Source organism: Stigmatopora argus, chromosome 18 (genome assembly GCF_051989625.1).
Source record: "Stigmatopora argus isolate UIUO_Sarg chromosome 18, RoL_Sarg_1.0, whole genome shotgun sequence".
NCBI classification, from domain to species: Eukaryota; Metazoa; Chordata; class Actinopteri; order Syngnathiformes; family Syngnathidae; genus Stigmatopora; species Stigmatopora argus.
In genome coordinates this window covers 2,736,010-2,849,873 of record NC_135404.1, presented here as the reverse complement: position 1 = coordinate 2,849,873, position 113,864 = coordinate 2,736,010, and the positions used below count along the sequence as shown (strand labels likewise).

Genomic DNA, 113,864 nt, shown 5'->3' with positions numbered 1-113,864 from the left:
TCAAAATGAATTGAAATTCTAACGTCGTCAATGGCCTCCAATGAGTTAAATGAATTAAAAATTGCTACATGACAAGGTTACGCTTCCCTTAAAAAATAAAGAATGATTATTTTAAGATGTGTTGATTGGAGGATATTCATGATACCGCAGAATTTTGAAAACTAAACGGTTCAATGTATTATTTCTGGTTAGTAGCTGCTTCTCCCGAATTAGACACGGAGTTGGCGCGCCATCTAGTGGCACATAGTTCCCCTACGCTCCTACCGCTGCAGCGATAGACAGCCATAATGCACACATAATCATGGCGGAGAATGAAACCCTGGAGTGTATAACGGAACATGAGCGTATTCTCCAGGAAATAGAGAGTACGGATACGGCTTGCGTCGGTCCTACGCTTCGGTAAGAACATCTGTTTTCTGACAGAACCGATTCAACTCTCAGTATCAGAAAATGTTTCTTCCACCTCCAGTATGTGTCTTTTGTCCGTAACATCGTTTAGCTATCCTATACAGCGGTAAGCTAATGTTAGCAATTTTAACCATGTTCTTAACAATCAGGAACTTGCTGATGCATTTGCTAACAGGTTAATTTAGACCATTATTTTGGTTTGATATGTTCGTGGTATAAGTAAAGAGGTACTGCGTAGATATTTGCACAATTTGATATTGACTGTTGACCTGTCAAAATGTAAACCCGAATTGTAGCTGTGGCTTTTGAGTTTGTAATCATGCTGCTGTCTTAGCTAACACTTCTAAAAATCACCTTAATAGTCTCCTATAAAATCGGGCATATGGAAGCGTCTGTACCCAACAATTTCAGCAAGGTAATGCTGGATTTGATGTGTTTTGGTACTGGTATTATTGCTAGGCACCATCATATGATACTTTTTTGCAATTTAAATGAGTTTGCTTCAGTGTGTTGGTACTCATCTCATTTTCTGAACCACTTTGTCCTCATCAGGGTCGCGGGGGGTGCTGGAGCCTATCCCAGCTGTCTCCAGGCCAGAGGCGGGGGACACCCTGAATCGGTGGCCAGCCGATCGCAGGGCACAAGGAGACGGACAACCATTAACGCTCACAGTCATACATAAGGGCAATTTAGTGTCCAATCAGCCTACCATGCATGTCTTTGGAATGTGGGAGGAAACCGGAGTACCCGGAGGAAACCCACGCAGGCCCAAGGAGAACATGCAAACTCCACACAGGTGGATGTGACCTGGATTTGAACCCAGGACCCCAGAGCTGTGAGGCAGACGCGCTAACCACTCGCCCCACCAGGCCGCCCTTTTTCTGAATACATTACTGGTCAAAGGCATATCAACATTTCAGTTAAAAGGATGAACAAGCAACTTACAACGTCTCATACAGTGCCTTATTAGTTGACAACATACTTGACTGAAAATCCTCTTTCACAGAATGCAACATTGTTTTAAAGGAGTATAAATCAGATGGGCCTCAGACTGGTTTCAGTTTTCTGATATTTCAAATAGTGTTGAGGCCAGGCATACCCTTCTCTTAGTGTAGCCTTTCATTTAACCGTCACTAGATGGAGGTATAATTATTTAAAACAATGACTGTCAGCTCTTTCCTGAAGTTTGTAGTAGGTGCCATAGTCATCCCTTTTTGTTTTGTTCCTATTTTTTTCTTTATATACCTGTCTCCATTTTAAATGTATTAAACTGATATTTGAATGATTTGGACACTTTCTCAATTAGATAAACCAGTATTGTTTATGTGGAATGTACAAAGGACTTTCCTTAAAATCTACTTTAGAATGCTCTAAAGAGTATTTTTCTTTCTGGAATGTATTTTAAAATGTTTACAATATCTGCTATTTGCTGTTTGTCTCTTGTCCAAGCACTAATCAGTAATCTCGTTCAAACAGAGTGTAGCCGTTTAGTTCTGCATTTGTCCCCTCTATCCTATCAATCTCGCCCACCCATGACCAGAGCAGACGCGTGGCACGGCATCTTCCATAGTGATGGTTGCCCCGGTTATGGGCCCCACTGTTGGTGCTGGGTTCAACGGTGGGGTGAGTGGGATGGTGCATGGTGTGTGATCCCTCTACCAAACTTTTGAAGATTGGTTTTGTTGTTTCAGTGAGGCAAAAGGGCCTTCTTTCCAGTCAGTTCAACTTCTGGCTAAAGCGGAGCTCGGTTGTTAAAAATTGTGAGTTAGCTAGACACAATTCATTCAGATTAAGCAATGAATATAATTAGTATGCTATATTATGCTAGCTTTTTCTTGGAAACAAGCTTTCATTCCCATTCTTACTCTATTACCGAATTGGCCCGAATATAAGATGGTGTTTTTTGCATTGAAATGAGACTGAAAAAGTTGAATTCATCTGAAAATCGGGGTTTAGACATTATATCCATTTAGAACACAATATGGCGCAAGATATCTTGAAAGCGAATGCCGAACACTTTGATAGTTAATGCAGTTATTGCAAGTTCGTTGTTTTATTACAGTTACAGTAGATACATTTGGTTAATTTACTTTTCAAAAACCAGAAGCCAAATGTGATTTAAAAAAAGGAGGGTAAACTGTTAGTTCCTGGATGCATGAGAGGTCTCTCTGGGTTGGGAAGATCTGATATAACACTAATGATTAGAATTTACCATCAGAGAAAGCGTAAAACCCATTTCGCTGAGGCAACTGATCCAGGGGATAAGACAAAAGTCAGTCAATCAAAAACAAGCAAAGGCGGGAAGAAGTCATTGTTTTGTAAGCCTGAAGTCTCGAATCCAGTTTCAAGTGAACTCGGAAGTCCTATATTTTGTGTTTCGGGTCATTTTAAAAAAACACTAATTTACCAATTTTTTAACTGTTTCATGCATTGGTTAAAATGTCAATTTGCCCTGATGGAAGTGTGTTATCTCTGTAGTTATTCTTATTTGATTCCAATCGCATTCGCGAGTGAATTTGTTCCGCAAAGGTTTTGAAATTTGTCACAATGTGCGTCACACGGGCCTTATTAAGCAAGTACCTGCTCTCTTTGTTTTCCCATTACATGTACTAACATCGGAAGCGGTGGGCAGTGATGAAAAAACATTTCAAGTTGGCCACTTCAGGTTTCTTACTGGAACTGTACCAAGTATACACTATATAATTAATGCAGTATTTAAATATGTATTTAAGATATGTATGTGCATTTGCTGTGGCTTAAAACAAGGCTTTTATCAGAATCTCAGTTCCTGGCAGCCCAGTGTCTGAGTGGTTAGTCTGTCGGCCTCACAGTTCTGGGGTCCCTAGGTTCAAATCCAGGTTGGTCCACCTGTGTGGAATCTGCATGTGTGGGTTTCCTTTACTACGGACATGCAAAGTAGGCTGGTTGGACACTCTAAAATGCCCCGAAGTATGAGTGTGAGCTTTACTGGCTGTCTGTCTCCTTTGCCCTGCGATCGGCTGGCCACTGATTCAGGGTGTCTGCCGCCTCATGCCTTAAATTAAGATGGGATAGACCCCAGGTCTCGGTTTCTTCATTTCCAGTTTTTGGTTTGGGCCAATAATTTCAATATTAGGGCATCTCTAGCTCATAATGATCATCTTTGTTCTTTTAACCATGCTTCTCATAACTCTTAACTTTTTTCTGCCAGATCAATTTACGATGACCAGCCAAATGCCCACATGCGCTTCATGGAAAAGCTGGATGCCCGGATAAGGAATCATGACCGAGAGATTGAGAAGATGTGCAATTTCCACCACCAAGGTTTTGTGGATGCCATCACAGAGCTCCTCAAAGTCCGCATGGATGCAGAAAAACTCATGGTAATGAGAGTGAGAGAGCACGTGTGTAAATGAATGGTTGCCCGCCTTGTTGTGCCCTGCAATTGACTGGTGACCAATTCAGGGTGTCCCTCACCTGCTGTCCATAAATGGCAGGCCCTTGTGCATACCACTGTGAATACGGAAAAGAGATATTGATTTATTTGATAAGGGACAGCACATTTTAATGAACATATTTATATTCATACACTTGTGTTCCATACGATTTCAGATCTACTTGGTGGGGTTGCTGTACCGATTTTGTGCGCACCAAGTAAAGAAAATGGTACCCCTACTTACGAAATGAATTCGTTCCGGGATGGTTTCGTAACCTGTATTTGTATTTTGAACTAGGACTGCAAATACTACTGAACAGGTCCAAACGAGCCCCCCCGCACTAGTCGGACATGTGGCAAGTGCCGACCTGACACAATTCGGAGTGTCGCAAAATCGCTCGTTCATACGTAGATGAGAAATTGAAGAGGGTGCCACTGAGCTCTGAGGCCACACCTGCCTACCAAACCCAAATCAATGTGTAGTTGGCCCCTATCGGACCCTTTAGGGCGGGACAATGATCAACTCCCTTAAGTTTGGTGCACATACATTGAAGTACAGGCAAGTTATATCATTTCAAAGTTAGGGGTAAAAAATGGCAAAGGTCATTTTAAACTTCCTGTTGAGACCCCACCCCTTTGGCAAAATTTTTATTTTTGTAATCGCCCTCTAGACCGGGGTTGGGCAAACTATTTCAAAAAGGCTCCATTGGGTGCGGGCTTTTGTTCCAACCTCTAAAGAAGAAACCTTTCCTTTCCACAAATCTGCAGGGCTGCCAACTACTCCGGAATTTCAGGAGTTCCTCCCGAAACGCAAACTCTGGGAATCCGGACAACCTCCCTAAACTCCGGAAATCCCCAAAAATGTTCACTTACATTTTTTTAAGCAACCATTTCTGAAAACCAAATACCAAATTGCCAATTTTAAAGTAGACACAGTAGATTTCAAACTTTTCCTCCGGCCTCTGCTCTAGCCCATACATAGTTTATTACACGCCATGTCATCCATTAGGACAGTGACCAATGTTCCCTCTAATTTTTTGTTTGTCTGGGCAGAAAGACAACCTCTCTGAGCACACTGAGTACTGGTGTGAGCAACATCATTCCTCGCTATGGGCACACACCAGTATCACACCTGCGATAAGCAGGTGTATGTCTACTACACATAAATGATTTAGTAATAATAAAATGTAATGATTAATATCTATGAATGGGCGGCCTGGCGGATGAGTGGTTCGCGTGTCGGCCTCACAGCTAAAAATAATAATAATAATAATAATAATAATAATAATATAATAATAATTGGGATTTAATTTTGTGCGCTCCATATGATTTGCTGTGCGCAGAGAAGACGAGAGTAGTGCGCAATTGCGCACACACGCAGCTTAGAGGGAACATTGACAGTGACCACTACATCCTTTAAATAAAGTGACAAAGGTGTTACCCCAAAGCCACCCGAAGGTGTCGTGTTTCATTCTTCGGAATCACAGAGTAACATTGTGTGGTAATAAAAAAGCCCAATGTGTCAGAACAAAGCAGTACCATGTGACCAGGTTATTGTGTTTTCAAAATATATATTATATATTTGTGGAATCTTTTGCTGTGGATAATAAAGAATTATAGGTATTATGTAGTTTGCTCCTCTGATTGGAAACTTTAACGTTGAAAGGATTGCTTAAAAAGCCGACTGGTCAATTGGGTCATGGCTCTGAGCCGTGTGACAGGAGCAGATAGTTCAAAAATCCCCATCCAGAATCGAGAAGTTTGTCACTGAATCTGTGAGAAAGAGCCTGTCACAAGCCATTAAACTCCATGAAAGGCCCAGTGGAGCGTTGATGGGTTCAGGTTCCTGCTGCCTGGTTAATCTGAATTTGCCTGCCTTTGTCCTTGGCCCTTCATGGACAATGAGCTGATTACAAGGTTGAGCAGCTGTGGGAAGAAGGATGGAGAGGGAAATGAGAGTGCATGAAAAAGGGGGCAAATACAGATAGCACAAATGATATGTACCTAAGAACACGTTGAAGATGTCGGTCAAAGGGTAAGAATATTTTCTGCACTATTCACATTTTTAACAAATAGATAGTTATGCACCAGAAGAAAATGAGGAATTCACTGAATGATATAAATGTTGGACTGAAAAAGCATGACAGAGAGGAGATGAAGAGACAATCAGATACTCCAGAGGTGGGAAACAACAGGTGAAATCAATGGGTATTCACTAGGACAAGTCACAAAAGGAAAAAGCTAAGAACACAAAAAGCTAAACTAACCACCCAATGGAACCTATACCTAACAAAAACTGTCACAATTTCTCTTTTCATCAATTGGGTTGGACTACATTTTAGACATTATTGTGTACTTAAAAAAATGGGAAAATTAAGTTATGTATTTTCTGGATTTACAGTTTTTCATAGTTTGGGTAGGCCTGCGACTAATACTGAAGTGTAATTTTTTTTTCCTCTCTCTCTGACTACCGACAGTCTGTTATGCTGTGTTTTTAGGCTATAGTTATCTGAAAGGTTTAACATATGCCAGTTTAGAATGTTGTTCTCCATTTTACTTTAACGTGTGTGTGTGTTCTTGGTTTCTGATAAAGTAGCAAATCGCCCTCCCAAAAATGCAACCTATACTTTATTGCGACTTGTATTTTTTTCTTGACCATTGTGTATTCGTTGCCTGATGCAACTTGGTGTCCGAAAAATACGGTAGTTTGTTTTTTCTCATTTTGAAATTTAACATTGTGTTTTTTCAAGGGCCAAGTGACAGATACTAATCAACGACTACAAGAAGCTGGGAAGGAGGTAAGAAACTATTTCTTTATGACTGCTTATCAAACAAATTAAATTAGCGAGGGCTGGGGGGGCGGTATATAATACTTTGAAAAAGAATCAAAAATCATTGCATCATTATTGGAACTTTACAAACATCTCAGCTTCTTTGGAATTGTGGTTTGTAGGAGAGAGAGAAAATGTGAATAATTTCCGTTTAACAGGCTTTTTAAATGTGGTTAATGTTATGTTTTCTTTTATAATCCCCAGGTGACAGCTCAAACCGTGGAGGTGATTCGTTGTCGGATACAGCAGAGGAACATGGCCACAACTGTGGAGAAACTCCAGCTCTGCATTCCAGGTAGAATATTATAACAAGGGGGCACCAACATAGTACCCACTGCAGCAGGTAATCTCTTCAGTGACCCCATTAGGAGTAGGTTTGTTCTCTAAACAGCCCACCAGAAGTCAAATGGCATTTCCAATGAATGTTTAAATGATTATGTAAAAATCTATATAAATATAAATCTTGTTAACGTTAATGTTTTTTTTGCGTTTACTTTTTTAATCTGCTTTCCAATCTATTTTTGTTTGTTTCATCATCTTTTTAAATAAACAGTTTTTCATTTCAGATCTCAGGGCTGTCCTTTTCTCATCACTTTCTGGCTCTGAGGCCATTGTCCATCTTTTTTTTCTCCTATTCAACCCATTGAATTTCCATCGAGACCCCATTGGCAGATGTTGTTAACTTGGCCCTTGTCCGAATCCAGTACAGAATTTTTTGGATGGATGCTCTTATTTGCCTGGGGTCTGTAGGGCTGTATTCAATCTTGCACGAACTCTGTAGTTGAAGAGGTGCGTATGTATTAGTTATGATCAGAGTTGGAACTAACGGCATTACATAACTACTTTTTTGCTGTAACTTCTAACGTAACGCCTTACACTTTTTAGCCTATAATGGCCCTACAGTTACTGTTCAAGGGTTACCCCATCACCTACGTGATCCGACTGAAACGTCTTTATCTGTACTCATGAATGAACATGAGACATTCTATGAGCAAACACGATTGACTTTTATTCAACTGAACATTGTCCTAACCTTCCTTGGTCTCTCAATCACTCAGCCTGCAGGCAATGTTCAAGAGCACGTGAATCAATCTGTTATTTACATACGTCTCTGCTTCTTTATCACCCCGTGGTGTCTCAGTTGGCAGCGTTGGGTTCTTGAACAACCCTTTAGAGTCCACGGGGCTCTAAAGGGTTCTTGAACAACCCTTTAGAGTCCACGGGGCTCTAAAGGGTTCTTGAACAACCCTTTAGAGTCCACGGGGCTCTAAAGGGTTCTTGAACAACCCTTTAGAGTCCACGGGGCTCTAAAGGGTTCTTGAACAACCCTTTAGAGTCCACGGGGCTCTAAAGGGTTCTTGAACAACCCTTTAGAGTCCACGGGGCTCTAAAGGGTTCTTGAACAACCCTTTAGAGTCCACGGGGCTCTAAAGGGTTCTTGAACAACCCTTTAGAGTCCACGGGGCTCTAAAGGGTTCTTGAACAACCCTTTAGAGTCCACGGGGCTCTAAAGGGTTCTTGAACAACCCTTTAGAGTCCACGAGGCTCTTTTCACTCTAACGTGAATAAAGCACATGACGGGTTATTGATTGAATAAAATAGAGCAAGATGTCATGGTAAGCCAAATCACACTTTGACAGAGTAGGGTGGGTCTTAATAGTATGGCTTACTAACAGACACATACAAAACTCAGTTTAAACAAAAGTCTGCTGCAATCGCAGTGGGGAACACACTGACAGTAGAGGCTTTTCAGAGAGGAAATACAAACATTACTGGGGATGCTGGAATACATCTCACCCAACCATGGGACACAAAGAATTGGTGGCAAGCCAATTTTTTTTTTAAATCTTATTGCGTTTTTGTTAATTTTTTTTAAAGTAACAGTTACTTTCATAGTTGAGTAACTAGTAACATAATTTGATTACTGTTTCAGAGAATTTACGATAACTGTAACTCTTTACTTTTCAAAAGTAACTTGAACAACACTGGTTATAATGCTAATGACATGTTGCTAATGCATATTTCTCTCTGGCTTTATTGTTCTTTGTCACAGTGCTAGAAAAGTACAGCAAACTAAAGGAGCAACTGGAGTCCAAAAGGTACGCATTTGATTGATTGATTTATTTTGACAAGCGACAGCACATATTAATGAACATATTTATATTCATGTTAATGAACAAATGTAAATATGTAAGATTGTAGCCGCCGCCTAATTTCCATCTTTAGTTCCTTGTGTAGGTACCAGATAAACCAGGGTTGGGCAAACCGGTCCTCGAGGGCTGCTGTGGGTGTAGTTTTTTGTTCCAACCAATCCAGCACAGACGCTTTAACCAATGAGATTTCTGCAGAAAAAAAGAAGCACCTGACTGCAATCCAGTGATTTCACTTGTAGGACACCAGATTGGTGAAAAGGTGTCCTCTTTATGGGTTGGAATGAAAATCTGCACCCACTGCGGCCCGTTGTGGAATAGTTTGCCCACCCCTGAGATAAACAATAACACACACTAGACACGTACACACATACACGTAGCACGAATTTAGACAGCGTCGTGATCGCAATTTTTTTCGTCTAACAGCCAGGCTTTAAGATGATTGGCGAAGAGGGTCAGAGACGGGATTTCACATATGTTAATTGGTATTGAGTTTCAGCTATGTGCGGCACGGAAAGCTGAAAGCACTCTTTTTGAAGGGAACTACAGTAATTCCTTGACATATGAGTGCACCGACATACGAGGAATTTGTGATACGAGTAAGATTCCGAACAAATGTTTACCTTGAGATACGAGACACATTTTGAGATACGAGCAATCGAGACAGCCAGGTGGACAAGCCGCTATGATTTCAGCAGTCTTTCTCGACGCATCTCCCTCCGTGATTTTTTGCGTTAGTCAGTGCAGGATTAAGGGAAACACAATGAATCTAAAGCAAGCTGGTGCAACGAAGGGTAGTATGAAGAAAAGGCGTATGATGACAATCGATATCAAGCACGAAATAATCGAAATACATGAGTAGTGTACGTGTGATTGAGCTGGCTCGCCAATACGTATGGAGAACCAAGAAGTTCGCCTAGAAAGCTGCTTTTGTATTCCCTTCAAAATATTCCGAAAATGATGCACACAAATGTCCTCACAATAGGATAACGCACAACCACTTGCCAACGAAAAGTAGGATACACGCTATTCGCACTGACTAACGGGGAAAAAAACACTGAAAAAATGCAACACTCCGCCCAGTGATCGCAGAGACATTACAAGAGGAAGTTGCAACCAGAGAGTTGCGGGGAGAGAGACAGTGCCCATGATGTTCTTATGAGCAGCCTCTCGCGTCCGCTGTCTGCTCGTATATCAAAATTTGTCTCGTATCTCAAGATAAATATTTTTCAAAATTTTACTCGTATCTCAAATTGCTTGTATGTCGGGGCACTCGTATGTCGAGGTACCACTGTATTGTTCCAGTTCAGGCATTTGTGATTCTTTAATATCTGACAGTGGTGGTGTGTTTTTGGCTTTCTGTCCAATACTTTCAAAGCCTGCTTATTAATGGTTTCATTGGTTTTAGTGTTGTTTTGCAGGCCGATGACCAACTTGTTAGGCAGTAAGTCAGTCATGTGTAATATGATCATTGTATCAAAAAATAATTTTGGTGACTCAGGTGTTAGATTGTTTCTAATAAACCTAAAATAAGACAAATTGAATGTAATTTTATTTAGCGTGTTTTTTAATCTGTCGTTTGAAGGCTAGTTGAGAGTCGAGTGATTCCTACGTATTCAAATTCTTGAACTACATTGATTGTATTTCCTTGGACAAAGATGTTGGGGTCGCTGTTATCTGTTATTTTGTTTTATTTTTTATTGTTATTTTAAGGTCAAAGTAAAAGTATTGATTTTTTTTCATGCTAAAGCAAAGCAGGCAATACACACCCCTACCTCCTATTTTCAACTGGTTTTTCAAAAGGATTTTTGATTAGCACTTTGATACAAATTCACTAATTTCAATTTGATAGGGACAATCAGGTAACACAATATACACATTCATTTTGCGGCTTCTTTTACCCACCGAGGTGATGTTACGCAAATGGCATGGCAACAAGAAATACAATCTAATTGAAATAAGAAATGTTATATATAATAAAATATTTAATTCTTAATTCCCTCTTTCCCAACTTTCAGACTGCGAATCATGCATGACCCTGCGAGAATGATGGGCCATTTCTGATGGTCGTTACCAACTGATGTCATTTTTATATAAAATGATAACATTCCACAAGTAATCTTTACATATGAAACTAATTCCATGAACTTATTTTTTACAAAATAAGACCAAAATATTTGGCTGAAATTTCATAAGTAATCTTCATTTTTTTACCCTATAAAGATCAATGATGAAATAAAATTACCCTTTTTTGTTCTTTACTGTGTGCCAAAGGAACAGGCCATTCAATTACAAGACAATTGACCCTCAGTGTGCCCTCGTTTGTAACAAGGCCCCCTCGTTGCAGTCCTGTCAAGGCCCACTGCCAATCTTGAGCAATTAGACCATGCTGTGAGATTTACCTATGTGTTTCGGGAGGAGTTCTAATTTCAGGACTAATGACATGGCTTTTTTACTGTTACTTTAAATTTAGAAGAGGATTTATTGGTCAAATACATATCACTAACTGAACTGAATGTAATTGCTGGGCAGGTCACAGGCCTGCCACTTCTTGCCTTTGTGTTATCTCCCTCCTGGTGTGCTGCACTCTGACAGACCGTTTCACTGTACAGTTTATGAGGCTTTCTTCTATTCATGTGTGTACAACACATTTTACACTCACTGAACGACCAATTAGATCCCTCACAGCCTGCCTATCAGCCTAATGATGAGAGTTCAGTACACCGACCTGAGGATGAACCCCGTTGATTTGTGCCAAAGACTGCAATTTCTTCTTCTTTGTAGTGTTTCTTAGTTTTTTTTACTTAATTGGTTCTACCCACCTCAGTTTGTGAAGGCTGATTAGTCAGAATATGTTCTCGTTTCACTCCTGTCCCATATGTTGTGGTTAAGTCAGTGGTTATGTTCATTCAAGAGAGATATGCTAATTACCAGAAGTGGAAGGGTTATTTCCATAATTCAATTAAAAATATCTCCATGCTGATTGCTCTGATTTCACCCTTTTTTTTTACATACTGAAAACGCGATGTGAAATGGTGAACGATAACAGTAGGTGTCAAAGTGTAAAAGCATTATAGTAGTCTTTAAAACTTGGTTATATTTTATTTCAGATACATCTTTGGAAAAGAGATTTGCAAAATTTTCCACTTTACCAGTTACTATTTTTCTCCACAGATACTACGCTGCACTGAAAACCATGGAACAATTGGAGAAGGTCTATATTCCCCGGTAAGATATTTACAATAACCCCTCCCCGATACTACAAAGGTTCTTGAATGAAAGAATCCACAACATTGGCAGTTATTTTTTATTAGTGAATTCAGTGTAAACTCATCAAATTGACGAAACAAAAGCGTGCACATAAATTATGCAAAGATGTCCAAGTACGCTGACAAATTTTACGGAGCACAGAGACCCGACTTCGAATAAAGCGGGAGAAGATGAGATGAGATGAGAGACCTGGATCAGGAGGAATTAAAGGACGAGTGGGAAGATTACCAGCTGCTACTTGATGCTCTCATCCCACAGAAAAGCCAAGATGGAAGACCAATTAACCCAGAGTCATTTTGTCCACACATTTAAATTAAAGAGTGCATTTGGGAAAGATCGCTTTCCAATGATGAAAGAGATTTACAAAGTTCTGCTCTGCCTAATGCCGACAGCAAGAGTTTTCAGCCATGTAAGGAAAACACACAATTTTCAAACATTTTTGATAAAAGCTCCAGGGAGCCTCTCGGACAGCGCTAAAGAGCTACGTACAGCTCCATAACCTATGGTTGCCGACCCCCGGGCTAGGGCAAAATATTGCTTGCATTCTCACAAAGACAATGTCTCAGACTTGTCTCAATTAATGTGAATGCCAATTAAGTAGACAGGAGGCATGGGCACTTACTGCATCAACAAACATATCGACATCCAAATGTATCAAATGAGTGACAAGCTCTAAGGTTCCATACTCCACGGAACATGGGCAGCCCCCTGAGTCCCCACTCACCCTCAAACAAATATCAAAAGACTAATGTATTAATATATAAATATAATCTCTATATAAAAAATGTGAATACTTGAAATACTGTAGTCACAGTGAAAATATTTGAAATAAAACAAACAAACGTTTAATGGTTATAATCCAAAAAAAGGGTTAATGGTTGTAATCTAAAAAAAACAGGTAAATTGTTGTTTTAGTCCATTTAGTCCAAGTCCTCACTGCTTGAATCTCAAGGGGGCGCCATAGCGGCAGCAGGAGGAGCTTCTGCTATAGGTTTTCAGTACACAAGGAGCATCATGATGGGGAGATGTGACTGCTGTTTATTTTATTTGTACAAATATGTTTTTTTTACAAAGACATGACACTGTCAAGACGATTGCCAAATTCAATGACTCTGACCCTGTTGTCATCAATCTCCTGGACCCGTTGTTGCAAACTGCATGCCATATCAAAGATTTCCTGTAGATTTCTTAATGTAAGACCACGTTCTTCATCCTCATTCTCGTCCTCATTGTTATCCACTGCCTCTTCTTCCTTACTCGCCGATTGCATCATGTCACGTCTTTGGCGACGTCGTGGCGAAGAAACATGGAAATGGACCCAATTGCAGGGAAGCAGGCAAGGACGAGGGAATTAGAGCTCAAATAAAACTCTAATAACTTTAGCAGGAGACAAAGAAAGCAGCAAAAGACTTGGCGTCGAATAACAAAATCAAACCTTAAGGTGGCAAACACGGGGAAGCGAGGAACAAGGATACGACGAAACATGGCAGGATAAAATCAAAAGGATCCGACAATGACAAAATAATGAATGGTGTTTAAATAGACAAAACAGGAACTAATTATCAGTGACGCGCAGCTGCACGGGAGGAACAGCAAGTCAGGAGGGACAAACAAGGATGGTAAATGAAATAAAAACCCAAACCCGACCTAATATTACCCCGCTTCTAAGGGACGGATCCCAGACATCCCAAAAGCGAGTGACCATAACTATAACCTAAAATATCCAGGTGGGGAGGGCGTGGTGGGTCTTCAAAACCCATTCCGGCAGTCGTCCGGACCGGCCTGTAAGGAAGCGTGGGGCTGGCCGGTCTGGTCTGGGTGTCGTCCAGTTCGGCCCGTGGAGAAGTGTGTGGGCGGCCGGTCGGGGGGTCGTCCCGTTCGGCCTGTGGAGAAGAGTGGGGCTGGTCGGTCCGGCGGTCGTCCGGGCCGGCCCGTGGAGGCTCTCCTGGGGGGAGAACCGAAGTCCAAATTAGGCGGGGGAATCACTGTCCGTGTCCGAGTCTGAGTTTAATAAGTCTATCAGCTCCGGTCTGTCCTCAAAGTCCGAAAAATCAGAGTCGGACTCGAGGTAGTGAGGTCGGTAAACTGAGGGCGACGGAGGCTGAATATTCTCTCCTGGTGAGGGAAATTTCAGGGGGAGTTGGTGAAGGGGCCAATAATTGGCGGAGGGAGAACTGGGACGCTGTCGTCTGGTAGATCGTCGGCTAGAGGGTCGGCGGCTTCCCGTTGGGTCCATGGTGGTCGGATCATTCTGTCACCTCTTTGGCGAGGTCGTGGCGAGGAAACATAGAAATGGACCCAATTGCAGGGAAGCAGGCAAGGACGGGGGAAGTAGAGCTCAAACGAAACTTTAATAACTTTAACTGGAGGCAGAGAAAGTAACAAAATCCAACCTGAAGGTGGAAAACACGGGGAAGCGAGGAATGAGGAACTTGGAACATGGAACGAGGATACGAGGAAACATGGCAGGAAAAAAATCAAAACAATCCGACAATGACAAAATAATGTTTAAATAGACAAAACAGGAACTATAATTATTAATGAAGCGCAGCTGCGTGAGAGGAACAGCAAGTCCGGAGGGACAAACAAGGATGGGAAATGAGCATAAGCACACAGAGGAGAAAATTAAATAAAAACCCAACCTAACACATCATTTCGATGAGCTCCTCATCAGTTGGGGCTGTTGAGTGGCTCGTGAGCAGTGTGTTGACGTCCTCCGCTGTCTGAGAATCCTTCAGTGGCTACCAACCCAGCCAGCTTCACGGCCTTACCTACAGTTGTGTGAGGAATCTGCTCAGGCATAAACCCCTTTAAGCCACGGTTGATTTTTTGGGGGGGTGGGGGGCACTAATTTTTCCCAGCTTGAAATGGTCTTTTCTTTCATGTCCTTAATTGCCTTTTGGATGTTTGTCAGGCATGTGGCAATATTGTATTTGCGCCAATACTCTTTGATGCTGCTGTTGTGGTTGCATTGAGGATTTGGTGTAGAGGGCCTTGAAGCCACGAATAACCCACTGATCCATAGATTGAATAAAGGAAGTGGTATTGGGGGGCAGGAACTCCACTTGAACTCCTTCATAATAGAGGTCAGTTGCATGTCCTCCTGCACAGTCCAATAGGAGGTGGACCTTGAAGGGCAGCCGCCGTTCAGCGAGGTACAACTTCACGTTCGGGATGAAGGAGTTTAAAAGCCAGTCCCTTGTGAGAGCGTTTGTGATCCAAGTGGAACAATAGACAGGGAGCAAGGCTTTATTCTTGTTTTTCAAAGAGTGGGGACAGTCGAACTTGTAGATTAAGGCTGGCTTTACCATGAACCCAGCACCATTCCTAAAAATGATGAGTGTCAGTTGATCATTATGAGCTTTGAACCCTGGCGCTATGAGTTCATCTTTGAATAATACTGTCCGGGAAAGGATCCTCTTCCAAAAGGCCAGTCTCGTTTGTGTTATAAACTTGCTCCGGAAGATAACCATTTTCTTTAATGATGTTAGGGAACTCTTCCTCGACGTACATTTTAGCTGCCTCTTGGTCTGCCGAAGAGGCTTCCCCATACAACGAAACACCTTGGAACCCATACCGTTCCTTAAAGTTTTCAAACCAGCCTTTGCTTCCATTAAAACCACGAGGCTCACTCATGGCACTGGTACTTGACTGAGCCTCATCATCGCCTTCAGGAGCTAAGCTATGGTACAAGTTCTTGGCTTTGGTTCTAATCATGTAGGTATGCAGTGGAATTTTTTTCTCCCTACAGTCCAATATCCAAACCGATAGGGCATTCTCCATCTTAACAATTTTATTCCTAGTGGTTACCACTCGCTTGATGTCCTTTGAAAAGGATATCATGGCCATCTTTCGAATGTTCGATTCTTCTTTCTTTATGTAACGCAGGATATCGAACAACTTTACCTTTTCTGTTGCGGTCATCATCTTTCATTTTTTTCTTGGGTTCATTTGATTCCTTAGATGACGATGCTGGACGCTTCAGGCATTTTTAGCAGCGATTCAAAATCCAAACAAAGCTGGAATAGGCTCAGTGTAGACCAGGGGTCTCAAACTTGCGGCCCGCGGGCCAACTGCGGCCCTCGGGACGATAATTTGCGGCCCCCGTCTTAATATGAAAGATCGATTTTTTTTTTTTTTTTAATTTTTTTTTTTTTTTTTTTTTTTTTTACCCCTTTCCCCATGATGGCGCCGTTTAAGTGGCAGCCAGTGGCAGTAGCTCTGTCCACTCATGTTTTTCTTGTTTTACAGCATGTTTTACATGAAAAATTAGAGGGAACATTGACATGCACCTGCTTGTGGCAGGTGTGATACTGGTGTGCCGATAGCGAGCAATGATGATGTCGTGACCGGATGATTCGCCTAAAGACGTTTCGCCGACGGACGTTTGACAGACGGACAGGTCGTACTAGTATTTGTTAGTTTAATGATTAAATACAAATACTAGTATTTGTATTTAATCATTAAACGCTGTTTTCAGCTGGATTTGACCGAATTTGAGAGCATTTTGAGCTGTTTGGCGAATGGACGTTTATAGACGTTTTTTTGCCTCCATCGCGATATCATCCAGTATTTGTATTTAATCATTAAATGCTGTTTTAGGATGGATTTGACCCGATTGCTGTCATTTTACGGCTCGGTTCTGCTACATCTGCCTGCCCAAGGGTGCTTACTCCCGGACTGCCATTGATGGTAGACGAACATTGATTTTTACTATAATTTGGACAACACCGGCGGCGGGCCGGATTAAAAATCCTAACGGGCCGTATATGCCCCGCGGGCCGAGGTTGAAAAACTTGTACACACACGATCCGGCGGGGCGAGCGTTCGAATCCCGTTTCGGCGAAACCTCCGTTCGGCCGAATGAACGTTCGGTGGAACGTCCATTCGGCGACCTGCCCGTCTGTCAAACGTCCGTCGGCGAAACGTCTTTAGGCGAATCATCCGAGTAGCGATGATGTCGCTCACACTGGTACTCAGTGCGCTCAGGGAGGTTGTCTTTCTGCTCAGACCAACAAAAAATTAGAGGGAACTTTGGTTCAGAGCTGAATGAACCAATCACGGTGAGGTATACGGCTCTGGAGGGCGGGACATCGGCCGGGCTGTCCAGTGTCTCGCTCACTCACTCATTCATTCCTCCAATCAGCTGGGCGGAGGAGAAGCCGTGAGGCCGATCACTCCGCTCGGCGCGCACACTCCTCCTCTGCTCTCAGCATAGAACTGAATGAGGCGCTATGATCCGTGATCCAGCCTGTGTCAGTGTCTGTAGCCATCTCCGCGATTGAAACGGAGAGCGAAAGTGCACATGCGCCACAAACCCACGCGACTGAATGTGAAAGATCAACCCGAGACTCATTCCAAGTGGAAAAACATATTACAGAGCCCCAGAGATGTCTCTTTCAAAGCCTGCCGTGAAGAGAAAGGTCGGTGATGAGCACAGACAGTTTCAAGAAAAGTGGGGAGTGCAATATTTCTTTGTTGAACACAGGGGCACCCCGACGTGTCTCATTTACACTGAAAAAGTTGCGGTGCACAAGGAATACAATTTGAAACGTAATTGTACTACGAGACATGCTGAGGAGTACGAAAAATACCAGGGAGATGAGAGAGCCAACCAGGTTGCCAGTCTTAAAACACGTCTTCTGAGGCAACAGGATCTCTTCAAGAAGGCTACCAAAGACAGTAATGCAGCAGTCAAAGCTAGCTACGCCGTTTGTGAGTTGATTGATCCTGTGCTAAGTGATCCCAAATGGCTCATGGACTTGGCTTTTCTTGTTGATATCACACATGAGCTTAATGTACTGAACAAGAAGCTACAAGGCCAGGGGCAACTTGTCAGTGCTGCCTATGACAACGTGAGAGCATTCTGCACTAAACTTGTGTTATGGAAAGCCCAGCTCTCTCAGACAAACCTTTGCCATTTCCCAGCATGCAAGGCTCTCGTGGATGCAGGCACACCATTCAGTGGTGAGAAGTATGTTGAGGCCATTTCGAAGCTACAGGAGGAATTTGATCACAGATTTGCAGACTTCAAGACACACAAAGCCACATTTCAAATTTTTGCGGACCCCTTCTCCTTTGATGTGCAAGATGCCCCTCCTGAGCTTCAAATGGAGCTCATTGACCTGCAGTGCAACTCTGCACTCAAAGCCAAGTTCAGGGAGGTGAGTGGAGAAGCAGACAAGCTTGGGCAATTTTTGAGAGAGTTGACCCCCAGCTTCCCTGAACTTTCCCGAAGGTTCAAGCGGACCATGTGCCTTTTTGGGAGCACATACTTGTGTGAGAAGCTCTTCTCCACCTTGAACTTCAATAAGTCCAAGTACAGGTCCAGACTTACTGATGAGCATCTTCAAGCTCTACTGAGGGTCTCCACTGCTTCCTCCCTCAAGCCAAATGTGACTATGTGAGAAGAAGCGCTGCCAGGTCTCTAGCAGCAAGGAGTAGGCAAGAGAAGCCGTGTTCAGAATATTTCATGTTCAATGTTCCATTCAAGTTCAGAAAGTTAAAGGTTAAAGAGCTGTTAATACAGACATTTGAAACGGAATAAAAATAATTCATTTTCTCTACTTAGCCAGCCAGTGTATATCTACTGTATGCTCATTAGTATTATTTGGTTTTGTATTACTGATTGATTTATTTTTTATTCATCTTTAAGTTAATTTATTTAATTCATTATTTTTTTGTTAAAAAATAAAGATATTTGATAACGTTGGAATGTTTTATCAGTGCTTTTCTTGTGGAAATCCTGATGCGGCCCAGTCTCACCCAGACTCGGCCTCTAGCGGCCCCCAGGTAATTTGAGTTCGAGACCCCTGGTGTAGACATTCTCCGCCAGGTATAATGTGCGTGATGCGAAATACCAGGCAGGTGACACCCTTAATTGTTGGCTAGCCAATCGCAGGGTACAAAGAGATGGACGACCATTTGCGCACATACTCATACGTAGAAGCAATTTAGAGTGTTCAACCAGCCTAAGTCAGTGCTGGGAAGTGGGAGAAAATCAGATTTTTCTGAGAAAACCCACGCAAGTCCAGAGCAAACATGTAAACTCTACACAGAAAGGTCGGAAATATTGATCACAGAACTGTGAGGCCGACACGCTTAGCCCTCGACCACGAGCCCACCTTACTGTATCATGAGTGTAACAATATCATTATATCAGATAGAAGTACACAACTGCTCATGTAAATATACTAAATATACAGCTGTTCCGTACGTGCTGGTAACTGATTGTGCACCCGTCCTTTTCTGGAAGCCGTCTCTTTGTTTGCAATGCACACACATTTTGAATTTCAGACGGACACTTATATTTCCGGTAGACGCTTTACATGAAATCCAGAGTCCTTTATTTCCTGTTCTGTTAATATAAAGGATTGACAGTACTGTATTTTCTTTTGTTTTCTTTTTTAATAAAGTTATGTGTGTCCTACAGGGTAAGCCAATATAGGTTTTGTCAGATCATGGCTGAAAACTTGCCTAGACTCAGGGAGGATATTAAGGAGATCTCCATGTCTGAGTTAAAGGACTTCCTTGAGAGCATAAGAAAACACTCAGATAAAGTTGGAGACGCCGCAATGAGACAGGTTCACTGATTTGTTAATCATACCTCAGAGTCGCTGAATCAGTTGTGTCAATTATATTTTTGTGTCCCCTCTAGGCGCAACAACACAGAACCTTTAACAGTGCAGTAGCAAAGCAGGCCAATGTGGGCCACTACACTAGGCCTTTGTACTCTGTCAATGGGCAAACACATACACAGACCAGTCTCATGATGGACGATGACGCAGAAGATGAAGATGCTGATGAAGAGGTAATAAAACTCCGCCCTTTTTACGACATACTAGGTACAGTATTCTACAAATAAATTATAGATTGACCCTATTATATTATTCAGAGTACAATCAGTGCCAGCTGGTCATGAAAAAGGTTGGAGGGCGCACTTGCAGGCAATACTACAACGTGGCCGAGAAGTGCGAGGCAAATTGAATGTTCGGAATGTTTTGAAAAAGAGGGGAAAACGTGATAAGCAGAAATATAATTCAGCAGTATTTATTCATTCACTAATTTTCTGTACCGCTTATTCTCACAAGGGTGGGGGGTGGGGGGTGCTGGAGCCAGTTCCCAGCTGACGTCGCATAGCAGGCGGGGAACACCCTTAATTGGTGGCCAGCCAATCGCAGGGCACAAGGAGACATACAACAATTCACAATCACTCATACATGGGGCAATTTAGTGTTCAACCAGCCTACATGCATGTTTTTGGGATGTGGGAGGAAATCGGAGTACCCGGAGAAAACCCACGCAAGAAGGAGAACATGCAAACTCCCCACAATGAGGACTGACCACCGATCGAAACCCTGATCCCAGAACTGTGAGGCCGACGAGCTAACCACTTGACCGCTGCAGCAGTATTCAATTCAAGGAAAATGCTGTATAAACCTTTAATCCATTTCAGTGGTACCTCTACTTATGAATGCTTGGACATACGGAATGTTCAGGTTACAAACCATTTGATATGCAAATGACTGTTCCAATATACGAAACCAAGATCAAAAGTTAGAGAGACTTTTTGCACGGCAACGCGCTTGTAACATAACATAAACAAATTTAAATGAACTTGGATTATGATGCAGACACTCAAAAATAGGTTTAATCTACTCTTAAACTAATCCTATTTCTAATTGTGTTTTACATTTTTATACGTTTCTTCTCATGGATTGGCTCTATTTGCCCCGCCTCCATCCTAACTTTCAGATGCTACCTATCGAGGGTCGTTTGCCTTTGTCTTCCCTTCAAAATATTCCCAAAATGATGCACACAAATGTCCTCACAATAGGATAACGCACGACCACTTGCCAACAAGAAGTGCCGTAATTACTCGACTATAACACGCAGATTTTTGCTATATAATTAATTCCAATAGTTGGGGGTGCGTGTTATAATCAATAACTAAAATAAATTACAAATTTTCGATCGAAAAAAGCATTGTCAAACTCACTTTGACGCACGGATTTTACGTCATCTCGTACAGCCGACGCACGGATTTTACGTCATCTCGTAAAGCCAATCGGATGATGTGTTGTGGGAGGAAGAGGAAGTTGACGCATACCGGCTCTAGCCAATCCATTGATTGCTTTCGTTTTCTGTATTTAAGTAGCGACGCGTCATCACACGTCGCCGGATCGTTCACTATCGTTGACTATCATTGACTGTTGTTAGCGGTTGCTAGCGGTCGCTACCTGTCGTTATTCTGTTGCCTCTGTCCGTATGCGCGCCGCATGCGGCCACGTTTGTTTCCACGCCTTGGTTGATTCATTAAAGGACTCCGTATCACGCTGAATGCCTCGTCCTCTCCTGCTTCCTGCATTTGCACAACGCGGCGCAACCGTAACAGATGCCCCCGATCGCGCTGCGACGACCCAGCGACGCGGCGCAATCATAACAAGAGGACAGACAAAGAGAGAGAGGAACTCTTCATTTGAAGGATTCTAATGAATAAATTTGTTTGAACAAAACAATCGTGAAACGAAGAAAAAAAGGTAAGATTTCTGATTTTCGTCAGCGGGAAATTTCAGGTGCGCACTATATTCGATGACTGCGTTTTTCCAGATATTTTTGGCCCAAAATTACCTGCGTGTTATTTTCGAGTGCGCGTTATATTCGAGTAATTACGGTAGTATATATCCCCTGAAAAAAATGCTCCGCCCAGTGCTCATAGAGACATTACACGAGGGAGTTGCGGGGAGAGAGACAGTGCCCATGATGTTCTTATGAGCAGGCTCTCGCGTCTGCTGTATGCTTGTATATCAAAATTTGTCTCGTATCTCAAGATAAATATTTGCTCGAAACTTTACTCGTATCTCAAATTGCTCGTATGTCGGGGCACTCGTATGTCGAGGTATTACTGTATCCGTTATTTTATTTTGTTTTTGTTTTGTTGTATTGTATTTTCACTAGATGATTTGAATAGCTCTTTTTTGGAAGACTAACATGGTTGACTCAGCAAACAATTTCATCCATGCTATTATAATAATAATAATAATATAATCGGACATAGGCCCTGTCGTCATTATCACAACACAAAAAGCCTACTTGTCATCACACGCAGAAACTGCGTGTGACGAAATTGATGGTGCTTCTCCATAAGCTACGTTTACTCGGCAAAAGACCTAAATAAGTGTAAGTTACGGACTTGTAATTTGGCATTCTGCTGTTGTGGATACAGGTCGCTTACCTCTCACTGTCTTTCACTTACCTTACTTCAGTCAGCTAGTAGGAGGCAGATCACCACCCAAACAGCTTTTCATATTACCGCAGAAGGGAATGTGTGTTATGTTACCGCAAGTTTAGATTTCTGATGGATGTGGGGAAAAAACTGTCCTTAAGCCTATTTGTCCGTGCTTTGTGGGACCTATAGCGTCTGCCAGAGGGCAGCAGCTGGAACAGATTGTGACCAGGGTGGTAAGGGTAACGAGGGCTGGCAATGTCTTCCAGTGAGGGCAGAGAGCAGCTGATATATTTTTTACAAATAAAATCACAATCTCGATTCTTTTTAAAAAAATTATTTCATTGTTTCATAACCTTCTGCGAGAGATAATCATGTGTGCCGTAGGAAATCATTTTCCAAGAAGTAATACGTTGTTCTATTCCGAGAGAAAAGTTGTATAATATTACGCAGTTGAAGTTATAATATAATGGGAATGAAGTCATACTATTTAAAAGATTAAAATAGAAATTTACAAGAGAAAAAATTTAATAAAATGAGATTAAAGTCGTTTTGTTGCTCATTTTTGTGTTACATGAAAAACCGTTTTTGGCGACGTAAGGCCTGTGTGATCACAAAACTGCTTTTGGCGTATATTGAAATAATGGGGAAGTAATTTGTAAAAATAAGATATTAAAGTCATATCGCTTATTTAAAATTAATAGAATACAGTAATACCTTGAGATTCGAGCCTAATTCACTCCGGGACCGAGATCGTATGTCAATTAACTTGTATCTAAAATCAATTGCTCCTATAGAAAATAACTAAATACAAATTAATCTGTTCCCACCCTCTGAAAAAACACCAAAAACAGGATGTTACAATGGAAAAACATCTTTTCATTTGTTGTAATTCACCACCTACTCACAAAGTAACAAATACCTATCTAGTCGTTATGATCTTCAATACTAAAATGTGACATTATTTAGTACAGACAAACGGTAGCGGCTTACCACGGAGGAGAGAGAGAGAAAGAACAAGAGAGAGACTGGATGGACGGCAACGCGCTCGTAACATAACATAAACTTTAAATTTAACTTAAATGAACTTAAATTACTATATACACACACTTATAATAAATAAAATAAGTTTTAATCTTACCTTACACTCAATTTAAACTTTCTTGTGCGATAACCAAGCCAAAGATGTTAATGTATTACACTGCGGATATTGAATTGAATTGAATGGTTTTATTGTCATTATACGACTATAATGAGATTTAAAGCTTTCACCACGCAGTCCACAAATAACAACAACAAACAATGAGACAATTAAATAATCAATAAATAAATAAGTAGTCCAAGTGAGATCAGCAGAGCGGAGCGGCCTTGTTCCGTCTGAAGTCTAGGATGAATTCCATGGTTTTGGTAGCGTTCAGCTCCAAGTTGTTGAGAGCGCACCACTCGCTGAGTCTATGCACTCAACAACAAACAACAAACAGATAGATAATCAATATATAGTAATGATAAATAAATATTCAATAAGTAGTAATAGATAAATAAGTGATCGTTTACATATATACATATAAAGTAAATCTCTACTTATGAAATTTTCAAGTTACGAAAAAAGTCTTGGAACCAATTAATTTCGTAAGTAGAAGTACGACTGTGTATATGTATGTATGCATGTATGTATAGGGGGTTAGATTGATTCAGACGTAGCAGTACTGAAGGCCTATGTGTGAAATGCATGGCCCGCCACTGAAAATTCCAAGTTACAAAACAAGTTCTGGAAACAATTCATTTCATAAGTATACGTACCACAGTATTTGTTTTAACATGGCTTAAAGGTATGTCACGATACCATCGCCTTGCACTACAAGACAGGATTGTAGCTGGTTTCACAATTTTGATATCAATACACATCATTACGGGCTTACCTGTGTATCAACTTTCAGGTCTGCAGCCTTGAATATTTTTTTTTAAATCTGAAAATTTATTTATTTATTTCTGTACCTTAATAGGTGCTTACAGCTCAAGATCTTGTGGACTTCTCACCTGTTTACAGGTGTTTACACATTTATGCTGTGCTGGTATGTTACTCAATGGCAATTTTCATTTCTTGTTTGAACCAAATCTTAATGATGTTTTTTGTGACAAATTCTTTAATGCAGGCTAACTTAACTTTTTTCGCCTTGTGATTATTCAGAATGTTATGAAAATCCTTTATATTTGTGTGAAACAGGGAGACCGAGAAACATTTGAGAATTACTACAGGAAGCAAAGGAAAAAGCAGGCTAGGCTAGTTCTGCAGCCACAGGCTAACATGGTGAGTAACACTCAGAAGTTAGTGATGTGTAACTACACAATTAGGCATTGGAACTTTATCAAGTAAATTGAAAACTTTTCATCTCACATCCAGATACTGCTAAGAGGGAGGCTGGGAGGGAGGGAGGTTGGGTGCAAGCGAGCGAGGGAGAGAGTTCTGGCGGGAGGTAGAGATATGAGAGAATTTTAGAAGTGATTAATGGTATTTCAATCAATTTGAAATATACAGTAAATTAAAATAAAAGATCATAAATATGTAATATATGTAGTATTTTTATTATTATTATGTTCATTGTATTTACTGTTACGTAGTTGTATAAATTTATGTAGGTACTGTACCTGGGCAATAAAACGATAACGATAAGCTCATTATCCCATAGCAAGATCAGTACCCGGACGTCCGGCTGCCATTGACGGCGGTAGACGTCCGATTCATGTGGACTGTTGCGTTATATATCCACTAGATGGAGCTCTAATAACAGAAATAGCATCTGCACCTCAGTCAACATGAATCGGACATCTACCGCCGTCAATGGCAGCTTATTGATAATGTGTTTAATTTGGGACAGTAATAGTATAAAAGAGGCAAGTTTGGCTATACCAGGGATGGGCAAACTTTTTGACTTGCGGGCCAAAATGGATACTAAAATTTGACAGAGGGGCCGGGCCAGGAGCATTTGGACATGCAATGTAATTTATCAAACCTGGGGATTGAAATGTAAGAAAAAAGACACAATTGAAGGTGAAAATTTATTTTCAAATTTACTTTCAACAACAAGTCTAGACTAGTGCATCATCTATCGGGGAAACGAGGGTATTGCAGGGCAAAGGGAAATGAATGAGGTCATTGATTTTTATTATAATTTAAACAATGTCGGCGGGCCGGATTAAAAAGCCAAACGGGCCGTAGTCTGAAAAACATGTACACACACTCCAATACTAGCGAATCCGTGGGCGGGACGAGCGAGCAAATCCGGCGACGAGTAACATGTACACACACGCCAATAATACGCAACTTATTGATAATTTTGATATTAGATATTTAGATATTAATGCTCTTACATTGTCAATGCAATTACAAACTCTCTCTCTCATGATTATAATTTTGAGAGCGAGAGATTACCTGGTTGATCGCTTTCAACAGTAAACTCTCTCTCTCTCTGATGATTATAATTTTGAGAGCCAGCGAATCCGGCGACGAATTGTCCGTTCGACGAAATGTCCGGCGGCGAATCCTGCGACGAATTGTCCGTCGACCAAACGTCCGTTCGACGAATCGTCCCTCCGTCGACCAAACGTCCGTTCGACGAATCGTCCCTCCGTCGACCAAACGTCCGTTCGGCGAATCGTCCCTCCGTCGACCAAACGTCCGTTCGACCAAACGTCCGTTCGACCAAACGTCCGTTCGACCAAACGTCCGTTCGACCAAACGTCCGTGGACGAAGTGTCCGTCGACAAAACATCCGGTCACGGCTTCTTCCTTCTTGATGTAACGCTCAGTCGATTCAATTATGATGCATTAGTTCACGCAGGACATTTAAGAGGCATTTTCAACGGCGAATTCATACAATACTGGAAGAGGCTCGGCATGGTCTTTCTGTTTACGCTGCCCTCACTCCTGGATGGGATCAATTCTACGAATTCCTCATCAGTTGACGTCCTCTCGTCATGCCAGCTTCACGGCCGCGTCTATGGCTAAAATCTCTCATACTGTAGGTTCTTTTTTTTTTAGCGGGGTGTCTGAGTCCACACGAGAAAACATTTACTATTTGTATTTATTCACAGCATACAAAGCTCTCGCCAGATCATACGTGCATCTCTAGAGGGGAAGCGCATTCACTTCCCGTGTGACTCCCGCCCCGCACATCGGATCCCATTAACATTAACATGGTCCCTACCAGGTGAATTTTGTACAAAAAAACACCAGGGTGTTTTTTCATTTCATTCATTTATGCCGCAATGGGGTGCTATGCCTTAAGCATATCAAGGAACGTGAAAATTTAGGAGGCATTTTCAACGGCAACACAAAATCCAAACAAAGCTGGAATAGGCTCGGCATAGTCTTTCACTCACAACAAAACAGGAAATGGCAGCATGTGGTCCTTCTTGGACTTTTATGATATTTGGCGCGTCATTCTTCTATGGTGAAATATCGCTTCTTCTTCAGCGCTAAGTGCCACCCAATTCAGCGCCGAAGAATAAGCAGGAGCCCTGACTTCCGCTTTTTTTAAAAATCCAGTTTTCCGCTTGCGAGTGTCAATGTGGATTTTGATATTTTAATGAACTTTTTTAAATATACTTTAGATTTAAAAAAACATGATTTACTGAACCCCCGAATGTTGAAGCTGCGAAGTCATGAAGGATCACAGTAGCCACCTTTCTTTCCAAGGAGACTCAAAGCCCTGCCATCCATAGATTCTGTCAGTGTTTTGATCTGTTCACGATCAACATTGCGTGTCTCCCAGAAACTGGGAGTTGAGCTTGACTCCATCCTCAACCCGAAAAGGCCCCACAACCTCATCCTCGATGATTCCAGCGCATACCAGTACCCCATCTCCGTCTGAGTCGGACTGGAGCTCTCTGCCCTTTTCTGATCCAGCCACAGTCCCATCAAGACTCACTCCCATTTCATCAGTCCATAAAACCTTAAAAATATCAGTCATGAGATAGTTCTTGGCCCAGTCTTGAAGTTTCAGCGTGTCTTGTACAGTCGTGGTCGTGTTACAACCTTTCCTACTTTGGCTATGTGTCTGAATATTGCACACTGTGTGCTTTTGGGCAGTCCAGAGATGTTGCAGCTGTGGCAAGACTGGTGGCAAGTGCGTGCTTGACTTTTCTCAATTCACGGGTAGTTATTTTGTGCCTTGATTTTTCCACATGCTTCTTGCGACCCTGTTCGATGATCACGCTTCAGAAGGTTGGCAATTTTAAGAGTGCTGTATCCCTGTACAAGATATCTCACTATTTTTTAGTCCATTTTTGACCCATCTTTCCAAAAAAGGAGGTTGCCTAATATTTATGCACACCGGATATATGCCCCCAATAAGTCATCATCTTATCGTGGTGGTGGGGTTTGTGTGTCCCAGTGATCCTTGGAGCTACGATGTCTGGGGCCTTGTGTCCCTGGTAGGGTCACCCATGGCAAACTGGTCTGAGGTGACGGATCAGCCAAAGAATGGCTCAGAAGACCTCTTATGGTGAGAAGTCAGAGTGTTTAAATTCCCACCTCCGTCAGAGCTTCTCACATGTCCGGGAAGAGGCGGGAGACATTGAGTCCGAGTGGACCATGTCCCGCGCTTCTATTGCTGAGGCGGGAGACCGGAGCTGCGGCCACAAGGTGGTCAGTGCCTGTCGTGGCGGCAACCCCTGAACCCGCTCGTGGACATTAGCGGTAAGGTGAAAAAGGAGTCCTTTCGGGCCCTTTTTGTCCATGGGACTCCGAGGGAGATGATGGATACCGGTTGGCCAAGCAGCATGCGGCTCTGGTCGTCTCCTAGGCAAAAATCCAGTCATGGGAGGAGTTCGGTAAGGCCATGGAGAACGACTTCCGGATCGCTTCCAGGAAATTTTGATCCATCATCCGACGTCTCAGGAGGGGGAAGCAGTGCACCATCAACACAGTGTATAGTGGGGATGGGGTGCTGCTGACCTCGCCTCGGGGTGTTGTGAATCGGTGGGCCGAATGCTTTGAAAACATGCATTCCCATGAGGAAGCAGGTCCTTCCCCGGATGGAGAAGTTTAAGTATCTTGGGGTCTTGTTCACGAATGAGGGAAGAATGGCAGGATCGGTGCGACTTCCGCAGTGATGCAGACTCTGAATCGCTCCTTCTTGGTGAAGAAGGAGCCGAGCCAAAAGGCCAGGATCTCTATTTACCGGTCGATCTACAGTTCTACCCTCATCTTTGCTCACGAGCTGTGGGTCGTGACCGAAAGAACGAGATCCCGGATACAAGCGGCTGGAATGAGTTTCCTCTTCAGGATGTCTGGACTCTCCCTTAGAGACAGGGTGAGAAGCTCGGAGTAGAGCCACTGCTCCTCCGGATCGAGAGCAGCCAGATGAGCTGGCTCGAGTATCAGGATGCCCCCCTCGACGCCTCCCTAGGGAGGTGTTCTGGGCACGTCTCACTGGAAGGAGGCCGCGGGACCGCCCTCGGACACGCTGTGGAAACTTTGTCTCCCGGCTAGCCCAGGAACGCCTTGGGGTCCTCCCGAAAGAGCTAGATGAAGTGGCTGGGGAAAGGGAAGTCTGGGCTTCCCTGCTGAAGCTGGTGCCCCTGCGACCCGACTTCAGATAAGCGGAAGAAGATGAGATGAGACCGTATATATGGTGTTGTCATTAGACCACACCCCTTCCCATTATAGAAATGCACATCACCTGATATGCTTAATTGGTAGTGGACTTTCAAGCCTATACAGCTTGGAGTAAGACGTGCATAAAGAGGATAATGTCGTCAAAATACTATTTTGCCCAATTTCTGCACTCCCTGTATAAAGCACAACCCCAGACGAGGTTATTGGCTAACAAAGAGCAAGATGTCATGAGAAGCTAATGAGAGAACATCTGACACGGACTGAAGACAAAGACACAGATGGGATTTCTTTTTTTTTAATGCCTCTTAAACACCTGCGCACAAACAACAGCCTTATTGAAAATTTGCTGAACCCATTTTAACCCACTGTTCTTATTTGAGGACGGCCTGTAATTCTTTTCTTACTTGATTTGAAGAAGTTACCCAATTTCATGCAAATGTTTTGAAAATGTTGCAAAAATCTAAATCTTTTTAAGTTGGGTTAAAATGGATTAAGTTCATTGAAATTTTAATTAAAAAAAATGCCCACGTAAATTTACATCGTCTCTTTCTGTTAAGCTGAAAATAGTCTGCTTCCCAATGATGATGTCTTTACTTGATTATTTTATTTATTTCTTGTTGCACAGCAACTTTTTGTTTGTAGGCAGATTTATAAAAATAAAGATGCCTTCAATCAGAAGTTTCAAATTTGAAAGACAATATAATAATTGTTACATTTTTTTAATAGTAATAACAATTTTTGTCATATCGCCCAGGCCTAGTAGGTACCAATAATCATAATGTATTTGTTACCCATATTTACTATTTATAAATTGATATAATTTGTCTTTGTGTCTAGCATGAAACAGTGGAAGGCTATAGAAGATACTTTAATCAAATTGTGGGGTAAGTTGTCTTTCTTTCTCTTCTGATAATTACGTAGAATTTTTGACATTTCTATTTCTATGCAAGCTCTAAATCAGAGGTACCAATACCTGTCAATGTATATGTTTTTCCCGCATTTTAAACATTCTTTGATCATTTCAAATTGTGTACGCTGTATAACAACTTTTGTACGCGATTTTTTTAAAAGTACATTTTTGCAAAACCGATCTCGTACCCATTTCAGCTCTAATCCGGATCGTCTGGGTCATTGGTAGCAAACGAAAACGTCATTGTCTGCTAATAGTCATGATTTAAGCATGATATGCATTCACGCATTCCCCTTTCACACCTCCGCCTTTTCATCTTCAGCAAGCAATGTACCCAGACAGTCCAGCTGTCAGCGTCATTTAGTGACATCTACAGAATCTTGAATTTATTGCATAATGATTGGGCACCCCGTCTACTTTGGAGAATATTTTAGACTTTTAAGTGCGCCCTATGAGTAAATATGTCCCGTGTTGCATTCGTACAGTGTTTTTATTGCTTAATAAAGGGAATTGCAATCATTAATAAGGGGAGCAATTGGCCGAGGTTGACAGGTATGGGTACCCGATGCGTCAATTGTAGTCCTCTTTAAAAAGAAATATGAAAATAGCCTACCGACATGTCTATTGTTCATCCCTGCTATTTAAATTGCCTTTTCATGAGATTGTCATACAGGTGTGGCAGGGGGAGGAATTTCTAAATATTTTAGCCCCTTTTGCCTATCACCCGCCCTAGTATTAGTTTAATGTATATACATGACATTTCATATCATACATTGAAGTCATGTATGAGTCACCACACATGCACAGTTACGCAAATATCAGTATGGACTATATATATGACTGTAATCCTCCTTAGTCCTTGTGGGGCTTGACGTGAGCGTGGAGACCGATTCTGGGACAGTGTGGTCAGGGGAATGTAGTGGTGTTGGGTTTGGGTTAGGCCTGTTTGGTGGGTGCTCTTACAGAATCTCCATAACATTATTGCACTAACTACTTGTGTCAATATAAGACGTGTGTATTCATGAATATATTGGAACATGTAATCTATCAGAAAAAGAGTGAGAATTAAACACTCAGGGAGAATCAAATCTATTCATTTGAGCGAGCCAAAAATCCAGCTTCTTATATCAAGGGAATCTCAGGAAATTGCAACTTTGTAGAGGGCATCTGCTGAGCGTTTTAAGAGTGTTTTCACATCGGCCTCTCAACTGCCCAAAGAAGTCCCTAATGTGAATACATGAACAGATCGTGACAATGCCTTCATAAATAAGGTTAAATACTACTCATAGGTTGAAGCTGAGGTAGGGAAAGGTGAAAGAGTTCAAATCCCCCAGTCAGCACTAATTCACTTTTCTCACGGTGCAGATACCGAAAATGAAGACTTCATTTGGTTTAGTAGTTATTTAGGTGAATGTTTCAGTTTGATTTATTTAATAAAGGGACAATACATATTAATGGACGTATACTTGTCAATATGTAAGATTAAAGCCAAAGGCCAATTTCCTTCTTTAGTGTTTGAGATCGTTAGCTACATACTAAAGACAAGGCCAAGACATAAGAGCTGTCCAAAGACACCAGAGACAAAATTGTACACCTCGACAAGGCTGGAAAAGTCTACAAAGAAATTGCTAAGCAGCTTGGTGAAAAAAGGTCCACTGTTGGAGCAATCATCATGGGCGGCCTGGCAGATGAGTGGTTAGCACATCGGCCTCACAGTTCTGGGGTCCTAGCTTCAAACCCAGGTCGGTTCTCCTGTGTGGAGTTTGCATTTTCTCCCCGGGCTTGCGTGGGTTTTCTCTGGGTACTCCTTCCTCTCACATTCCAAAAACATGCATTGTAGGCTTTTTGAACACTCTGAATTGCCCTAAGGTATGAGTGTGAGCGTGAATGTGGCCAGGTTACCCTTGCGAAAGACATCTTGATCTTAACGGGTTCTATCTGGTTAAATAAAGGTTAAATAAAAATTAGAAAATGGAAAAAGATAAACATGACAGTCAATCTCAATCGTAGTGGAGCTCCATGCAATCTATCACCTCGTGGGGTCTCGACACAAAAGGTGAGGAATCAGCCCAGAACTACCAGAGAGGACTTGATCAATGACCTGAGAAAAGCTGGGGCCACTGTTTCCTATGTGACTGTTGGTAATACACTAAGACATAATAGTTTGAAATCGTACATGGCACGAATAAATTGCCTGCTTATACCAGCACTTTTCAAGGTCTGTCTTAAGTTTGCCAATGCCTATTTGGATGATAAAGAGGAGTCACGGGAGAAGTTTCTGTCGTCCTCCTAATTCCACTTACCGGGTTATGGAAGAAGAATGATGAGTTCCATGCCAAGAACACCATCCCTACAGTGAAGCTTGGAGGTGGTATCATCATGTTTTGGGGGTCTTTTTCTGCACATGGTACAGGACAACTGAACTTTATTAGGGAGAGGATGACCGGGGCCAGGTATTTTGAGATTTTATGGAACAACGTCCTCCCTCAGTCAGAGCATTGAAGATGGGCAGTGGCTGTCTTTCAACATGACAATGACCTGAAGCATGCAGCCATGAAAACCAAGGAGTGGCACCATAAGAATTATATCAAGGTTCTAGCCAGTCTCCAGACCTAAACCCACTAGAAAATCTATGTGTTTCTTAGAGACAGCCCAGAAACCTGACTGATCTAGAGAATATCGGAGTCACTTGTGCAGTGTGTGCAAACCTGGTGAAAAACAACAGAAAACGCTTGACCTCTGTAATTTCAAACAAAGACTACTGTACCAAATGTTAACATTGGTTTTCTCAGATGTTCCGATACTTATTTGCAGCTCTATCACAAAAATAAAATGTCCAAAATGATACCTTGTGATTCCTGGATCTTTCTTTTTAGATTATCTGTCTCACAGTGGACATGCACCTACACCCTTTTAGACCCTTGCATGCTTTATAAGTGGGAGAATTTGCAGTATAGCAGGATGCATATATGTACAGTCATACCTTGAGATACGAGCCTAATGCGTTCCTGGACTGAGCTCGTATGTCGATTTACTCGTATCTCAAATCAACATTTCCCTTAGAAATGACCTAAATACAAATTAATTCGTTCCCACCCTCTGAAAAAACACACCAAAAACAGGATATTACAATGGAAAAATATATTCTTATCTACTAACAGAGTAACAAATAACTAGTGGTTATGATGTTTAATAATAAAATGAGGCATTATTCAATACAACGGGGAGTTCACGGATGAGAGAGAGAGAGACTTGACGGATGCGCTCTTAACGTAACAAACTTTAAGAACTTAGATTCCTATACACACTTTAAAAAAGTGTTATCATACTTTACACTAAATTTAACTTCTTGTGCAATAACCAAGGCAAAGAGGTTAATGTATTCCACCGCGGCTTTCGAGGCAAACTTCCTGTTCTCCATGCGTATTAGCGAGCCAGCTCAGCGTGAGTACACTACTCATGTTTTTCGATTATTTCGTGCTTAATATTGATTGTCACCATACGCCTTTTCTTTGCACTACCCTTCATTGCACCGGCTTGCTTTGGACCGATTGTTTTCCCTTAATTCTGCACTGACTAACGCAAAAAAACCACAGAAAAATGCAACGCTCCGCCCAGTGCTCGTAGAGATCTTTGCACGAGGGAGTTACGGTGAGAAAGATCATAAGCAGCCTCTCGCGGCTTTCTTGAATGCTCATATCTCAAAATTTGTCTCGTATCTCAAGGTAAATATTTGGTCAGAATTTTACTTGTATCTCAAATTCCACGTATGTCAGGGTACTCGTGTGGGTGTGTGTATACGTATATATATGTATATTTATATATATTTGTATATTTACTCACATATAGGCCGCAAGAAAATTATGACTAAATCGAGGGTGCGGCTTATATGCGCATAAAAAGACGACATGCACGAAATTGCAAGGTGACAAAGATGAAACGCCATAACTCAAGACAATGCAGCTCATATGGTCATTTATTTCAAAATAGAGAAAAGATAAACAGATAAAATGCTAAACAAAATTAATTTTGACGTCTATGAATAACATTCTATTAAAAAAAAGGGAAACATCTCACTTGCGCCTGCCACTGTTCGCTCAGGGCGTCGCCATCTTACCTAGGACGCCGCCGTCTTACCTAGTTAAACGTGCTCTGACTGGCCAGACGCGAGTAGCCTTGATAGATGTGTTCATAACGTTTACTATGTCTGCACATCCCAATAGTTCTTAAGGCTGATGGAAGGTCTTGCGGTCGATCGTTTATAAAATATCAGCCTTGATACCTGCGTAATGTGTATGTCATGCTATTATTGCACCCAGAGACTTGGTGAACACTAAACCGCTACAGACACACTTCCTGGTTGTGCTTACGTTAGTTCCTTTTTGAAAGGAAATGATTGTACCTTTCTGATTATGAAATAAAACATTTTTTTCTCTTTATTTCTTGTTCGAAAGTGAGAACTATTGCAGTAGTATGAACCATTGAAGAAAATCGAGATATTTCGACATTAGAAGCAATTATGCCGCCACAACATCTTAATAATAAAATTTTAATTTCTGCCATTAAAAAGCATCAGGTTCTCATCAAGATAGACTTATTTCTTTTCTCAAATTGAATAATTTGATATTTTTCGTTTACAAGCGGGCATATTAACTTCCTCATGATATTGACCCTAATAATGTGCTTTTGATTCTTACAGTATCTCAGAAATAACACGCGATAATTTTTCTTAAGATTTTCTCTTCAAAGTAAAACATTTGTTCACCCTATTAAAACCATGAATATGGAGATGAAAATTGTGAATCAGGGGCAGCTTGTATGCAAGTAAATATATGTATTTTTTATATATATGTATATATATGTGTATATATATATATATATATATATATATGTATATATGTGTATATATGTGTATATATATATATATGTATATATATATATATATATATATATATATATATATATATATATATATATATATATACGTTAGAGAGAAAGAGAGAGAGAGACAGACAGACAGACAAATGTCATTTTGATCATCTTTTGACTACTCAGCATTACCTTTCTCTGTCCACATCAGGTTCTTTCTTGTAGAAGACCACATTCTTCATGCAACTCAAGGGTTGGTGACCAGAGCTTTCGCTGATGAACTATGGAATATGGCCCTGTCAAAGATCATCGCTGTGCTTCGCACACACTCTGTAGGCCTCCAGATGCACACGGGTTGATAATGAATCCAAATAAAATTATCCCAAGTCAATAGCGATAATAGCCCGCTTTATATCTATTTTTCCTTGAACAAGCTTGTTTTTCACTGGTCTTTTTCTGCTGCTCACAAATAAAAACACTGCAGACATCAGCACACCCACAAACATGCTAAAGATGTCCCTCTCACGAGGAAGGTCAAAACACAATGTCAATGAGCAGGTCATTACAACTTTAATGAGAGACAGATTGTTACAATAACACCAAATCAAGATGGCATATTCTTCACTACAATGATCTAGTCACTTGTAAATTACTAGGAGGATTATGCTAACTGGTCATAACCGGCCAGAGAATGAGTTGCACAGTGTGGGGTAAGTTTGACAAAAGCCCCAGGTCACCCCCCTACTGCCAACCATTTTTCTGGGAATACACACAGAGAGCTCCACATTTACAATTATTGCATGGTAAGACACCAAAGAAAAAAACTAGCTAATCTGTCGATAAAGTGACACTGTCAGGTCAATGTGATGCAACACTTTTGATCTCCTGACTAAGCAGTCTTGCATCAAATCAAACAAACTACTTGAAGATGTTGCACTACCTGCGCTGTTGATTTGACGCTTTTCAGTCTACTCTATAGATAGTGTCTTAGTAAACAATTCGTAGGCTTTGTTAATCCTCCTGGGTGAATTTCGCTCTCCAGTTTGACAACGTCCTTGTATCAGGGTCAGAGAGTTGAACTGTGCTACTTAAAAGATCATAAATCTCTTAAATAGTAGAAAAAGTGCGGAATTTTATAGGGCATCTAATAGAGGTTTTTATTTTTGTTTAATTTTGTGAGCAGTTTAGTTCATTTTATATAGTGGGGTTTATTTTCTAAATTAGGTGTGCATAGATTCAAGTATTGGAATTAAGTCTGGGGGGTTTATTGACAGTAACTTTTGTAGCTTCTATTTACAATGGTAGACAAAATAATGCAAAGTGAAGTAGATCCATAAATCTCAAATACAATTTTACTCCAGTCGATATAAGCCTGATATTTAATTGTTAATAACATGTTAATTTTAAAGCCATGTTTGTTGCAATCTTTCAATCATTAAGAACATTCAAAACATTAACATTTCTTTTTTTCCTTCCCAGTCTTACTGCGAGGATCCAGACCTGGTCCTGGAGCTGAAGAACTTAATTGTCATATTTGCAGACACACTTCAGGTTGTTTTGTTTCCCACCTAACTCATTCATTATGGGTTTTTTTGTTTGTTTGTTTATTTTTTGCATATGATCTTGAAGGGTTTTGGTTTCTCCGTGAATCGGCTATTTGACCTGCTGTTTGACGTCCGAGACCAGTACAATGAAACTCTACTGAAGAAGTGGGCCCTGTTATTCAGGTGGATATTTAAGTGTTTTTGTCCAAAGATGTTCATTGGTGATGTGTATGGATTGATCTAGGGAAGCTACACCAAACATGGAAGGCTATGATATAGTGTCGATCGTTGTCTGTAGCTGGGGCGTCCTGGGTAAAAAAAATAAAAATAGTCTTAATTTGCATGATAATCTTCTCCAAGAAAAACTCTCAAAATGGCATTTAAATAAAAGATTAGAGATTCTTACAAATGTGTAAAAAAACAATTTCAAAGTAACAAAACTAAATAATGGTGTGTGCAAATGTTTGGGCATGTTGCAGACTTCTCATCTCATGTTATCTATCTTCTCCCGCTTATCCAAAGTCGGGTTGCGGGGGCAGTAGCTTCAGCAGGGAATCCCAGACTTACCTCTCCCCAGCCACTTCATCCAGCTCTTCCGGGAGGACCCGAAGGCGTTCCTGGGCTAGCCAGTAGACATAATCTCACCAGCGTGTCTGAGGTTGGCCCCGCGGCCTCCTCCCAGTGGGACGTGCCCGGAACACCTCCCTAGGGTGGCGTCCAGGGCACATCCTGATCAGATGTCCGAACCAACTCATCTGGCTCCTCTCGATCCGGAGGAGCAGCGGCTCTACTCCAAACCCCTCCCGGATGACTGAGTTTCTCACCCTATCTCTAAGGGAGAGTTCAGACATCCTGCAGAGGAAATTTATTCCAGCCGCTTGTATCCGGGATCTTGTACTTTCGGTCATGCTCGTGACCATGGGTGGGAACGTAGATCGACCGGTAAATAGAGAGCCTCGCCTTTTGGCTCAGCTCCTTCACCACGATGGACCGATGAAGAGTCTGCATCAATGCAGACAAAGCACCGATCTGCCTGTCGATCTCCCGCTCTATTCTTCCCTCACTCGTGAACAACACCCCAAGATACTTAAACTCTTCCACTTGGGGAAGGACCTGGTCCCTGACCCAGAGAGGGCACGCCACCTTTTTCCGCGGAACATGGTCTCAGATTTGGAGGTGCTGATTCTCATCCCGACCGCTTCACACTTGGTTGTGAATTGTTCCAGCGAGAGCTGGAGATCACGGTCTAATGAAGCTAACAGAACCACATCAGCTGCAAGAAGCAGGGATGCAATACTGAGGCCACCAAACTGTACCCACTCAACGCCAAGGCTGCGCCTAAATATTCTGTCCATAAAAGTTATGAACAGAATCGGTGACAAAGGGCAGCCCTGGCAGAGTCCAATCCCCACTGGAAATGGATCCGAATTACTGCCGGTTACGTGGACCAGACTGATACCGTTCATATAGGGACTGGACCCCACGCAAGGCTGCCATCTACCCCAGAATTTCAGGAGTTTCTCCGGAAATGCAACGCAAACTCCGGGGCTCCGGTTTGTTGCTTATTTTTCTTCAACATGAAACGGAAGTTGTTTGGTTTCTAGAGCATCAACTTTTGCCTACGTAAAGTCTGTGTGAGCACAATTTTGTTGTTGTGTGGTCGGCTCCGTGGATGAGTCGTTAGCACGTCTGCCTCACAGTTCTAAAATCGTGGGTTCCATCCCTACCAAATGGGAAAAAATATGCATAGTAAGCTGGTGGGACACTCTAAATTTCCCCTAGGTATGCGTGTGACCGTAAATGGTGTTCTGTCTCCTTTTGCAGTTGTGATTGGCTTGCAACCAATAAATTCATGGTGTCCCCCACACCTAATTCTCTGCCTACTGTATGACAGTGGACACAAATGCAAGATGGTATTATGGTTGCATATCAAAATCAGTTACCCTTACTTTAAGTATGAGTTGACTCAGAGAAAGTTAGTTAAATAGCTCTAGCTAAAAGCTAAAATTAGTGAACTTGAGTATAATTTCAAATCAGTATTGAATAAGTGAATGACATACGTTATAGTGTAGAAAAATGACAAATATTTTATTTTCGCAGGGAGATCTTTGAATTGGACAACTATAGCCCCATACCAGTGGAAACCGAGGACGAATATAAATTGGTGGTCAGTCGCTTCCCGTTTCACGATGCAGAGATAGAAAAGGTAAACGCATAGTAATGATTGGGTCATGTACTTATACATTAAAACAAGGAGAATCAAGTTAAAAAGCCCCAAAGACAAAAATTACTACAGTAATGAAATGAAAGTCTTTTTTCCCCAAATCCCAAAATTCCCCCTCTAACTAGCTTCTATTGCGGAGGCAGAAATAACATTTTTTGAATTGAAGACTTCAAGTTCATACTCATAGCCAGTGACCCTTGTGAGGATATTTATATTACGCAAGAGGAATCGATGAATTAATTCAAATCAAGAAGCCAATTATATAATATTGTAACTTGACTTGAGAAGCTGCCGTCGTACCAGTCTGTGCCAAAGATATTTGTACATATGTATTCTGCAGAAGCATTTGGATGATAGAAAGCATGGCTAATCGTGAAAGATTTTAAGGGATTTGTAAAGGATTTTAGAAGCGCTCAAAACTGATCCATCTTATTTGATCTTTTTAAAGCTATCTTGTTGTATATCGTATTTTTGTTTTTGAGTAGCAGGATTTTCCCAAAAAGCTGCCAATGTCCCAGTCTGTGCCACAGATATATATGCAAGTAAAAGAGTTTATTTATGCCAGCCTGAAGTTCTCAGAATCACTTCACAGAAGGTATGTCTCAATTAATTTCAATGAATAACCTCACCACAATTACAAAGTCGACATTTTACTATTCATTAGCCTTTTTTAATAACACAAGCATTTTCACTTCCACTTTTTATTCAGTTCAACAGAGATTGATGATATGTTGCGGAAATCAACTAACCTGCTCCTAACAAGAACTCTTAGCTGTTGTCTGCAAAACCTCATCAAGAAGCCATATATCGGGCTGACTGAGGTACAAACAAAACATTAGAGAAAAAAAAATCTAATTACTGCCTTCATGTTGACTGGATGTGGGTTTTGCTTTCTCATTACAGTTGGTGCAGATTATCATCAACACCACACACTTAGAGCAGGGCTGCAGGTACCTTGAGGAATTTATAACAAATATCACCAACGTGTCCCCTGAAACAGTGCACACTACAAGACTGTATGGCTTGTCCACTTTTAAGGTAAGGGCTGGTTAAAAAAAGTTCTCCTAGATCATGGGTGGGCAAACTATTTCACAAAGGGCCACAGTGGGTGCGGGTTTTCATTCCGACCCATAAAGAAGAGACCTTTTCACCAAACTGGTGTTCTACAAGTACAATAAGTGGATTGCAGTCAGGTGCTTCTTGTTTTCTACAAAAATCTCATTGGTCAAGGGTGTCTGTGCTGAATTGGTTGGAACAAAAATCTGCACCCATAGCGGCCCTCGAAGACCGGTTTGCCCACCCCTGTCCTAGATGATTACATTTGCACCCCTATTCACGAAATGAATTGGTTCCAGAACTTGTTTCATAACTTGGATTTTTTTTTGTAAGTAGAGTAGTATTTTATATATAAATTCTTTTAATTTGTTACACTGTCCTAAAAAAATCCTAATAACTAAACACTTAAAAAATGATCAAAGTGTCCCAATTTTATATGAAAATGGGAGAAACAAAAATGAGAGAAAATGATCAGAAAATGATATATTATATATTAAAATGAATAGCAAGCATGCAAAAAAATTCTATTCGTGTAGGAGTACAGTGCAGTGTATATATACATACATATACAGTCGGGCAAATAAGTATTTAGTCAACCACCAATTGTGCAAGTTCTTAGAGAGGCCTGAAATTGTCAATATGGGTAAACCTCAACCATGAGAGACAGAATGTGGAAAAAAACCCTGAAAATCACATTGTTTGATTTTTAAAGAATTTATTTCCAAATTAGAGTGGAAAATAAGTATTTGGTCACCTACAAACAAGCAAAATTTCTGGCTGTCAAAGAGCTGTCTAACGAGATCTAACGAGGTCTCCACTCGTGACCTGTATTAATAGCTGTTTTAACTCATTATCGGTATAAACGACACCTGTCCACAACCTTAGTCTCTCACACTCCAAACTCCACTATGGCCAAGACCAAAGAGCTGTCGAAGGACACGAGACAAAATTGTAGACCTGCACTAGGCTGGGAAAACTGAATCTGCAACAGGTAAAACGCTTGGTGTAAAGAAAGCATACACACATACATACATACATACACACACACACACACACATACACACATATATACATATATACATACATACACACATACCATATTTATTCGAGTATAACGGGCATAATTTTGCACCAAAAACTGATGCAAAGTTCGGCTGCGCGTTATACACGAATCCCGGTAAAACACTGCCCTCTGGCAGTGAAAAAGTCCCCTCGGCAGCTGTTATAATGGGAGATGTACAACTTGTCTTTGTCCGCCAGATGGGGCGCGAGAGCTCGTTCTATTGGCCGGTGCTCAACGCGACATGTGTTCAGCATTTGCCAGTTACCAGTACCCATGCAATCCTTGGTGCGAGCAGAGAAAAAAGAAAAAAAATGCATACACATTTTTAGTCAAAATTATGGGTGCACGTTATACACGTTTGCGCGTTATACTCGAATAAATACAGTATATACAGTAATACCTGTAGATACGAGCTTAATGCACTCCGGAACCGAGCTCCTATGTGTTTTATGCAAGATACGCTGCGCCCTAGGTAAGATGGCCGCCCCCCACCTCGGTAAGATGGCCGTGCCCCGAGCGAGCAGTGACGGGAACGTGTTTTTTCACGTTTAATGCAAGATGCGTGCGTTTTTTTCTTGAATTTAATTCATAGACGTAAAAATATATATTTTTTAGCGTTTCATCTTTTTTATCTATTTTGAAATAAATGACCGTATCGGCCGCATTGTCTTCCGTTATGGCGTTTCGTCTTTTTCACCTTGCAGTTTCGTGCATGTCAAGTCTAATTCATGTGCATATAAGCCGTACCCTGGATTCAGTCATTATATTTTTTAGCGACAAATACGGCTTATACACGAGAAAATACGGTAATATAAAAAAAACACAATGGTTTGAAGCCGCGAATGTTGAAGCCATGAAGTGGTGAAGGATGACAGCGCAATGTGCCCACCGCAATACTCACACTGTTAACCCAATTAACCACAGCCCCTCGGGGGAGATTGGCTCCTTGAACAAGGTAGATTGCCGTAGGTTGGCTCATTCAACTTGGAGCAAAAAATGTGAGCACCCCTGGTTTAGGCGGTTGTATTAAAAAGGAATTATGCTAATACAATGTAAAATATGCCCCTACTTATGAAAAACCCAAGTTATGAAACCACTTCTTAAACCAATTACCCAACTAATTTCGTTTCTTTGCGATTTCTTGCATTCCTTCCTGCTGTTCTACTTAAAGTTTGTCGGCATATTAACACAATTCTACATTTTCCTATAACCTACGCGCAAAAATGTTTTCTAGGATGCCCGGCATGCTGCAGAAGGTGAAATCTATACCAAACTAAATCAGAAAATTGATGAGTTCATTCAGCTGGCAGATTATGAATGGAGCATGGCTGAATCAGATGGTCGGGCCTCAGGTTATCTCATGGACCTGATAAATTTCCTCCGATCCACATTTCAAGTCTTCACACACCTCCCGGTTAGTTGGCCCTCCTTTCATTCTTTAACCTTAGCATATTTGTTCTTACTGCACTGCCATTATATTTAGAATGTTTAATTAACTCATTTGAGTTTTTTTTCTTGCATAGGTAAATGCTTTTGCTGTAAGTGCCCCTATTTTCACTGGTTGTATATTTTAACAATTAATTTGTTTGTGGTGCTAAACAATATGAATGTCAGAAAGGAGTGAATGTTCTCTCTCTGGAGGCATGGGAAAACTTCCTCACCTGATACTCTTGTGTTAAGTATTGTGCGGGAGCGTGGGGGGTAGTAGGACCCAATTTGCGGGGAAGCAGGCAAGGACAGGGAATAGACTGCACTAACAAAACTTTAATAAAACATGAGCAGGTTCTCACAAAATTACAGACTTCAAAATCAAACCTGACGGGGAGGACATGGGGAAACGCGGATAACAGTACATGGAGACAAGCATAACAAAAGCAGACTAACCGACCAGGACTGACAAACACAGGGTATAAATAAACAGACCTGGGTTGACGAGACAATCAGAGACACCTGGGTCACACAAGAGGCAGCAAGCAGGAGATACACCAGGGGCTGGGAAACGACAGGTGAACTCAATCGGCAATCACAGGGACAGGTCACTCAGGGGAAAAAATCTTGATCAAACCAATGCCTATAACCCCCCACCTAAGGGACGGATTCCAGACGTCCCACATAAACAAAATAAAACAAGAAACCCCAAACACCGGGCAGGGGCCCCGAAACATAGTCTGGTGCATGTCGGGACTGATCTGGTGAGTCTGGAGGTCGACCAGTCCGGCCCACGAGGAAGCAGCGGGCTGGCTCGTCCGGCCCATGAAGAAGCGGCGGGCTAGCGGGTCCGCCGGTCGTCTGGTTGGGCCCACGAGGGAGCGGGGAACTGGCCAGCCTTGCGGCTGTCCAAGTCAGTCCACGAGGAAGTGGCGGGTTGACCGGTCTCGCGGTCGTCAGGGCGGTTCCATGGATAAGCGCATTTCCCTGAGCAGTCTCTGGAGGGACGACGGTGTTGTCACAGATCGAGTCACCCTGAACGGTCTCTGGAGGAACGCCTTGCCCAGAATGATCTTTCGAGGGGCGACGGCAATGTCATAGGTCGCCTCGCCCTGAATGCCCTTGAAGCATGATGGGTCGCAGGGTGCCTTGACTCAAAAGCACGATGGGTCGCAGGGCGGTTTGCCTTGAAAGCATGATAGGTCACAAGCCGCCTGACCTTGAAAGAAGGGTGGGTCGCAGGCCGCCTCGCCCTGGAAGCATCATGGGTTGCAGGCGTCAGGGCCCCTGTCGTCCAAGGTGCCGCCGTCTAGCAAGACCGGTGCTTGAGAACAGGGCGCCAGGCTGGCCGCTCAAGAATGGGGCGCTGGCACAGGCGCTTTCGAGCGTGGTGCCAGCACGGGTGCATCAGAGCAGGGCACCGGCACAGGCGCTTCAGAGCGAGGCGCCGGCACAGGCGCTTGAGAGCGTGGCGCCGGCACAGGCGCTTGAGAATTGGGCGCCAGCTTCAACGCTTGAGAATGGGGACCTTGAACAGGCACTGCCGAGTGGGGATCTAGGGCAGGGAATAGAGTGCACAAAAAAACTAATAATACGTGGCAAGGTTCCAAAAAAAAGACTTCAAAATAAACCTGACGGAGAGGACTTGGGGAAACGAGGATCAGAGGACATAGAGACGAGCATAACAAATACAGACGATCCAAATAGGACTAACAAACACACAGGGTTTAAATAGACAGTCATGGGTTGATGAGACAATCAGAAACACCTTGGTCTCACGAGGCAGCAAGCAGGAGATTTACCAGGGGCGGGGAAACGACAGGTGAACTCAAACGGCAATCACAGGGACAGATCACCAACTAAAGGGGAAAAATACAGGACAAAACCAACCCCTAACACTCTTGCATGTAATTTCTAACTAACTGCCTTTTTTATTATTGCAGCTATTTATTGGTTAATCGATACTTTGTTTTGGAAATTACATTACATTTGTTCTTCCCTTATAATAAGCATTTCCCCTAAAACATACAATATTGTGCCTTGATCCAATCTTGCTTATTTATTCTTTTACAATACCTATTCCTACTGTGTATACTGTGTAAGCCCTCCCCTTACATGACTACAGTCATCCCTCGCCACTTCGCGGATCAAAAGTTTGCGGCTTCCGTGCATCGCGGTATTTTCCATAAGTATCCAAACTGAAAAAAAAATCAAGAAAAGAGCTGCTTATGCATACCTAAATCGCCAGGACGGCAATCAACATCAGCATAGACAGTGGAGCAGGTTCGTAAGGCCTTCCTGCGTTGTCCTCGGAAGAGTATTAGAAAAGCAAGTGTGGAACATTACAGCCCTTTTCTTGAAATTTTTGCTGCCAAGTCCCATTTTGTTTTGTAGTTGGCGCCTTTGCAAAATTTGTGAAGAAGGCACGTTGCACTGTCTTCAGTGACTGATTCCGAGCATACTCTAACATGCAAAATGCCTTTTCTTTTGAAGGTAACGACATTTCTTAACCTGAAAACATAGAAAACCCAAACATTATACACAAAAATTTGAAACGTTTCTACAGTAGCTGTGAAAATTTGAGGTAATTCCAAAGAATATTGTCAAAATTATTGCCCTAAGAAATGGGGTCAAACATTTTGGAACACTATATATACACTTCTTGATATTGTAAAGACGCAAAAACATGTATGGTAGAAATAATAGGGGAGATCCTACTTTGCGGTTTTTCAATTATTGCGGCCATGTGTCTAGTCTACATTATCCGCGAAAGTCGAGCGAAGACTGTATCACTATTTAAAATGTGTCCCTGTTTTATTCCCTGAACAATTTGGTTTGGTTTGTTAAAAAAATATTGCACTACTTGAAATTTTCCTCCTCCTGTCTATTTATTCTTGCCACATTTCTTTTCCTGTCCTTTCCCTTTTCCCCTTCACCCTTTGTCCATTTTGGGTTGGTTTGTGGTCTGCTCAGAATAACAACAATGACCATGCATCGATGTCGGTGAGTATTGCTACTTAACTTTTGCGCTGTACTACAGATGCAGATTCTACTTTATTTTCATCAAACTTTTACCAGTACTTGTCTTAGAGTTGGGTATATAATCAGAAGATTAATACATTTTAATTACAGAATATACATTTAAATTTTACAGATGAAATAAAATTCTATGAACGGACTATACGGAAAGATAAAATACTGTGTACAGAAGGGAGGTATGGTGAGCATGTTGAATGCTTATAAGACGTGGATGGGGAAGTGTGGACTGTAATGCAAGAATGTGAAGGATATGGGTGGGTATTTGATTAGCGGAATATGAGTACTTATGTGTTGGGGAAAAGGCTGTTCCTCAGTCTGGTCCGAGTAGTAGGATATTTTAGCGCCTAGGATATGGCAAAAGTGCAAACAATTCATGCGGGCAGGATGAGTTCTAAAGGTTGCTTTGTGCTCTGTAGTGACAGCGTTTACTTCTTCCCGATATGTGAGGTGGTTTTCCCCACCCATTGCTGAATTTTGTGATTTGAGACAATAGTTTTTATAGCACTCAGTGACACATTGCTGGTCAGGATGCTTTCCAATGCACATAGCTCATTAGAAAGGCTGGAAGGAGGAATCTGTGCGCCTTTTGATGAGTCCAAATGTGTTGGTGGAACAGGAGATGTAACAATAATATGCAACAAAATATGAATAAAATGTTAAATAATCGAATAAATTTAAATAGCGCTTTTCAGGACTCTCAAATTCGCTTTACATTCTATTCATTGACCACATGCTAGGTGGCGATAAGTTACTTCTGTAACCACAGCTGCTCTGTGGAAACCTGACCAAAACAAGGTCGCTAGTTTGCGCCATCGACCATCTAAATATTTTGCTACTTTCACATGGGCAAGTTGGGTGAGGTGTCTTGCCCAAGAACACAACATCATTGTGGGCAAGCGGGAGTCGCAATCAAACCGAAAATCCCAAGAGGGACCAGTACACAGCCTTGTACTCCTGGGTGTCAGGAAATCCAGAAACAGATGGTGTTGGGTGTTGATGCCCAAATAAGCATGATCATTCATCCATGTGTTGTTATTGTCTCATTCATCCGTGGAATATCTGTGACTTTAGGAGTCGAGATCCTAAGCTTTTTTGTCTGTTCTCGGTGCTTTTTCACCTGCGCCAAGGATCAGCGTTGGATAAGTGATCCTCCACTTAGGACTTGTAGCAGTGCTTGGCTTTAATGATGCCCTTCCTTTGATGAGCCCTGAATAAGATGTTGCCTCAAGAATCTCCTGATCTATAGATGTTATGGACTCTCAACAGGAGCAGCACTTCCCTATTCTTTCATGGTTTCTAGCATAGGTGGTGATGCGTTTTCCTTGATTTACGCTATTGGTTTAACCGTTGATGAGCCCTAAATAAGATGTTTTCTTATGTATCTCCTGGTCTAAAGTAGATGTTATGGCCCCTCCACAGGAGCAGCACCATTATCCGTAATTTCTCATTAGCCTATGTGGCAATGCCTTTTCCTTGACTGATGCTATTGATTTAAGTAATAATTTCAATTGTTTATCATTAATAGGACTCATTGCGACTGAATTTTAAAGTAGACCCAGCTTGAAATGGAATTAAGGGGAACAAAATGCAGATATTTCAATTTCTAGGTGTGATAAAACAAATCTGGCTTCAGTTTTAGGTTCAGCACAACTGAAACGTTGGGAAATGCTTGCTTTCTATGGTGTAGAATTTTGTTGTTGACCAGTGGCTTTGAAGGAATCATTTAGGCACCATCTACGTTTGGATGCACACACTAAGTATAAATGGATGCACCAATTCAACTTATTCCCATTCACCACTTGAGTTTACTCCTATAAAAGTACATGCTACCGAGTTTTTTTACTTGGGCCACAGAACCTCCGGTTTCGGGAATTTTACTGCGGTGAAAATAGTGTTGAGGACCAAAAACACATTTTTAGTCACTTTATGGCCAAAGCCACCAAAGTTTTGGTGCATCACTGTATAAAATTAAATGCTAAATATTTTGATGGTACTATATCACTATCCAAAATATTGATTGGAACTTGTCCCTCCCTATAATCTCCATGCAAACATAAACACTTGGGCCTCTCCCATTGAGAACTAAGAGAGAAATCTCAAACCCCATTCCCCCTACCTCACGATAACCCCATAAATGGTTTATGGCTGTTAGCTTTGATTGTATATAGTATGCTCTATGCTTTTAATCATTTTTAATCCATTTATTTGTCTGACATGTTGAATCATGTGTGGTGTGCATTTGTCCTCCATCACGCTCCTAAAGGGCATTTTGTAATTTCTTTAATATCTCTATTTATCCATGTTCACTGTTTTAATGACTCCACTTTTCGTTGTTTACTGCCCCTGTTCTCCTGACAAACACAATCTCTGTTTTTCTTTGTCATTGCCTCATCTTCTCCCTCCCTCCATTACTTTTATATAGGGTAAAGTGGCCCAGACAGCTTGTATGTCAGCCTGCAAGCATTTGTCCACATCCCTGATGCAGATGCTGGTGGACACAGAACTGAAGCAGATCAGCATGGGTGCGATTCAGCAATTCAACCTAGATGTCATTCAGTGTGAATGTGAGTAGAGGAAAACACTCCATGTTTTGAAATATTGTTTTCTTGGATGTTATGTTTGAATAACAATCTAAAATAAGTATTCTATAGTTTACTTCATCCAAGATTAATATTATCTTTAGATATTAAATAGGACGGCCCGGCGGCTGAGTGGTTAGCGCGTCGGCCTCACAGTGGGGGAGCTGGGTTCAAATCCAGGTCGGTCCACCTGTGTGGAGTTTGTTCTCACCGGGCCTGCGTGGGTTTTCTCCGGGTACTCCGGTTTCCTCCCATATTCCAAAGACATGCATGTTAGGCTGATTGGACACTCTAAATTGCCCCTCGGTATGAGTGTGAGCGTGATTGGTTGTTTGTCTCCTTGTGCCCTGCGATTGGCTGGCCACCAATTCAGGCTGTCACCCCGCCTCTGGCCCAAAGTCAGCTGGGATAGGCTCCAGCACCCTCCGTGACCCTAGTGAGGATAAAGCGGTTCAGAAAATGAGATGAAAGAATGGCTGTTAAATTCATGAGGGGGTCGCCACAACGTGTTATGTATCTTGGGTGAGTTGAACGAAGTTGGACCCCGATGCAAGGAAAACGATGGACACATGGAAGTACGGTTGCACTCACATAAGGTTTTAATATAATAGGCAAGGTCCTCATCAGCACCGGGCTCTAATGGAGTCCCCTATAAGCTATATAAAAACTGCCCCCAGGTATTAGAGCTACTCTGGTACCTAATGAGAACTGCCTGGAAGAAGCAGCTCATTCCATCGGAGTGGCAAAGGCCTGTAGCGGTCTTCATCCCGAAGGAAGCGAATTCCAAAGAAATAGGCCAATTCTGAAGCATCGCCCTGCTGAACGTAGAGGAGAAGATCTTCTTCACGGTGTTAGTGAGAAGGATGTCCACCTACCTTCTATAGAATGGGTACATCGATACCAACTGCCAAAAAGCAGCAATCCTTGGCTTTCCAGGGTGCGTAGAGCATTCTGCCATGATCTGGGACCAGATCCAGAAGGCCAAGCGGGAGAAGACCGACCTGCATGTCATCTGGCTCGATCTCGCCAATGCCTATGGATCTGTCCTACACCTGCTGATCAGTTACGCCTTGGAGTTCTTTGACATGCCTCCCTGCATCAAGAAACTGGTAGCACTGTACTTCAGCGACCTGCAGATGAGCTTTGCCCTCCAGGAACTTACAACCGGGTGGGAGCGGCTAGAAGTGGGAATTGCAATGAGGTGTGACATATCTCCAATCCTCTTTGTGGCAGCCTTTGAGGTAATCCTCATAGGAGCAAGACTAATGGTTGGAGGAATCAGATTACCATCTGGCAGGAGATTACCCCCATTGAGTAGCTACATGGACGATGTCACCAGACTCCTTCAGACAGCAGCATGCACATCTCAACTGCTGAAGAGGATGGACGAGTTGACATCGTGGGGCAGGATGAAGATCAAACGCTCCAAATCTCGTAGTCTGTCACTCAGAAGAGGAGTCAGAAATGACAACACCATCTTTATTGTCGAGGGAGAAAGAATCCCCCTCCTATCTGAGCAACTCATCAAAAGTCTAGGGAGGCAGTACACCGCAGAGCTGTCTGATAAACAGATGGAGGGGACCATCATGAGACAACTTAGTGATGGCTTGTCAAGGATTGACCAGAGCAAACTCCCCGGAAAGTTCAAGGTCTGGTGCTATCAGTTCATACTGTACAGGAGGGTAATGTGGCCCTTGAAAATGAGCAACATCTCCTCATCCGCTGTGAGCAAGATGGAAAAGCCAATTCATTAATCAGGAAGTGGCTAGGTCTACCGGTACACGGTCGATTGGTCGCCGGTCTTTTGGTCGCTGGTCTTTTGGTCGTCGGTCTTTTGGTCGCCGATCTTTTGGTCGCCCGGAAGGTTATTGATAATTACCATTTAAATCGTTGCTCAAATTCCCTAAATACAAACTGCGCATTACTATTTAGTCATACTTAATGCCCTATTAATTATTAGGCTAAAGAAAAGCTCAAAATTTCCCAGACTTTTATTGTTTTTTGTTGGAGAACTTGTTAAGACCCTGACTGACGTACCTTGGATTGGATTGGATTGGATAACTTTATTCATCCCGTATTCGGGAAATTTCGTTGTCACAGTAGCAAGAGGGTGAGGATGCAGGAATAGGAAAGACATTTTAGACATAAATAGATAGGTAATAAACCTTCCTAAGGGGACAACTCATGTACATACAAACTCTCATACACTCACACGTCGGCTCAGTGAAACTGCTCATGGCCATTGTTGGCTTTTATTAATGCATAGACCGTGTTGTTTACCTTGTTTTGTCGCCGGTCTTTTGATCGTCGGTCTTTTGGTCGCCCGTTGTCGCGGTCCGGGCGACCAAAAGACCGAGACCAAAAGACCGCGACCAAAAGACCGCGACCAAAAGACCGCGACCAAAAGACCGCGACCAAAAGACCGCGACCAAAAGACCGCGACCAAAAGACCGCGACCAAAAGACCGCGACCAAAAGACCGCGACCAAAAGACCGCGACCAAAAGACCGCGACCAAAAGACCGCGACCAAAAGACCGCGACCAAAAGACCGGCGACCAAAAGACCACACACGAGGTCTACCACGGTGCCTTTACGAAACGGGCCTCTTTGGGAGGAATGCACTGCAACTGCCACTGCAGTCTATCAGTCTGGGCTACAGGCAAGGAGAAGTCTAGGCTGGTTCTCGAGCTAAGAGAGTCCACTGACCAGTCAGTAAGGAATGCCAACACCACGATTCCCACCGGCCGGAGGAAGAACGCCCAGGCCGAGGTTGACCAAGCCATCAATAGACTGGAGCATCAGGCGATCATGGACAGAGTTCAGGCAGGAAGAGCAGGGCTAGGATGGAGAGAAGCACCACAATTCTGGTCCAGAGCTAACCGTAAGGAGAGGAAGGAGATTGTGGTGGCGGAGGTAACAAGGATGCTGGAAGAGCGCTCCAAGATGGAGGCCGTGTCGCAGGGCCGACAAGGAAGCTGGACAACCTGGGAAGGAGTTGTCAACCGAAACATCAGTTGGTCCAACCTGTGGAAGATCCCGCAGGCAAGGATCCGCTTCCTCATTCGCGCAACCTACGACACACTTCCCTGTCCCCGTAACCCATAAAAAATCAATCAAATCAAAAGCCTTTATTGTCATCATACACAGCTGCGTATAACGAAATTGGTGGTGCTACTCCACAAAGTGTGTTTTCCCAGTAAAAAAAAAACCATAAATAAGTAATATAAGAAGAAGAAGCTCATTCCATCGGAGTGGCAAATCTCCACCAATGGTTCGGGAATTGAGTATGCTGTGCACTTTGCAACGTTCCCAACGCTAGCCTCCAGCACATCTTGTCAGTCTGCAAGACTGCACTTTCTCAGGGGCGCTACAGATGGCGCCATGACCAGGTCCTGAGGAAACTAGCTGAAGTGCTGGAGAGACGCCAACAGAGCAGTAAAAATTCACCACCAGCAGAGATCCACGCCAACTTTGTGACAGAATGGGGGAAAAAGAAGATACACAAGGCCAAAAGAAACACTAAGGCCCTTTTCCCATGGTCAGGAGTGGCACAGAAGGGTTGACCTCAACAAGCACCTCCGATTCCCCACAGAGATCATCACCACATCACTCCGCCCAAAAGAGAACTAACATTACCCAGAGGAGGGAATTGAGGCCGCCTTTGAGCTCAATAAGGCCAAATACTCGGAGCTGGCAGTTGAGTGCCAGGAAATTGACTGGAAGTGCACCATCTACCCAATCGAGGTTGGCTGCCGAGGCTACGTCGGGCTGTCAACAACAGGCCTCCTGAGGGATGCAGGGGTGTCTGGAGAGAACCTGAGGAAGGCCATAAAAGAGCCGGCAGAGGAGGCAGAAAAGGCAGCTTTTGGCTCTGGCTTAGGAGGAAGGACAGGAGCTGGGGAAACAACAGCTAACCCCAACATTGGCTGCAGGAGACAAACACTATCAGCTGCAGGGGGTGACAGGAAGACGTCTCTGTCACTGCGCCGCCACCAGGAGATGTTGCAGGATTAAAGGAGCGAAACATCAATGAACGGTGGTTCCTGGCTGACGACCCTGCAGCTGACCCGTGGGCACTGGAGGAGGTCGCAGCAATGCCAAGCAGGAAAAAACACCTACCTGCACATCAACAGGCAGTTTACAAAATCAAACCTTCCATACAAAAATGGGTAAAATAACAACACAAAGAAACTAACTTAATGGGGGAAAACACAGAGGGAAGACCCACACCATCATAACCTCAAACAATACTCCGACAAAGGTTGACAAAGACTGGAGGTTTAAATATACCAACAGGGGTTGACAAGACAATTAGAGACACCTGGGTCACGCGAGGGAAGGGGAGGAGAAAAGACACAGCAGGGGAAACTAATGGGTTGTCAATTCAAATCAACATCAGTGTCAGAAAACTTTTTAACCCCCACCTTGGTCAGGTAAACTTAAGCATGTGCTGTAGCAACACTCTAATTCCTTAGGCAGTGTGTAACACAGTCGGTTATTTATTATTGGTGTGGTTATTTAACTTCCCTTTAATTGTCTCTTTGTTTTTCTCAGTGTTTGCCAGCTCTGAGCCAGTCCCAGGCTTTCAAGGAGACACACTGCAACTGGCTTTTATCGACTTAAGACAGGTAAAATCAGCTACATAGCCAAATACGGGTTTGCATGACTACCTCAGAGTCGAGAGGCTCTCTTCCAGAGCCGGAGTTCAGGCCTTTCTCTCTGACATAAATAGCCAACACTTATTTACCTCGAAAAATACATGTCAAATGCCTGATCTATAATAATCTACAGATGTTTGTATGTACACTTGCGCGAACATACACACACTCAAATTTTACTTCTTTTTTTGTTTGTTTTACACACATGACTACATCTATTAGGAAAAACATAATAGTAAAATGGAGCATTTTATAACCTGTTGTGTAAACAATGTATTCAGCTGGTCTTTAATGCGATAGAAACCACAGTTACAGGACAATCCATTTAATTGGGAAACAAATACTGTCTGTCTGAATGTGGGAGACAGAACGAGATTCTTGCGCATGTTATTTTTCATTGCCAAAAGTATATTTGCAATGTATTTTAAAGGACGCATCACAAAATTTGCACACACATGACCTTTTCATTCACAAGAATAAAATGAACAAACTAACAAACATAAAATAAAATCAATTGAAACGTGGACGAGGGTTTCTCCCTATTAAGTCTAAAAAAAAATCAGTTTATATTGTTTTTGTTGCAGACCTCAAAAGACCTCTATAACCAGCCGACTGGGAACAGGCATACAACCACTGGTTTTAGACCGTTTACAATAAGCACAGTCAGTACCCTATCTATCGCCCCTTCAATACTTGGTCTGTGCATGCACAGAATGTCAGCCATGTTTTAATGCTAAATATGACAGATGCATTCATTCATTTTTCCGTACTGGTTATCCTCACAGGGGTAGCGGTGGGTGCTGGAGCTTATTCCAGCAAACTACAGGGACCAGGCAGGGGACACTCAGAATAATTGACCAGCCACTCGCAGAGCATAAGGAGACCGACAACCATCCATGCTCACACTCCTACCTAGGGGCAATTTAGAGTCTTCAAACATCCTACAATGCATGTTTTGGGGATGTGGGAGAAAACCCATGCAAACTCCACCCAGGGAAGGTTCGAACCTGTCAATGAACCCATTTCTAAATCAAGGATCACACTGAAGATCAAAACACTGGTTTCTTCACAACATTATGAAAAACCTAGGAGCATGAACCATGTTGTGGGTGCATGTCAGGTCAACCAACTAAGAGCAGACCTGACAGATACCGAGACCACGGTTGTTTGCTTTAGACTTTGAACATGCAATGTACCGTATTTTCACACCTATAAAACGCACCGTCTGATAAGGCGCTGTCTCATTTGCGGGTATATTTTCAGTTTTTTGTCAATACATTGGGCACTTCTTCAGATAAGGTGCTAGCATGACAATAGGTTAGCGTATGTTATGCTAGCCGCTAGTGTATGTTATGCTAGCCGCTAGAGTAAGTTAGGCTAGCCGCTAACGTACCTATGTTTTGCTAGCCGCTAGCGTATGTTATGCTAGCTGCTAGAGTAAGTTAGGCTAGCTGCTAGCATACCTATGTTATGATAGCCGCTAGTGTATGTTATGCTAGCTGCTAGAGTAAGTTAGGCTAGCCGCTAGCATGTTTTTTTTAAAGACAGCATGAGCAAAACTAAGTTTGATAATGCTTTTCTGAGGTAAAAGGTACGCTCTCATATTAAGAGTTTGGCATTTAACATCCTACGCTCCACTGTCAGTCAGAGTTGTGTATTCCGGGAACTTGATGCCAGCTTTGGTGAAAGCTCGAACAACAGTGCTGGCCGACACTTGAGCCCGGTCATCCACAATCCATTGTAACTCGCGACATGCATCACTCCCAAGCCTTTGATTCTCCTCGCTGTTATATCGGCATCGACAAGTCATTCCAAATCGTCACGTAACCCGTGCGACACTGCCTGCCCGAACAACTATGTTGGCCATCCGTTAGCAAAGCTGTTAAATTGTGTTCGATCCATGGCTTCAGTCCATTTTCCAAGCGTTCTCACCCCATTCTGTTGTCATTCATGTCAGGCATTTCCCCTGTATAACTCTAATATGCTGCTTCTTTGAGTATTGGGAGTGTTTTTGAGGGTTAAAAGTGCTGGGAGCACACGGAAGTCAAATGCCTCGGGATGTTTTGAATGGATTTACCGTAATGCTTGGAATGCGCGGGGAGGCCATTTTTAGGGTGAACGTCCGCTGGGTTGATCGCAATAAGTAGCGTTCCGGCAAGACATAAAATCAGTCACTCAAGCGGTCAGGGCCATACAAAAATTTAATTTAGTGCACAGACAAGACGTACCGACCGATTGGGCACATCGACCATTTTAGAGAAAATTTTAGACTTTCTGGTGCGCCCTATAGTTGTGAAAATATGATAGCTTACTTGTGACCAAAATAGTTTGGTTCAATCAGACCACAGGTCATGATGTACCAATCAGTTTTTTTTTCTGTTTGGGCATGTACTGCAGTTTTCTGAACTGTATTTTAAAGTGACACACGTTTAATCTAAAATGATGCATGAGAAGAAAAGACAGCACAATCAGCCTAAACATAGATAGTTTATTGCTACTTCGAGGCTTTTGTCCCATTACATATAGCTGCATGGCTCTTTAGTATTCATCTTTATTTTACGGCTTCAGTCAGGCCAGCCTTTAATCAGAAAGCCTGAAGTCAGGCTTGACTGGTTTTGGTATGATTGTCCAAATAGGAATTTGCTGTCACACTTCACTGTCTCGCTCATCAACAGCAACATTTCCCGCTCTTTTACCTTTTGCATTAAGATCATTGTCGCACGGATTCCAACATTGGTTCACTGGACAATTCAGACCACAGTCACATTCCAAAAAACCTAACCCGTGTTAGATTTAGAACCACGTACGAAACTGCCTTCATCAAATTTGAATAGCTCTGTTTCAATGCATTTTGTCCGATTCAGACAAGAGGGTGACATAAAGAAATTATGTCATCATATTGCTTTTCAGACCTTTTTTGTTGGTTGTTAAATGTAGTGTAAATGAAAGCACAATTTCAGTTACTTTTTTATGAATATTTTTGGTGACCTGTTTTTCGGCTCAGCTTTACAATGCACACTGGGAGAATCAGAGAACATATACATTGTTACTAGACCTCATCTTTAGTTATTGTGTTAGATATGATGAATAAATTTTGCTTTCGTTTTTCCATTTTGCTTTCATTTTTCCATTTTGCTTTTGTTTTTCTATTACACTGGTGTGTCTTTGTATAACCTTTGAAACTTTTCACTGTCCCTTTTTTCACCTACCTAAAACACCTCCCCACTTCACAGACATGATTCCTCAAACTATCTTTTTTGTAAACATCAGTGGTATGTAAAGTGTTCCTAGGTCTCATTAACTTCTGTTGAAGTTGACCTATTAATCTGGGCCTGGGGTTGAGGCTTAACTGTTCAATCAGTTCAGGTCAAAACCTTTCTAAACACAAGTTGGCTTTATGTACTATTCACATTGTCACTTAAAAAAGATGGGGCCAACCTCCAAACTATAGTTGCTAACTACTCAAACCCACAAAAGGGATTTTTTAATGCCGAAACTTTATCTTTTCAGGACTCTTAGTGTCAAATATAGACTGTGCAACAGAGGTAGAGGTGAAGACTTTCATACCAGGAAGTACAGATATTATGTAAAAGCAAAACAAGAAAAGTTGGTTACTTCTGAGATTTGTTATTTTTCTCAAAATCTTACTTGTTATATTTCTTCTTGCGGAGGACACTCATTAATTGCTACTCCTCTGTTACTTGTGGACCGATCAGAATTAAATTTGGTGCATAAATTTTTTCCATGTACACGCATCGATCCTTGGGGCCTGATTTTCATTTTTTTGCCTCAAAGCTTATTACTTACTACAGTAATCCGTCAAATATCGCGGTTAATATAGACCAGACATGGCCGCAATAATCGAAAAATTGTGAAGTAGGGTCACCCCTATTATCTTTTTTTTCCAGTGCTGAGTCCAAGTAGCAAGAGTGGCTTCCGCTTATGAGTTTCAGCATGGATTTTGGCATTTTTATGAACTTAAAAAAAAAAAAAAAATCTTCAGTGCTGAGTCTGAGTAGCAAAAGTGGCTTCCGCTTGAGTTTCAGCGTATATTTTAACATTAAATTTTTTTTTTTTAATCATTAATAGCAGAAAAAAATCGCTGGTGAACTCAAGATAAGTGAAGACGCGATAATCGAGGGATTACTGTAATTACTTTACTGAATTGTAGATTTATTTTGTTTTTTGTAGGTTCTGAGTTAGCCAGTAGTTCATTTTGAATTTGTTATACACAATAATAACTTCATTATAAAGTGGCCCATTTTTAAATACAATCAAAACAATTACCGTAATTACTCGAATATAACACGCATATTTTTGCTATATAATTAATTCCAATAGTTGGGGGTGCGTGTTATAATCAATAACTAAAATAAATTACAAATTTTCGATCGAAAAAAGCATTGTCAAACTCACTTTGACGCACGGACATTGTGCAATTTCCAACTTTGAATTCAAAATACACGCATATTAAAGATCGTCAAGCCTCACAAACATCACAATCCTGCATTAATAAGCTGGAAAGTAGAATACTACATTGTAGTGTAGTACGTACTTGTATTTAGAAATATGTCCAGCGGGGGGCAGTACATTCCCTTGTTACATGTGATAGTCTTTTCCATTGTGCATATCTTCAAATCATTTATTTATTCAATTTGTATGTTCCTTTTCTTGTTTGAGAATGACAATAGATATTTGAATTAAAACATGGTATTGTCAATTGAAATGTAGTCAATGTTCAAGGAAGTCTAAAAGGTATTGCAACATAACATGTCTACATGATATGTTTGTCCACTCTGTGTATCATCTATTGCCCTAAAATTCAAACGCATAACTCCACCAACTGCACGACACTCGACACGCTCGTACCTGAAGATTTCTCTATCCGGTTTTGAACAAAACAATCGTGAAACGAAGAAAAAAAGGTAAGATTTCTGATTTTCGTCAGCGGGAAATTTTAGGTGCGCACTATATTCGAGTACTGCGTTTTTCCATATTTTTTTGGCCCAAAATTACCTGCGTGTTATTTTCGAGTGCGCGTTATATTCGAGTAATTACGGTACTAATATTTTGTACATTAATAACACATTTTTGGAAAAAAATGTTTTGGTCAGAAATGTTAGTTAGAATATTATCCTCTATAAAACTTTCAAGGGACATGACCCGACCCAATAATATCTCTGGTCATTAGTGAATCTTTTTATTTGTCCTCAGTCACAGTGTAGTTTCCCTCAATGTTGGTTATTATACAAAAAAAGGGTCTGTGCATTTTGTCCCTTGCCTGGATGCGGGTCACTGGCTTCCTTTTCTGGAACCAGACCTCGGGATGAGGCTCAATAGTGAGTGCTGGTGACTGATCCTTCGCCCATGGTGCACGACAGGGAACAGCTCAAAGAAACAAGTTAGTCCTCCTTCCGATAGGGGTGTGCAGCATTGTTTGTTGATTCATGGCTAAGCGCAGGGACCTTGGCAGACCCAATTATATTGTGAGGGCATACCTGTCAACTTATACGTCTCATCTCATTTTCTGAACCGCTTTATCGTCACTAGGGTCGCGGGTGGTGCTGGATCCTATTCCAGCTGACTTCGGGCCACCCTGAATTGGTGGCCAGCCAATCGCAGGGCACAAGGAGACAAACAACCATTCACGCTCACACTCCTTCCTAGTGGCAATTTAGAGTGTTCAATCAGGCTACCATGCATGTCTTTGGAATGTGGGAGGAAACCGGAGTACCCGGAGAAAATCCACGCAGACCCGGAGAGAACATGCAAACTCCACTAAGGTGGACTGACCTGGATTTGAACCCAGGTCCCTCACTGTGAGGCTGACGCACTAACCACTCAGCCGCCAGGCCGCCCTCAATTTACCGTATTTACAAGCATATAAGCCGCTTTTGTCGGACATAAAAAATGATGACTGAATTGAGGGTACGGCTTATATGCGCATAAAAACACGACATCCACAAAACTGCAAGTTGACGACGCCATGACACGATGGCGTCATGACGCAATGGGGAAACCCACGCAGGCCCGGGGAGAACATGCGAACTCCACACAGGTGGACAAGACCTGGATTTGAACCCAGGACCCCAGAGCTGTGAGGCTGACGCGCTAACCATTCGCTCCAGCGGGCCGCTGTGAGAAAATTATAATTTCTGTAATTAGAAAGCATTACCGTATTTTCACGACTATTCGGCGCATCGTATTTTTAGCTGCAGTGTCAATAGCGAGTGCTATTTCTGTATTTTACACACACAAAGGACGCACCGTTTTTTAGACGCATATATATTATATATGGATGAACATCGAAACGCAATAGCGCTGGCTACCGGAAGCAGCCTATTTCCGTGTTCCGGTGCGCAGTGACTGCTGGGATATATAGTTCTTGCACGCTACACCCACACGCTAAAAACACGTTTTTAAAAAGGCAACGGAAGCAAAACTGAGTTCGGTTGTACTTTATTTAGACATTTTACAACTCTTCCATGCTTCGCAACTGTGTTGATGCCGATCGCCAGGCCACAATCCATTCGCAAATAATAGCTAGGTAGTGTTGATGCCGATCGGCAGGCCACAATCCATTGGGTGTATTGACAAAAAAAACTATATATACCCAGCAGTCACTGCGCAGTACTTTATCTACGGGAAAATAGTAGAGTCGGGGTCTGCTTGCCATAGTTGTCCTATCGACTGATTTATTTTATTTTATCGTGATAACAATTTAAGTATTGGTCCATATATAAAGCGCACTGGATTATAAGGCGCCCTGTCTATTTTGGAGAAAATTTCAGACTTTTATGTGCGCCTTATAGTCGTGAAAGTACGGTAGGTTCTCATCAAGATAGTCTTATTTGTTTTTTTTCCAAATTGAATAATTTGATGTTTTGCATTTACAAAGACAGGCATATTAACGTCCTTATTACATTGACCCTAATAATGTGCTTTTGATTCATAGAGTCAGTATCTCAGACATACCACGTGTGATGATTTTTCTGAAGATTTTCCCTTCAAAGTAACACATTTGTAATCCCTCTTAAAACCATGAATATGGAGGTGAAAATTGGGAATCAGGGGGCGGCTTATATGCGAGAAATTGTAAAATTCAACAATTTAAGGGTGCGGCTTATGCGCGCAGGCGGCTATATGCAAGTAAATGCGGTATACGTTTTTTGATCAATTCAAATTGTGTACGCCGGAAAACAACTTTTGTACGGGTAAAAAAAATGTTCGTTTAACCCATTTCGGCTCTAATCCGGGTCGTCTCGGTCACCATCCGCATCAGCGAGCAATGTACCCTTCGCTGTACCCTTGCCATACGAGTGCCCTGATATACGAGGAATTTGAGATACGAGTAAAATTCCGAGCAAATATTTACCTTGAGATATGTGACAAATTTTGAATTGAATTGGATTGGAAAACTTTATTCATCCCGTATTCGGGAAATTTCATTGTGACAGTAGCAAGAGGGTGAGAATGCAGATGCAGGAAAGCCATAGTTACACATAGTTACAAGTTACACAATACAGTCGCAAAGGCCGCAGAACAACAAAGCAAAAGCACACAGTACAAAGCAAAAGCAAAGTATATGGGATCATTAAGAATCATTAAATCAAATCATTAAGACAGAAAAGCAGCAAAAACACAAAACGAGCAAGAGCGGATGGAGCTACCGCTCCCGGCTGCCACTTGCGCGGCGCTATCTTGGTTGCGGTAGCAAAAACGGATACAGACTCAAGAAAAAGACGTTGTAGAGTTGGATAAAACTGGAACCACACACAGGAAGTCTTCCACAAGATGGGGAATTTGCAGACTGTGACCGAGGTAGAGAATATGCAGAGTCACTCTTCCAAGCTTATCTGCACAGTTCCTCAGTAGTCTGGAGCTGAAGAATCAACAGTAGCAGAGTAGAACCCCTCAACTCCGTTTCCGGCCTGGTAAGCGCCGACAGCTCTTCCATCTTATCCCATGGTGGAATGGTTGGCCTGAAGCGTCGCTTCTTCTGGACTTTTGTCCAGCTCTGAATTTCCAGCAGCATTGAGGTGTTGCTCCTTTTGCTGCGTATTGTAACAACTAGTCCCATATGTATGACAGCGTAGGCATGGCTGAATGGTTCCAAAAAAGAAGTAGCAGAAAGAAGCCAGGCTAACAGAACAAAGAAAGTTGTACAAACATTAAAGTAAAAAGTATAAAGTACAATGTAAAGTAAAAAGGAATGTATTAAGAAATAATAAAATGTAATTAAGAAAAGATAGAAAGGCTGTAAAACACGAAAAACAAGAGTGACAGAGCTACTGCCACTGGCTGCCGCATATAAGCCACACCCTTAAAATTTTAAGGCAATTTTAAGGGTGTGGCTTATATGCGAGTACATATGGTAAGTATTGTTAAGACTGACTAAACCACCAGTCTTTTGTTATGAAACAAATCCTATCATTTCCGGGGTTGTTCTAAAGGAAGTAGGCGTACGAGCCACTAGTAAGTCTTATCGATATGCCTGTTCGGGTTAAGCGCAAAATGCAAAGCAATTTGGATTAAACTTCTAATAAGAAACCCAGACACTCACAGAAGTTTATTGGTCCGTATTTGACGAAATATCCCATGTTGAAGGACCGACATTTCACATTGCACAACATGCATGTGCGACTTCAGCGTGACACATGGTGGAATTACTGACTGTAAAACACACGTAGAAGGACCCAAACACAAAGATAAACTTGTTTTCATTATGCTGTAATTTTTCAATAGTTTGCATTTTTTTTACATTCTATATAGATTTTGCGTGAATCGCATTCACTCTGGAAAATTCAGGAAATGGGACAAGGGTAGTAATGGGGTTTGACGGAGGTTGGCAGCTCTGATATCGCACACCCTTACTCTTCAGGCAGATTAATCACCTTTTAAAGAGATATGTTTTTGTATCTCTACTGTTAATACGGCCAACCATGGGTTTAGGCTTTAAGATTTTCGGTGTGGCATTCATGGCTTTCCCTTTTTTGCTGAGTGAAAATATAATTCTAAAATTGTTAAAGGGACTGTGATGCTTTAGAACCAGATTCTATTCACCTGCAGACCAAGCTAAAGTGATCTTTGGTGCTTACTGTTGCAAATATCTATATTTTAAGAGTTCTAGTGAGCTAAGTTACCACTTCTAATCAAGGAAATTTCTGTCTACCATCGGGCTATCAGGGCGGGGAAGCAGAGAACCATCAACTCTGTGGAGATTCGGCACTTCTGACCTCAACTTGGGGCTGTGTGAGAAGAGGATTTTAATACTGCTTCCTTTATTCTAAAACCTCTGTATGACCTGAAGTTGGAAAGTGGCCTCGGAGAGAGTAGTCTTGGCTTTTTAGCTTAGGTTGTTATCCACGTCAAAAAGACATGGATAAGTAGAGGAAAATGTGTTGATTGATGGATGAGCCTATGTGCTCCCTTTTATAAAAACCTTCTTGATTGACATGTTAATCTTAGCCTTAGGTAAAGGGTGAGTAGGAATCCACTGGCGGCGGTTGTTCTTAGGACATCCATTTACTTTCCTTTTATCTAATTTCTGATAATTTTCAAAAGAGACTTAACTTCAGGGAGATGATTATAATTTTTTTCTTCAAAGTAAAATTACTTTTCTTAAATGTAATAAAGTAAAATGTGAGGTACATTTTTTGTGAGCTTTGGATTTGTAGTCATTGAAAGTGTTTCAAAGAAGGTAATAAAAACTTCTGTAGAATGTTTCCATGAAAACAATCAAGTTAAGCTTTTGAAAGGTTTCATGGAGAACTTAATTGATAAAGTATTGCCCTTCACTTGAAATCCACGCAGGTAATCGAATACACACTACAGTAGGTTTTTGTTTGTTTTTAATCTGTCTGCGCCTGGTGCTGCAGAATGGAGGATCCCTTAAACATTATGAGGCAGTAGATTTGTTCCATGCAACACCAATTAGATGTACTGCCTTTACAATTATATGCAATATAATCCAGTCTTATTTAACATTTTGGTCACTCAGAATGAGTTTTGAGAAGGAAGAGACAGAGAAAATAGAGGTCAGAGAAAAATAAAGAAGTGAAAGAATGGCTCTAATATCACAAAAAAAAAATCCCCATGAACTCATTATCTCAAACAGGCTAGTAAACCAACACTTTTTAGGTTATAATTGATTGTCTCCAAAACACTTATGTCCTTTTAAAATTCTTCTGGTTATCTGATGGTCGGTTTGAAAAATAATAATATTTAATAAAATTAAAACGTGGCGTAGAGAGAGTGAATTACTGTTAGCTGTTTTCTTTATATAATGTGTAAATACCTTAAGTACTGTAGTCACACTGCCAATAACTCCTCTCTGCTGGATTTTAATTAAAAAAAAATAGATAAGAGACCTGTGCAGTACGATGGTGAAGTGAAGATGATAACAATTAAGATTTACTGCATAGGTTATCAAGAGCTTCATTCCAAGTGAGATAATGCCTCTTCGTCAGATTTAAGAGACATTGGATCATCGATGGAATCTTCAGGAGGCGTCCTAGCTTGTAGGAGCTTCTGCGGGAGGTTTTTGGCGCACAAGGAACATGGTGATGGGGAGTTGTGAAGGCTGTTTCTTTTTTTGTACAAAAATTTGTACACGGACATGAGACCATCAAGACGATTGCCAAATTGGATAGCTCTGACCATGTTGTCATCAATCCAAAAGAAAGCTGGAATGAGCTCGCAGTCTTCTTCTTCGTCTTGTTTCTTTGAGTTGAGTGGGCGGTCCCTTCCCTCCGCTTTCGAGTTTTAGCACAAATTTTGACATTTTATGAACATTGTTTTATTTTGGAGTCCTCTTCTGTTATTGAACCAATCAAATTGAAGGACATTTTCTGCTAAATGTTGCCCCCATGTTTATGAAATGTTCTACAGTCTAGAACAATTTTACTCTAGGCTGATTGCAATTCTGAGTAAAATTGCAAATTTATACTAAGAACATTAAAGACCTCACACAAGGAGGAGTTTACAGAATTTAATCTTTAATTCCATATCTTATGCCAGGTTCTAGACTAATTTCAATTCTAAGTAAAACTGCAAATTGTACACTATAACCGCTTCGTGGTGTAGAGATTCACTCGCCTGACTTCATTGCGGGCAGGCACGGGCTCGATTTCCGCTGGTGGCGGTGTGATTGTGAGTGCGGATGGTCGTTTGTCTCTCTGTGTGCCAGATGGCTGACTGGCGACCGGTCTAGGGTGTAGTCTGCCTTTTGCCCAAAGTCAACTGGGTTAGGCTCCAGCAACCCCCGCAACCCTTTCGAGGATGCGCAGTATGGAAGATGAATGAATGAATTGTACACGATACTTGTATAATGACAATTCAAGCATTCAATTCAATTCAACTCGATGTAGGGTTTCGATAAAGTTAAATCAGACGGCACTGTTGGAACGATAAGCATATCGAAAGGTAGTATAATTTGATGCCTCCTTTAAAAACTGGCCCATCATCAAGCTCAAGGTGAGACTAATAGCATTGTAGAAAAAGTTCACGAAGTCAGCTGAATAGTCACATTATCCTAAGCTACTCTTTCAATGCTTTTTCAACATGAGCTAAACACCCAGCTGTTTAACCCTATGACATTAGCATACACTGTGTGGGTGCATAAGGGAAGGGGGTGAAGTCCATCAGGTTAACCAGGGGTCATTTGGGAGCTGTTATTTTAAATGTTAAAAAATGATGTAGTACAAGTACAGTTAACACTGACGGAATTTCTGTTCATGAATTTGTCAAGTCCATATACATTAAGGTAAAGGAATTAGTCAGTTTTTTTTCACTTGATTAGCAGAAGTTATCCTAAAGGTGACTAAGTGTTGAAGAGTGGTGTAGATGTTCACTCGCCTGACGTCAGTGCGGGCAGGCGCGGGCTCGATTCCCGTTGGTGGCAGTATGATTAGGAGTGCGGATGGTCGATTGTCTCTTTGTGTGCCCTACGGCTGGCCAGTCTAGACCAGTCTGTAGTCTGCCTTTCGCCCGAAGTCAGCTGGGATAGGCTCCAGCAGACCCCACAACCCTTTCGAGGAGGTGCGGTAGATGAATGAATGAATACCGGATTTTCTCGCATATAAGTTGCCCCCACGTATAAGCCGCCCCCTTAAAATGGCCTTAAAATCATTGAATTTTACAATTTCTCGTGTATAAGCCACCCCATAAATGTGTTGCTTTGAAGGCAAAATCTTAAGAAAAATCATCGCACGTGGTATTTCTGAGATGCTGTATGAATCCAAAGGATCCTTTGCTGCATTTCAAATTTCGAAAGGGTGTTGCCTGCACGTGGACGAATTCAAAAAGGAAGTCATTATCAGAGGGGGGACATGGAAAAGGAATATATTCATTCACATGCAGATTTTCACAAAAATAATATATGCACAAAAAACAAATATGGATACATACAGAAAAAAACAGTTTTATACTAATTAATCCAGTAATGGTTGTTTTCTTACTGAAAAACTGAAAATAACCAACAAATAGTAAATGTTAATTTTCCGACATCCCCTGGTGAAAAAGAGTATAGCAACATTGTAAGTCTTGTGCGCATTTTTTTTGTTACAAATATGGCTTATATGCGAGAAAATACCGTCTGTATGTGTATATGTATACATGTTTGTGTGTAAATTTACACACACATACACCAACACACATACAATACCTTGACATACACACACACAATACCTTGACATACATGTGCCCCAACATACGAGAAATATCTGATACGAGTAAAATTCTGTGCAAATATTTGCCTTGAGATATGAGACAAATTTTGAGATACGAGCATACGAGACAGCCAGGTGGCCAAGACGCGAGAGGCTGCTTATGATAACAGCGCACTGTCTTTCTTGCCGCATCTCCCTCGTGTAAAGATATCTACGAGCACTGAGTGGAGCATTGCATTTTTTCCATGTTTTTTTTTGGGGGGGGGGTCGTTAGTCAGTGCGGAATTAAGGGAAAAACAATGGGTCCAGAGCAAGCAGGTGCAATGAAGGGCAGTGTGAAAAAAAGGCGTATGATGAGAATTGATATTAAGCACGAAATAATCGAAAAACATGAGAGTGGTGTACGCGTGACGGAGCTGGCTCGCCAATATGAGAGGATGACCCGGACAAGTTGGCAAGTGGTCGTGCGTTTTGGTAATATTTTGAAGGGGCGACAAAAGCAAACAACCCTAGATAGGTTCATTTTAAAAACTCTGACAAAAAGTGAAGGTGGAAGCAAGGCAAAAAGAGCCAAACCTTATTTTTAAGTGTCTGTATCGTGATCTAAGTTAAATTTATGTTTGTTATGTTACGAGGGCATTCTCTCTCTCTCTCTTCCCCCCCACAATCCGCGTTGTACTGAATAATGTTTCATTTTATTATTGAAATTCATAACCATATTTGTTACTCTGTTAGTAGGTGGTGAATTGCAACCAATAAAAATGTTTTTCCTTTGTAATATCCTGTTTTTGGGTGTTTTTACAGAGAGTGGGAACGAATTAATTTGTATTTAGGTCATTTCTATGAGAAACGTTGATTTGAGATACGAGTAAATCGACATACGAGCTCAGTCCCGGATTAAGCTCGAATCTCAAGGTATTACTGTATATACCGTATTTATTAGAGTATAACGTGCACACGTGTATAATGCGCACCCATAATTTGTGATTAAAAATTGGTATAGAAGAGGCATTGATCATCGATGGAAATCTTCAGGAGCTTTTGCGAGAGGTTTTCGATAAAGCCAAGAGCTTAGTCATAGGGACTTGTGACCGCTGTTTCTTTTTTGTACAAATATGCATTTGTACAAGGACATTACACTGTCAAGACAATTGCCATATTCGATGGCTATCACCACCATGTTGTCATCAATCTCTAGGACCCGTTAAATTGTATATTTTTGTGTTATTGTTTGGTTTGCAGCTCTTGGACCTGTTTATGGTGTGGGACTGGTCAACTTACCTCGCAGACTACGGTCAGCCAACCTCCAAGTACCTTAGAGTTAACCCAGCCACCGCTCTGACTTTACTTGAGAAGTAAGTGAAGTGTTTGTGTTACCTCTACCACTATAAAAATAATTGGTTCCAGAACTTGTTTTGTAACTTGGATTTTTAGTAAATAGAGCAGTATTTTATATGTAAATTCTCTGATTCGTTCCAAGGTCTTCAAAAAAAAACCTTTAAAATGATCAGTGTCCCAATTTGTTATGAAAGATATGACATACACACATAAATCTGAGAAAATGACTTGATAATTTATCTGAATGAATAAAAAACATAAAATATTTTCTATTCGTGCAGGTGCATATGTGTAAGAAGGAAGCTAACGACAGGCAACAGACAAAGCACACGAACATGCAAATAAACTCGCATCGACACAAGCTCTTTGGAAATCACAGAGAAGCCATGGCAAGGAGCTTTTAATGCTTCCTTCTGCTTCAATATCATAGCGATGGTCTGCGGGTTACGGCCGTATTGCTTTGCAATATCAATCATGGATGGATAACAGGGCCCGCTTGTTCATTTCATTCACACCAGTAATTTTAAATAAAAAACAAAGTTGCTTTAACCACACTCGAAATAAAAAAAACCATCGAGAGTAGTTGTTGGAAGAGAGCCATCCCTCTCTCTCATTTCTGCATGTTTTTAATTAGTATATCTTTTGGTGGGACAACAGTGAAGAAATGACGCTTTGATAAGATGAAAAGTAGTCACTGGAGAGCTTGGATAAACAAAGAAATGTATTTTATCTTCAAAATAACTCAAAACACTACAATGCATGTGTGACATGCTACCAACAAAAGTAGGTACACCCCAATTGAAAATCTAAAAATTGGACGCAAAATGTATTCAAAAATAATATATTGTACTCTTCATATGTTTGCTACCATACATGCTTCATACCATCTGAATCAAATACAGTAACCCCTCAAATATCCTGGTAAATGTAGGCCAGACATTGGGCCACGATGATCGAAAAACTGAGAAGTAGGATCACCCCAATTATTACTACATAACCATACTATGTTATCATGCCGACAGCTCTTCCAACTTATCGGGGCGGAACTCACTTTCCTCATAGTAATACCGTAATTACTCGAATATAACACGCAGGTTTTTGCAAAATAATTAATTCCAATAGTTGGGGGTGCGTGTTATAATCAAAAACATTTTTTTTTTTTTTTTTTTTTATTTTTTTTTTTTTTTTTTTTTTTTTTGTGTCTTGTTACATGGCCCTTAGCCTGGTGCTTTTTCTTGCCAAATAAATTGAATTGAAATTGAATTGAATAAAATAAATTACAAATTTTCGATCGAAAAAAGCATTGTCAAACTCACTTTGACGCACGGATTTTACGTCATCTCGTAGAGCCGACGCACGGATTTTACGTCATCTCGTGAAGCCGACGCACGGATTTTACGTCATCTCGTAAAGCCGAGACCACCACTGCCCCCCTCTAGCCTCGTACCCGTCTCAGTTCACCCTCTCTCAGTTCAGTGTTATAATCAATAACTAAAATAAATTACAAATTTTCGATCGAAAAAAGCATTGTCAAACTCACTTTGACGCACGGATTTTACGTCATCTCGTAAAGCCAATCGGATGATGTGTTGTGGGAGGAAGAGGAAGTGGATGAAGGAAGCGTGGACGTTGATAGGATTCTCAACAAAGAGATGTATGAGAGGACAGACAAAGAGAGAGAGGAACTCTTCATTTGAAGGATTCTAATGAATAAATTTGTTTGAACAAAACAATCGTGAAACGAAGAAAAAAAGGTAAGATTTCTGATTTTCGTCAGCGGGAAATTTTAGGTGCGCACTATATTCGAGTACTGCGTTTTTCCAGATTTTTTTGGCCCAAAGTTATACCTGCGTGTTATTTTCGAGTGCGCGTTATATTCGAGTAATTACGGTAGATGGAATGATTGGTCTGACGTGTCGCTTCTTCTCCCGGCACTTTTGTCCAGCTCTGGATTTCCAGCGGAATCGAAGTGTTGCTCTGTCCGCTGTGTATTGTTCACAGCTGATCCCATGTATATGACAGTGGAGGCATGGCTGAATGGTTCCAAAAAAGAACTAGCAGAAACTATGCTAATAGACCAAAGAAAGTTGTGAAAAGTACAAAGCAAAGTAGAAAGGAAGGTATTAAGAAATATTAAAAAGTAATTAAAAAAGAAAGGCTGTAAAACACAGAAAACGAGTAAGAGCGGACGGAGCTATTGCCACCGGCTGCTGCCTAACGGCGCTATCTTGATATATATACAGTAAACCCTCGAATTTCGCGGCTTCACTACATCGCAGATTTTTTTCTGGGAGGATTATTTTTTTAAATTATTATTATTTTTAAAGATTATAAAAATGTGAAAATCCATGCTGAAACTTGCGAGGAGAAGCCACTTCCCTGTCCTCCGCTTGCTACTAGGACTCAGCACTGAAGTCAAAAAATATTTTAAAAAAAAATAATATTTTTTTATTTTGTTTTAATAGGGGTGACCCTACTTTGCAGTTTTTCGTGAATCGTGGCCATGTCTGGTCTACATTAACCATGATATTCGAGGGATTACTGTATATTATTATACTATATTGTATGTGTGTGTGTGTGTGTATGTATGTATGTATGTATATATATATATATATATATATATATATATATATATATATATATATATATATATATATATATATATATATAAATTTCAGGTTTTGATTATATTGTTTATAGTATTTATCAACAATAAATACAGAGCACTTTTTCAACTGTAAAATAACTGCCTCTCCTTATATTGCTCTTTTTCTCAAGGATGAAGGACAACAATAAGAAGAACAATATCTTCTCTCAGTTCAGGAAGAACGACAGAGACAAACAGAAGCTTATAGAGACTGTAGTCAAGCAGCTAAGAAGCCTGGTCAATGGCATGTCCTCCTAAGGTCATGTTGTATGTGTCACTCATCACAATCACACATACACACACACTAAAACTGCAAGGATCCATTATGGCCAACACTTTCAACCGATGAATGAAATTACATACTTCCAAGAATAGCCCACAATTTACAGTAACTAATACATTAGGGCCAACTAAAGGGGTCCCTTACATAAGGTGTCCCAAACGTCATAGTTTTTGCATCAGTTATGAGATCTTATCTCCAAACCAAGCGACCTGAGAATTCTGTTCGCCAAAAACTTGAATTTGCAGTTTCATTAAGAAATAGACTTGCTATCTTTCAAAAGCGAGTCTGAAAGGCAGATGCAAACTATCCATTCATTCATTTTCTGAACCGCTTTATCCTCATTAGGGTCGTGGGCCAGAGGCGAGGGACACCCTGAATCAGTGGCCAGCCGATCGCAGGCCGCAAAGAGACGGAAAACCATTCACACTCATACTAAGGGGCAATTTAGAGTGTCCAATCAGTCTACCATGCAAACTCCACACAGGTGGACCGACCTGGATTTGAACCCAGGTCCCCAGAGTTGTGATGCTGACATGCTAACCACTCCGCTGCCAGGATGCCTAGATGCAAACTAGAGTGCAAAAAATAGTGCAGGCAAAATCAAAGAGCAGGGAAATCTTATCTCTTGTATTAACACTTAAAATTGCTGCAAACAAAAATTTATTCTGTACCAGCAATTCAGCATTTTCTTTTGGAACTTACAGATACTAGAGGGGTCTCGAGCCAGTCACAGGGAGTCATGCCCTATAATAGTGTCTAAGTTTTTTCTTCCGGGGGCCACTTTCAGAAAAATCAAAGAATACAGGAGTCCTAACAACTTTTTGAAAATGGAGTAAAGATTTCTTTTTTTTTTAAAAAAGGTTGGGATAGGTTGAAAGTTGAAATGTTCTTTATATTAACTGTTTCTGTGCCATTGATCACAATAGACATCAAATTAAGTGATTCTTACAAACTAAATTAAAACTTTTCAAATTAGTTTTTTTACTACTGAATGTCCAATTCAGTGAAACCTGGAGGATGGGTGTAATAAACTTCTGTTCATTCGCTGCTTGCCCTCCCATTTCAAATGGATTGAATGTCAAGCGCTATTAATGACAGCCAATGAGTTAAAATGGTGGGAACAAATTGGTGCATTTTTAAAGTTTTTTTTTAAGATTATACAGCGTGACCCCAAAAAAGATTGGCAGAAATGAGGAAGTGAAATAACTGCAAGACAGCAACCTTGAGCAAATGAACTACCCTGGGTGAATTTTGGATGAAATTCACAGTATCCCAGCTGAGATGTGGCAGCGGTCAATGTGGAATAACAACAGCAGATTTTAAGAATGCATTCGTCCAGGAAGACGCAATCGGACGGACATAATTTTAAACAAATTAAAATTATAGGTTTTATTCTTCATGAACAAAAAACATTTCTCCCATCACTGTTGATTTTATTGGATTGTTCAAAGGTTTTTTTGTGTGTATGTGTGTGTCAGAGTCATCCTGTATATATCTACTACTACACTTTCAGTTTGTTGCCCAAAGCAAATGAAAGTTTTCCATTTCACCCCGTTTTTTGCTTACACCAGCCACTTTCATGTATTTTCTTTTAGGTCGACCCCTGTTCCCTGGCAGTTCCACCTTCCACAGCCTTTTACCCATATAGTCCCTATCTGTCATCTGGACATGTCCAAACCATCGAAGTCTGGCCTCTCTGACCTTGTCTCTAAAACGCCTTCACTGGCCCTCGTAATTTCTCATTTTTAATCCTACCCAACCTGGTCACTTCTAAGGAGAACATCAGCATCTTCATCTCCGCTACTTCTAGCCCCACCCATAACGTTTTAAACTTCACGCACACAGGGCACCATCAATGCTCAAGTATGGAAATCATGAGCCAGTGGCACACTGCACCTAAGTGTAGCCAGATTACAGAGACTCCAAAACAATTACACCGTAAATATAACCCACCCAGTTCGGCGTGTTCCTCCCAATCTATTAACACGCACGGTCTCATGCGTCTCAATGAAGTTTCCCGACCTTTGGGATGCTTGAAAAGTGGTTCTCATACGTTTTCATTGAAACGAGTACAGCCATTTTGATCTCTCGTTTCTAATTGAAATGAGAAAAGTCGTGTATTTCTTGTGCAACAATGAAAAATAAATGCAATTTGCTTTTCATACGACAAACAAGGCACTGGAACTTTGTCAATTTCAGTGTGAAAGCCGCTCAGGTCGATACATGTTTGCGTTTTCTTTTTCGAGATTTGGGACACTTGAAAAGTGGCTGTCATAACACATTTTCTTCGAAACTAGTACAGCCATTTCAGTCTCAGCCCCCTACTTGAAATAAGATAGGTAATCATAATAAAAGATAAATGCAATTGTGCTGGGCAGTTGTTTGCTTTGCCGTCGTCTTGCGTTCCCCGCCTCTCTCTTTAGCCGTCGTGGACGTCATCTGGAAAATTACTATTATTATTTTTATTATCTTTTAAACAAATTTAATTGCAAAATTTAAGATATTTACTCTTTCATTTTATTTCATTAGGAATTGATTTGTTTATTTTTCTTTTCATGCACTATTAAAGAATGTAATTGGAAGAATGTCATTTCTGTTTACAAAAACAAATAGACAATAATGTCTTGAGAGACTGATGTTCATAAAAGTGAAAATTAGCCTTATCTATCCTATTGCTTGTTTTTCCTATTGCGCGCTTGTTTTATGTCACACTAAATCTATTTTTTTTTACATCAACTGTCAGGATTTTTTTTTTATTGGTATCTTCTCAAATAGGTTGCCAGGATTCCAAAGAATCACTGGCTGATTAATCGGGACAACTGATGCACTGTCCAAAAACAAATCACCGATGATAAATAAATCTAGGAAGAAAGGTTGTGTAAAAATAATAATGAATAATAAAATCACAGAAAACTGTCACTACAGTGTAATGCACCTGCAATATTGCAACAAAAATATCGTGAAAATACATTCCTTTTAGTAAAGCTTGAATTTCCATTGACAGCACTGTAACAGTGTTGAGGGGAAAAATGCTTAATTAGATTTGAGTGGTGTGGTTTGAATCAAACCTCCACCTGCCGCCTGTTAGAGTGTTTGAGCAAAATGACATTGAAGCTTAAATTGCCACCAGGTCAGTGCCCTAACTGCTTTAAGAAATCAAAATTGAAGATTGTGATTCAAAGAGGGTGCTTGCCCTCTACTGGCTAACTCCTTTCCTACAGGCAATAATTGATCCACAATTAATTAAGGCAAAGAACAAAAATAATAAATTCGGGCTCAAGGATCAATGCGTATACACTCCTAGAATACATCTACCAAATTTAATTTTACTACGCCCATGAAAAACCAGGGAATAACTCAAAATGATCATCTACACACCAACAACATGAGAATGGACTTGGCAGACCTTTAGCCTGTACTAAAAACAGTAATAACTACCAACGCACTTCCAATGGGTGTCAGTTATTTTCATCTATCGTAAAATTGTTGTCTTTGCAATTGAATGTGATCTGCTGATGTATGAAAAATATCTGTGGATATTGAATGGATTCTCTCTATATGCACAATCAGCATAATACAGTAATACCTTGACATACGATACTTCAACACCAGCCGAAACCTTCAACGTCGTGGCTGGTTCGATAATTTTTAAAAAACGAACTGAGGATACACTCGTTTGTGAGGCACGGGCAAGCAGCGTCGCAGCGAAATACATTAACACCTTTGCCTTGGTTATGGGACAATAAGGTTACATCCATTTTTAAGTGTGTATAGTAAGTGAAGTTCAATTAAGTTCACGTTTATATTATGTTACGTAGTGTCACAGAAGTGTAGCAAAACAAACGTGTCGTCTCCTCCGCTGTTAGCCGCTACCATCTGTCTCAAAGGTAAGAACTCCGTACAGTACTGTACTCAATAATGTCACATTTTATTGCGGATCATAAACACTAGATAAGTATTTGTTACTTTGTGAGCTAGGTGGTAATTTAGAACAATTAAAAACATGTACCATATTTTCCGCACTATAAGGCGCACCTTCAATGAATGATATACAGTCGTACCTCTACTTACAAAATTGATTGGTTCCAGAACTTTTTCCGTATCTTGAAAATTTTGTAAGTAGAAGTGTACTTTATATGTAAAATCTCTAATTTGTTCCACGGTCAATGTGTCCCAATTTTGTATGAAAGATGTGAGGAAACACAAAAATGAGAGAAAATTATACGGAAATGATTTCTTAATGTCTTAAAATTAATATAATGGCCAAAAATACTTTTGAAAATGTGCTGAAATAGTTCCCTCCGCGGCCGTTATATTTGGGAGACATAATACTCGTGTTTGTCCGCCAGATGGTGGCAAGAGCCTGTTCTACCAGGGCTGAAAGCCGTCCACTTTGTAGTACTACAAAAAATTGACTTTTACGGGTGCCCTGTGTGTGTGCTTGTGCGTGTGTGTGCTAGTGCGTGCGTGTGCGCACGTGCGTGAAAATATGTGCCGCATTGCATTTTTATGTTGCTCTAAAGCAGGGGTCTCAAACATGCGGCCCGCGGGCCAACTGCGGCCCGCGGGACGATAATTTGCGGCCCCCGTCTTAATATGAAAGATCAATTTTTTTTTTTTTTTAATTTTTTTTTAAATTTTTTTTTTTTACCCCTTTCCCCATGATGGCGCCGTTTAAGTGGCAGCCAGTGGCAGTAGCTCTGTCCACTCATGTTTTTCTTGTTTTACAGCATGTTTTACATGAAAAATTAGAGGGAACATTGACATGCACCTGCTTGTGGCAGGTGTGATACTGGTGTGCCGATAGCGAGCAATGATGATGTCGTGACCGGATGATTCGCCTAAAGACGTTTCGCCGACGGACTTTTGACAGACGGACAGGTCGTACTAGTATGTTAGTTTAATGATTAAATACAAATACTAGTATTTGTATTTAATCATTAAACGCTGTTTTCAGCTGGATTTGACCGAATTTGAGAGCATTTTGAGCCGTTTGGCGAATGGACATCTATAGACGTTTTTTTGCCTCCATCGCGATATCATCCAGTATTTGTATTTAATCATTAAATGCTGTTTTAGGATGGATTTGACCCGATTGCTGTCATTTTACGGCTCGGTTCTGCTACATCTGCCTGCCCAAGAGTGCTTATTCCCGGACTGCCATTGATGGTAGACGAACATTGATTTTTACTATAATTTGGACAACACCGGCGGCGGGCCGGATTAAAAATCCTAACGGGCCGTATATGGCCCGCGGGCCGAGGTTGAAAAACTTGTACACACACGATCCGGCGGGGCGAGCGTTCGAATCCCGTTTCGGCGGAACCTCCGTTCGGCCGAATGAACGTTCGGTGGAACGTCCATTCGGCGACCTGCCCGTCTGTCAAACGTCCGTCGGCGAAACGTCTTTAGGCGAATCATCCGAGTACCGATGATGTCGCTCACACTGGTACTCAGTGCGCTCGGGGAGGTTGTCTTTCTGCTCAGACCAACAAAAAATTAGAGGGAACTTTGGTTCGGAGCTGAATGAACCAATCACGGTGAGGTATACGGCTCTGGAGGGCGGGACATCGGCCGGGCTGTCCAGTGCCTCGCTCACTCACTCATTCATTCCTCCAATCAGCTGGGCGGAGGAGAAGCCGTGAGGCAACAGGATCTCTTCAAGAAGGCTACCAAAGACAGTAATGCAGCAGTCAAAGCTAGCTACGCCGTTTGTGAGTTGATTGATCCTGTGCTAAGTGATCCCAAATGGCTCATGGACTTGGCTTTTCTTGTTGATATCACACATGAGCTTAATGTACTGAACAAGAAGCTACAAGGCCAGGGGCAACTTGTCAGTGCTGCCTATGACAACGTGAGAGCATTCTGCACTAAACTTGTGTTATGGAAAGCCCAGCTCTCTCAGACAAACCTTTGCCATTTCCCAGCATGCAAGGCTCTCGTGGATGCAGGCACACCATTCAGTGGTGAGAAGTATGTTGAGGCCATTTCGAAGCTACAGGAGGAATTTGATCACAGATTTGCAGACTTCAAGACACACAAAGCCACATTTCAAATTTTTGCGGACCCCTTCTCCTTTGATGTGCAAGATGCCCCTCCTGAGCTTCAAATGGAGCTCATTGACCTGCAGTGCAACTCTGCACTCAAAGCCAAGTTCAGGGAGGTGAGTGGAGAAGCAGACAAGCTTGGGCAATTTTTGAGAGAGTTGACCCCCAGCTTCCCTGAACTTTCCCGAAGGTTCAAGCGGACCATGTGCCTTTTTGGGAGCACATACTTGTGTGAGAAGCTCTTCTCCACCTTGAACTTCAATAAGTCCAAGTACAGGTCCAGACTTACTGATGAGCATCTTCAAGCTCTACTGAGGGTCTCCACTGCTTCCTCCCTCAAGCCAAATGTGACTATGTGAGAAGAAGCGCTGCCAGGTCTCTAGCAGCAAGGAGTAGGCAAAAGAAGCCGTGTTCAGAATATTTCATGTTCAATGTTCCATTCAAGTTCAGAAAGTTAAAGGTTAAAGAGCTGTTAATACAGACATTTGAAACGGAATAAAAATAATTCATTTTCTCTACTTAGCCAGCCAGTGTATATCTACTGTATGCTCATTAGTATTATTTGGTTTTATATTACTGATTGATTTATTTTTTATTCATCTTTAAGTTAATTTATTTAATTCATTATTTTTTGTTAAAAAATAAAGGTATTTGATAACGTTGGAATGTTTTATCAGTGCTTTTCTTGTGGAAATCCTGATGCGGCCCAGTCTCACCGAGACTCGGCCTCTAGCGGCCCCCAGGTAAATTGAGTTCGAGACCCCTGCTCTAAAGGGAATGTCAGAGGGTCAACCAAACTTTATTAATAGATTACAAATCAGCTTTCTGACAACTCCATTCACTCCCAACATGAATAAACAACAGTTTTATTATTTTCTCTGAGGTAAAGTATTAGTATTTTCGTGACACAGCAATAGCATAATAACTCATCTTGAACAGCTGGGCGAATGCGGCATCCAACACGCCCAGCTCCGTCTCATGAAAGTCGTCATTAATCAAGTCAGCAATTCCTGCTTTCCTGAAAGCTCAGACCACAGTTGAGACTGATATAACAGCCCAGCCATTTACGATCCACTAGCATAGTAGCACAAGCACTGCTTACCGTAGTTGCGAGACCTGTTGCGGCTCAATATTGATCCATATAAAAGACGCACCGGATTATAAGGCGCACGGTCAGCTTTTGAAAAAAATTGAAGGCTCTTAGGTGCGCCTTATTGCGCGGAAAAAAAACGGTATTTGCATTGTAATATCCTATTTTTAGTTTTTTCCAGAGGGTGGGAACGAATTAATTTGTATTTAGTTATTTTAAATGGGCAAATTTGATTTGAGATGCGAGTATGTTGACATACGAGCTCGGTCCCAGAACGCATTTAGCTCGTATCTCAAGGCATTACTGTATTTGCCAAAGTTTGATGAGTAATATATTGGTCATTTTATCATGTGTTAATGGGCAGGAGTACTGCAATATGATTCAAAACCTTCACCATGGTTACAACCATTTTTTTAGAATTCTGTCTCGAGATGGTAGCAATGTGTTTTCATTGATAATTTGAATCATTACACTTTCTGTTATTACTGTTTGCAAATTATACAATTATACATTTTCCAACCCCAAGTAGTGTTTTTTATTTTTTTATTATAGGTACATGGGAAGTTGAATGCATTTTTGTTCTATAAAGTTGCTTTCTAATGTACAAAAATTCTGTTTTAATCTGAGGAGCTGTACTTTTATTATGAATCTGTAATTTTATTATGAATGTATACTTTGTATATTTAACCGGTCAAGAACTTTTAGATTTTACAATTTGAATTCTCTATTTTTGTTCTTCAGGGTAAGATAAGGATTTTAAATGTCTATTCATAAAGAATACCAATAACTACTTGGCTTCTTGACAGGATTACTGGCAGACTAATGCTGAATCCACTCTTTTGATAATACATTACCATTTTCATAATGCCATGTATCTTGCATTATTCAGACGTAATTTTTTACTGTCAAATTAGCTTCTTTTTTCATTACTGTTCTACATTTCAATTATTTGTTTGTACACTCCTAAAACTATACGAACAATGAGTCCTCCTATCAATGACACTCAAGCAATCAACACTTCGGCTTTGGCTGTTAACCTGTCGTCCAATCAGATAGCTAAATTGTATTAAAAAATCATTTTCAATGTGAACAATGGTAACTGATGTACTTTGTTGTCTAGGGTGTCCTATGCCATCTCATCTCATTTTCTAAACCGCTTTATCCTCACTAGGGTTGCGGGGGGTGCTGTAGCCTTTCCCATCTGACTTCGGACCAGAGGTGGTGGACACCCTGAATTGGTGGCCAGCCAATCGCAGGGTACAAGGAGACAAACATTAATGCTTACACTCATACCGAGGGGCAATTTAGAGTGTCCAATCAGCCTACCATGCATGTCTTTGGAATGTGGAAGGAAACCGGAGTACCCAGAGAAAACCCACACCGGGGAGAACATGCAAACTCCACACACTGGATTTGAACCCAGGTCATCCACTGTGAGGCCGACACACTAAACCTATGCCATTTGTTACTTAAATCATAGAATGTTGCAAAATTTCTAAATTCTATTTCGTATTTGGGATTTTGCTAATAAAATCTGCATTTATAAGTAGCTATAAGTATATCCACGGCCGAGAGTTGAGAGAAACACAAGCAACTATGATGCTGAGATAAGATATATAAAGGAACTAACGATATGGTACAAAAATGTGCTGTAATATCAAATGTAATTTTTCAGTACGAGCATAAAATAGCAATTTTTCTTCATTCATTTTCATCATGTGAAATTAACAATGCTGACAGCTGTCTCTAGCATGTCTATCATTACCTCTTGTATTTGAAATTGAAAATTGGCCACCTGATGGTGTAGAGCAGGGGTCCCCAAACTTTTTCTTGTGAGGGCCACATAACTTTTCCCTTCTCTGATGGGGGGCCGGTGTCAGTTTGTAACAGAAAAAGTGTGACGATCGTAGGGGAGCTTAATTTTTTTTATTGTTTTCCAGAAAGCCACACATAACCAAATAACCCTTTCCAGGTTCTTTACAGAAAAAAGTCAGGAAACATATAATAACACTATTAATGAAATAAATAATAACTAAATAACCCTCTCTGAGTTATTCACAGAAAAAACAGGAAATAAATAACACTATTTATGAAATAAATAATAACTAAATAACTCTCTCTGGGTTCTTCATAGAAAAAAAAGCCATGGAACATTAACTTTCTGTTGTGCCATGCACAATCTTCTCCCTTTGCTCTGAAGTTTATGCACGACACCACAACCGTCATTACAGAATCACGTCAACATTTTGCAGCACAGTGCTTGGTGGTGAATTTGTCAGTGGACTCGTAGCGGGGCGGTGAGACCCCTTTTTTCCAACTCCCGGTTCATGCGTCCCATTATTAGACCGCGAGTTTCGGCCACCATGCTAGGAGCCCCGTCAGTCGTGATGCTAGCTAGCTTTGACCAGTCCAGGTCCAACTTCTCCATGGTTTGGCACACTTTGTCAAAAATATCCTCTCCCGTTGTAGTCCCTTTGATACTTTGGAGGGCTGCCAGATCCTCGCAAATCTCAAAGTTTGCGCTAACTCCACGAATAAAAATGAGCAGTTGCGCTGTGTCTTGCACGTCCGTGCTTTCATCCAGTGCTAATGAAAAAAAATCAAATTATTTCGTCTTCTGCTGCAGCTGGGCATATACATTACTCCCGATTTCTTCAACGCGTCTGGTCATTGTACTCACCGACAGACTTACGGCATTAAATGCATCTTTCTTCTCGGGACACACCTCCTCCGCGACAGTAGCCATACATTTCTTAACAAACTCTCCGTCAGTGAAAGGCTTACCGCTGCTTGCTATCAATTTAGCAACCCAAAAGCTGGCCCGAACGGATGCCTGGTTCTGCTGAGATAGTAGTCCACTTTTTCGCTTTGAGAGTTTGTCTGCTCGTATTTGGCCTTGCAATCTATCGTACTTGTCTTTGTGACGGGATTCATAGTGTCGGCAAAGATTGTATTCTTTGAATACCGCCACCGTCTCTTGACAAATGAGACAAACAGCCTTTTCTTTGCATTGAACAAAAAAATAATCGTTTGTCCACTCCAGGTTAAATACCCTGCATTCTGAATCAATTTTTCTCTCACCTAACTTTTTCGCCATTATTCCGTTCTCAAACAGGTTGCAGTTTTAATATGCTTGAATAGTCCGCGATGGTCCCAGGGCTCTGCCCTCACCTGCGATCGTCCAGATGTCTCGGTAACACTGCTCGTGCATGCAACGGTGGACGTGCCCGCATGCATCAAAGGGAAACACTCTCCCCGCGCGTGTCACCAAAGAAGCAATGCGAAGCCCCGCTTCACTGGGATGATTTGTGGGCTCAGCAGGGGTGCAATGAACCAAACACAAGATTAAAACGTCCCAGTCTTCAAGGCCAAATAGGAAAAAAAATCCGATAGCATCTCTGGTATTGTTCAGAGGGCCGGTCCAAATGTGCCGGCGGGCCGCATCCCAAAAAAAAAAAAAAAAAAAATCCGATAGCGTCTCTGGTATTGTTCAGAGGGCCGGTCCAAATGTGCCGGCGGGCCGTATCCGGCCCGCGGGCCGTAGTTTGGTGACCCCTGACATAGAGGAACAAACGGTGAAACTGTGTAAGAAAGGTCTCCTCTGCAAAACACGCAGCGAAGCTAAAGTTGTTAGCAAGTTTTCCGATGGAAAAATATTGCATATTGAATGAGAAGTGAGAAGGAAAGACGTGAAAAATATGGTAATATTGTTCAGAGGGCCGGTCCAAATGTGCCGGCGGGCCGCATCCCAAAAAAAAAAAAAAAAAAAAAATGTAAAAAAAAAAAAAAAAAAAAATTCTGATAGCGTCTCTGGTATTGTTCAGAGGGCCGGTCCAAATGTGCCGGCGGGCCGGATACGGCCCGCGGGCCGTAGTTTGGTGACCCCTGCTCGTGCACTGCTCTACACTGTAGAGGTTCACTTGCCTGACTTCGGTGCGGGCAGGCGTGGACTCGATTCCCACTGGTGGCAGTATGATTGTGAATGCGAATGGTCATCTATCTATCTCTGTGCGCTACGGCTGAATGGCGACCAGTGTAGTCGGCTTTTCGCCCCAAGTTGGCTGGGATAGGCTCCAACAATCCCCGCACCCGAAGATGAATGAATGAAATTGAAAATTGAACGAATGATAAATGGATGAATAATTGCTAGGGTCAACCTTGACAACAGGAGTGCAAAAGATACTGACAATAATTATTGTAAAGACTATTCAAAAGACCTCTTTAAAAAAATACTGACGAAACCTAAGAATGCATGTCTTGTTCACTCTATTACCAGTATATAACATGTCTTTCTGTTCTAATACTTTTGGTCGCCACGATGCCCAGAAATAAAAGTGGAACTTGGACTGTTGGCTCATATTCGTGGGGGTGTAAACATGTTTTCAATCTTCAAAAAGGAAAAGTTAAAAAATAAATACATTTTGGACCCAGGTTTAACTTATCCTCCTGACTACCAGGAGTTCAAATTTGTCTTCTGTAGAGGAGTAGCTGTTTGATTTGTAAGCACAAACAACAGTCAAGTCCCATCTCCCCACCCGGAAGGCGGAGGGATGATACCCTCTCATCTACCGGTGTGGACCCAAATGTACAGGTACCTAGCCAGGGGGCAATGAGTATGCCCACACCTGCTCATCACTTCTCACCATGTGAAACTCCATAGAAGAGTGTCCAAACCCCATCGGGTGGAGTGGTACCAGAGCCCGAGCTGTGAAGAGAGGCTAGCTCGACTACATCAAGCCGGAACTTCTCAACTTCATGCACTTGTTCTGGCTACTTCCCAACTAGACAGGTGATATTCCATGTCCCAAGAGACAGTTTCTGTAGCCGGGTATCAGACTGCCAAGGATCCCTCATTTGTTTGCCACCTAATGTCTGTGCACCAGACATCTTTGGCCCCTCCATCAGGTGGTGAGTCAATGGGAAGGAGACCCCATGTAGACTCTTCGAGGTGTGCCTGGCCGGGCCCCATGGGTGCAGTCCCGACCACCAGGCACTCAGCATTGTGTATCTCGTCATAAGAGGTCTTCTGAGTTACTCTTTGTTTGAGTGGAATTGCACTTTTCTCAAGGCAAGTCGGTTCAAGTCACGAGGTTGTCGAGTCAGGTCAAGCCAAGTCACAGCTTTTTCAAGCTGAGTAGGTTCAAGTTTTTTAAGACAAGATTGCCAACCCGAAACACATCAAGTCACAATGTCATTATGCCATGTACAGTGACGATTAAAACAAACTTTGGAACATTTCTGGGAAATTCCACCATCAGCTCTGCGACCCCAAGGCTTCCATTGAGCAAGCTGTGTTTTCGGTTTATATTGACATCGTCAGCCGTAAGGTCACCCTGGGCTCACATTTCTGAAAAAAAATCCACTTTCACTGAGGCTCCCTGCCGTCCACTCCACAGCAAGCTCTATTTTCAAATAACCGCCACGGTGTTCACCGTAAGATCGCCCGGGGCTCGCACTTCTGAACATAATCCAACCTCACAAAGCCTTCGGATAAAAATGACGTCCACCAGACGCTGCCCCCCATTTTTTGTTCTCAGTAGTGAGTTGAGTGACAGTCCCCTGTCTTCTGCCATTTTCTTCTTGGCAACCGGAAGACCCGGAAGTGTCTTCCACTTGCGAGTTTCAGTGTGAATTCTGACATTTTTAGTAACTTTTTTATTTATACTTGATACAAAAAACGTGATGCTGAAGCCGCGAATGTTGAAGCCGTGAAGTGTTGAAGGATCACAGCAACATCAAAAGAACTCAACCCACGAAAATAAAGTATTATGTCCTGCGATGTATAGTGCATGCGCGCTTCACGAAGTCGCGGTTCAAACAGGACTATCCATTCTGCAGAATTTTTAAAAGGGTCAGCTAAACAATTTACTAATGAATTGTGGTCTTAGAAAACAGGTCTTGTCTCAGTACCTGAACAATATCCGTGTTGATTGTGGATCACAACACACTTCTGAACAGGAAAGTAGACAAGAATTTCTCCAAAGCCATCCATTAGTAGCCTGTAGGCCTCCACGGACCACAAAGATGATAGTATTCCTTCTTTTTTCTGACACCATGATGTCCATCAACTTTTTGGGAAGAGCAGCAAGACCAGCATTCATCACATTACCACATTAAAGGCCTCTTCACACGTGCGGAACAGTGCAGTTTGCCACGGACAAACCCATTCATTATGTATCTAGGAGGCGTTGTTGCCCACACACATGTCGGAGGTCATTTTAATGGCACGGCAAGGCATGAGTGAATGAGGTGTGAAGGGTTGGTTCCCCAAATAGAAGCATTTTGTCTTTTTGAGCGTCGGGCTGGCAGCCCAGCGGCCAAGTGGTTAGCCTGGTAAGGAGTTTGGGATATTGTTTGATTAAGTCACAACGTATGACCTTTTACCTGATTATACCTGCAGGATGTGACTTCACAAGAACAGCTTCACCAATCATAAAATTATGTAAAGTATTTCGTGTCAATAATTAGGAATACATTCTCTATCCATGTCATATCAAAGGGCATTCAGTGTTGGGGATGACACTGCAATATATTGCAGATGTTTTTCCCCTAGATTTTTTCCATCAATTTCTATTAACACATGCAAATTTTCTATGCAGGGTGCTTCTTTTAATCGTGTAGAACAGGACTGTCAACAGTTTGTGCTCCACCTTTAAAGATAAGAGTAGATAAAGGCTCACTATGTTGACACAATCAGAAAACTGCAAAAATCCGAAGGAATCAAACGTTAGAGTCCTTTCAAGTTTGCTATTAATTACAGACTTTCTCCATTCTAAACTATGAAAGTGTTTGGTCAATGGTTTTGAATGAGAGCACCCTTTTTCTGACTCACTCATCACTTGTTTTGACACTGTTTTTAATGTTTTCCGACATCTATATGTTTGAGTATGTCATACAATGTCCTACTCCACACACACACACCAGGGAAACCGCAAGTGAACTTTAGCCCGGGTCAATGTCTGAATGTGAGGATCCCTGTCGCCGCAAATGTAATGAGGCGAAAAGCATTCGGAGGGCTTCATTATGAGTGCCTAGCAGCCACCCTGCCAACACTCACACACAAAGAAGCATGTTTGCTTTCTTCTGAGTTTTACCAAGCTCCTACTATGTCAGTTTAACTTTTCTTATATTATATTTTAGTAATTGTATATTCCAGCCAGTCTCTGGTCAGGGGTTGGACCAAAAGAGAACTAAATCCAAATTTGCCTCAACCACAAGAAGTACACAAAGTGCACTAATTGTACAGTGTTCCCTGATGTTGTCCTGGTTCACTTGAATTCCGCACAGGAAGCATATCCATTTAATGTGTTAGTGTAGGTGTGATTGGTTGGCTTTCATGTGTGAAGAACTATTAGAAGAGTGCGACTGCCACTGATTGGGACTGTTCTATAAGGATCATGAAGAAAGCTAAATCTTTATTTACTTATGGAGAATATGCACATTTGTGCCAAGTTTGAAATTAGTCAACTAACTGAAGCAGAAACAATTGTTATTTCAGATCATATGATACATTGTGGTTGGATACATAGATCATGGCCATGTTCAAATTCTGCTACTGACTGCAGTCCAAAGACTGTAGTTGAGGCTTGAGTGCCTTGTTAAGGGATTGCTCAGGGAGCAAACTAGCACATCACTTCAATCATGAATATTAGTTGACTTCATATATGATCAAATTAAACTAATTGGAGTTCTTGTGAAAGCAACACAGTCAAATAGTTTTGAACTCAAGTTTCTTACTGTCTTACTTCAATTTCAAATTTCTATTGGAAAATGACATCTGCTCTGAGTCTGGGTTGTTTTTCAAAAGACACTCCAGTTTACTTCCGCATTCATTTAAAGTAAATTAAATTTCTTTTCTTTCTCGCTTTCTCTCTTCATTCTTTCTGTCTCTCATCTTGCTTTCTTTTGTTCTCTCTCTGTCTATTTTTCTTATTGCACAACCAATTAAACATATATTATGAGGTATGTACAGTGGTACCTCGTAATACGACCGCTCGTCATACAAAATTCTCGTCTTACGGCGGAAATTTCGATCGAATAATTCGCCCGTCATGCGATCAAAATTTCGTGATGCGACCAAGCCAGGTCTTTTTTGCATATCTTTCGTGTATAACAATATCTACGAGCACGTAACGATTAATTCAGACGAGTTTCTCCTAAGACCAGGAAACGCACAACGCGCATGCGCGGGCAAAAAGAGGGCTTTCTGGGTAATGAAGTATACTCGTGCACACAACACCCATAGGTAATGGCAACCTTTCTCAGAATAAAACTTCATTACCCACAATCAATACGTGGGTAAGCTCAACTATTGTATTTCCTGTTATTCTTTCTAAGGAAAGAAGCTCCCGCAACCGTTCTTTAAAGACTATTTCTCGTTGGCAAGTGGTCGTGCGTTATCGTATTGTGAGGACATTTGTGTGCATCATTTTGGGAATATTTTGAAGGCAATACAACAGCAAACAGTCCATCGATAGCGAACGTGAGGGTGGAGGCATGGCAAACCGCCAACCCGGAAAACGAAGGTAACAAAAGATTACAACAAAATTAGAATTCAGTTTTGTGTAAAGTTACATTAAACGTATGTTTGAGTGTCTGTATATATTAATCCAAGTTAATTTAAATTTGTTTTTTTCCGTTTACGAGTGCGTTGTCGTGGGAAAAAAATACCAACGCGCCCCCCCCCCCCCCCCACACACACACACACACTCACACACACGCCCCCAAACGTCTCTGTCTCCCGTCGGCGAAATCTGCCCAATTTTAGTTAGATTAAACACATTTTATTACTGTTAAACCACTAGTTATGTGTTACTTTGTTAATAGATGGCGAATTAGAAGAAATAAAACTTTTTTCCAATCCAATATCCTGTTTTTGGTGTTTTTTCAGAGGGCTGGAACGAATTAATTTATTTTCCATTCATTTCAATGGAAAATGTCCGCTCGAGTTACGAGAATCTCGTCATACGAGCTCAGTTCCGGAACGGATTAAGCTCGTATCTCGAGGTACCACTGTAAATGTATATGTGTGTGTGTGTGTGTGTGTGTGTGTGTGTGTATGTATATATATATATATATATATATATGTATATATATATATATATATATATATATGTGTATGTATGTATGTATGTATGTATGTATGTATGTATGTATGTATATATGTATATATGTATATATGTATATATGTATATATGTATATATATATATATGTATATATATATATATATATATATATATATATATGATTCATTGTTGCTTCCTCAATCCAGCTTTACTGATATCCTATCAACACGTTAGAACAAAAACCCATAATATACAATTTGTATAAACACGTTAGAACCCAAAACATAATGTACAATTACACCCGTTCAGTATACAGTCATAACTTGTGTTATCTTTTCTTTTTACAACTTCGAGAAGTCCTTCTCAACTATTCGACTGGGTAAACAATGAAATATCGATAACATAAATTCCTTGCTATAACCGTCAGACACTATACAGGGTAACCCAGTGTTTGGAAAGTCCCGAAACTCCTTAAAATTCTCCATTCGTTTTGAGCTGTTGTTAAAAAAAAAAGATGTCCACCAGCAAGTCATCCACATTGAATGGCAGTGTCTTCAGTCTACTTTTTACACAGAGATTGCCAAGGTGGCAAATGCATCCAAAGCTAAACACATTACTTTACATGTTTCTTGAGAGAACAGTTTTTCTTTCCAACCATAGTGTTACAATTGTTACTAGCAAATCCTACAACATGTGTCCATGGAATGTGTTTTTCGTGGAACAGTTCATCAATAACAGCAAAGATTGTCGAAAGTCGTATTTTCGTGTTATCCCCTTCCAAAAAGCGAACCAATATAACCAGCCTCTTCCTGGTGTTACGGTCATTGCTTTCGTCAATCATGAGGGTAAAGGACTGAGTTCTGCTGTGTTCAATGACATGGCATGTGTAGTCATATGCCAGGCTCTGCTTTATGATCATCGTTGTCTTCGTCCTCCGGCGAAAATACAGACCATACTGTTATGTTAAGTTGAACCACATAAATACTGGCATAGTCATATTATTCAGTATAAATCTCTCTCTCTCTCTCTCTCTCTCTCTCTCTCTCTCTCTCTCTCTCTCTCTCGCTCTCTCTCGCTCTCTCGCTCTCTCGCTCTCTCGCTCTCTCTCTCTCTCTCTCTCTCTCTCTATATATATATATATATATATATGTATCAGTGGCGGGCCTTCAAGGCCTTCTCTGCTGGCCTAAGAAATATCTGAATAATATATTATATTTTGTCCATCAATATGTACTTATTATTCCAAATGGTCTGTTAGCTTCCTTTCATTGCTTTTCCCCCTGGTTGCACTGCTTCCCGATGTGTGTTTTCATATTGAAGCATTTAACCAATCACATTTCAGCCATTATTTGTTGCCAGATCAGATCTGCCTCAAAGCCTGCACAATCAGTTCTTGCGGGCTCTGCTGCATTAAACTAGACTGTTGCTTTTAACCAATCAGATTTCGAGTTGGCAACCCCACAATGATTTTTCATAGGCTTTAGCATTTTGCTGGCTGGGACATGTCATTGCTTTCACAAACTATGATTGGCTAGTAGGCGGGCCAAAGCAGTACCGAGGCAGCCGAGATCGCAAACTCCACCCACTATGGCCGACAGAAGCAAAAACAAATAGATTCTGTTTGCTCACAAAGCTATTTTCAAGAGGAACTTTTTCAGGAAAAAAATGGACATCATTAAGAAAGGGCGGTCAACTCCGAAGCTAGCAAGCCTGTTACAGCCGGGAAAATGGTGTGTGTGGCACTTTCAGTGTGCTAACTTAGCTCCACAAGCAAATAGTATATTGTTGTTTTGATTTAAAGCCATTTTCAAAACGGACTATGCCAGAAATATGACAGGACAGGCTCGACTTTCATCATTAGCTTCGATGGCGATAGGAAAGAAGGAAGAAAGAAAGGAGGATGGATATTGTGTAAAAAGGATTTTTGGTGAGTAAAATATTCCTAAATAATATTTCAATTGTGGGCCAAGTTCTGATATCTGAAAAGCTCCAGTGTTTGTATTTAAGCTCCAGTGTTTGTATTTAATCACAAAATGCCGCTAGGAAGTGGATTTTACCCCAGTTTAATTTTTGGCGTTTCACCATTGACGTCCATCGCTATCTTTTCCCAGGAAAAATCACCCCCCTGGCCTGGTTGTAATGTCTCAAAAGCTCCAGCATTTGTATTCAATCAATAAATGATGCTAGGAAGTGGATTTTACCTAATTTTAGTATTTTAGTGCATTTTTTGTCATTTCACGTATGGACGTATCGACGTTCATCGCTGTCTTTTTAGCGGGGAAATGATACTCCGGGCCTGGTTCTGATGTCTAAAAAGCTCCAGTATTTGTATTTAATCAATAAATGCTGTTTTCGGCTGGATTTTACCCCATTTTCGGGCAATGTTTGCCCGTACGCCATTGACGTTCATCGCTGTCTTTTCCCAGGGAAATCACCCCCTGGCCTGGTTTTAATGTCTGAAAAGCTCCAGTATTTGTATTTAATCATGAAATGCTGCTAGGAAGTGGATTTTACCCCATTTTTGTGCATTAATTTATTGATTATTTTTTATGTGTTGCAGCTGTAGCTGCAGTAGAGGTTTTATAGCCATAAAATAGTTTGTGAGGGTTGGATTGATACGTTGGAGGCGCTACCAGAAAATGCACCGCCCGCCACTGATATATATATATATATATATATATATATATATATATATATATATATATATATATATATATATATATATATATATATATATATATATATATATATATATATATATATATATATATATATATATATCGCCACATATATTAACATTAAATTTAAAAAAAAGTTTACTTTGATGAAAAGGATAAAATTGAATAATAAAATGGAGTCATGAATGTGAATAAGAAATTAGGATACATATGAAAATCTTTACCTTAGCTGTGAATCTGGGAACATAGATCTCACCAAGTCAGAGATATGGTCAGCAGCCATAAATGGGATATTGTGCTCTGCAAGAAAATGGCAGAATATAATTTTTGTATTTGTGTTTATGAAAGAAAACTGAATGTTTCTTTGTTTTTTTTTCTTTTTCATTTGAAAGTGACAACTGTTGCAGTCATATAAACCATCGAAAGAATCGAAATATTTCGACATTAGAAGCAATATGGCCACCACAACATGTTAAACTTCTGGTAAGAAAAGTGTAATTTATGTCATTCAAAAGCATCAGGTTCTCGTCAAGATAGACTTATTTCTTTTTTCAAATTGAATAATTTGATATTTTGCATTTACATAGACAGGCATGTTAACTTCATTATGATATTGATGAACAATGTGCAATCCAGCAGACGATCCTTTCGATTCATACAGTATCTCAGAAATACCACGTGCAATGATTTTTCTTAAGATTTTCCCTTCAAAGTAACACATTTGTCTCATCTCATTTTCTGAACCGCTTTATCCTCAGCCGCGAGGGGTGCTGGAGCCTATCCCAGCTGACTTCGGGCTAGAGGCGGGAGACACCCTGAATTGGTGGCCAGCCAATCACAGGGCACAAGGAGACAAACAACCATTCACGCTCACACTCATACCTAGGGGCAATTTAGAGTAACACTTTTGTACACCCTATTAAAACCATGAATATGGAGGTAAAATTGTGAATCGAGAGAAATTGTAAACTTCTACGATTTTAAGGCAATTTTAAGGGTATGGCTCATACGTGGAGGAGGCTAATATGCGAGAAAATATGGTAGATAAAAATAAATTTTCGTGAGGTTCACCAGCGCGGTGAAGAGGTCCGAAAAGTAGCGGCTGGTCGATGCTGCACGTTGCAGCGACCGTTTTTCTCCACTAACTTCTGTCGCTTTTGCTTGGCCACCGGCGCGCACACGCTGCTGTTCACCGCCTGGCAGTCCTCAGAAAATTTGCGCCGCACGGCCGCCATGGTGCCTGGGTACGCTCGCTTGACAACACCCGGCCGGCCGCCCCCGCTGCAGTTTGCGCACAGCCCAAAGCTCGCATCTTCCGCGGGGCAAATTTCTGTTGTGGACTAACACACCTTGCCTCTTACTTCAAGGATTAGAAAAATGAACCGCGTAGATACGGTCGTGAAGCTGGCATCACGACAGGACGTCAACACACTGCATGGGGCCACTCAAAAGGAGACTCCAATCAGATTTTTTTGACAACATGGTCAGAGCCATTGAATTTGGCAATCTCTTGACAGTGTCAAGAGAACAACAATGACAACAATATTTATACATGAAAAGAAAGGGCGGTTGCCATGTTTCTGTCACATTTTTATTGGGTGGATGGTTGTGTTTTTCCTTGTGTGTGCTGTCCGTGTGATTGAGTTTGAGTTTGGTTTATTTAATTAGGGACCACACATATTAATGAACATATTCATGTTAATGAAAGTATATATGTAAATTTGTAAGATTAGAGTCCATGGCTAATTTCCATCTTTTGTCCCTTCCGTAGGTTGAAGATAAACGATGGCACACACACAAACACACAAGTAGCAAAGTTTGAGACAACGTTGTGATCCCAAATTTTGTTCGTCTAACAGCCAGGCTTTAAGTTGATTGGCAAAGAGGTTCAGAGACGGGAGTTCACGTATGGTAATTGGTATTGAGTTCCAAGTATGTGAGGCAAGTACAGAGAAGGTGCTTTGGCTGAACTCTTTTTGAAGGGAACTACACAGTCACCTCTAGAGCCAGTCCTCGCTGATGTGTTGGAATTTTTTTGTACAAAATTTCTTAGTGGAGTGATGTAAGATTTTGTAAACTAATGGGGTATTTGCATATTTAACAGTATTGTCCTAGTTCAGGCGTTTGTTTTTTAATATCTGACAGTGGTGGTGCGTTTTTGGTTTTCTGTCCAATATGATTATGAATGTGTTCGACCTGCTGTCTTTACGGTGCTCCTTCCCTCATGTATTTAAACACTGTAGTGTTGTCAGTCTCTGTGAGATTATTGCTTTGTCTTGGTCATGTCGTCTCCCCGTTATGGGCGTATGTGTCATCCCCGTTAAATTTGTTTCTTTGTTAATTTTACCCAGTCCTACGTTTGTATGTTTTTTCTGTTACTCATCATTAAAGCATTTAGGCCCACTCCGCTCGCACCCAAAGACGTTCATGACAGTTTTTTTGTGCGCCGAAAACCTCTTGCAGAAAGAAGCTCCTTCTGCTGCCCACTCGGCGCCTCCTGAAGATTCCATCACTGATCCAATGCCTCTCAAATCTGACAAAGAGGACTTGGACTAAAGCTCAACTGATCCAATGCCTCTTAAATCTGACAAAGAGGACTTGGACTAAAGCTCAAAGTAACCTGTTTTTTTTAATTACTATTGTTTAAATCAAACGGAGATGAATTATTTTCACTGTGAGTGCAGTACATAAAGTATTTACATTTTTTTATTTATAGGTTATATTTAGATATTAATACATAAGTCTTTTTATATACCTATAATAATAATAATCGGACATAGGCCCTGTCGTCATTATCAACAACACAAAAAAGCCTACTTGTCATCACACGCAGAAACTGCGTGGGACGAAATTGGTGGTGCTTCTCCATAAGCTGCGTTTACTCGGCAAAAGACCTAAATAAGTGCAAGTTACGGACTTGTAATTTGGCATTCTGCTGTTGTGGATACAGGTCGCTTACCTCTCGCTTACCTCTCACTGTCTTTCACTTACCTTACTTCAGTCAGCTAGTAGGAGGCAGATCACCACCCAAACATCTTTTCATATTACCGCAGAAGGGAATGTGTGTTTTGTTACCGCAAGTTTAGATTTCTGATGGATGTGGGGAAAAAACTGTCCTTAAGCCTATTTGTCCGTGCTTTGTGGGACCTATAGCGTCTGCCAGAGGGCAGCAGCTGGAACAGATTGTAATTCTGTTCCACATAACTGTAACTGATAACTGTAATATTTAATACATACACTTCTTAATAATTGGACTAGTGTACTTTTGTTTGTGTATAGGTGTGAAAACATGTAGTATGGTATGTAGTAATCATAGGGGTGATCCTACTTCGCAATTTTTCGATAATAGATGATCAATTCCAATTCAATTTAATTCCAATCATCCTGAAGTACGTATATAAAATAATTTTCCCAGAATTCACTTTGAAAAAGCTGCTGAAAAATATGATCAAAGTTTGACTTTGGCTAATGTATATTTTTTATGTTTAATAGTTAATAATTAGAGTGTTGATTGTTAATAGTTTTACATTTAGGTTTTGATGCTGATTGGCGAGAACATTAATGATTCCTCCAAAATGTGTCTCCAACTTTTGATTTATCTTATACATACATCATATCATCCATTCTTTTTTCTGATTGTTTGGACAATATCTTAAGAGGGAAAACCCAGACTTAACAAGTTCAAAGACCAGCTGGACAGAGTTTCTCCATTGTAGTTATAAAAACGACTAGAGCCAGTTTGTTGAAATGGTTTGATTTTTCTTCATTACCAAGTTTGTGATTTAGCGCTGAGATTCGCATTCATTCAGTCAATTCTTAAATTATTGAAGGAGAGTTCACTGATGGACCATAATACACAATCATTCTTAAGCAATTAGAATATAACTAAACAAGAAAATTGCTGCTGTGTTGAAACAAAAATTCAGTGACCATGCTGAAGACCTATTATTTATGCATTTTTTTTCGCAGAGTCCCAAAACACTCAAAGTTTTCTTTATCAACTTACATTTTTGGTCTTTAGTTTGAACATTCTCATTTATTTCTGGCTTAGAATAGGACCATGTGTAGCTCTTTGTAGAACATTCCACTTATATGTTTTTATACAACTGAGATTTTGTCTGCAACAAACCGGTTGTCAAAAAGAGTGAGTGAATCTATTTTATTTTAAACATCTCATTGTGAATGTTACTAGTAAGTAGAAAAACAGCAAGCGACCTCATGTTGAACCAGCAGCATGACACTCCCCTTGACCTCCACAACTTGGGAATGTACCTCTGATATGCACCTCAAGCAACAATCTTGTACATCATGCACAAATTGTGTATTTGAATTATTAATGACAAGTCAGATGTGTGAATAAATCAGAAAACTGAAGTTTTTACTTTGCTGTTGCCAGGAGCAGGAGTTATAGTTATTTGCAAAATACAATTACAAAATTTACTTATACATAACTAAGTAAGCTAAATTACAGTAATCCCTCGAATTTCGTGGATAATGCAGACCAGACATGGCCCCGATATTGAAAAACCGCCAAGAGGATTAGTTTCCTTACTATACTATTTGTTTGCACCAATACAAAAATACAAGTACACTAGTACTATTATCAAGAAGTGTATTTATTAAATGTTACAGTTATAGGCATATGAAAAGACTGTAATGTATATATAAATCAGTGGTTCTTAACCTGGTTCGATAGCTCCAACAAGGTTAAGAACCACTGGGTTAGATATAAATATAGTCAATACTGTAAGAGTGTTCTTAATCACAAAACAATAGTGTGCCCTTTTGCAGCTGGTTGTAGTTAATTTTTACTTGCTGGTTGTCCAGGTTTACATTTCAGATATTTATGATTTCAAATTCTATAAATGATAACTGATAAAGATCAACGTTGTTGGCAGTAAGTGGTAGCTGAACAAACCCTCACCCCTGTTACGTACAAACACACAAACATGTAATTTTGCTGATGGTAGTAATGTGCTGTCTCTAAATAGTAAAACCGTGGTTGCAAGTAATTTGTGACGGGAGGTGAAACGCTTGGTTTACTTTACAAAGTACAGGCTCTCCCGTGTAGTAAGTCACAAGCGGTTTGGATAGCTTTGATAGCTTAAACTTTTCACTGTAAATGTTTTTAAACGAGTTAGCCCTCCCAATAATTCCATTCATCCTGTCATGACTACCAAACAGCTCTGGTGATCACCTGGTTTGCTTAGTGCCTCATTGAGATGTATCATGATAATTTTATCCACTTGTTGCATTCCTAACTGTGGACTTATTGACACAAAGGTCCAGAGGATACTGGAGTCCATCCCAGATAACTATGGGCACCAGGCGGGGAACACCCTGAATCGGTGGCCAGTCAATCGCAGGGCATAAGGAGACGCACATCCATTCACGGTCACACTCATACCTAGGGGCAATTTAGAGTGTTCAATCAGCCTACTCTACATGTTTTTGGAATGTGGGAGGAAACCGGAGTACCTGGAAAAAATCCACGCAGCCTGGGGATAACATGCAAACTCCACACAGTGAGGACCGACCTGGGATCAAACCCATGGCCCAAGAACTGTGAGGCCAGAGCACTAACTGCTTTAGCCACCTCATTAATATTTCAATTCTTTAAAATAATAAAATAAAATAAAATATATTATTTGTTTATGTATTTCTGCAACAGATTATAGTTACATGTTTCATTTGCAGATTACAATTAGATGTTATCTATTGCTACCTGAGTCTATAAACTCAATACAATTCAACTTCTACATCCATTTGTAGGGAATACTGTGTCTGGGTAAAAAGATTCATTGTAAAATCAGATTTTCATTCCATTTTTTTATTTTTTTATTTCTGTAACTCCAAAGAATCTGATAATATTGAGCAGGTCATACAGCTGTACCACACATTTGAGGAGTTTGTTTCTCAGAGGGAAGAGGATGAACTTGGTTGAGAGTTCACTGAAATGTCAGGGTCACAAGCAGGTCAGCAACACAGGAGCTGAGAGTGGGAGGGGGTTGTTGATACAAGTTACAAACATGCCTGCTCACACTGCAGTTGATTAGTGTGATTGTTACGGCCTGTGTGTGCATTAATGCATGGTTGGTCCACTAGCGGTAGTAGAGGATTAGTGCTTGAGTCAACCTGTGAATTTGCCATCAGTGACTGCTGTCAGAGAGGAACAGGCGAATTCATGCCACCTCTACGGTTGCTTCTCTGATTTAGCGTTTTTGGCAGGAGGGCCATGTGAAAAAGGCTTGTATAATCAGTTTCATCTTTATGCTTTACGTACTTTTGAGCAATGGGACAAAAATTATTTTCAACAAACACCACATCAAATCTCATTTCAGAGTGCTGTGATTTCTGATCCCTTCAAATTGAGACAGTCAAAATGATAACAATAATAATAAAAACAATAGGAATCATTAACAACTCAATCCTGAAGTTTATAATTCAAAGAAGCAATTAAAGCTATTTTCATACCTCAGGGCACATTGTCCTATTTGGGAGCGAGAATGGTTGTCTGTCTCGTTGTGCCCTGCAATTGGCTGGCCACCGATTCAGGGTGTTCCCCACCTGGACTGGAAATATCAGATACTTGTCGCTTATTGGCGAAAGAATTCAGGATCAACCTGTGGTATGAACGTAGGCTAAATATGTTCATATGAAGTCTGTTCCGCAGCAGAAATAATATCTGTGTACAAAGTGCTAAACAATGCATCGCCCTTTCCATTGTGCATCCATCTCTGTGATTTTTTTAATTAGTTTTATTTTCTCGAATTGTTTTTATGGTGTTGGTGATATTAAATTCAGCACTCGGCGGTATTAATGAGTATTGTAAAGAGGAGAAATAACAAGAAGGCCAGCTAAGTATGGTGCCTTTCAAGGGCAACATGGGATGGCGGGGTTCGTATAGAAGTACTACAGTAATAGCTTGGCATACGAATGTCCCAACATACGAGAAAGTTGAGATACGGGAAAATTACGAGCACATTTTTGCCTTGAAATACAAGACAAATTTGAGATACGAGCATATGAGACGGTTCTCGATGTGGCTGCCAAGTGGCCGAGTAGGCGAGAGGCTGCTTACGAAAACAGTATCGCTCTGTCTTTCTCGCCACATCTCCGTCGCGTAAAGATATCTACGAGCACCTGCCGTACAGGTTGCATTTATACATTAATCAGTTCAAAATTAAGCAGAAAAACAATGGGTCCAAAGCAAACCAGTGCAACGAAGGGCTAACCACCATTTCCAAGCTGCGCAGTGACATTCATAACGAGATGGACAGCCTTCGTTTAATACGGATAAAAGATAAACAGTTAGCGGGAGATAGCGTAACCTAGTCGATAATCTGCGAAAAAGCCACCGGAATCTACATGGACTTGTAAGCAAAGCAAGCATCTGAAAAAGACACCTGCTGAACACTTCAAAGCAAGTCGTGACTGGTTCGATAATTTTTAAAACCGAACTGAACGAAACGAACACTCGGTTCTGAGGCATGGAGTAGCAACGAGTTCCGACTCGAAATCCACGGTGGAATACATTAACCCCTCTGCCTCGGTTATACCGCAACAAAGTTACACCCATGGTTAAAGTATGTGTGTATCGTAAGTTAATTTACCATATTTTCTTGCATATTGGCCATCTCCGCGTATAATCCGTACCCTTAAAAGTCCCTTAAAATCATTGAATTTTACCATATCTCTTGTATAAGACGCCCCCTGATTAACAATTTTCACCTCCATATTTATGGTTTTAATACAGAGTACAAATGTTTTACTTTGAAGGGAAAATCTTTAGAGATATCATCCCACATGCTATTTCTGAGATCGTCTGCTGGATTGTACATTCCTAAAGGGTGTTGCCTGCACGTAGACAAATTCAAAAAGGAAGTCACCTGAGCAGTACAACTAAGAAGTGTATCAAGTAAGTTGACATACGAGCTCAGTCCCAGAACGCATAAGCTCATATCTCAAGGTATTACTGTAAATTGTATTTTTGTTTGTGTGGATGAAGTGGCGATGCCATTTCAAGATTTCAATTAATTTGGCTTAGTAATACTTTCTGTACTGTAAGGGCCCTTCAACTGGCTGGCGACCGGTTCAAGGTATAGTGCGCCTTTCACCCAATATCATTTTGGATAGGCACCACAACCTCATGACACTAAATATGTGTTGAAAATGACAGAATGACCTAAAATTCAATGGTTTTGTTTTTCCTACATTTTGTTTAAATTAACTACTCACACATTATCACACTGTATTTGTTTGTTGCTTTCTTTTATTTCTGCCAAAGAGTGTTTGCTGACGAGGTGTGATGACTATCTTAACTGATGATGTTTCTCTTGAATTTAGTAAATACAAGCATTTGCACACACAAGCACAATGCCACTCAGTGGGAATCAAACCCACACTGCCCGCACTGAAGTCAGGCGAAACAACCACTACACGAGCAATGGCTTGAGTCAAAATGTGCCCGTTTTAATTATCACAAGCAGAGGGCCCCGGCTTCGCCGGTCCCATTATTAAGCCAATAAAGCTAGTTTCACTTCTGAAATATAATTGCCTGCATGCAATAAATCAAAGGGAAATTATGTAGGACATTAACGCATTCCTTCAATCTATTTGTTTCCTAACTGAGTTAAAATCTTGAGGCAACCAATAAAATTTCACTGAAAAGTTTGAAATAAAGCGGAACTGACCAATCAGATGCCTTTTGTCCCTTCCCGCTCGCCAGTGGCTTCTGTTGAGAGGGCGGGCAAAAGACACCTTAGTCAAATGTCAGCGGACTTGTCATTTCTAAATATTGACATTGATTTTCTTAGGTCCTAACTTGCAGGATTTTTGTAAAATTTGTTTTGCTATAGTCGGATTTACCACAGTAAGAGGTTAGTGCAAGCGTCCATCTCACGTCTTCGATGCAATTGATGAACGCTTCCCATTTCTCCTTGTCACGAATTTTTTTTTGTTTTTAAACTGGGGGCCAACATCCTAGAGACGTACATTTGCAATTGTTTGTTCAAAACCGCATTCAAATCGGATGTACGGTGTTATCTCCATTTTGTCCGATGTTAACGGACAGGCACACTAACACACAACCATGCACTTACACACACATTCTCAGAAATAGTAATGTGTACAGTAATACCTTGACATACATGTGCCCCAACAAACGAACAATTTGACATACGAGTAAATCTCCGAGCGAATATTTGCCTTGAGATACGAGACAAATTTTGAGATACGAGCATATGAGACAGCCAGGTGGCCGAGACGCGAGAAGCTGCTTATGATTTCAGCGTAATGTCTTTCTCGCTGCATCTCCCTCGTGCATAGATATATATGAGCAGTGTTTTTTGTTATTAAAAAATCACTACAAAAAAGTGAATAAATTTACAAAGGATGCATCACCGTTGATGTTGAATGTAAATTCATTCTCCATTTGCTTTAAAATCTTTCTAAATTTAATGCCTTCCAGCATTCTGGAATAGACTCTTACAAATCCTACTATAACCTACATCCTAAGTATATACTCAACAGCACCCTCAAACTGGCATCACCCCTTAAATTAAAACAAGCATTGTGCCACAAGAGACAGACACATTCCTGTAATGAGTCCTTGTAAAAGCAGCATTAAGACTATGACACCACACACAGATTCTGCCGCTCACACGTAAACACGTGCACAGACCCAGACCGTTAAATGCACCACCTACTAGACCGGGGGTCGACGACCATAGGTTATGGAGCCACATGCGGCTCTTTAAGCAGTGCCGCAATGGCTCCCTGGAGCTTTTTCAAAAATGTTTACAAATGGGGGAGAGAATTTTTGTTTTGTTTTAATATGGTTTCTATAGGATGAAAAATATAACACAAACATTCTTGTTTGCCTTTCACGATGCTAGATGAATGCGTAGAATGCATTTAATTACAATATTTCTTTCAATGAATATTGAAGATTGTCTCTATCAGTAGGCCCGGATGCAATACAGATCGCTGTTGTAAAAAAAAGATGGCGCCTGTGTGAGGGGCAACGGATCTCAAGGGGAAAAAAGAAAAATAACTTAACACAGAGGGTTAAACATTTCTTGGAGCAAATTATTTGCATTCATTGCTAAGGTCGAAGGATTGTCTGAATGTTCACTTTGTAGCAAGAAGTTGTTAAATAACAAAAATAATCATGTGGAAAGACATTTCCAGGTAAAGCATACTACATTTGCAGCTGAGTACACAGTTGAAAAAAAATAGAGAAGTGGGATTGTATTACTTCTGGAGAAATTACAATAGCGCAAAAATAGATTTTAGAAGTGGATTGCATCTACAAACTTCACCACTACCATTCACAGATGGTGAAAAGCCACTGTATGCACGTTCCATTTTGTTGTTGTTTTGTCGAATACTCAAAATATCAGATTTCTTTATTGCATTTCTTTAATTTTATGAAAGCAATCAAACTTAATTCATTATTATTAGAACGAAGTTAAGCTTGAGGTGGCATCGTACAACAGAGCAGTCATGTGGTGTGTCGTCCTCTACAGAGTGCACTGCAGGGAAACATTTAATCATGAATGCTGTATGCATGAATGATGAATTCGTAGCCAACGTTGTCATTTTGATAGGCTAATATAGATACATACAGCATGTGTTGCCCTCATTACAACGCTTTTATTTTTTTTTGCACCACCAGACATATTTGTTTTTTCATCCAATAAGGCTCTTTCAACATTTTGGGTTGCCAACTCCTGCACTAGGCGCAGACAGCAGCACATTTCACTTTACTGACACACGTGTGGAATATAGCACGTAAAACCGGCTCCAAATCCAGAGTGCCTGCACCATTGTTTACTTCCAAGTAGCGTTGTCGCCCGAGAATAATCTTGCGTGCATGAGTGTGCAACTTTGCACTGGTGAATCCCTCCGTCTGTACGCATTGACCCAAAGTTGACCCACACCCCGCCTCTCACACACGCGCGTGCACAAACACAGAAATATTTTTTTATGACAGTGGGAGAGGAAGAGAGATGATGGTGTTTAGTGTGAGAACAGGTTAAAGTCCTCTTGGATATTAGGAAATTGGCAGTTGAAAGTAGAATAGCAGAAATGGAGCAAAACAGCTTTCCAGATAATGTTAATCTTAATTTCATTGTTCTATCAAATACCTTTTAAAAAAATAATAAAACTGGCAAAAATACCCCAAAGAGGTGTGCAAGGTATACTAAATAGACATCATTTTACAGTCGTACCTCTACTTACGAAATTAATTGGTTTCAGAACTTTTTTCGTAACTTTAAAGTTTCGTAAGTAGAACAGTACTTTCAATGTAAATTCTCAAATTAATTCCACGATCCTCTCACAACTACCAACTAAATCCTTTAAAATTGGTCAAAGTGTCCCAATTTTGTATAAAAGATGTCAGGAAACAAAAAAATGAGAGAAAATTATCTCGTCTCTCTCTCTCTTGAACTGATTTATCCTCACTGGGGTCACGGGGGTTGCTGGAGCCTATCTCAGCTGACTCCGGGCCAGAGGCAGGGGGCACAACGAATCGGTGGCCAGCCAATCACAGGGCACAAGGAAAAAAACAACCAGCCACGCTCACACTCATACCTAAGCCCATTTAGAGTGTCCAATCAACCTACCGTGCATGTTTTTGGAATGTGGGGGTACTCGGATGATTCGCCTAATCATCCGGTCACGGAATGGGTGAGGAAACTGGAGGGCATGGAGAAAAAACATGCAGGCCTGTTGAAAACATGCAAACTCCTCACAGGTGGACTGACCTGGATTTGAACCCAGGTCTCCCACTGTGAGGCCGACACACTAACCACTCATCCACCAGGCCACCCAGAGATAATTAGTATAGGAAAATGATTTATTAATGTCTTAAAATGAATAACATGCATAAAAAAATCTGTCCATGTTGAAACGCAGGGGAACAAGAGGAAGCTAACGGTAGACAACAGAGAGATAGCACACAACCACACAAAGATAAAGAATACACATCTCATAAAAGCAACATTAAGAATTCAAACAACAACATTAATAACATTAATCAACAACAAACATTTACGTTTTATGATTTCTTCGGAATTTAATTTTTCACCCATTTTATTAGTCGCTACTCGTTCTTACATGGTTGGATTTCACTTGCCCTTTTGCCGTGTTGGTTGCAAGGACATTTTGAAAAAAATATATCCAAAGACGATTGCCTTTGACGACTTTTAACAATGTTTTTATAATGCAACAGAAAACCGTCGTCAAAGTGGGCGATCACACCACTCGGGAACACTTTCTGGATGAGTTTTTTTTCTACGAAGACAGAAAGTTCATGAAATTTCTCCAGTGTTTCTTTGATTTTTGCTGTTGCAATGCCAAGTCACTGTCCTCCTCGCTGACCACTTCTTTTCATTCGCACTGGTAATTTTGTTTGGAGGCATGATGATAAAAACAGCAGCTGCTTTTTATAAACACTTGGAAAAACTCAGCCCTCAGGGCTGTCTCACAACAACCACTATCCATGTTTCAAGATACTGGCTCTCATAGCCCAGTAGAGTGAAGCGAGGTTCTAAAGTGAGAATCAATGCATCCGTGAGAATTTCAAAATAAAATAACGGATAGGGAAATGCCTTTACTTTTTGGGGATTTAGTAACTCTGAACTTTTTCGTATTTCGAGGCACTCATTTGAATATAAAAAGCTTTCGTAACCGTAAAATTGGTACCCGGACATTTCGTCGGTGGACACTTACACAAACAACCTTCAATAGGTTGCATCTGAAAGTCATGGTAGAGGCGGGGCAAATAGAACCAACCCGGGAAAAGAAAGGTATAAATGAAAAAAATAGAATTAAGTGTAGTGTAAGGTTAGCTTAAATTTATTTTTGAGTGTGTCTGCATCGTAATCCAAATTCATTTAAATTTGTTTGTTATGTTACGAGCGTGTTGCCCTTCAAAAAGTCTCTCCCCCAATCTCCTCCCCTTCTGTCCCTCTCTCTCTCGCCTCCGCGAAATCTGTCTAATTTTAGTACTATTAAACACATTTTAGTACTATTAAACCACTAGTTATTTGTCACTTTGTTAATAGATGGCGAATTAGAACTAATAAAAATGTTTTTCCAATCCAAAATCCTGTTTTGAGTGTTTTTTCAGAGAGTTGGAACGGATTACTTTGTTTTTAGTTCATTTCTATGGGAAACGTTCATTTGAGTTACGAGTACATCGACATACGAGCTCAGTCCCGGAATGAATTAAGCTCATATTTCGAGGTACCACTGTATACGTTTTTATTGAAAATTTAAAGAAAACAGATGATGGATAAAAGATTCTGAACGTTAATCACATGTAAAATACATTTTGATCAGTTCACACACTTATGTTTACTTACAAGCAAGAGCAGACTATGAATATATCATTAAAAGAGCCATATGAAAGAAATGCACTTGAATTATTGATTAAATGGCTCTAATATTTCATTCTCCATTAAAGAAACATGTTTTTTGAAAAAACTTCCAATACAATTTTCAATGTTAAAAGCTAGATTTTACCATTTCAAAATCAGCCAATCACGAAATCCGTTCTTTGTCCACGTGAAGGTTACCCATGGTTTGGTAATCTGTAGTCAATTTAAAATCCCATTGTCATCTCAGGGGGTATACTTTATTCAATTTGATTTAGTGGAATTTAATAAGACCCAACCTTTAGTCATTTTGTTTGGAAAATGAACACAAAAAAAGCACAAAACACTGTTTAATCCTAGAGTCAGTTGTTTACGGAACAATGGAGGCAATTGCTCCAACACAAACACTGGTGATATGAGCCTCTATTTTATTTCTGTCCGATCAGGCAATGAGCTGAGAGGATTGAGCACATAGAAATAGACCAGCCAGTAAGTATTCTGGTGTTTTTGATCAAAACATTTCATTGAAGACTGCCTACTGAAGACAAATGCCATGTTCCCAACGAAGAGGTAACACACAACATTTGAAATCAAACAAAAAAGTTTTAGATTATGTGTTGTTGGCCCCGGCGTTGCAAAAAGTGCACCAGGAACATATCGCAGTTTTAATTTTTTTTTCCCAAATGAAAAGTTAATACTAGTTTTTTAATCTCTGTGCTTGCTTGAAAACCGGCGGATGAGTGGTTAACACTTATGCCTCACAATTATGAGGTCGTCGGCTCAAATCCAAGTCGGTCCACCTATGTGGTAGTTGCATGTTATCTCTGAGCCTGCATGGATTTTCTCTGGGTACTCCGGTTTCTTCCCCCATTCCAAAAACATACATGGTAGGCTGGTTGGACAATCTAAATTGCCCCTAGGTATGAATCTGAGCGTGAATGGTTGTTTGTCTTCTTGGGCCAAGTGATTGGCTGGCCACCAATTCAGGGTGTCTCCCGTGATCCTTGTGAGGATAAGCGGTTCAGAAAATGAATGCTTGTTGAGTATTTCTGATTACTCTCTAACGAGATTCAATCGTTAAAATTGTTTGTAAAAGTCGTGATAGTGGGACTTAATGATTATTGTTTACCACCAGCGCAAAAAAAAAACTCATTACATATCTCAAAAGAGTCATGACAAAAACAGAAATAAGACGATATTCATTGGAGATCCTTTGATCAATGGAGAAAAGTGAAAATGAAGAAAATGCTTTATGACAGACGTCAATGTTGCAAGATTTTTCCTCGACGGTCTATCTAGTTTGTGAGTTTCCCTATATATTTTTGTTTATGGTAAACTGAGATTTAGAATATGAATAAAGTTGGCATGCTCGTGGAACGTTGAGCATGAGCAATCCAAATGGATTGGATGTTTATTACTGTCAATAGCACTTAAATATGACAATTCAGCCGTAAATGGCAGTGAATGAGTTAAGGACACTTCTCAATTTGAGGAAAATGTGACTTATAATTTCCAAAGAGATTGTAGTAAATGAAAACCTGTAGGGAGAGTTACATTTCATTAATAATTGATCTTATTGTTCAACAACGGCTGACAAAATTGCAACATGGGGTTGGCCTAATAAAAATACCAATGTCAATATTATAGGTCGACCAATATATCAGGCGGTTTATCTATCAGCGGAATACATGGACTTTTTCAAGATTGGTAATCAGCCAATATATCAGTGGTGTGCCGTCAGGACCTTCAAGGCCTTCTCTGCTGGCCTAAGAAATATCTGAATCACAGACTGATGTTAATTATATTTTGTCCATGAATACTTATTAAATAATTCCAAATTGTCTGTTAGCTTCCTTTCATTGCTTTCCCCCCTGGTTGCACTGCTTCCAGATGTGTGTTTTCATATTGAAGCATTTAACCAATCACATTTCAGCCATTATTTGTTGCCAGGGTCAGAAATCTGCCTCAAGGCCTTCACAATCATTTGTGCAGGCTCTGCTGCATTAAACAAGCTTCGATAAGACTGTTGCTTTAACCAATCAGATTTCGAGTTGGCAAGACCGCAATGCCTTCTCGCAGGCGTAGAGATGCGTCATTGCCTTCTCGCAGGCGTAGGGATACATCATTGCCTTCTCGCAGGCGTAGGGATACGTCATCGCTTTCACCAACCATATGATTGGCTAGTGATAGAGTGGACTAGCCAGAGCTACCAAACTGTATCTGGAGCGAGCTGCACAAGCAAATATATTGTTGTGTTGATTTAAAGCCATTTTCAAGACGGACTTTTCAAGAAAAAAAAGCTGGACATCATTAAGAAAGGTCGGACAACTCCAAAGCAAGCAAGCCTGTCACAACCGGGAACGAACATTTTCAGCACTAAATCGAATAAAAACGTATGCCAGAAATACGACAGGACAGGCTCGACTTTCAGCATTAGCTTCGATGGCCGGTTTGCCATGTATGTCCATCGCTGTCTTTTCCCGGGGAAATCACCCCCCTGGCCCGGTTGTAATGTCTGAAAAGCTCAAGTATTTGTATTTAATCACTAAATGCTGCTAGGAAGTGGATTTTACCCAATTTTAGTGCAATTTTTGCCATTTCGCCATTGACGTCCATCACTGTCTTTTCCCGGGGAAATCACCCCCTGGCCCGGTTGTAATGTCTGAAAAGCTCCAGTATTTGTATTTAATCAATAAATGCTGCTACGAAGTCGATTTTACCCCATTTTAGTGCAATTTTTGCCGTTTCGCGTATGGACGTAACGACGTTCATCGCTGTCTTTTTCCCGGGGAAATGATACTACGGGCCCAGTTCTGATGTCTAAAAAGCTCCAGTATTTGTATTTAATCAATAAATGCTGTTTTCGGCTGGATTTTACCCCATTTTTGGGCAATGTTTGCCGGTACGCAATTGACGTTCACCGCTGTCATTTTCCGGGAAAATCACCCCCCCCCCCCCCGGCCCGGTTGTAATGTCTGAAAAGCTCCAGTATTTGTATTTAATCATTAAATGCTGCTAGGAAGTGGATTTTGCCCCATTTTTGTGCATTGATTTATTGATTATTTTTTGTGTCGCAGCTGTAGCTGCAGTAGAGGTTTTATAGCCATAAAATAGTTTTTGCTGAAGGCGTCACTAGGAAATGCATGGACCGCCACTGCAATATATACACAATATAATAGGATAACTGTTATATTCACTGTTTGGTTGATGATGTTTCTTATAAATATCTACCTATATATTGTGTTGGCTGATATATCGGGTCGATATATGGATTTGCTTCAAGATCAGTCGATAACAGTATTCGATATAGTAATAGGAAAACCGTTCACAGTGATGATCTTTGTTAATTGCACCTTTGCACCATCTAGCGGCGTGTGTTGCAAAAGGAAGTACGTAGCAGAATATAAATCCAATCGTTCATTTTCTGCGTCGTTCGCGTGGGTCGGGCTCTATCCTAATTAACGATAGGCAGTTTTACTTCAAATATATACATTTATAGAAAGAGTGTTTCAGTTGAATTTTCATAATTAACGTGCTTTAACAGAAAGGATATTGGTCTCTAATATCACCTTAAAAAGTCTGTTTTAGACATTGGCAGGTGATTGATTTTTTAAAAAATAAAATAAAAACAAAAAACAAAATTAGCTTTTGAAAATCCCATATCAGGAATCTCTTGGAACAAAAACATTGCAAAATACTTGCAACACGGATTGTGATGAAGGAAATAATAGTAGTTAAATGATAGTATAATTAAAAAGGAAAATAGTGACACCCCCCTCCAAAAAAAACGATCTTGGCTGTGAATGACACCCACGGCGAAGGATTAAAACATTCTTTAACCTTTCGCTTGCATCTTTTCAATTTTGTGAAGCAGCTGAAAATGTACTTTGCTCTTGAATGCAACTCTCCCCGCAGGCATGATCGCTGATCCTACGAGCAGGGCTTAAAGCCAAACTAATGAGGGTGTAAACTACGCGCCTTATTTCCAACAAAGGCGTCTTGGGGACGCGCTTCTTTTGTCTCGCAGAGACTCATCACCTTTTCTCAGTGAAATCTGCCAAGGATTGTCTGAGTGCAACAGGAGGTAAGGATTAAAAGATGTGAGCTGGCCCTCGGAACAAATGGCCAAGCAAAGCCAGCCAGCCAGGACAGGCAGTGGGCGGGGCCCAACGACACCCACAATTAAAGATGAACTTTGAGTGAACTAATTTATCTGCGGGAGGAGAAGGTGACAGGCAGCTCCAACTTTCCGGTTCGCCTATAAAAGACGCCAAAGGAGCAGTTGGGAGCTTCACTTGGGAGACCAACGTTCAGCTGAGCTCACCGCGGACATGGCTCTGAGCACGCTGCTGGCTACCTTGCTGTGCACCATCGTGCTCCCAATTCTGCTCTTTTTAGTGGCTGTCAAGTTATGGGAAGTTTACATGACCCTGGGTAGAGATCCGAGCTGTGCCAGCCCTCTGCCTCCCGGTTCCATGGGTTTGCCTTTCTTTGGAGAGACGCTGCAGCTCATTTTGCAGGTAAGCGATAGAACATTATGACTTATACGATGTGCAGTTGACTTGTGTTGTATATCACTGTGAAAAGCTCGCTATCTCTGGATTTTTTTTGCATGTATGCCAAGCTACATAGATAGACTTTTACCGGTTCTCACCATTCGAATTTTAAAAAGCTCTAAAAATCACGCTGCGCAGACTTTCTTTAGATTTTTTGCCCACGCGGGTTTTCGATTGTTATTCATTCATTCGTTTTCTGAACCGCTTTATCCTCTTTGGGGTCGCGGGGGGTGCTGGAGCCTATCCCAGCGGACTCCGGGCCAGAGGTGGGGGACGCCTTGAATCGGTGGCCAGCCGATCGCCGGGCACGAGGAGACGGACAACCATGCACACTCTCACCCATGCCAAGGGGCAATTTAGAGTGTCCAATCATGCCTGCCATACATGTTTTTGGCATGTGGGAGGAAACTGGAGTACCCAGAGGAAACCCATGCAGACCCAGGGAGAACATGGAAACTCCACACAGGTGGACTGACCTGGATTTGCATCCAGGACCCCAGAGCTGTGAGGCCGACGCGCTAATGACTCATCTGCCAGGCCGCTCGATTGTTATTGTTGTTTTTACATTATATATATATATATATATATATATATATATATATATATATATATATATATATATATATATATATATATATATATATATATATATATATATATATATATATATATATATATATATATATATATATATATATATATATATATATATATATATATATATATATATATATATACATACATATGATAAAATAACAAAATATATAAATATAAACATATAAATATAAAAATATATAGATATAGATGGATATCTATATATATATTTTATTTATTTATTTTTTTAATCCCCATGCATTTAAAAATTCAAAATCAACATTATCCTAATTTATCGTCATAATTGCGCAAATTTCCACATAAGAACAATCAAATTCAAAATGCATTCCAATCCATCCCAATTCTTTCCAAAGGCCTCATGCACTTCAAATTGGAAAAATAGCCAATATTAACAGGAAGTAACCTAAAATAAAAGTCCCAGATTTACAGCAAAGCACATAGAAATGCCCTAAAATCAACACAAAATGATCCAAAATGAACAGGAAGTAACCCCAGAATGTGCCGAAAATGAACAGAAAGTTACCTGCAAGTTTTCGAAGGTTGACAAGGAATATTATATTTCAATATTCACTAATTGCCCACCATTGAGAAACATTCCACATCCAATTCACTAGACTGAGAAGACTGCCTGTGAATAACGGCACTCGACGTCTAATCCATGTTCATTCGCCCTCTCCTAGTCAAAATGGATTTGACCTCGAGCCTCGTCAATGTCACTGAAACTTGATTTAGCAGCGAAGTGACCCCAAAATACCCTCAGATCAATAGTATTCTGCAACTACCCTAAAATTAATAAGTGACCTAAAATTAACTCATTGCCTGCCAGTGATGATGATAGACATCCAATTCATTTAACCTGAGAAGACTAGCTGTGTTCATTTGCCCCTTCGACTAATAACATTGGCATTGGTATGAGTTAACAAAGATGTGCCCCATAGAGCAAAACATCCCTTATGGAATTTGTCCAGAAATGTAATTTTCTAATAAATACCAAAATAACCGGAATACTCGTGCAATGTGGAGAAGCTTTCATTGCATACCCCCCAAAAATTCTATTACCAAAAACAAGGGTCTTTTTACAAAAGTAACATTTCTAAATGTATCTGTCTTTTTGTCCAAGTCGCATAAATCAGCCATAATCATTTCAGCCTATCAAAGCGCATCATTTATTTTTTGGTGGAGGACCCAAAAGGTACAATTCCACAAAATGGCCTTGATTTCCCATTCATTTTCAATGTCAGGAAATATTTTCCTTTCGCGGCTATTGCTTTTTGACATAGACCTGTAAAAATGCACTGTTCCAACTTCAAAGTTTTTTTCTCCCTTCATGACGAAAAGAATTGGAGAAATTCCACCAAAAAGGTTTTCTCAGACCCCCTAAACCTGTTAATGTGTTTGTAACTGCAAAAAAAATCCCCTTTGGCTACAATTCATATTGAATTCTAAACCAAAAACACACTAATTAGGCCGCATGGACAATAAATAGAATTCACAAAATTAATTGCCATTGACTCTCGGACCCACAAACAATCTCCTTGGTGATTACTTTTTACAAATACGTCACATTAATCTAATTGAAATCACATTCGAGTAAATGTTTAAATAGAACTCCCAAAAGTAATAACCATTAGCTTCCATTGACTCTGGGACTCACAAAAAATATTTGATCATTATTTTTTACAAATACTTTACATTAATCTAATTGAAATCACACTCTAGAATAAATGTATTTTTTGACAGATTTCTATACAGTCATACCTCTACTTATGAAATTAATTGGTTCCAGAACTTTTTTCGTAACTTGAAAAATTCGTAAGTAGGTGTGTTCAATAGGTAAATTCTCTAATTCATTCCACGGTCCTCACACATCTACCAACCAATGTTCCCTCTAAGCTGCGCGCATGCGCAATTGCGCACTACTCTCGTCTTCTCTGCGCACAGCAAATCATATGGAGCGCACAAAATAAATTCCCTTTTTTTTTTAGCTGTGAGGCCGACGTGCGAACCACTCATCCGCCGGGCCGCCCATTCATAGATATTAATCATTACATTTTATTATTACTAAATCATTTATGTGTAGTAGACATACACCTGCTTATGACCGGTGTGATACTGGTGTGTGCCCATAGCGAGCAATGATGATGTTGCTCACACCGGTCGGTACTCAGTGTGCTCAGGGAGGTTGTCTTTCTGCCCAGACAAACAAAAAATTAGAGGGCACATTGCTACCAACTAAACCCTTTAAAATTGGTCAACATGTCCCAATTTTGTGAGATAGATCTGAGAAACACACAAAAATGAGAGATAATGATCATGATTTTTTTTTTATTAATCTCACAAAATGAATAACAAGCATATATACAAACTTGGTTAAAACGCATGGGAACGAGAGAAAGCTGCAACATTGAGATAGCACAGAAACATATTTAATAAACACCGCATAAAGAATTCAAACAACAACATTAATCAACAACAAGGATTAACATTTAGTGATTTCTTTGAAATGCAATTTTACACCCATTTTATAAGTCACTACTGGTTCTTACCTCCTTCTGCAGTGCTGGATGACGAACATTTTGGAGAAAAAAAACTACAAGGACAATTGCCTTTGAGGACTTTTAATAATGTTTCTAAAATGCACAAGACAAACATCATCAAAGTGGGCACGACTGCTGAACACTTATTCAGGATGTTTTTTCCATGAAGTCGGAAAGTTCGTTTCTCCATGGGTTTTTTTCTGATTTGTGCAGTTGCAATGGCTGCCTCCTCGTTGAATTGCCCGTGTATTGATGAGCGTTGCATTTAATCATGCGTCCGTTTTGGTGCACATCGACCAACTTATTCGTCATTGTCCTTATTACTGACAACACAGCCCATCGCCTGCCCCCGCAGCACAATTTAACCCACCGAAGGCTGCCGTTCAGGTTGACCTACAGCTTCCCCAAGCATAAATAAGTTTAAGCAGACAATGTGTTAAAGAAAATGGATGGTTGTTGTGAGACAGCCAATGAGAGCCCAGTATATGGTGGAGTGAGCTTTTAAAGTGAGAATCAATGCATCCGGAACAATATTTTCAAAATAAAATCACGGATAAGGAATGTACTTTTTGGGTTTTTTTTGTAACTTGGAAATTTTTCGTATTTCGAGGCATTCATTTGCATATAAAAAGCTTTCGTGACCTGGAAATTTCGCCCCTAGAGGCATTCGTAAGTAGAAGTATGACTGTATTTCCAACTTAATCTTCAACTTTCGCCCCATAAAAAATATATCCTTTGGCTGTCATTAATTCTGACAAAATAATTGCTTGAAATACCGACAAATTACCAAGAAGTTACCGATGAAATGAGGAAGTGACCCATAATGACCAAAAATAAGAGGATGTAGCCCTCAGGTATTTACCCACCAGTACAATTAAAGCTACCCACACAATTTCTTCAGAAATTGCATTTTCTAGTACATTCAACATTTTTTATTTTTTTGTCCATGGTGTTGTCCAGAGACGAAAGTTTCTGCGCATGAAACGGCAGAAGTATGGCTACATCTACCGAACTCATCTATTCGGGAACCCCACCGTGCGAGTGACCGGGGGCGACAACGTAAGGCAGATTCTCCTGGGGGAACACCGGCTCGTGGCCGTCCAGTGGCCGGCATCCGTTCGCACTATCCTAGGCTCGGACACGCTGTCAAACGTGCACGGAATCCAGCACAAAACTAAGAAAAAGGTACGATTTTATCTTATTAAAAATCTAAATTTGTTGGATTCATTTATAAAGAACAAAAATGTACATTTTCCAAGTTGGAAATGAATTGTAAAATTGTAAAATACTGTAGTAGATTGAGTGGTTAGCTCGTCTGCCTCACTGTTCTTCGTGGGTTCCCAAAAACATGCATGATAGGCTCGTTGAACACTCTCAATTGTCCCTAGGTATGAGGGTGAGCGTGAGTGGTTTGTCTACTCGTGCCGTGCAATTGGTTGGCAACCAAATCAGGGTGTTCCCTGCCTACTCCCCACAGTTGGCAGGAATAGGCTGCAGAGCCCCCACAACCCTTGTTAGGATAAGCAAAACGGAAAATAAATGAATTAATGGTGTAAATGGCAGCCAGAGTTGCACTATTTATTTCACAAAATATTTATAAAACAAAACAAATAAACAAAAATAAATCAATTCCAGAGGAAATTTTACCGGAGCAATAATTATTTGAAGTTTTCACACTTCTAAAGTTTATTGTATTTTATTAAAACTAACTATAGCCAGCGGTGTAGGGAACAGGTGTCAAAGTGGCGGCCAACATCATTTTGTGCGGCCCGAGAAGATAACTCATGAGTGCTTACTCTCTTATGATCAAATTCAAATGAAGATTATAGATGTATTTCCTGATTTTCACCTTTTTAAATCAATAATTCAATTTTTTTTAATGCTAAAATAGTATTTTTTTTCCTCTGGTTTTGTTTTAGTTCAAAAAGCATATTTTAAAATCTGTTTTAGATCTATAACAAACTGAATACTTAGTAGGGCTTTTGATTCAGTTCTTCTACTCCTGATACTTAAAAAAAAATCTAAATATCTAAAATGCTTCCTCTTCAAAAATGCAATATTTACTTGTTTCATTTTTAAAGAAAAAAACAAAGGGTTAAAACATAATTTTGATTCAATATTAGCTCTCTTTTCAGATTAAAAAATTGTAAATACATGTAAAAAAATCCACTACAAGAGAATATTTGCTATTAAGAGGCTCAAAGAGCAGATTTGTACAAATTTTAATGTCCAAAATTATCTATTTATCAGCACAAAGCTGTCAATTCATTAATGGATTAATTTTGGCAGCCTAGCTGGAAGACATAACGGCCCTCCAAATGAAATTGAAACTACGATATGGCCCGTGACAAAAAATGAGTTTGACACCCCAGGTGTAGGGCGAAGGTCGGCAACCCTATAATCTGGCGCTACAAGCAGCTCTTTAGCGCTACCCTAGTAGCTCCCTGGAACTTTTTCAAAAATGTTTGAAAATGGAAGAAAGAAATATATTTTTGTTTTAATATAGTTTCTGTAGGAGAACAAATATGACACAAAAAATGTTAAAGGGCAACTGACTATTTTTTGACTATTTTTAGTCATTAAAAAAACAATTGATGAAGAATTTAACGGAAACAGAAATGATCCTCAAAATTATGAATCTTCTCTAGGCCATAATGCGGGCATTCTCCAGGGAGGCGTTGGAGCTCTACATCCCAGTCATCCAGGAAGAGATTCGAGCTGCGGTCGAAGACTGGTTAGCAAGGGATTCATGTGTGCTGGTCTACCCTGAAATGAAGCGCCTGATGTTCCGTATCGCTATGAGGATCCTTTTGGGCTTTGAGCCAGACAAGATAAAGACCGATGAGCGGCAGCTGGTTGAGGCATTCGAGGAGATGATCAAGAATCTCTTTTCTCTGCCCATTGATTTTCCGTTCAGTGGACTGTACAGGGTAAAAAAAAATCTTCTTTGATTATACAGAACGTAGCTAGTTAGAGGGTATGTCGTCGTTGAGTTGATCTCCTCCCCAAACTCTTATTCTGTCTTGTGTCCCATTGTTTTGCAGGGTCTTAAAGCTAGAAACTTCATCCATTCTAAGATAGAAGAGAACATCAAGAAGAAGATCCAGGAGTCACAGAAAGAGTCAAAACATGGAGACGCTTTGCAGCAACTCATAGACAGTTGTAGTAAGAATGGGGAGAGATTTAGCATGCAGGTAACTCAACACTGGCATAACACGAGAGCCAGTTTGTGTGAATTAAAGTATTAGCGTATTAACCAAACCATATTCCTTTTAAGGCTATAAAGGAGTCTGCAACAGAACTACTTTTTGGGGGCCATGAGACTACAGCCAGCACAGCCACCTCTCTCATTATGTTCCTGGGCTTGAACCCTGAAGTGGTGGAAAAACTGAGACAGGAAGTGATGGATAAGGTATTGTTATAAACACACTCGTATTTTGTTATCGTGTCTAATTCTAATTCTCACAGTGCTGCCATCCCCTTTGTGTTCAGGAGGAACAAGGAATGCAACTCCAAAGTTTGAACATTGAATCTTTGGAAAAGTTGAAGTATACCGGTTGTGTGATTAAGGAGACTCTCAGGATTAATCCTCCTGTTCCCGGAGGCTTTAGGGTGGCATTGAAAACATTTGAACTGAATGTAAGTTAAAAATCACTGTATGTTGGTGTGAGCCTACTACTCTAACTCTATTGTGTCATCTGAGTCTCAGCGCTTGTCCTTCCCTTTTCAGGGATATCAAATTCCCAAGGGCTGGAATGTCATCTACAGTATCTGTGACACCCACGATGTGGCAGATATTTTTCCCAACAAAGAGGACTTCCAGCCAGAGCGCTTCTTTACAAAAGCCTCTACAGACTCCTCAAGGTTCCAGTACATTCCGTTTGGCGGAGGGTCAAGGATGTGTGTCGGGAAGGAGTTCGCCAAGGTCCTCCTCAAGATCTTTCTGGTGGAAGTGGTCACAAAGTGTCACTGTACTCTGTTAAATGGCCCACCCTTGATGAAAACAGGGCCTACTGTTTATCCTGTGGACAATCTGCCAACTAAGTTTACCCACTATGTTCAAAATTAAGATGGTTTTTTAAACAATGTAGTTTTAATGTTTAGAAGAATCACAAAGCATTCTTTTCACCTAAAACCTAATTTGAAACACTCAGGTGTTCCACGAAACCTCATCAGGAACTTTTTTTTTTGCATATGCCTTTATACATATTGTAAATAATTGGAAAGCATTTTATAATATGGAATGGTAAATTTGTATATATAATTTTTTTTTAAACATGATCAAACTTAACAAGAGGCACTATTCAAATATTGAAATACTTTAATCAGCTCAGTGGTGAATTTTTTAGACAAGTGTACATACTGTATGTAGAGTTTATGTAACTTTTGTATCTTAACACAACTTATTTAAATGAACCTATATTGTATTGCTTTTTATTTAATAAAAATATTTTGTGGATACCTTCTGCGATATTCCTAATGAAATAGCCACACTGTTGACGGCATAAACATTTTGGTTGGCTGTAAGCGGTGTTACAAGGTTCTCAACTAATGCATTAAGAATGTGACACAAGTTTCAGACCATACTCAATCCTGCGCCCTGTCTTACATTTCTAAGAAAGAACTGATTACACCAGTGCCATAAGAAAATCAAAACCGTCCAGTT

General features: G+C 40.7%; 2 protein-coding genes across 7 annotated transcripts; both read left to right on the top strand.

Annotated features, from left to right (window-relative positions):
* Positions 1-243: 243 nt before the first annotated feature.
* On the top strand, positions 244-73,769 carry exoc6 (exocyst complex component 6). 6 transcript variants are annotated; one of them, XM_077625364.1, is made up of 25 exons: positions 244-399; positions 3,599-3,770; positions 6,574-6,621; positions 6,859-6,949; positions 8,708-8,753; positions 11,979-12,032; positions 19,507-19,657; positions 19,732-19,884; positions 24,303-24,371; positions 24,524-24,607; positions 29,756-29,802; positions 34,909-35,029; positions 36,177-36,248; positions 36,327-36,424; positions 38,342-38,447; positions 38,951-39,060; positions 39,175-39,286; positions 39,369-39,503; positions 41,819-41,998; positions 44,986-45,015; positions 47,474-47,615; positions 52,185-52,258; positions 66,199-66,311; positions 69,073-69,208; positions 70,820-73,769. In XM_077625364.1, exons 1-24 carry the CDS (start codon positions 302-304, stop codon positions 69,197-69,199), a joined length of 2,433 nt encoding a protein of 810 aa, XP_077481490.1. In that variant the 5' UTR covers positions 244-301; the 3' UTR covers positions 69,200-69,208; positions 70,820-73,769. The 6 variants fall into 6 exon arrangements, with proteins under 6 accessions (XP_077481490.1, XP_077481491.1, XP_077481489.1 ...); XM_077625365.1 differs by lacking the exon at positions 70,820-73,769 and having other exon boundaries at positions 38,954-39,060; positions 69,073-70,270; XM_077625363.1 differs by lacking the exon at positions 70,820-73,769 and having other exon boundaries at positions 69,073-70,270.
* Positions 73,770-84,663: 10,894 nt separating this feature from the next.
* On the top strand, positions 84,664-113,659 carry cyp26a1 (cytochrome P450, family 26, subfamily A, polypeptide 1). Its single transcript, XM_077626596.1, has 8 exons — positions 84,664-84,886; positions 105,406-106,010; positions 110,159-110,383; positions 111,847-112,128; positions 112,243-112,392; positions 112,476-112,610; positions 112,691-112,837; positions 112,929-113,659. Exons 2-8 carry the CDS (start codon positions 105,822-105,824, stop codon positions 113,265-113,267), a joined length of 1,467 nt encoding a protein of 488 aa, XP_077482722.1. The 5' UTR covers positions 84,664-84,886; positions 105,406-105,821; the 3' UTR covers positions 113,268-113,659.
* Positions 113,660-113,864: the final 205 nt, after the last annotated feature.

Excerpts from the sequence above, each read along its gene's own strand:
- cyp26a1 (XM_077626596.1), top strand. The coding sequence starts at position 105,822 with ATGGCTCTGAGCACGCTGCTGGCTACCTTGCTGTGCACCATCGTGCTC. Across the intron at positions 112,611-112,690 it reads GACAGGAAGTGATGGATAAG|GAGGAACAAGGAATGCAACT; the intron begins GTATTGTTATAA and ends CTTTGTGTTCAG. Across the intron at positions 112,838-112,928 it reads TGAAAACATTTGAACTGAAT|GGATATCAAATTCCCAAGGG; the intron begins GTAAGTTAAAAA and ends TTCCCTTTTCAG.
- exoc6 (XM_077625364.1), top strand. The coding sequence starts at position 302 with ATGGCGGAGAATGAAACCCTGGAGTGTATAACGGAACATGAGCGTATT. Across the intron at positions 400-3,598 it reads TGCGTCGGTCCTACGCTTCG|ATCAATTTACGATGACCAGC; the intron begins GTAAGAACATCT and ends TTTTTCTGCCAG. Across the intron at positions 24,608-29,755 it reads TGCAGCCACAGGCTAACATG|CATGAAACAGTGGAAGGCTA; the intron begins GTGAGTAACACT and ends CTTTGTGTCTAG.